This window comes from Sarcophilus harrisii, chromosome 1, assembly GCF_902635505.1.
Source record: "Sarcophilus harrisii chromosome 1, mSarHar1.11, whole genome shotgun sequence".
In the NCBI taxonomy this organism is placed as follows: Eukaryota; Metazoa; Chordata; class Mammalia; order Dasyuromorphia; family Dasyuridae; genus Sarcophilus; species Sarcophilus harrisii.
In genome coordinates, this window is record NC_045426.1 from 7,144,066 (window position 1) to 7,288,244 (window position 144,179).

The window sequence follows — 144,179 nt, forward strand, 5'->3', positions numbered from 1 at the left end:
CTACAAAGTATCTCAGAACTGAATGTGGGAGTCATGAAATTATGATTGATTATCAGTAAATGTTTGATTTGAATGCCTATTTTATATGCCTCTATACTCAAGGTCACATAACAATTTCTTGAGTGAAGAGGGGTTGCAAAAGGAAAAAGTTAAGGAGCCCCGCTCTAGAAGAGAATCCAGCAGACAAAGAAGGACATCAGGCAGAAAACCAGGAGAGGAGTAGGGGGGTGTCCTGAAAACATAGAAGACAGTAGCAAGAAGTGTAATGTTCTGGTTACCTTTCTGCCAGTCTCAGCTAGACCAGCCTTGGTCTCAGCAGAATAATCGCCACAAGAATAGTCAGGAATAAAGTCCAAAGTCTATTTCCTCCTTCACAGTCTGTCCCCTTGGCCTGGGGCCGAGCTAGCTTTCTGGGGGATCTTCAGATGGGCCTTGGTCTCAGTGGAGAAGTGAAGGAGGACAGGCCAGCCAGGGTCTCTCTGTCTTCAAGTCTCTTAGAATCCTCTTCTACGTCTGACTCTGGCCTCTTAAATACTCTACTACAATTCGTCATACCAAGTAGAGGCCAATCATTCTATCACTAGGGAACTATTATTTGTTGCAAGATTAAATCAATCACACTGAACTAGAGAACTATTAATCACCAGGCTAAACTAGATAATCATTGTATTATCTATTCCACTGAGTTAACACCTTGTTGTAAGAATCCTTGTTTCGAGTACACTTCTGCAGAGTTCTGGCCCATTACAGAGAAGATAGTGATCAACAGTATCAAAGGTTGCAGAGAGGTGAAGGAGATTGAGAACTGAGAAAAGGCCATCGGATTTTGGCAACTAAGAAATCATCAACGACTTTGGAAAAAGTGGTTTCAGTGAAATAATGAGCCAGATTGTAGAGGGTTAAGAAGAGGTATGAGAAGAGAAAAAGTGCAAGCACTGATCGCAGACGGTTTCCAAAGAGTTAACCTACAAAAGACAGAAATAGGATGATAATTAGCAGGGATGGGAGGATCAAGTGAGGGGGAGACCTGAGCATCTTTGTAGGAATAAAGCAAGGAGCCAGTAGAGAGAGAGATTGAAAGTAAGTGAGAGACTCTCTGCTTGAATGAAATAGATATAAATGTAGGGGTATCACAAGCCACAAAGCTCCTGTTCCCAGGTTCATGAGTTTTGTTAGAGAGAATTACAAAATTGTGCTTCTCTAAAACTTGTCAGGGAACTTATGAGTTTTTCTATTGTGTACAGGTGACAGAGCAGGTTCTCTTCCATATTGCCAATACGCCATTCACATAATCTTGTTTCCAAGTCCTGATCACCCATTCTCCTTTACATGCAAACTCTTAAACTTCCATTTTTTCAAACTTCCACAAGCTCTCCCATATCCTTAGACCAGTCAAATAACTGTATTTCTATTTTCTCAAAGTAAATAGAACCTAGAATTTCCCTAAGGTCACTCCTTCCTTTGTATCTGTTTCCATTGGACACCACTCCTACTTCCCTTGACTTACAGCTCCAAGAAAAGGAAGTGGCTTTGTCCTTGCTCTCTTGTATTGCTTTTAGACCCTTCCTCAACAAAACTGCCTTTGTAAGTCAACACTATCTATATACACTGTGTCTTTTTCATCCTTTTGGCTGTCATCTTCCAACTCACATCTTAGTTACTCTCGTAATTTTCTCAACTTTTTTCATTGTTGTTATTTTAGGCTTTTAAACTTATTTTAATTTTTTCTTTTTATTATATACTCAGCAAACATCAATAAACATTAACATTTCCTTATATGAAGCATAGAACAAGAAAAAAAGGCTTGTATATGAAATTATGAATCACTGTTGCCTATAGCTAGGTTTTTAAAAATAGCTTCAACATTCACCTTTGCAATACCTTGTGTTCCAAATTTTGCTCCTTCCCTTTCCCCTACTCCACTCCTCTAGACAGCAAATAATCCAATACAGATTAAAAACATGCAATTCTTTTAAACATATTTCCACATTTACCGTGTACAGCTAGTATTTTTTTTACAGCATATAACAAATTGAACACCTGAGTTGCAAAATAGAAATTCATACTCTTTCCTCAACTTGACTCTCAGTGGTTCTAGACAAAAACCTGCTCATCTCTGATAGACAATCTATCATTCCTAATGGTTGCTGCTCTAAATCTTCTCTCTTCTGCATATAGTCTTGATTCCTCCTTTGCTTTGAAGATGGTCTGCAATGAGCTTCTTCATTTTCCTTCACAATTTTGGGAAAAAATCATAGGGTCTCCAAGATGTTCAATTGGAAGTATGTCAAATTCAGCACATAGAATGTATCAATTAGCTGCAAATCACATTTGTAAGAAAACGTTCTTCAAAAAATGCCTTCGAAGGAATTAAAACATATCAAATACATAGGCATCCCAAAGTCTTAATGGACCCTTAGTAGCTTAAACAGCTTGAATAACTTAAAGTTGCATTAAAACTTTTGGGATATTCTGTGTAAGCAATATGCAGTTTTGAAAGCTAGACATTCTTTTTTTTTCCCCTGAGGCAATTGGGGTCAAGTGACTTGCCCAGGGTCACACAGCTAGGAAGTGTTAAGTGTCTGAGATCAAATTCAAACTCAGGTCCTCCTGATTTCAGGCTGGGAAAGTTACACATTTGAAAAGACACCATAGACTAGAGTAGGAGATGGCAAATCAGGTTGTGATTGAACTTGATTATGATCCTAGGTTCTTTGTTTTCCAAAATATCATATTCCAAAATTTCTGATTCTTTGATATGAAAGGGGCTAAATTTTGTGTGATCTTACTTCTCTATAATATTTGAATTGTTTCTTTCTGGCTGCTTATGATATCTTTCTTGATCTGGGAGCGCCGGAATTTGGTGACCATATTCCTGGGAGTTTTCATTTGGGATCTCTTTCAGGAGGTACTCAGTGGATTATTTCAATTTCTGTTTTACCTTCTGATTGATCATGGTTTTAAGGTAGTTCAATAATTCTCAAATTTTCTCTTCTTGATCTATTTTCTAGATCACTTATTTTTCCAATGAGACATTAGACATTTTCTTTTGTTTTTCCATTACTTTGACTTTGTTTGGTTGTTTCTTGATGTCTCATGGACTTACTAGTTTTTACTTGCCCCAAAACTAATTTTTACGAAATAATTTTCTTCAGTGTGCTTTTTTACATCTTTTTTTAAAATCATATGGCCTATTCTACTTTTCAAAGAGTTAATGTCTTCAGAGAATTTTTGTGCTTTCTTTACCAAGCCACTGACTCTCTTTTCAATTTTCAATTTTCAATTTTCTTACAGCAATAAATCGCAAAGATTAGACACTATTACCAGGAGGCACTTATACCAAGAATGCAGGGTTGATTCAATATTAGAAAAACTCTCAGAATAATTGACCAAAACAAAAACAAAAACAACAGAAATTGTGTAATTATATCAAAAAAATTCAGAAAAAAAATTTTTTTTGCAAAATGCAACATTCATTCTAATGAAAAACAATAGAAAGCATGGGAATCAAAGGAGCTTTCCTTAACATCATAACGATTATCTGTCTAAAACCATCAATAAGCATTTTCTATAATGGGGATAAGCTAAAAGTCTTCCCAATAATATCAAAGTTGAAGAATCAATTAAAAATATTCATATCAGCTCTTTTTGTGGTAACAAAAAATTGGAAATTGGGGGAGTGCCCTTGAGGGATAACTGAACAAATTGTGGCATGTGATTTTGATATAAGACATTTCAAGAAGAATGGTTTTAGAAAACTCTGTATACCCTATACCAGATAAGGTCAAAATGGATTCATAATTTAGATATAAAGGGTGATACTATAAGCAAATTAGAAAAACAAGGGATAGTCTACCTCTTAGATCTGTGGCTAAGGAAGGAATTTATAACCAAAGAAGAACTGGAGAATGTTATGAAATACAAAATGGATAATTTTGATTATATTAAAACATTTTTGTATAAACAAAACCAATGCAGCCAAGATTAGAAGGGAAGCAGAAAACTAGGGGAAATTTTTACATTCAAGGGCAAAGGCCTCGCTTCTAAAATATATAGAGCATTGACTCAAATTTATAAGAATACAAACCATTTTCCAATTAATAAATGGTCAAAAGATATGAATAATTTTCAGATGAAGAAATTAAAATCATTACTAGTCTTAGGAAAAAATGCTCTAAATCACTATTGATTAGAGAAATGCAAATTAAGACAACTCTGAGGTACCACTATACACTTCTCAGATAGACTAAGATGACAGGAAAATATAATAATAAATCGTGGAGGGGATGTGGAGAAATCTGGGACAATAATACATTGCTAGTGGAGTTGTGAACTGATTCAACCAATCTGGAGAACAATTTGGAACTATGCCCAAAGAGCTCTTAAACTGTGCATACCCTTTGATCCAGAAATATCTCTATTAGGCCTATATCCCAAAGAGATCATAAAAAAGGAAAAAGGACCCACATGTACAAAAATGTTTGTACAGACCTTTTTATAGTAGCAAAGAACTGGAAACTGAGTGGATGCCCATCAGCTGGAGAATGGCTGAATAAATTATAGTATGTGAATGTTACAGAATATTATTATTCTGTAAGAAACAATCAATAGGATGATTTCAGAGAGATCTAGAAAGACTTAAATGAATTAATGCTAATTGAAGTGAGTAGAATCAAGAGAACATTGTATACAACAGCAATTTTTTACATGTAATTGAGAAAATATAAGATAAGAGAGAGGGGAGAGAGAGAAAGAAAAAGAGACAGAGACAGAAAGACAGAATGAGTGTGAATTGAAAGAGTTTGTCACTGCTTTATCTACCTGAGAGTAGATAAAAAAAAGAGAATTTGCCCAGCAGAAGAGAAGAGAGGATCAGAAGAGCAGTGACTTACAGAATAAGTGATAGTATTATAGAAAAATTCCTAAAGGAAATCCTTACATCAGGATCTATAATCCAAAATTGTGGGTTAACCTGAAGTCATGAAGTATCAGACATGACTCAGGGACTGAACAAGAACTGAGCACGTGCATTTGTATACTCACTTTCTCCCAATGATACTGTGTGCATTGTTGAATGACTCAGATAATGTGATATAACGATTACTACTGAATTTGTTTTATATTGAATACCTGTAATACTATTACTGCCTTTGCTTTATTGTTAAGTAAATGGTTATATTCAAGATCAAATGGTGCCATCATTGAAAAAGGCTAATAAATGGGAATCATAGTGATGAAGGGCTTAAGAGGTATAGTAGTGAGAAGGGGTAAGATGTTCTTCTTTTGACTCTATGAAAGATTGAGTATAACTATGATAGAGTTGCATCTCTAGGAATCCAGATCTACCAGTGTGAATGAGCCAACATGAGAATGATTGGGGAAAGCATCCCCACTTAAGTGGTATATAAGTGTATCTAATTTTAAGAAAAGAGAAATCTAAAAGGACAAAGATTCATTCTGCCTATAAAAATCTCTAACCCAAGTCCTTTCTTTTCTACTTAGAATGTGTAGGATTCAAAAAGATTAAATTCCCTAGTCAAAACAGACCAACAAAAATTTTAGATTGGTCAATTAGTTTAATCAGTTTCAGAGTGAATTCCTTCCAGATGTGACCAGTCTTCTCCCTTAGAAATCAGTTAGGTTTTCAGGAAGAATGATGTGAAGAAGATTAAATTCAGGACATTTCTCTAGAAATTAGAATTGCTGATAAATGTTTCATTCTAATTTTTGATTTTACTAAAAGAAGAGGAAAGAGGGGCTTTGTGTGCTTCCATAATTCCATACAATATTGTCTTAATTAGTATTTTGTAAGGTGTAAAATAAATCAGGGCAAATATCCCTACATTAATATTTTCTTCACAGTAGAAGCATCCTGAAAATCAATCCCCAAAACTGAGTGGATGCCCCTCAATTGGAGAATGGCTGAATAAACTGTGGTATATGAATATTATGGAATATTATTGTTCTGTAAGAAATGACCAGCAGGATGATTTCAGAAAGGCCTGGAGAGACTTCCAGGAACTCATGCTGAGTGAAATGAGCAGGACCAGGAGATCATTATAATACTTCAACAACAATACTATGATGATGATCAATTCTGATGGACGTGACTCTCTTCAACAACGAGATGAACCAAATCAGTTCCAATAGAGTAGTAATGAACTGAACCAACTACACACAGCAAAAGAACTCTGGGAGATGACTATGAACCGCTACATAGAATTCCCAATCCCTTTATTTTTGTCAGCCCGCATTTTTGATTTCCTTCACAGGCTAATTGTACACTATTTCAAAGTCCGATTCTTTTTGTACAGCAAAATAACTGTTTGGACATGTATACATATATTAAATTTAACTTATACTTCAACATATTTAACATGTATGGGTCAACCTGCCATCTCGGGGAGGGGGTGGGGGGAAGGAAGGGAAAAGTTGGAACAAAAGGTTTTGCAATTGTGAATGCTGAAAAATTACCCATGCATATATCTTGTAAATAAAAAGCTATAAAAAAAAATGAAGAAAAAAAGAGAAAGGAAAGAATATATCCAGAAATGATTGAAATATAAAAAAAAATCAATACCCAGTGACTTCAAAATTATGTCATCCTCAATGTACCTTTCTTCTCTGTGTATTTAGTTTGGTCTAACAGAGTTTTAAAAGCAATGAAGGACTGACTTCCAAGACATATCAAGGAGGGAAAGATACCAAATGTATGGGTGAAAGTCAGAATTGATACTAGTATTAAAAAGATAGTAGCTTTTTATTTTCAAAAACTCCTGGAGAGAGGCAGGTTTATTCACCTGCTCCCTCTTCTTCAAAACCCAAAGCAACCCAATTGGTGAGCTGAAGAAGGATAGAGAATGTTGCTGTTGTTGACTTGAATGCAAGAAGTGCGATAAAAGACTTCTGCCTTTGGGAAGTCAGCCACGACGGAAGCTAAGAGGAGTCAGTACAAAATGTCCTTTTTCTCTTCTTTGTGTTCTCCCTCTGAGTCATGGCCCTGGTGTGTTGAACTTGAGAAAATAAAGAATCCATCACTGGGGCACCTAACTCAGCAGGAGATAGTCTGATGACTCCCATAATTTGGACATTGATTTCCAATCTAATCATAATTTTGAACTCTTGTTATGAACCTAGAATGAAGTCCAGATAATTTTTCCCATGAACCTTTTTGTTTCAAATGAAGTAATTGATGAAGCAACATCTTCCATATGCTCTGGAACCTAAGAAGGTCCTTCCATGACTCCATTTCCTCTTACAAAGCTGCTGTTGCTGCCACGGATCTCACTAACATGCTTTGAAGGTCTATTTTGCATACTTAGTGAACTTTAGCTTCTCTCTACCTTTGCATCCAGGATGCTGGCTGTCAGTAACTTCATCATATCATGAGGAAAACTCCCAGCGAGCATCACAGAAGATTTTTGCTCAGATGATTGCCCCTTCTACCCTGTGTTCCATTCCCCACCCCCACCCCCAATTTCCCTTCCTCTGTTCTGCACACAAAGATCAGAAAAGGGTTTACTTTTCATGAGGGATTTTATGTAAGCCATAGCAGCTGTGGAGAGATAGAAGAAAGCAAAGGAAGGATTGGGGGGCGGGGGTCAACTCATGTTAGTGAGTCAGATCATGTAAACTCAGCAATCAATCAATATTTATGGATTATTTACTTTGGACCAGGCTCTATGCTAAGAGTTAGAGATACCAAAAGAGACAAAAGAGAGTCTCTTCCCTTAATAGGTTACCACATGCAAACAAATGTATACAAAGTCCTCATAGAGAAGACAAATAGGAAATGATTAACAGAGGGAAAGCATTGGAATTAAGGTGGGTTGGGAAATCTCTTGTAAAGAGATTTTAATTGGGACTCAAGTCAGGGAAGTCATTAGGGGAAGTTGAGGAAGGAGAGAATTCTAGGGAAGAAAATGTCCAGAACTGAGAAATGAAAGCTCTTGTTCATGGAACTGCAGGAGGCCAGCGGATCAGAGAGTACATTGCGGGGAGTGAGGTGTAAGAAGAATGGGCAGGTTATGAATTACTTTCAAGGCCAAATAGAGCATTTGGTGTTTGATTCTAGAGGCAAGAGTGAGCTCCTGGACTTTGTTGAGTGGGGGAGTGACATGCTAAGTTGCAACTTAAGCTTTAGGAAAATCACTTTAGTGTCTGAATGGATTGGAGTGGGGAGAGACTTGAAGCAGGCTGAGCCAGCAGCAGGGTATTGCAATAATCCAGGCACGAAATAATGAGTTCCCTGCAGGATGGGGGGGGGGGTGTCCAAGAAGAAAAGGGGCTGAGCCTGACTGGCCTTGGGAATAGCTTAGATTAGGTGAGGAAGGGTAGTGAGAAATCTAGGGTGATGATCCAGTTGAGACCTGAGAGACCAAGAAGATGGTGGTACTCTTTATGGTCTCAGGGAAGGTGGGAGGGAATGAAGATTTGGGGGAAAGATAATGAGCACCATTTTGAACATCCCATTCAGGACGTTGGAAGGCAATTGGAGGTGTGAGACTGGAGAGTGGCAGAGACTGTGGTACAGCATAGGTTGATTTGAGAATCTCCAACACAAAGATGGCAATTAAATCATGAAAAGAAATACTATAAGGGGAGAAAGGAAGAAGGATGAGTACAGAGTGCTGGGGGACCCCCACAGTTAGAGGATGTGATCTGGATGAGAATCCAACAAAGGAGACTGAGAAGGAACGATCAGAGAGGTTGGATGAAAATTGGAGAGAGGATCCTAATAACAGAAGAGAGTGATAGTGATCAACAGGGTCAAAGCTGAGGAAGATTGAGGAGAATGAGAACTGAGAAAAGACCATTAGAAAAATGACTCATTGGTCATTTCAGAGGGAGATGTTTCAGTGGAATATTAAGGTCAGAAGTCAGACTGTAGAGAAAGTAGAGACACATTGCAGATGGCCTTTTCAAGAACTTTAATCACTAAGGACAGAAGAGATATATACAGGATGATGGAGGGATTTTTCATGATGGGAAGAGGGGAAATGAGCATGTTTGTAGGCAGGAGGGAAGGAGACAATAGAGAGGGAAAATTGGAAATAAGTGACAGAGAAGGAAGGCTCTTGGAAGAGATGGAATGAAATGGGATTGCTTGTTAGCACTGGTAAGGAGAAAAACCACCTTATGTGAGATGGAGTGAAGGGGGACCCCCAGGCAGAAGGCATCTGAGTGAGAGGAGATAAGGAAGAGAAGCAAAAAATATAAGAGTCCATGCCCTCCCATGGGTACCACATCTCCTGCAAGTGGTTCTGAATTGCAGATGTATTCTTTCATGCATATCGTTAGGGCCAGAGCAGATGGCATGAGCCATTTTTGCCTTTCAGAGAAAGGGGACACAAAACACATCCTGAGTTAAACAAATACAAACAGCGCTTTGGTTCTCACTTCAGTTGGGGAGCAGCTGGGGAGATCCAAGGACGCTACAAGGTCACCACTGGAGAGACCACAGAGGAAGAAGCTCTTAGGGCCCTGAGGTAGCATGACACTAGGAAAGAACTCCCTTGAGGTACAACTACTGGACAAGGAAGAATTCAACTCCAACAGCTTTCACTCTTACGTAATTATTCTGGGGTGGGGTGGGTTCTAGCATGGATAGAAAGCTGGCCTTGGAGTCAGGAAAATCATAGTTCAAGTCTTACTGAACCCTGTTTACCTCAGTTTCCTTAACTGAAGAATGAGCTGGAGAAGGAAACAGCAAACCAGTCCAGTATGTCTGCCAAGAAAACCCCAAATAGGGTGATGAAGAGCAGGACACAACTGAAAAGACTGAAGAATAACAAGGAGGGCAAAGACCCAGACACCTCTTTAGACTTCTATTACACACCACTGAGAAGCAATCGTGATATCTTGGGCGCTGCTGACTTCCTCGCACTGATGTCCTCCATAAAGCCAGTGCTGGAGCTCCTCCTTGGACATGTAGCCTGTTCTAACCAGCCTCATATTCAATAATGAGATGTCAGGCTTTGAAATGATATTTGAGCTCGCTCACTTTTTCACAGATTCCACTTATATTATTATAACAGACCATGAAGCTGGTACTGGGAGGTTCCCGGCTTTGCTGAAAAAAAAAGGGGGAGTTTGGTGGGACGCCATGTCCGGGACAGAGGAAGTCTTCAGTGTCAGAGCTAACAAGTATTTATTAAATATTCACTCTGATCTAAGTGGTGAGAAGACAAAGAGAAAAATGAATCAGACCCTGACCTCAAGGACCTCTCATTTGAGGAGGAAACTACATTTCCATCCAACTGTGCTCCTAAATCTGGAGAGCGCTGCACGCTGCTGCATGACTCCAGTCAGACAGAGAGAATGCTGAGAAGACATTCTGTGCCTGGGAGAGGGCTAGAGGCCAGCCAGTGTTTCTGAAGAAACCCTAGGTTCCAGAGACTTTTCAGGAGAGACACAGGAGAGAACAGGGAAGAGAAACTAGATCTTCCACCTGTTGCTGATTTTAGTTTGTCTTCTAGGTACATTAGAATAGGCTATCTCAGTCAGATTTCTTTATCTCTTTGTATGTCTCTCTCTCTCTGTCTCTCTTTGTCTCTGTCTCTTTCTCTTTATCTCTGTCTCTTTATTTGTCTCTCTCTGTCTCTCTTTATTTGTCTCTCTATTTCTCTCTCTCTCCCCCTCTGTCTCTGTCTCTCTTTCTTTCTCTCTCCCTCCGTCTCTGTCTCTGCCTCTTTCTTTCTCTTTAGTTTCTTGTATTGCTCATAGCTAAAAAGTCCATTTTTTGATATTTTGGTATATTTTCACCTATAGAACTTCACTTCCCATTGTTTGGGGAAAAAAAACAAACAGGTGAATTCACTGTTCTCTGTGATGGTCTTTTGGATAACGGGAAGGATCTGAAGGGATCTGATAAAGACAAGCTGAGGGCGACTCTGCCCGCTAAGAGCAATCAGGAAAAGTTGCAATAACTGGGTGTTTCAAACTCTCCACCCCCTAGACTAGAGATTTTTGAGGGGTGGCAGCAGATGCAGTTCTAGTTTGATCATCCCCTGGGAGATGGGCAAGGGAAGGGGCAAGATGGATGTCTGGCAAGGGGCAATTGTGGTCATGCAGCCTGCGAGGAGAGGAGTCGGGTGTAAAAAGACTGGAGAGAGGGTCCCTTCTCACACACATTAGGAAGAGCTTTCAGTGCCAGAAAAGATTACAGTTGATCCTTGAAACAATAGGGAGCCAATCTGTTGCTGTTGAGGAAGGGCTATCAGAACTCCTCAGGAAAATCATTCTTTGGGGGAAGAAGAATTAGGAATGGGGAGAGTTTTTGGAGCAAGGAGACAAGAGGCTTGAGGTGCTGAGAGCTGAATAGGATGGGAGCTGTGTCAGTGAAGGGAATGCTGGGAAAAAAGGAAAGAAAAGGGAAAGATGGAGAGATGGTGTGGAGATAGAGCAAGATCAAGATTTGGAAGCGCAGAATGTGTGCAGTGACTGAGAGTGGGAAGCCCAAGACTTGAGATTGTGAGCTTGGGTGACTGGGAGGGTGTAGTGATCTCCACAGGAACAGGGAAGTTCAGAAGGAGATTTGTTGTGGAGCAGGGTCAGAAGTTGTTTTGGACATTAAGTTTGAAATGACTTAGGGACAGCCCTGGGATTATGGATTTAAGGGCTGGAAGGGATCCCTCAGTTCTTCCAGTCCTCTTTTTTACAATTAAGGAAACTGAGGAGTTGGGACTTGCCCAGGGTCATCCAACTGGTGTGTAAGATGGGATTCGAACTCAGGTCTTCTTGATTCCAGACTCAGCATCTTGTCCACTCTGTCACCCATCTGCCTTGTTTGAGACGTGCAAGAGGTGAATGGAGCTGTGGGGCTGTCGTCTCAGGGAGACTAGAAGAAGATGGGCAGCCCTGGGAGTCACCTACATGGAGATGATACCCAAATGCACAGGGGCCAATAAGGTCACAAAGAGCAAGTGGGAAAAGAAAAGCTGCAGACTCACGCAGAGCTGGTGGGTGTGATGGGGCTGGTGAATAAGCTTCGGAGACTGAAGAGGAGCCTGGGGTCACGGGGGAGCCGGCGCTGGGATCCCAAGAGACGCAGCAAGTCCTCTGCTGTTCCACACTGAAGCCTAGGCCAGGAGGCTGAGCCCTGAGTGACGTTTGTTGGCCGGGAGGCAGGAAGGCCCCGTACCTTGGAGAGGGGCTTCGGTAAGTGAGGAGCTTGGGAGCCAAATGGCTTCAGGAAGGGAGTGAGAGGAGTGGCCCCCAGCATGCTGAGCACAGGAAGCTTTTTCACAGGCTCACTGAGGAAGAGAGGAGAGAGAGCAGGGGACAGTTAGGGGGAATTGTCACCTCAGGGAGCTTTTTATGGAGGTACACAAGCCTGGGGCAGGTTTGTAGACAAGAAAGTGGCAATAGGAAAAGAGATATTAAAGATGAGAGAGACAGAAACAGAGAGACAGAGACAGGCAGAGACAGAGAGAAAGAGAAAGAAAAAAAGGAGAGAGACAGAGACTAAAGACACAGAGGGAGGGATGGAGAGAAAGAGAAAAAGGAAAAGAGAAAGAAAGACAGAGACAGAGAGACACAAAGGGAAAGAGACAGACACAGAGACAGAGAGACCCAAGGAGAGGCAGAGAGAGATAGGAAATGGTAGTGGAGCCAATTTTGGGGGCAGGGGAAGAACAAACATTTATTAAGTGCCTACAATGTGTTAAATACTGTGCTAATAACAAACATTCTCATTTTACCCTCACCACAACTCTGGGAGGTAGGTTCTATCATGACTCCCGTTTTATAGATGAGAAAACTGAGGTAGATGGAGGTGAATTGACTTGCCACAGTCACTGGATTTAAACTCTAGCCCAACAACAATTGTGGCCCTTAGCTGCCCTGTTTGGTTGCCTTACTTCAACTGTGACCTTGCCCACCTTTCATAAGGCAAGAGCATTGCACAGAATCCCAGAATTTTAGAGTTGAAGAAACTGAGGCAAACGGAGGGTAAGTGACTTAGCCAGGATCACACAGCTGGTATGTGTCTGCGGCCAGATTTCAGAGCGCACCTTCCTGGCGTGGGACCAGTGCCGTAGCCACTTTGCCAACTGCGTTATTGCCAAGAGGCCCAGGATGCACTGCTGCCATCCCCACCCCAGCCAGGTTCAGCTGCCCTGCTCCTTCTCCACAGACCCTGCCCCAACCTGGCCGCAAGTGCCCTTGGGATTCCCAGGGCCTTTTTCACTATGTTCTTCTAATGAGCGTATTCCATTCCACCAAGTATTCCAGTACCCACAGACCGCTCACTACGGCTCCTGGATTGTCCGCTTTTATTCCCCTTTATACCCTGGGAGTGGCAGGGTGGAGTAACTAGGCTCTGGCCTCCAGGTCAGGAAAACCAGGGGACAGTCCCAGCTCAGACACATTCAGGCTGAGTCACTTACCCACTTTGGACCACAATTTCTTCATCCAAAAATGAGGCTGCTGGACGACCCGACTTCCAGGTTTCTTTCCAACCCTAAATCTAGGATGTTTCAGGTGAGTGTCTGCATGGGGGGGAAGAAGTTTACATCCTGGGAGTTCTCTGCACCCATTAAACCAATCTCTCTCCCAAACCAAGACAAGAACAAAAACCATCCTTGTAGCAAGAGCAGGGCCTTGTGCCTGACTAGTCTTAATATCTTGTGGGCTGGTGGGAATCTTGTCCTTGACTCTCCGGCAGAGACAACACACTTGGATCCTGACTTGCTTTTTTCATTTCTCTTGCCCAAAGGACTGATGGTTTCTAAAAAGGACATGGGAGAGGATGGAGAAAAAGGGATCCCCAGGCTGGAGCCATAAACTTATTTAGGCTCCCAAGGTTTTAATAGCATCCACACTCCTGCCATAGGAACCTCAGAAAAGTCATCCTCTCTCTGTGTTCCAACAGGAGGCTCCTCCTTGTCTATACAGAAGTTTGCATTTTGTCCCATTGAATTTGTGAGGAAGGAGTGACAAAGGCTCTAAGAATGTTGGCTGGGCGGCCGTGCAAAGGTGGATGGGAGTGGGGAGAGACTGGGAGCGGGGAGACCAGTGAGGAGAACTTAGAAAAGCCTCAGAGTCAGAGGTGATGTGGGCCTGGATGAGGCGGCAACTGTCAGTGAAGAGAAAGGAACGGTGGAGAGACTCGGCGAGCTTTGGCAGCTAATGGATGGGAGGGTAAGAGAGCAGAAGGGAGAAAGGCTCCAAGGTTACAAACCTGAGGGACTGGAAGGAAGGAGCAGGGGGTCCCCACCAAGATGGAGGAGGCGGCAAAAGCAGTGGCTTGGAGGGGGGCATGTAATGGCTTCTGTGGAGATGGAGATGGCTACAAGCTGGGGTCGGAGTGGGCTCTGAGCACGTGTAGGTGGGGGAGCCTCTGTGTCAGGGTGATGGCTGCATTCATGGGAGCTGGAGGAGGAGAGAATGGAGAGAGGGGAGAGCCAAGTATCCCTCTCTGCAGCAACAGGAGCAGATGGAGGCAACACAAGAGACCAATGTCAGACCATCTAGTGGTTTTCTCCTGGGCCTTCCAGGGAGAGGCTGGGCCTGCTTCTGCCCTCCTTATTCTGGGCCCCCCACTCTCCCACTGCCCCCTCCCCTCTGGGCCCCCGCTCTCCCACTGGACCCTCTGGAAGTCTCGTTCCATAGGTAACAAGCTGCCTTCAGATCCGACCTGTGCCCCCGGCACTTGTTCACTGTGGTTTGACATCCGCTTGTGCTGGTTGTTTGCCCCCCACCAAGGGCGGCACCGGGCGGTCTCGTTTCTGCCCCCCTGCCTGCCACCGAGTGGGGGCTGAACAGGTGCCCATCACAGGGCCGGGAATGGGGGCTTCTCCAGGGAGGAGGGAGTCCAGCGGCATCTGTGCAACCAGCCTCCCTTGGGCAGCCCCGCGGGGCCACCAAGCAAAGTTTAGGACGGTTTTAGTTGTATGATTATTCTAGTCCTACTTATCTAATAGTAATTAAATAATTTAAAAAGTAATTTTATCTATTGTTGAAAATATAAATTTTATAATATAAACATACAATTTTATTCGAAGGCAATATTCACTCAGCATTAAACCAAAACAATATGCTGTCAATAGAATTCAAAGATGATCTTTAGTTTACAATGTAAACTAAACTCCTGCTCTCGTCACTACAAGCGTCTCCCCTTGGGCCGGGGAAGGGGCTCCGGGCGCCCGCCGAGCCCAGGATGCTCCATGACCAGCCTCCCAGCCGGGCCTTTGGCTCCTGGGGGAGGATGCTCTGCCGCCCTCTGCTGGCCACTGGGACCCGAGAAGCGCTGGCTCAGGGGGGGCTCCCCCCTCCCCTTCCCTCCGGCCTTGTTTCTGAGGGGGGGGCCCAGGCCGGGAGCCCCCGGGCATGTCATCGATCGGTGAGCACCTGCTAAACCCCCGCTGGGCGCCAGACACTGGGGAGAACAGGCAGCAGCGGCCAGTCCTGCCTCCCCCTGCAGCCTGCCCAGGGTCTGCCCCACTGATACATGTCCAGTCAATATATATTGAAATAATTTTGGGTTCCTAAATACTTGGTCTTCCCGGGTGAAGAGTTCCTCTGTTCGGACTGGGATTTCGCGGCCCAACTCCAACAGTCCCCTCAAGGTCAAGGGTGAGGGGTAGACCTGGTAATGATCCCGCGGTGATTTCGTGCTCTGGACGCAGCTCTGCTCAGGGCGGGGAGACTCAGGCTTGGCGGTTGCGGAGGGAAGGCCAGTTAGGAAAGCAGGGATCGGGGTGCCGGGGTTGTGTGGGTTCTGTGACTTGGGCGAGGGTGGCAGGGGGAATGGCAGCTTCCCTTTGGTAGAGTTAATTCTCTTTTCCCATATTTATATGCGAGCACAGTTTTGTTTTTTAGAATTGGGGAATTACTCGCTGTAGAGTATATGTGAGCATATACACATTGCATAACCCTATGTGAATAAGCACTTATTAAGTGCCTACTATGTACCAGGCACTGGGCTAACTGCTACAGATCTGAATATAATAAACAAACCACCCCTTGCTCATAGAAATAAGATCAATTGGAGAATGGCTGAATAAATTGTGGTCTATGAATATTATGGAATATTATTGTTCTGTAAGAAATGACCAGCAGGAGGATTTGAGAGAGGCCTGGAGATACTGACAGGAACTGATGCTGAGTGAAACGAGCAGGGCCAGGAGATCATTATACACTTCAACAACACGACTATATGATGATCAGTTCTGATGGGCGTGGCTCTTCAACAATGCGAGGGTCCAAATCAGTTCCAATTGATCAGTGATGAACAGAACCAGCTACACTCAGTGAAAGAACTCTGGGAGATGACTATGAACCACAACATAGCATTTGCACTCTTTCTATTATTCTTTGTTTGCATTTTTGTTTTTCTTCCCAGGTTATTTTTACCTTCTTTCTAAATCCGATTTTTCTTGTGCAGAAGACAACTGTATAAATATGTATACATATATTGGATTTAACATATACTTTAACATATTTAACACGCATGGGATTGCCTGCCATCTAGGGGAGGGGGTGGAGGGAAGGAAGTGAAAAGTTGGAACAGAAGTTTTTGCAAGAGTCAATGTTGAACAATTACCTACGCATAAGTTTTGTCAATAAAAAGCTATAATAAAAAAATTAAATTTAAAAAAAGAAATAAGACCTTTATTCCCTCTACAAGACTTTTGTGGATGGGAAGGGCATTTTCCTCTTCCCTTTGAAATCTGAGTTTTTTGGCCACAGAACTGCTCAAAGATCCATTTCTGAGGGTGGGAGTGGTAGGCTGTTACAGTCTGTTAGAGAGTAAGATCCACATTAACCAAGTTGCACGCAGGACTTTGGAATATGGAAGCAAGCCTGGACAAATAGAGATTAGGAAGCATTTTTTTTCCAACAAAGTAATGAAACTGCATTTAGAAGTCATATTTAATGCCTCTGATCCCCTGAAACAACTCAGTACTTTTTCACAGATGGCACAAGCAGAATAATCATGGAATAATCTCATCCACGGGTTCATTTCAGTTCTCATGTTGACATATCCAGATCTGCAGGAAGATCTCATCACCAACCAGCTACATTCTCTCTCTATCCTCTCAGCCTCCTCCAGTGCTTTGGCCTGATGGACGAAGAGCTTTGCAATCAAGGGAAATGATCCATAAATATCCAAGGCAGCCCTTCAGGGGCAGAGAGGCCAGCAGCGCATCCACACCAGCTCTAAGGATATAGAAACCAACAGACAGCCCGGAGGCCCAGTACTGTCCTTGGTTTTCATGCCTTCACTATCATTTATGTTCCCGAGCCTCTGCCTGGCAGATCAATGCTTTGTCACAAAACCAAAATGCCAACACATGACTAGTCGATCTTCCTGACAGACCTTCCCCCAGATCGTCAAGTCTGCAGCTGCTAAATCTCATTGGCCCTATTCCCAAAGTTACCAGAGCTAAGTCATTCACTTCAGATAATTGGATGACTTACCATGTCCCAGTTGGCTACCTTCCATGATGTCACCGATAAGTAATCCAGGTCACATTTGTCTTATGGCTGTGCAAAGAACCGGGACTTGAAGGACTTTTAAAAATTAAATATTTGTTTCCCCCAATTATATGTAAAAACAATTTTTGACCTTAATGTCACAAAACTTTTGAATTCTAAATTTTTTCCTCTTGTTTCCTTCCCTCTCTCTGAAAAAACTAAAACAATTTGATATAGGTTACTCATGTGCAGTCATGCAAAGCATATTTCCATATTGGTCATGTTGTAAAAGAAAACAGATGTGAGAGAGAACAAAGAAAACAAAGTTTAAAAAAAATCTTTGATTTGCATTAACTCCATCAGTTGTTTTTCTGAAGGTAAATAGCATTTTTCATAATAAGTCCTTAAAGAATCGTCTTGGATCATTATGTTGCTGAGAATAGCTAAGTCGTCACAGTTGATCACTATACAATATTGCCGTTACCATGTACAATGATCCGGTTCTGCTCACTTCTGTTTGCTTCAGTTCAGGTAAGTCTTTCCAGGTTTTTCTGAAAGTATCCTTCTTGTCATTTCTTTTCTTTTGATTTTTTTTTTTCTTTGCAAGAGATCCCTTTTATTGTATGCTCATTATAACATTTAGAAATAATAGTCCCACATAATAGTGACAAGTTTATGTTACAATGTGTGTATCATTTACAGACATAAAATCTCATTTGTTCATTTGTTTCAAATTCCAAATTTAACCTTTTAAATTTTCAGAAAGACAAAAAACATTCTCAAAGAACTGATTTTCATTTGGTCAAAACCAAATGGATGAAAGTTGTCTGAATTACAAAGCCAAGCTATAAAATGAAGTAAAATTTGTTACATGTGTAACATTTATGAATAAGTTTTTCATTAAATGGCCTTTAGATCAGCTAGTTATATTAAATGTCATTTTGATCTGGAGCATGCTAATACAAAGCATCATTTAAAAGGAAACATACATTAAATGTATACATTGTAAACTAAAGATCATCTTTGAATTCTATTGACAGCATATATTTTGGTTTAATACTGAATGAATATTGCCTTAGAATAAAATTGTATGTTTATATTATAAAATTTATATTTTCAACAATAGCATAAAATTACCTTTTAATTATTTAATTAATGTTAGATAAGTAGGACTAGAATAATCATATACACTAAAACCATCCTAAAGAACTTCTACATATTTATTGTCGTTTAAGAAGATTGTGTTTTTTCTTTCTTTCTTTTTTTCCTGAGGCAATTGGGGTTAAGTGACTTGCCCAGGGTCACACAACTAGGATGTGTTAAGTGTCTGAGATCAGATTTGAACCCAGGTTTTCCTAACTTCAAGCCCGGTACTCTACCCACTGCGCCATCTAGTTGCATTTTTGAACCATTTTTTAAACTTTTAAAGAAGTTCTTAAAATATTAAGGAAAAATATAAAAATTTAAAAATTTAAAAAATAAGGATAAAAACACACTGATTATACACCAATGCTGTATCCATTTTTTTTTTTCAAATCCACATTAGCTACAAGTATACTTTTGCAAATTGTGCCATCCAGAACTGTAATGTTCTCTCTAAAATGTAATGTTCTCTGTTGAGATTTTCTTGGGGCCCCTGGAGGCAGCCTTCATTTCAGTTCCATAATCACCACAAGTACAGCCAGGTGTTAAAAGTCCAAATCCTTTATTGTCTCTTTCAAAGTCTTGTCTCCTTTCCTGGGGCCCAATTAGCTTTCTTAAAGTCCAGATCCTTTATCTCCTTCCTGGGACTGGACAGCTTTTGGAGCACCTTTCAGTCTGGCCTTGGGCTTAGTGGGGAAGTGCAGGAAGCCAGGCCAGCCTCCACAAAGATCGAAGATGGAATTGAATTTCTCCCCTTGGTTCTGAGAGCTTGAGCTCCTGCTGCCGTCCTTTGCCTTCTCTTAGCATCTATCTCTCTGAATCTCCCTGGCTGAGGCTCCTAGCTTATATGCACCACACTGATTATACACCAATCATTATTTCATTAGGAAACCATTATTTGTTGTAGGATTAAATCACTGCTAAACGAGATTTAACCACTGTCTCCTCAATTCCACTTAGTACCTTGTTTCAAATTCTGACTCATAACATAGAACATTAAACTGTAGCATCAGGGAGAAATTATATACTCCTCCTCCCTTAATCAGCAATAATCTACTACCTCGACCTGTTAACTTAATGCTAGCTTTTAAACAACATCGCTAATAACAAAATAGACGAGCAGCTCGGAAACTCAGCTAATTTTGGGAACCTCTAAGTTTTCAGGTCTTCCAAGACGGTATGTTCTAAGGACCTGTTCTCTGGCCCATGAGACTGTGACGCAGATCTGAGTATGGATAATGTAACTAAGTCCTGCTCATAGTGCCAGCAAAGGGACCTCTGTAATCTCTTGCGGACCAGTTGTCCAGCTCCCTTATATGTGTGTCCTGAGAGCTCCAGAAGCAGATGCCGCTTCTGCCGTCCCAAGTATTTTTTAATTTAAAGTTGTTTGGAGAAGGCGGAGCCAAGATGACAGAGTAAAGTCAAGGACTTGCCTGGGCTCTCCCCCCAACCCTACAAAAAGAAAGAAGGTACAAAAGCTAACTGAATATGTGAGTAGAACCAACAGAACATTGATCACAGCAACAAGAAGATTATGTGATGGTCAGTTCTGATGGACGTGGCTCTTTCCAACAATGAGGTGATTCAGGCCAATTCCAATAGACTGGTGATGGAGAGATGGCATCCAAAGAGAGGACTATGGGGACTGAATGTGGATTACAACATAATATTTTTATCTTTTTTGGTGCTTGTTTGTTTGCTTGTTTTTTTCCTTCTCATTTTTTCCCTTTTTTGATCTGATTTTTCTTGTGTAGCATGATAAATGTGGAGATATGTTTAGAAGAATTGCACATGTTTAACCTATATGATATTGCTTGCTATCTAGGGGATAGGGCAAAGGAAGGAAAGAGAAAAAATTTGGAATATAAAGTTTTGCAGAGTGACTGTTGAAAACTTTAGTTGCATGTACTTTAAAAAATAAAAAGCTATTATTATTTTTTTAAAGCTAACTGAAAAAAATAATTCCTTGAAAATGAGAACTGAGCAAATGGAAACAAATGACTTTATGAGAAATCAAGAAACAATAAAACAAAACCAGAAGAATGAAAACATTGAAGACAATTTGAAATATCTCATTGGGAAAAAAAAAAAAAAAACTACTGACCTGGAAAATAGGCCTGAGAGATAATTTTAAATTTACTGAATTGCTTAAAAGCCATGATCAAAAAAGAGCTTAGACATCCATCATCTTTCAAGAAATCAACTGGAATTTAATATAACATTCCTTGGAATTTTCATTTTGGAATCTCTTTCAGGAAGTGATTGGTGGATTCTTTCAATGACTATTTTACCCTCTCTCTCGAGGATATCTTTATCTTTTTTTTTTTTAATTTCTTAAAAGATATTGGCCAGGCTCTTCTTTTATCATGGCTTTTGGGTAGTCCAATAATTCTTAGATTATCTCTCATGGATCTGCTTGCAATTCAGTTATATTTTCAGTGAGGTATTTTATATTTTCTTCTGTTTTTTTATTTTTAAATTTTTGTTTAACTGATTCTTGATATATTGAATCACTGATTTCCATTTGTCCAATTCTGATTTTTAAAGAATCATTTTCTTTAGTTATCTTTTTTACCTCCTTTTGTATTTGGCCAATTGTATTTTTAAAGGAATTGTTTGGATTTCTCCCCTCCCCCCATTTCTCCAAATCTTTTTTTCTTCAATTTCTTGTTTTCTTCAATTTTTATGCTTCCCTTTCCAAGCTGTTGGCTTCCTGCCCAAGTTTTCATAATTCTCCAACATAGCTCTCATTTCTTTCCCCCATTTTTCTTCTCTCTTTTAAAATTCTGAGTTTTTCCAAAAGAACCTTTTGAGCTTGAGAACAGTTCATGTTCCCCTTTGAGGCTTCACATACAGGTATTTTGCCATCGCTATTCTATTCTGGGTATGCCATCTGATCTTCCCTGTCTCCATAGTAGCTTTCTATGGCCAGGGTTCTTTATTATTATTTTTTTTTGCTCATGTTTTAAAATTGGGTTCTGCATTTACAGCTCAGGGGAGATTATTCCAAGTTTTGTTGATGTCATCGTTGTTGGATTTTTGGTTTTTGCAGGGGAACAGGAGCCTCTCACTGACTTTCTGTGTTCGGGCCAGCTGTGCTTCTGGCTTTCTCATTGCACAGGGTTGGCCTGAGTCCTGCCTGTTATGCCAGGATTCTGGGGCTCACAGCTGACCTGCTGAGCCACTGGCTCTCTGAACCAGGACAGAGTGGCCAACAAGAGCCTCCTGCTAGATTCCCTGCACCATTTCTGCACTGGGCTGAATTCCCCCTCGTCCAAGAGAGACAGACCTTTTTCATGTCCTTCCAAGATATCTTAAGCTGGAAAATTGGTTCATTCTGAATATGTATAGATTCTGTCACTTCAGAATCAATTCAGAGGCTTGATCCAGTATTGATTCTGAGGGAAATTGGGAAGCTCAAGCAGTGTCCTGACTTCTCACTGCTTATGTTGGCTCCACCTAAAATCCTTTTAAGAAATTATCAAGGAAAACTTCCCTGATGTTCTAGAACCAGAGGGTAAAATAGAAATTGAAAGAATCCACCAATTACCTTCTGAAAGAGATTCTAAAGTGAAAATATTATAGCCAAATTCCAGAGCTCCCAGATCAAGGAGAAAATATTGCAAGCAGCCAGAAAGAAACAGTTCAAGTATCACAAGTCACAGTCAGGATTATGCAAGATTTAGCAGCTTCTACATTAAATGACAAGAGGGTTTAGAACATCATATTCCAGAAGGCAAAGGAGCTGGGATTACAACCAAGAACCACCTCCGCAAAAAAACTGAGTGTAATTCTTCAGGGGAAAAATTGACATTCAGGGAAATAGAGAACTTTTAAGCATTCTTGATGAAAAGACCAGCGATGAATAGAAAATTTGACTTTCAAATATATGACTCAAGAGAAGCATAAAAATATCCTCATGACACAAACTCAAAGCCCTTCACCCACACAAAGACTCTTTGGAAGCTCTCCAGTTTTTCAATGTCCTTCCTCACTGGGAATGCTCAGAATTTCTCATAATACTCCAGATTTAGATCTGTCAAGTGAAAACTTTCTAATAATCAAACTACCAAACATGAAATAAAATGTTTATGACAGTAATGAGTTCTCTATCACTAAAGGTTTTCAATCAAAGGCTAGATGATGACTTTTGACAATGTTTTAGGAGAATTTTTTTGCTGTGATTTGCTTTGGATTAGATGACTTCTGAGTCATAGAAATCTGACGTCTGTGGTACAATCACCTGTGATTTTATGAATCCTCTGAAGGGGTTAACTTATGAATGGCAGAAAGGATACAGGGGGCAGCACCACATCTCTGCTGTACAGAGATGTCAAATATGCAGGGTATATGGCCCAAGCACTCCCGAGTGAAGTCTGACCCATATTAAAATGGAATTGGGAAAGATTTAACTAAATTAATTTCGATGCAGCTTAGATTATGTTATTTTGTGGTTTTCTAAATCAACGTGCAGAGTGTAGGGATTTGTTTCTATTTGAGTATTATTCTACTGGGGTACTACTGTAGTTGGAGGTAGAAGCCTTAAGTATTCCAAGTCTAAAACTGCCTAGGATCACTGGGCTCCATTCATAAGACGAGAAATCAGATGATTTCTAGGCCTTGTGCAGATCTAAATCTCAGACTACTTTACAACAACTTAAAAGATGATTTATGTCATAAAATGGAATGATGAGCAGGTAGCTAGTCTCAAAGAAATAAAATTTTGATGGTAGAATTTTAGGTTATTCAGTGGTTTCAGTCATATTCAACTTTTTGTGACCCCATTTGGGACTTTCTTGAACAGAATATTGAAGTGGTTTGACATTTTCTTCTCTAGATCATTTTACAGAATGAGGAAATTGAGGCAAAAAGAATTGAATGTTTCCTGTCCAGGGTCACTCAGCTAGTCAGTGTCTTGAGTGTCTGAGGCTGGATTTCAACTCAGGTCTTCCTGACGCCAATCCCAGCACTCTATGCACTGTGCCACCTGTCGGCCCTAGGTATTTTTAGGTTGCGTGATGTTTATTTCACCCCTCTGATCTCTGCCCCAAACCCCTCAGCTGTTCTTTTACTCATAAGCACAGCCTGACTTCCTTAAATACATGGAATCCAGAATTAGGCTTTAGACATGAGTGACTTTTGCCCATTTCTTCATTTCTGCAAAATGGATTTTTTCACTCTTAGTGTCCAGAAAAATTACTGGGTTGTTTTTAGGCCAGACACAGTGAGTGGCAACTGTTAGAAGAGTGGTTATGACTCAGGCCCACTGATCACAAATATTCTATAATAGGGACTTACCTGGACAGATTGTTCCCAGTTTTAACAGCCACTTCCTGGTTCCACAGCTGCATTTGATGTCTAAGTCTGTCTGATAATTTTTTTGGGGGTGGAGGAAGTTGAAAAGAGGAAATATGTCTGGAGATCTCTCCAACTCAACAGCCTCTTAATCCAAGAGCAGAATTTTGCATCTGGTTTTTCAAAGGCTTTTAGTTGTTTGTTTTACTGAGGTAATTGGGGTTAAGTGATTTGCCCAGGGTCATACAGCTAGGAGGTGTTTAGTGTCCGAGTCTAAATTTGAACTCAGGTCCATCTGACTTCAGGGCTGGTGCTCTCTCCACTGCACCATCTGGCTGCCCCAAAGGCTGTTAATTTTATCTTAATTCTAATCTCAAATAAAATCTCATTTCTAGCCTGTTCATGTATAGACATTTAGGACAAGAGAAGAAAGCCTCATTCATTGAGATATGTAAATAGTTTGGAAGAGACTAGCAAAAAATCTTATCAAAGAGTAATTAGTGGAAAGAATACTTGATTTGGAGTCAGGCTTCTGGGTTTGAGTCTTGGCTTTGCCACTGGGTAGCTGTGTGACTTTGAACAAAACCTTTGAGTTCTGCAGGCCTCAGTTTTCTCATTTCTAGAAGGGTTGGACTCACCTATATCTTAGATCTCTTTCAGCTCTATATTTATGATCCCCTGTTTTCTCGTTTGCAAATTTGAAAGCATTGGGAAAATGAATGAACAAACTGAGATATGTGAATATGATGGGATATTATTATGTCAAGAGAAATGACAAAATATAAAATATATGTGAGATATATAAACTGATAAAGTGAAAGAAGTAGTTGTGAAAATCTGTGTAATGACTACAAGAATATAAACAAAAAGAACAATAAAATGAAGTTAAATGTAAAAAAAAAATGTTGCAGCAGGAATTTGGGAGAATTCAGGTGAGTCCCTGCCTTTTCTCTATCAACTTGGCTCTTCCCCTTTGAAGGACTTGTTGCAGTCAATTTTTTTCAATTTAATAAGCATTTATTAATGCTTTTTCCCTTTTTGTATTTTATTGTTTTGTTTTTTTCTGGTTACCTTAATTTTTAAATTCACATTTCTTTATGAATCATGTTGGAAGAGAAAAATCAGAACAAAAGGGGAAAACCCATGAGAGGAAAAAAAAAGAAAACAAAAGAAAAAGGGGAAAAAAGTGAACCTATAGCATGGGTTGATTTACATTCAGTCTCCATAGTTCTCTTTCTGGATGCAGATTGTATCTTCTGCCCAAAGTTTATTGGAATTGCTTCGGATCATTGAACCACTGAGAACCAAGTCTTTCACAGTTGATCATCGCACAATCTTGCTGGTACTGTGTACAATGTATTCCTGACTCAACTTGTTTTGCTCGGCATCAGTTCATGTAAATCTTCCCAGGGCTTTCTAAAATCTTGTTCCATTTTTTTGTAGAACACTAATATTTTATTACCTTCATATACCATTACATTCTTTTTGCAGTTTTTAAGTCTCATAATATCCAACAAAGGAGGAATGTAGCAGCATCAAACTTTCCATTTAATGCCTCTGGAAAAGACAGCTCAAAAAGTTCACTCTGATAGGAGAACATAATCCAGTAGCAGAGAAAGAAATGAAGATAGCTAACTTGATATAGAATTTACAGTGTGTTGACATTTGTTAACAGATGTTATCTCATCTGATCTCCCAAACACTTCTGGGAGTAAGGGCTATTATTATTACCATTTTACAGATGGAGAGACTTCATCAAATAGAAGTTAACTACCTGCATGTGCCAAAATGTTTGTGGCAGCCCTCTTTGTAGTGGCTAGAAGCTGGAAAATGAATGGATGCCCATCCATTGGAGAACGGTTGGGTAAATTGTGGCATATGAATGTTATGGAATATTATTGTTCTGTAAGAAATGACCAGCAGGACGAATACAGAGAGGATTGGAGAGAATTACATGAACTGATGCTGAGCGAAATGAGCAGAACCAGGAGATCATTGTACACTTCAACAAAGACACCGTATGAGGATGTATTCTGATGGAAGTGGATTTCTTCAACAAAAAGAAGATCTAACTCAGTTTCAATTGATTAAGGATGGACAGAAGCAGCTACACCCAAAAAAAGAACACTGGGAAATGAATGTAAAGTGTTTGCATTTTTGTTTTTCTTCCCGAGTTATTTTTACCTTCTGAATCCAATTCTCCCTGAGCAAGAGAACTGTTCGGTTCTGCACACATAGATTGTATCTAGGATATACTGTGACATAGTTAACATGTATAGGACTGTTTGCCATCTGGGGGAGAGGGTGGAGGGAGGGAGGGGAAAAGTCAGAACAGAAGTGAGTGCAAGGGATAATGTTGTAAAAAAATTTCCCTGGCATGGGCTCTGTCAATAAAAAGTTTAAAAATTAAATTAAATTAAATTTTTAAAAAAAATAGAAGTTAACTAACTTGCCAAGGAGCACATAGCTAGTAAATATCTGAAACTAGATTTACACTCTCTTGGCCCAGTTTAGCTGGGGAGGTGAGGGGCACAGAACTGGGAATGGGACAGATTAGACCTTGCCTTTTAAAGCATCATCACGTGGCCTTTAGCTTACAGTCCTCCAAAGGATGGCCACATTATGGGGATGGGGGATTGTCTTTAATCAAACCAACAGGTCATTCTTTAGTTCAGGGCAATGCAACAACTGAGTCGAGAGCCAGCTACAAACAAGGACGGCACCAACAGCTGGAGATATAGACGTAGAAAGGAAGAGCACTGCAGAGAGCTCACATTCCCTATGAGGAGCCAGCTTCCTGAAATGGAATATTCCACCATATGTATATGTGAATGTACAAACACCAACATGATGCAGAGGACCAAGAACTAACTGCCTTTGGAGTCAGGGAGGCCTGGGTACAAGTTCTATCTTTGTTTATTGGCTGTGTGACCTCGGACAAATCATTGGTTTGGCACATAGTAGGCACCTTGACCTATCACCTTAGTGCCCTGGGCAACCCCGACTGCAGAGCATGTGCCAGTGTTTCCTTACTTGGGGTTCCCCACGTCTTGTTCCCCCCAGACCTTGTAGACATGTAGATTTCTATTAGCTCACTCTGTTACATAATTTTAACAACTTACCAGGGGCCTTTTCCAGTTAACTTGCCCATGATGAATAAATGTTCTTTTTTTAACGAGGGGACAAGCGATGGTTTCAAGGCTTTCATAAAGTCCTCCCAAAGCCACATTTCTTCCATTTCACATCTCAACGATACATCAGGAGATATTTAGTCCCATAATATTCTCCATTAACGTGCTGGTGATGACCCTCAGACTGGAAGGGAATAATCACTGCATGGACACGACAGGGTTAGAGCTGAAACAGAATTCTGTCCAGGTTTTCTGAATCACCGGATCTGAAGTCCACATGTGTGGGGGCTGGTGAATCTAATATGATTAATTCAATTTGATTATATTTGTTTCTACTCACTGATCATCAAGGTTATGCCAGGGAACAAGGATCTTGTAGAGCTCCCCAGCTAGCCAGTCATTGAGTAAATGCTTGGTAATTGAGGGCCGAATTGCTCCCAGTCTTTGGAGGATGAAAAGGACCGGGAGCATGGTGACCATCGGTAGAGCTGGAGTATAAGAGAACATGCAGGGGAAGGCTCCAATGGACTGTGGGTCTGTTGACTGAGGACATGTCACCAGGCTCATCGCCCGTGGGCTAACCATCTGCTGAGGAATTGTTTTGACCGCACCGACTCATTAAGAAACCTACTAAGGCATGGAAGAGTGAAAATGAGCAAAATGTGCGCACACAGGGCTCTTCCAGCCCAGGAGCCACCTGCCCGAACCCTCCCATCTGCTTTCATGATTAGCGTTGCTGACTGGTTTTTGTTGGGTTTCTTTTCGCGTCTCTTGCCACTTGGCTGCAGAGTGAATTTGTGCAATTGGAATTTTAAGATATGATCTAAATGGATTCTCTCTATGGGAGAAGGTACCCAGAAGTCCTGGAGGTGGGTGGGGGGCGTTGGGCTAATTGCATCAAACCCTAGAACATATTGAGGAATCTCAAGGGAGGTTGGTCTAATAATCCATGAAAGAAAAACTGGCTGATAAGGAAGTTCTGCCGCTTGGCTTCTGACCTTATTCCTCCATTGAAACTGCTCCGTCCAAGGGTAAAAGGGATGGATCAGGGTCCCCTGAACAGTTTGGTGAACGCTCTCAGACAACGTGATGAGATTACAAGTCATAGAGCTTGCTTGGGAGGTGCTTGAAGGGCACCTCTAGTGGAAGTAGCCATTGTTCTAGGCCCTTGCGGGAGGAGGACAGAAAGTCTCTGATTATTTCCCATTGACTGGGGTTGCATCCAAGACACTTAAGGACCAAGAATCCGGAGGAGGACTGCGAAAAGGAGATTATGATGGAGGAAAAAATGATTAGGAGCAAGTCTGTGAAAAGCTGAGTAATTAAAAAGTTAGGGGGCAATACAGGAGATCCATAGATCTCTGGGTACCATCACCCAGATACTAATAGAGGGGAAGAGAGCTCTACAGTTACCTTCATCGATTAGGGCTTCCCTCCGTAACCAAGAAGGTTCCTTGAGTTCAAGAAATGTAACAATAAGGAGGCAGCCTGACCAGTCTCAGTTGGCTTTTCACTTTCTTTCCTTGACAGCGAATGACTAAGACTGAGTCTATGGTAACCCTGCCTCTCTATTGGGTAGAGAGAATAGGATTTAGGGGAGAAGAAAGCCTGTGGACAAGGCTCCCACATCCGAAAGGTTGGGGACGATGGTTTTTGCAGCTGGAAACCCAGACTGGAGCGATGACAGGGTGGACAGAAATGACGGAGCAGGTCCAAAGGTGGCTCCCGGCGTTTCCTCTTGTTCGGGGAAGGCCCCGTATCTGATGTTTTAGAGACGCTGCTTCCATGCTGGGGACTGGGATGGAGCAAGACGCTCTCTGTGTAACACTGACCTCACTCCCACTGGGACCATGGGCTAGATGCCAGAGGGTCGGTTCCTACCCAGACTCCAGAGGCTCTAGCAGGAAAATGAGGGGCGGAAGCCCCACTGCTCTGTCCTTACCATCAGCCGGTTAAATCACGTTTACAGAAGATACTGGCTGGCTAGGCTGCCAAGCTGGTACTACCTGAAGATATTTACTACAAAACTCTTTTTCCCCCAGAACAGCGACCAGCAGCAGCCTCTGCCTTTACACCCCCGAGTTCCCTGGGGACGCTGCCTTGGTTTTAAAGCAGAAAGGTGCTGAGTCACGTGAACAGGAACACGGGGAGCAGAAGCAACTCTTAGCTCCCCGACCCCAGGAGTTCTCACTGTCTGCCCCAGCACTTGGGGGACATGGCTACACTTCCAGGGGGACACTGAGGGGAAGGGCAGAATTTCCAGTTTTTAAACATTTGGTGGGGAAAGGAGAGGGAGAGAGAAAGAGCTAGGGGCAGGAGAGAGGCAGAGACAGAGACAGACAGAGACACATACACACACAGAGGAGACAGAGACAGAGACAGAGACAGACAGAGACACACACACACAGAGGAGAGACAGACAGACAGGCACAGAGACAGATATAGGGACAGATAGAGAGGAGAGACACACAGCGAGACAGAGAGAGACAGAGAGGGCAGAGACAGAAGAGAGAGGAGAACAGAGACAGAGAGAAGAGATAGACACAGGGAGACACACACCCAAAGAGAAACAGAGACAGAGACAGAGTCAGACAGAGACACACACACACAGAGGAGAGATAGAGAAAGACAAACAGGCACAGAGACAGACATAGGGACAGACAGAGAGGAGAGACACATAGAGAGACAGAGATAGAGAGGGGAGAGACAGAGGAGAGAGGAGAAAGAGATAGAGAGAGAGAGAAGAGACAGAAACAGGGAGACACACACCCAGAGAGAAACAGAGACAGAGACAGACAGACAGAGATATACAGACACAGACAGGTAGAGGGAGACAGAGAGACTGAGATAGACAGAGACAAGAGACAGAGAGATGATCTTTGTTCCCCATCCAAGATAATGCCTTTCAAAGTATTAGAGATTTAGATTTATTTGGGTGGGGGATGGAAAATCCCAGCCTTATAACAGTTATTTTCTGTTCCAGATCCATGATTTTAAACTTGTATCACTAGCACTTAGCACAGTGCCTGACACATAGGAAAAGCTTAATAAAATGCTTCCTTCCTCCCTTTCTTCCTTCCTTCCTTCCTTCCTTGCTTCCTTCCTTCCTTCCTTCCTTCCTTCCTTCCCTCCTTTCTTCTCTTCTCCCTCCCTTCCTTCCTCCCTTCCATCTTTCACATCAGTCTTCCTTGCTTCCTATCAGATCTCTGAACATGGTAAATGGTTGAGTGTCATAATGTTTTCTGACTTCCCTGAGATCAGCCATCCTGGGGAGATGTGGACAGTCTTGTTCATGATTCCGTGGGACGGCACAGCTGCCCTGGCCCATTCATCTAGCGACTTACCAGGGAACAGGGAGGATTCCATCTTAGATACTTTTATGCCAAGAGCCGAAAGCCAGGATGACAACCCTTCCAGCACTGGGCCCATTGGTCGGCCAGGCGGGGAGAGCACCTTTGGGCTGTTTCAGAGACACGAGGCGCTGCAGGGGCGTTTACATGACCGAGATGGTGGAGCTTGGGCAGAAGCTCCGCTGAACCCTCCCCACAACACAAAAAAACTGTTTCCCCACAAATTCGGAAGTGGCAGAGCCCTCAGCGGGTCGGGATGAGCCACTTCCTGGTGCGACAAATAGGAGAGAAAGGCCCATGCTTGGCCACGTGCCCGCCTGTGTCCACTTGTGCCTAGCTGTGTCCACCTGTGGCTGCCTATGCCCACCTGTGCCCACCTGTGCCCACTTGTGCCTGCCTATGCCCACCTTGCCCACCTGTGCCCGCCTGTGCCCGCTGGGAGGCTGGGAGGCTTCTCCAAGAGCAGAACAAGCTTCCGGGTCCTCAGGCCACCGACAGCCAGGGATCGTCCACTGCCCTGAGAGAGGACTTTGGCTGGCTGCGTTGCCCGGGAGCAGTTCTGGGGCAGAGTTCTAACAGAGGAGAACCCGCACTGGCAGCTCTGAGGCACAGACCTGGGGGAAAAGGGGCTCGTGCCCGACAAGGGGGCAGAGTCCTGGCCTCAGTCCCCAGCAGAAATGGGGGTTCTGAAACTGCCCCCCAGACCCTGGGCAGGCTGCAGGGGGAGGCAGGACTGGCCGCTGCTGCCTTGGTCCCCCCAGTGCCTACAACAGTGTCTGGCGCCCAGCGGGGGTTTAGCAGGTGCTCACGGATCAATGACGTGCCCGGGGGCTCCTGGCCTGGCCCTCCCTCAGAAAAAAGGCCGGAGGGAGCCCCCCCCCACCCCCCCAGCCAGTGCTCCTCGGGTCCCAGTGGCCAGCAGAGGGCGGCAGAGCATCCTTCCCCAGGAGTCAAAGGCCCGGCTGGGAGGCTGGTCATGGAGCATCCTGGGCTCGGCGGGTGCCCGGAGCCCCTTCCCCGGCCCAAGAGGAGACGCTTGTAGTGACGAGAGCAGGAGCTCTTGGTGGCCCCGCGGGGCTGCCCAAGGGAGGCTGGTTGCACAGATGCCGCTGGACTCCCTCCTCCCTGCAGAAGCCCCCATTCCCGGCCCTGTGACGGGCACCTGTTCAGCCCCTACTCGGTGCCAGGCAGGGGGGCAGAAACGAGACCGCCCGGTGCCGCCCTCGGTGGGGGGCAAACAACCAGCACAAGCGGATGCCAAACCACAGTGAACAAGTGCCGGGGGCACAGGTCGGATCTGAAGGCAGCTTGTTACCTATGGAACGAGACTTCCAGAGGGTCCAGTGGGAGAGCGGGGGCCCAGAGGGGAGGGGGCAGTGGGAGAGTGGGGGGCCCAGAATAAGGAGGGCAGAAGCAGGCCCAGCCTCTCCCTGGAAGGCCCAGGAGAAAACCACTAGATGGTCTGACATTGGTCTCTTGTGTTGCCTCCATCTGCTCCTGTTGCTGCAGAGATGGATACTTGGCTCTCCCCTCTCTCCATTCTCTCCTCCTCCAGCTCCCATGAATGCAGCCATCACCCTGACACAGAGGCTCCCCCACCTACACGTGCTCAGAGCCCACTCCGACCCCAGCTTGTAGCCATCTCCATCTCCACAGAAGCCATTACATGCCCCCCTCCAAGCCGCTGCTCTCACCGCCTCCTCCATCTTGGTGGGGACCCCTTGCTCCTTCCTTCCAGTCCCTCAGGTTTGTAACCTTGGAGCCTTTCTCCCTTCTGCTCTCTTACCCTCCCATCCATTAGCTGCCAAAGCTCGCCGAGTCTCTCCACCGTCCCTTTCTCTTCACTGACAGTTGCCCCCTAATCCAGGCCCACATCACCTCTGACTCTGAGGCTTTTCTAAGGTCTCCTCACTGGTCTCCCCGTTCCCAGTCTCTCCCCACTCCCATCCACCTTCACACAGCCGCCCAAGCGATATTCTTAGAGCCTCTGTCACTCCTTCTTCAGCAAGTCCAGTGGTTCCTCCTATAGTCCAGGATGAACAGAACAGAGCCCAAGGATTCTTAGCAGGTGTGGAGGGCAGGGTCCCCGTCTTGTGTCTGTCCTGGAATCACGTAACACCTCCACATGCACAAAGCATGGATTCTTCCCCATCCTAGAGCACAAGGAAAAAGATTAAAAGACATCCCTGTGCTCCAGACTGGATGTGCAAGGACTTTGCACATCCTAGAAAGTTTAAAATGCTGGCCATTATTAACTATTAATTGAAAAAGTTTTAAGGAGGAGAGGAAAAAGAAAAGGCTACGAAGGAGAGTGGGGAATCCTGGCCTGTGTCAGTAGATTTGGGAGCAGAGAAGAAGAGAAGACAGGAAAGAAGGGTCCTGGTGCACTTGGAACTAAGTCAGGGCTAAGAAGCTCTGTCTGTGTATTTGGGGTTTTGAATGGGCCTGGGATGGACAAGGGAACTGGAAGTCTGAGGAGGAAGGAGCTTCTCATACTCTTCAGAAGGGATTTCTTGGTACCATTAACTGGGAAGTCATGGAATAACAATCCTAAAAAAATTGAGAAAGGATGGTTGAGACTTGTTTTTTCCATTTCCTGTAGCACAATAATTTTTCTTTATGATTATATACAACTTGCGTAGCCGTTCCTCGATTAACGGGCATCTCTTTGATTTCCAGTTCCTAGCCACCACAGAAAGAACTGGGATGAATATTTGGGTACAAATAGGTCCTTTTCCTTTTTTCGAATTTTTGAAATACAGACTCAGCAGCGATACTGTCAGTTCAAAGGGTCTGCTACATCCCTGCCCTGTAAAGCTGGGGCTTCCAGGGACCTGGGAGGCCAGCTGGCCCAAGACCCTCATTTTATAGCTGAAGAAATCTAGGTACAGAGTGGCTAAATGACTTACCCAAGATCACACTCAGTAAAAGTCTGAGGCCGGATTCCAACACCAGTCTGCCCGACTTTCAGTCCAATGGCTCCTCTGGCCATCTGAGAGCTCCCGAGCCTCTGGGTCAACGCCAGCAAGAACGGGCCCCCTCCTTGGAGGGGATTCTCTCCCTCTTGGACAGAGACAGCCCGTCGGGTGGTATTTTTGCACCCTCAGACCTGTCTCCGCATTCTTCCCAATAAACAAACAGTCCTCCAACACCCGCAAGCTCCCGGGAGCAGCGGGGAGAACATGCTCCTGCCAGCTGGGACCGGGCTGCCGCTCGCTATCTGATTTCCAGCTCCCTTTTCTCTGCCTTTCCCAATAACTTCACGCCCTTGGCCATTCTCGTCAGTGAGTCACGTTCCCACAGCCCTGGCTGCCAGGGCAAAGAACACCTGGCTCCTCTTCATTTCCTTCAAGTCGAGCTGAGCTTTGTGCAAGTTCAGACGAGGGACCTCTGTGTCTCCACCTCGCATCCGACACTCTCCCCTTCCCACCAGGGAGGGGCCTTTCTTGTTAGTCTTTGCGTCCCTGACTCCGTCTCGCATGTGCTTTGTGTGCAGTAGGCAGGATAATGAACATTTATTGAGCTGAAGCAAATGGAATAAATCGTGACTTATTCTGAATATTTTCGGCGATATAAAACCTAAACTTCTCTAACAACTTTTCTAAGTGCACTGCGACTGCTATCAGCCTGCAAGAAAAACACGGCCGATCAGCGGGGAAACGTTCAGTAAGCAAACCGCCGAGTCTGTTGTTCACACACAAACACGAGTGTTTTTGCGCCGAACACCCCCAATGTCTGCAATGTTCCGGCTCCTCACCTCTATCTCTTAATCTTTTTCTTTTTTATCTTTTCTTTTTGTGCCCATAGTATCAATCAAATTTTTAGATACACAATAGCTTCTTAATAAATTAAAAAAAAAAAAAGTCTTAATAGTATTTTATTTTTTTCAATTACATGTAAAGTTAATTTTCAACATTTATCTTTGTTAACACTGAGCTCCGAATTTTTCTCCTTCCCTCCCCACTCCCCAAGAGAGCAAGCAATCTGATGAAGTTTATGTACAAGCGTGTCACACATTTAATAAACTCTTCAGAATCGGTTGGTTCTTCAAAGTTGAACAGCACTACCATCAAAAGCCATTTGGGGGCCCACAATAACTAGGAAATATTAAAAAAGGAAAAGGAGAAAGAAGAAAGGCCAGTTCTGGAGGGAAGAATCAAGAAAAGGGACTGGCCCACTTCCTGCCCTTGGCAGGGTCACAAAGATGCCCTGTGCACAGTACAGGGCACAGGGCTTCACAGCAGGAGCTGCTTGTAATGGGGACCGGCCCAGCACTGGAGGTGGTGGGAATTGTTTGGGCAGTGAACAGGAGGCGAGGAGGGAGGGGAGTGTTTGCCGACATGGAGGACCTCCTCCTGCTTTCCTGTGCTCTCAGGACCAGGAGACCTCCTCCCTTTTTTCCTCCCTGCCCTTCTTTCTCCCTTTTTTCCTCCCTGCCCTCCTTTCTCCCTTCTTTCCTCCCTGCCCTTCTTCCTCCCCTCTTTCCTCCCTGTCCTTCCTTCTCTCTGGGGAGCGGTCCCTCTGTTGCAGCCTTCTTTTCATGGACGACTCTCACGCCAGCGTAGCCAGGGTCTGTCTGATGGGCGAGCCCGGCCATGGTGTGCTCTGCTGAACTTCGGGCCGATAAGTATTATTTCCTGGGCTTTCTGGTTGGCTGCTGGCCTGCGGCTGGGAGCGCCCACAAAAGGCCTCCATGACTTACTCCACCTCGTCTCCCGACACTGTAACTGCTGTGACCTCTGGCTAGCCCCGGGCACACCAGGGACAGCGTCTGCGGCACATCTGCTCCCTTTGTCTCTGCTCTCGGGTTAAGGAGGATGGTGACACAGGGCGAATGTCCCAAGGCTGTAGGCCATAGTCCAAGAACTTGGTCAGTACCAGTATGCGGGCAGCCCAAGGAGCCAGCCGTCGCCTCAGCCTGGGAGCTGGGACCTGATGGGGCTGAGGCCATCCCGCTTTCAGAAGCAAGCCTGACTGGGGAAGCTGGGGATAACATGATTTAAGTTGCTCCCCGGGGCTGACAAAGGAGACAGCTTGCCCGGGTCCTGGGCGACGCTCTCCAAGTTCAGTTGTTTGTTGTTCTTTGTCCTGGTTCCTGGGAAGGGCCACGAGGACCACCACGCGCATCAGGTAGAATGACACAAAGCCGCCGGCCTGTGGCTCTCTCCCGTCAGGCAGGGGACGATCCGGCCTCTGGGGTTTGCAGGTCTCTCCAGCACCTCGACCGCTGGCACAGACTGTTCTCACCTGGCCCTTCTTGGGACAGGCTTCCCCTGACTCACCTCCACACCCTGCGCCAGTCCTGGCTGCGATCACTTGCCAGTGTGGCTGCTGCCCCTGCTACAAGGAGCTGGTGACGGGGGGGACTCCAAAGTGGACAGGGGTCCCTGCAAAGGGCCAGTCCTCCCTGAACGCCTCACACCGTTCTTGCAGCTTCTCAGTGAATGGCCCTGGGTAAAAGCCAGCTGGCGACACTGTCCCAAGGGGCCCCGAGGGGCCTCGGGCTGGTGGGTTCTCGGGGGACCAAGCCAACATCACTACATTGGGGTCTAGGTCAGACTCCCCGGAGCTGGGAGTCTCTCCTCGGACTGGGCACAAGTTGTCCCCGAGGATATTAGGAGAGCGTGGCCTAACCTGAGCAGCTGCCATTTCTTTTTGAGATTGGGAGTTAACGAGTCAATGACTCAGGGGAGAGACTGTTAGTAACTAGACAACGGGCAGAATGGGGGCCGCTCCCCCAGGACCCTCCTGGACTCTTTGGGACAGACGAGGTCGGAAGCATCCTGGTGACTTGCCAGCATGAGCTGGGGTCTACATGGCCCACATCCGTATCACCCCCCCCCTCCCCATTCCTAGTCCTTGCAGGGGGCCACGGCACTTCTCAGTGGCTGTCCAAAGTGGGCCAAAAACCCTCATCTCTCTCCCGGACTTTCCCAAATGTGTCACTAAGTTTCCCCACCAGTCTCAAAGCCTCTGCTTTGCCTCCCCCTCCCCGCTCCTCTCAGCTGTCTGTGGGTTATCTCCTCCCCTCCCACCCAGACCCGTGGCCGCCAGTCAGTCGCCAACCGGTCAGCGTCGAGTTCCAGCCCTTTGCTCACCGGTGACTACATGGTCAGGATGGGAACATTCCGGGGTGTTCTAAACATAAGGAGCAGCACAAGGATATTTTTTTAAAAAAACAGAAGTTTATTGGTCTTTAAATGGCTCAAATTGCAAGTAAAAGAATTGGGTAATGGCATCAGCCTAAGACAAAGGAAGTCTCTGTGTCCCCCGGCTTCATAGCACCTCGGTACCCAGATAAAGGTTGAAGCAAAGTCCCGATGTTAGTGGTTAGGTTCCCTGGTTCGGTAAGACTGAATGAGTAACATGAAGACAGAGCGGCGTCCTGGCCGTGGTTACAGGAGGAACTTTAATTCTGCACATGGGATAGCCTGGGGAATGGAAGATGGACACACAACCCTGCGTGACATGGTTACCGTGACAAGCCAAATGCTGTGTCTCAAGTCTGCCGTGAACGGCTGCGGGTGCTCGCTCGCCAGAACCTTCCTGCCCGGGCCTTTCTGCACTGTTGGTTCCGACCCTCTCGGATCTCCCGAGACCACACTGGGCCCGTCCGCCTCGGGGCAGATGCCAGAACAGGTTCCTGGAAAGTGAGTTTGCTGATACCAGCTCCGAGGACGAGGAGGTGCCGGGTGTTCTTTGTCAGTGAGCGCGCCCAGACCCCGCCGGCTCTGCGGGTCAGCAACGCCAGTGGGCCATGCGGCGGGTCCCAGGTCTGCGTGTGCTCAGGGAGTGACCGGCAGCCAGGAGGACTTGCCCCTGAGGGGGCCTCAGTTCAGGCACCAGGCTCATGAACCGGACACCGAAGGGCAGCTCGTGACTTACTCACGACCAAGTCCTGGGCCCCGTGGAGGAGGAGGTTCTCCCACGAGGGGCCTGGCCAGACTCGCCGCAGGCAGGAGCGGCTCCTCTCCGTCCCTGCAGACCGCTCTGTCTTCTGACTCGATGTGACTGGCCCTGGCTTCCAAGCAGCGGGGTGGCTGGCCTTCCATACTGGGGGGAGCAGACCAGCCCGGCTCCTTGGCCAGAATCATCCACGTCAAAACTGACCTCCTCCTGCTCCAGGGCACGGAGAGAACGTCCAGGATTTCTGGGATTCGGGCAGAACGGGCTCCAAAGTGGGCGGCGGCCTGCCAGTCTCCAGACTTTAAGTTAAGGCGTGTTCCAGCATCTCCCCATGCAAGCTGGTGGCCCGCCTTTCTCTCCGAGACCCCCCAGGCATTAGATCCATGCAGGTCACGGGCGCAGGGCCGATCCTTTCCAGAAATCAGCCAGACGCCCGTTACTCTCTCAGCCATCCCGTTCACAATGTTTCTCAAGGCAGTAGATCCGAGACTTGATAAATGGTATAAAATGTACGCTCCCTCCACCACCCCCACCCCACCCCACCTTTATTAGAACAGCTCAGGAATCACTGCCCGAGAGGCCCCCACGTGCACATGCGCCCCTCCCTCACGCACGCGCCCCCCCTCGCGCCCCCTCCCTCCCTCCCTCTAGACATTCCGGAGCTGTGATCATGGAGGCAATAATGAAATGGGCCGAACGCCGCTTCGTGGTGAAGCCACATTAATCCTTTGCGTTCCTCAGGGCAGTTCCGGTTCATGCTGTGAGTGATACGTGACCATTTCCAAAATGCAAAAGTAATTTCAGTCATTTGAGCCTTCCATGGCAATGCTTATAAATTATATTTATTAGTGTGGTCAAGACAAGGAAGAAGTTTGGGCCGGGATTATAAAATGCAGCATCTCTCTCTGATCCTCTTGGCCAAGCTTTTCCTCTTCTTCTTTCCATTCTTCTCTTTGCTGTCTTCCATCTTCCGAGCTCGAATTTCCCTCATTAAATCAAAAAATACCTGGAATGACCAAAGAAGATGTCCGTTAGGGGAGGGCAGATAAGGAGGCCGGGGGCTTCCGGCCTGCACGGGTCACTGAGGACGTCCAGGGGGGGGACGATGGGGGAGATGAGAGGAAAAGCAAGCTGTGGGGAAGGCCCCAGGATACTGAGGGTCACAGAGTCCCAGCCCTGCCCTCTGCAGGTCAAATAACCCCTGAAAGGGGTGGGACTTGCTCAGTTTCCCCCAGCTGTGGAGGTACAGCCAGGCTGGAAAGTGGGATCCTAGAACCAGACCCGAGAGGTGCAAAGAGGGAAGGGGCCTTAGCCCAAACTCAATCCCTTCATCGACAAGATGGGACAACTAAGGCCCACAGCGAGGGAGTGACTTGGAGGGGGGCGGGGGGGGTGTGGGGCCGGATGTGACCCCGAGTCCCCCAAGCATCAGGTCCAGACGCCGCTACTGTTCTGTGCCCACCACGTCCATCACGGCGCCCCCGACGTCCTGCTGCCTGCCCCGCACCATCCCCACGCGGGCATTTACCTTATCGACGTTAGCACGTGTTTTGGCCGAGGTCTCTACATAGTTGACATTCCACTGATCAGCTCTGTTTTTTGCGTCTTCTACAGAAACTTGTCTTTTATCTTCTAAATCTGATTTGTTACCAACTAGAAGAAAGGGAACGTTCTCATCCTCCTTGACTCTTAAAATCTGCTCCCTGGAAAAGAGGAAATGGAAAAGTAAAAATGGGCACATTCTCTCTCTATATATAAAAATATAAAAAACCAAATGGAAATCTCCCCGGAGTCGTTCAATTCATTCTGTTTTGAAACGCTGAGCTCACTTGTCGTTTGAACAGATAATCATTAAAAAGATCCAAACATTTAACATACATTTTAACATGTATACCATATATTGGATTGCTCGCCATCTAGTGGAGGGGGTGGGAGGAAGGAGGGGAAAATGTGAAACACAAGGCTATGCAGGGGCCAATGTTGTCAAATTAAAAAGTTTTTTTTAAATAATAACAAAATTAATTAAGTAATAATTTAAAAAAAGATCCAAATACTCTGCCTTATTTTTTCACCGATGAACAATCACTGATTATATGAAGTACCTCACAAGTGTCAGGCCCTGTGCTGAGGCCGGGGAAACAAAGCCAAAAAGGAACCCTGCCCTGCTCTCAAGGAGCCTCCGCTCTGGGGCCGAAGCACAAGTACACCTGAGATGCACAAAGAAAGTACAAGGTGGAAGAACGGGGAGAGATGGGTCTCCTAAAGGCCTCCAAGTTCCAAAATAGGGGGCTTCAGAAAAGCAAAGGCCTGTAAGAGAGCAAAGCTCTTTCAGACACCGGCCCCAGCAGAAACACAAGGGCACAGAAAGAGGCCGCAGGCAGACCGCCGAGTGTGGGAGTGAGGGGAGTTGGCAGCGTGGAGGGCTGGGGGGGACACTGCCTTGTCTTTGGTCATCAGGGAAACAAAGACTCGGAAACTGAAGGGAACTTCTAGCAGAGGTGGTACCTGAAGGAAGACGGGGCTTAAGACTTATGGAGCCACGTCTGTGTGAGCATCACCCGCTGAAAGAAACAAGGTGACCACCTATGGGCCTCATCTGTAATTTAAAGGGAACACAAAGACAGCCCCAATTCCCCAGGGCTAATACCAGAGAATCAGATGCATATTTTTCTTGTGACCCAGACAACAATTCAAATCCCTGCAATCTAAAACCAAGTGAAGCCTGCATTTCCAAGTCTCCAACTTTATCTTTATGGCTGGGAACAGACCGGGGCACCGGGGCTCGGAGCCCATCCCTCCCACTCTCTGGGAAAGGCTGCTCAGATAGGAAACAGAAAAGCCGCCGAGCACCCACTCAGGCTTTTACACCTAAAGCTACTGACAACAAGTCTGTGGGGCTCAGAGAGCCAATAATCCTTTCCACAAATGGGAGAGGAAGGCTCCACTGAGAGATCAACCACGGGCTGGCGAGTGGCAAACCGGGCCTGAGAGGAGCCTCCTGAGCCCCAGGACCACAGCCCTGTCCCGACTGCCATCCCTCAGGCAGTGACTCATTAAGGTAGGGAATACTGGGGGGAAGTTTTTCAAGAGGGACTGTGAAGGAGGTTTGGAGGCTCACTGAAAAACCAACAGAAAAAATCCACGCAAGAAGATGTGGGAAAATGGGGCAGGAAAAGGCAAGAGTTACAACTGCAGAGCTCCATCCAGTCCATGATCAAGTAATATTGTATTAAATACTGGACAGCCTCAGGAAAAAATAAAACAGGAGCCACGACTCCACAACAGAGTAGAGCTGGATTTTAGAAAAACTTGTCAAGTTCAGTAAGGAACCAGATCACTGGGTATATACAATGATCATCACTCCACGACTGCGGATGACCTGGCTCTTCTCAGCCACACAATCATTCAAGACGACCCCAAATCCTTACGATGAAAAACGCTCTCTGCCTCCAGAGAAGGAACTGACAGACTCTGAAAGCAGACTCAAGCACGCTTGTAAAAACTTTTTCTTCATTTCAATTACATGGAGAGATCCGCACACAGATAATCCCTGTCAAACTGCTTGCTATCTCAATGGGTGAAAGAGGGAAGAAGAGAATTTAGAAATAATAGTTTTTTTAAAAGTATTGTTTTTATGTGTAATTGGAAAAAAAAAAGTTGATGAAATCCTAGCATTCTCAGCGGTGACTCATTTTCCTCAGTATGATAAAGCTGGAAATGGAGAACAGCGTCCCCTGTGTCAGGGGATACATGTCTGAGGCATGGTCCAAAGGCTGCTCCAAAGCAGGAGCTAAGGTACAGACTCCTACTGTACAGATACATTCTCCTCCTGACCCAGATCCCTTTTTTGGGATCCAAGTCTCCCAAAACATGGGCCTGCACAAAATCCAGAAACACGGGCAAGGGAGGCAGCCACAAAGTCAAGTCACATTGCCGAGTGCACCTTCAGAGAGGGTTGGGGGAAGGTCCTGTCTCCAGGCCCCGGGGTAGAATCTCAGGCTGTGATACAAGCTAGAAACGGTGATGACAAAGAAGCGGGGGAAGAGGGGCCGGGAGCAGCCGCAGCTTGTTGGCACGCCAGGACAAAGGGACCAATCGGTGATCTACCTGAAATCGGCAGTTGCTGCAAAAGACTCCAGCTCGGTGATGGAGAAGACACACAGGAAGCCCTCCCCGCTGCGGAAGTAGTTGTCTCTGATGGCGGCGTAGTCCTCCTGGCCCGCCGTGTCCAGGATGTCGATCTGCACCTCCTCCCCGTCCAGGACCACCTTCTTCCGGTAGCTGTCGGCTTTGGTTGGCTCATAGTCTTCCACAAACTGGAAAAAAACAAAGCCCCGTCTCAGCGGGCCGGGGGCCCTGGGGCCCACCCCCACCCAGCGGAGGACCAAGCGCACTGCAATGGAGTCAAGGACCCTGAGGGCGAATCCCAGTGCTGCTCCCTTGCTCTCAGGCCCAGGGAGCTGCACTTTGACCTCACCAGGGTATCCCCACGTGACCAAGGCCAGACGGACATCAAGCTCTTCTCCCACACACTCAGGGCCTGCAAAGGCCCTTTATCTTCTGCCCCTACATCTGCTCCTACTGTCTGACCTTTGTCATGGGAATTCCAGCGTGGAAAACCCTTCTACCTACGGCTACAATCTTAGGGGACTTTTACAGGGTTTTCATACTTCACATACATAAAAGCACTGAGTTATATCTCTTTAAAATGGGATCTTGCAGACTCAAAGCACTTACAAAACTTGTCATACAGTGGGTCTGGCACACAGTAGGTGCACAACATTTATGGAAGCAAAGCAGGGTATTTCCTAACAAGACCCAGTCAAGAGACAGAACTACTAAAGAGGGCGGACCTGGCAACAGCGGAGACTCGGCTTCAAGTATGGGCTGCGTCAGCCTCTGCATCTGTACTCTGGGGGGGAATGATGGCCCGAGCCCTTTCCACAAGTGCCCAGTAGGGGCCATGTCCCCTCATCATGACCCCTTGCGGCTTTCCAGAGGCCAGAGGTCAGGAGGCCCTGAGAACAACGCCTGCCTCAGCTCCTCCCACAGGAGGATTACGACCGCATGGACCTCGTGGGGCCTTGGCACATGGAAGTCTAGAAACACTCTCCCCCTTACATCACTCACGGTAATGGAGCCGATGCACAAACTGTGCTTACCTCGTCGTACATGAATTGTAGAGTCAGGGCAGATTTCCCCACGCCACCACTGCCCACCATGATGACTTTGTGCAGAGCCAGAGAATTCTGCCCTTTGGGCTTATTTGCCGCCATCTTTGGTTATGGAAGTCTCCCAGGAGGAAAGAAGAATCTAAAGCAAAAGAAAAGAAAATGTTTCATTCCACGCTCGTGGCCCCAGGCAGCCGATGGTCTGCACAAACAACTGTGAATGACACTTTCATCCTCGGGACAGAAATGACGTCTATTCCGGAAAAACTCACTTTTGAAAAACCGACAAATGTCCCGTCTAAGTAGAGTTATTCCTAGTGGGTGGCGACCCCTCTCAAAAATCTGCTGCTGCCCTTCCCATCTTGAGGCTCCATCACATGCCCTTTGGGGGATGGGAGGATCTGGAGTCGTCCCTTCCACAAGGGCACAGGCAGCTCCCAGCCCCCACCAACGCCGGCCCCTCCTCTGCCTTATTTTTTAAGAGCGATCCTGGCAAGGAGGTGCCCTCCCCCACCAGCTCCATCACTGCCTGCTTTGCCACTGGCTGCCTTACCAGGGGTAATCCAGCCAATGAGGGCTTATTAAGAGCCTTCTATGTGCTAGGCCGCGGCTAAGGGCCGCCAAGAAAGGCAAACCTGTGTCTGCCTTCAAGAAGCTCGCGCTCTCACAGGGAGGGTCCCCACAGGCTGTAGATGATTTAATTACAGATCAGTCGCAGAGGGAGGTACCAAGGGCAAGGAGAGCCCAGAAGGAGAATGGGGAGAGCCCGGGCTCCCAAGACAGCAGGAGACAACCCTGCAAGGGAGGCCATGGCCAGGTTACAAAGGCTCCAAGAGCTCAACGGGCAGATGGGAGCCATTGCCTGTGTGAGAGAGAACCAGGACCCTGGCCTTGCTGCCACCAGCCCTCTCACGGAGCCGCAAGCACTTCCCCAGCACTCAAGTCAAGCTCCCCCTGCAGGCTCTGTCTGTTCCCTTCCCTTTTTTGAAAATCAAGACACCAAAAAGCCCCTGGGCTGAATCTAAAGTAGAGTCTGACAAGGAGGGAGAGCAAGTATCCTGGCTGGACTCAACAAAATACCCCTTGGATGGAGGCCAGAACAAAAGGACCCCAGCCATGGGAGGCCTGAGGAGGTGGGGTCTGGGGGGGCGTGACAGGGGGAAAGGGCAGTTCCCCAGGGCCCAGAGCAGTGAATCTAGAAGGCTCAAACCCATGGCCAGCCCCCCTCAGATATGGAAAAGGGTCTCACACCCACTCTCCTCGGCTCCCCACCCCAGGAGTGCCCCCAGCATACCAGCCCAGCCCGGCCCGGCCCAGCCAAGGACCTGACTCAGTGGGTGACTCATCCTTAAAGGGAAAGCTCTGGGCAGGACAGACTCAGGTCTCTTACAATTTGAAAACTCTGCACTTCGGGCTTTTCAAAGAACAAACAAATCTAGAACAAACCCCGGCAATCAAAGAAAAACTTATTCCGGAAGGAAAAAACCTGAAATGTGGGCCCTGCTCCCCAAAAGAACACGTTTCTCCAAGCAATGATGGGACAGAGCCACCGTTCTGGGCCTCCTCCATGCTCCCCCCGCCTCAAACACCGATTCATCCGCTCACGTCCCAGGCCAAAACCCATCTGGGATCATCCTCCCCTTGTCCCGGGGCTGAGGATGGCAGAGAGAAGGATGCAGCTGATTCCTAAACCCCTTCCCCAAAGCCCGGCTCCTGTGCCCCGTGCCCCCTTTAATCCCAGCGCTGGCCTTCGGTGGCTCTGCCCATGGGCCAAGATTAAAGATCAGTGATTCAAAGGCAGAAGGGCCTCCAAGAGTTTCCATTTCAACCTTCTTGCCTAAGGTCGTTTAAATTAAACCTCAGAAGCAGGACTTGAACACAGGGCCTGGAACTGAAGCTTCTCCACTGCCTCCAGGGGGTCCTAGCCTGGTCCTGATACTGGAGTCAACAGATGGAGTTTTAGACGTATTTTTCACTGTGTCCCAATGCTTTTACTCACACGCGACTTTTCGTACAGAATCTGAGCAAACAGGGGAGAGGCTAGGAGGGGATTTCCCCCAATCTCCTGTTTCCGGGCCACACGGGACTCCTCCAAGAGGCGGCACGTGGTGTGTGAGCCAGCAAAGGCCACCAGCAGCCCGGGCTAGACGGGCTGCCCCCAAAGTGCGAGATTCATGGCTTGGCCTTCCAGAGAAAAAACAAGTGCTCGATGCTCTCTGAAAGATCCTGGCCCAACGAATACAAAATCCAAACCCAAGCCTGGTTGGTTTCGGTCTGGGGGCCAGCTTCCTCTAGGAATCCTGCCCATTATCTCACTCGGACCCTTGGAGACACCAACCTGTGACCCGCGGGTGCTGGGGGCCAGGGCTCCAGGGGGCAGGCCCCAAGGGAAAGGATGCAGAGATAAACAGAAGTGAAGATCTCAGCCAGCCGGAGACTGGGGACCGTGGTCAAGGCCTGGAGGCAAAGACCAGACTTCGAGTGCAGCGTCAGGCCCTTCCTGAGCAGGGAGGTCCTGGACTCTGTCTCAGTTTCCTGATAGTGTATCATCTAAATGCCTGTTGGGATCAGAGGGATAAGGAGGCTCAAGCAAAGCTTCCTCACCCATCACAGAGATCACAAAATGATGAATTCTTATCAGTAAATGTCTGATTTGTCTACCTAGTTTATAGACCTGTGTACCTGTAGGCCTGTAAAAATTTCTCAGGCAAAAAGGAGCTGCACGTGAAAATGAATTTAGGAAGCCCTGGCCTGAGAGACTTATCTCCAGAAACACAAGCAATCAGGAGCAGATACCCCGTCTCCACCTGGGCCCTGCAGCAGAGGGGCCGCCTGGACTAGATCCTGTCACCGTGTCCAGGCCCTGCTTCCCCAGCTGTCACCAGGCCTGGGGCTGCCTCCTGTCCCCTCAGACAGGCTAAGGACAGACAGGAGAATCAGTTCACGACATCATGAACTGATTCTCCTAATCTGCCACTTAGATCCTTCCTTCCTTTGATTCTAAGGTAATTATTTCTGAGAGTGAAAACTCAAAGCAGTTTCAATCCCTCACAACTACAGTAGCTCAGGCCACAAGGCCCAGTTATTACTGAATAAATAAAGGTGGAAATCAATGGAGAATAATTTCCTTTAATGTTTAATGAGAGCAATTAAACAACAAGCAAGAAAGCATCACGGCCTCGTATGGAAATATGTTAAAAATGAAGGTACCCGGCTAACATATCAGACTGTTTGCTGACGTGGGGAGCGGGGGTAAGGGAGAAAAAAAACTGGAATTCAGAATCTTGATCTAACCATTCTGGAGAGCAATTGGGAACTCTGCCCAAAGGGCTGCCAAACTGCAAAGCTACAATGTCGCTACTGGGCCTGTATCCCGGAGAGATCATAAAAAAGGGGAAAGGACACGTGGCTGTTTGTGGAAGCCCTTTTTGTAGTGGCAAAAACCTGGGAAATGAATGGATGCCCATCAGTTGGAGAATGGCTGAATAAATGATGGTACATTTATGTTATGGAACATTATTGTGCTATAAAAAACGATCAGTGGGATGATTTCAGAGAGACCTGAAGAGACTTACATGAAGTGACACTAAGTGTAATGAACAGAACCAGGAGAACACTGTACACGGCAACAGCAAGATTATGTGACGATCAATTTCTGATAGATGTGGCTACTAGTGTGACAGCAAGACTGTCAATCAAAGGTTAAAAAAGTAGGACAAAAGAGCTCCAGCCTCCTTAAAGGGAGTCCGAGCAGCCCTCTCCAGACCCCAGCTAGATCCCCTCATTGTGGCCTCGTCACTCAGGCCACAAATATGACGAGTATACAACTGCTCTTGTGGGCAGTGAGCTCACAGTCAGGAAGAGTGAGTCCTGAAGGGAAAGGAGTCTCACTTAACCTTCAGACATGCATGAGGTGATTATCCCAATCAACACATCCCAGGCCCTGAAATCAGGAGGACCTGAATTCAAATCCAGACACTTAACACTAGCTGTGTGACCCTGAGCAAGTGCCTGCTATGTAATGCTTGTAGCAAGAAAAAAATTGGTCAAAAAACAGTTTACAGATTTAATCATGAGGTTTCCAGGAAAAGTCTAATCTTCATCTGCTTCGGATTCTGTGGCAAATTAACTCTAAGTTTATAATTTATGCATTCTACCATAAATAAGTAGCTTGAGCTCCTGGAATAACTGCTGCTTGTAATTATATAAAAGATCTCTCACTCTGAAGTTAAGCCTCACTAATTTGAAACAGGAGGAACTGAAGAAGCCTCTGCCTGAAGGGGACCGAGCTCCCAACATGCCTTATTATGGCAACTTTGAAGTTCATAGCAGACTGAATAATGATTAAGAAATCCAATGAGAAATAATGCCGCAGAAAATTTTAAATTAAATACCAGCAAGGACTACAGCAATATGTCATAAAGATCATGCACAAAGATCACAACCGGGTGGGGCATATACCAGGAATGCAGGGCTGGCTCAATAATAGGAAAATTATCAACAAAATTGACTAAATTAACAAGAAAAAATAACAAAAATCATATGATTATCTCAATAGAAGCAGGAAAAGCTTTTGACAAAATACAGCACCTACTCCTATTAAAAATACTAGAGCACAGGAATGGCGCTTTCCTTAAAATAAGTAGTATCAATCAATTACTATCAGTAAGCATTTTTAAAAAAGAATAAGCTAGAAGCCTTAGCAATTAGTTCAAGGGTGAAGCAAGGATGCCCATTATCACCACTATTATTCAACATTGTACTCGAAATATTCGCTTTTGCAATAAGACAAGAAATCAAAGGAATTAGAATGGGCTCTTTGCAAATGATATGATAGTATACTTTGAGAATTCTCAAGAATCAACTAAAAACGACTCGAAATAATTAACAACTTCAATAAAATTGCAGGATATAAAATAAATCTACATAATATTCATAATCATTTCTCCACATCATGAATACAGCCCAGCAGCAAGAAAATGAAGTTCCATTTAAGATAACTATATGTGACAATATAAAATACTAGGGGATCTACTGCCAAAATAAATCTAGGAGTCATATGAACACAATTACAAAACACTTAACACAAAATCAGATCTAAACAACTTGAAGAATATAAATTACTCATGTATAGCACAAGTCAATATAATAAAAATGACAATTCCACCTATTAATTTACTTATTCAGTACCAAGTCAGTCAAATTACCAGAAACCATTTTACAGAGTAAGAAAAAAATAATAGCAAAATTTCATCTGGAAGGACAAAAGTTCAAGTATATCAAGGTGGCCTAGCCATATCAGATCTGAAAAAATATTATAAAATGGCAAGCGTCAAAATTCTGGCACTGGCTAAGAAACAGAATGGTGGATCAATGGAACAATTTAGATTCACAAGACAAATAGTAAATGACCATAGTAATCTAGTGTGATAAATCTTAAGACCCCGGCATTTGGGATAAGAATTCACAATGTGACAAAGACTGCTTAAAACACAAACAAACAAACAAAAAAAAACCCAAAACAAAACAAAAACAAAAACAAAAAAACCCTGGAAAAGAGTAGGGCAGAAACTGGGTACAAAACCAGTATCTTTTTTATACCATATTATCAAGATAAGGTCAAAATGGGTAAATGTTTTAGACATAAAAAGTGACACCATAAGCAAAGCAGGAGAGCAAGGAATAATTGTCAGATCTATGACTAAACAAAAGATAGATGTAAAATAGGTAATTTTGATTATATTAATTTAAAATAATTTTGTACAAATAACACCAATGCAAACAAAATTAGAAGTAGAAAAACCAGGAAACAATGTTTATATTTATAGCAAGTGTCTTTAATAAAGGCCTCTTCTCCTATGGAGAGAGATGAGTCAAATTTATTCCCCAAAGTCATTCCCCAAATGATAAATGGTCAAAGGATATGAATAAGCAGTTTTCAGATGAAGAAATCAAAGCTATCCATAATTACAGGAAAAGATACTCTAAATTATTATCGATTAGAGAAATACAAATTAAAACAATTCTGAGGTACCACTTTAGACCTATCAGATTGGCTAATATGCAGAAAAGAAAAATGATAAATGTTGGCAAAGATGTGGGAAAATTGAGACCCTAAAAGCATTAGTGGTGGAGTTGTGAATCATTCTGTAGACCAATTTGGAACTATGCCCAAAAGACAACCAATCTGTGCATACCCTTTTACCCAGCAATACACCCCTCCTCGATTTGTATCCCAAAGAGAGTATAAAAAAGGGAAAAGCACCTACATATACAAAAATGTTTATAAAAGCTCTTTTTGTGGTGTCAAAAAAATGACAAAAAATGGAGGAGATGCCCATCAATCAGAGAATGGCTGACCAGATTAAATTGTGATATATGAATTGTAATGGAATACTATTGTGCTATAAGAAATGATGAGCTTTTTTTTTTTCGTGTTTTTTTCTTTTAATCTGTTTCTTCTTTCACAACATGACTAATATGAAAATGTTTTATATGACTGCATATGTATGACCTATATCAAATTACTTCCCATTTTAGGGAAGGGGGAAAAAGTGAGGAAGAAAAAATTGGAACTCAAAAAAAATTTTAAAACGAATTATTAAAAACTGTCTTTACATTAACCTTACATATAACTTTGTCTATAACTAGAAAAAAACAATACTATTAAAAAAAAATTGAGAAGCAATAGAAAGTGACTTCTGTTTCCCTGATAAAGGAGCGTGATGCTCAGAAAGTCCTGGGATACAGCATCTTACAGTGACCAGATATTATAACACTGAGGACAGATATTCCAGGCCCAGGAGTTTGAAACACCACAGATCCAGGGAAGATTAACTCCAGGAGGTGGAGGGCAGCACAGACAGTCAGGATCAATTACACAAGATAATGTCAAATTAATCATTCTTCTGCAAAATATGGCACAAAAAATAAATTAAGGGGAAAAATAAGAACAAGAAAACTGAATCAATTTTATATTATCCAGTAATAAATTCAGTATTTCAATAGATTTTCATAGGAACACAGATTCAAAGCTGAAAGGGACCTCCAAAGTTTCATTATTCCTCTTCAGAAATCCTAAAATCTAGCCAGAGAGGTTTTCTCCCTAGTCCTCTCACATGACAATCTTCCAGTAAGCCTTCTCATACAGTCCCTCACTGCTTCCATCTCTTAAAATCTCTAGTTTCCTTTCTAGTTTACCTAAAAATAAGCTTCACAGGTGAAACTCTCCTTGATTTTTCTAGCTCCTAGTATCTTTCCCTTAAAAATCACCTTTTATTTGCTTTGTATGGTTTCAAACAGGGAACTAAGTCTCCCTAGACAAAATCCAAGCTCTCTGACGGCGGGAACTGTTTCATTTGTTTTCTTATCCTTAACCGTAGCACAGCACTTAACACATAGCAGGTATTCAATATATTCTGACTGAGTGTATGACTTGTGATCTCATCAATGTAAGCACTCTTTCCAAAAATACATACTGGATCCCACTTACACCTTCTCATGCTGAGATGCTGTCTACGTTCTCTTAGAAATTTTTCTGAGTAATCAGCACAAGGTGCTGGGAGCCTCCCCACCTTGATAATGAACACCCCTGGATGCAGAAGGCGATGAAGGTTGCCCATGAGTGCTTCCCTGCTTCTGCTACATAACCGGTTTGCTTACAGTCATCTCTCTTTGATGACATTCTCTTATTATTCATTATTATTATTTGGGCACACACTGTTTCATGAAGCATGTTGAGAGAAAAATCAGTACGGAAGGGAAAAACCATGCAAAAGAAAAGAAAAAGAAGTACACATTTACATTCAGTCTCCACAGTTCTTTTACTGGATGCAGATGGCAGTATTATGTGTGCAAAGTCTACTGGGATTGCCTTGGATGATGACATCCTTTACACAATTCTTTTGTGGAAATATGTTGTAAACTGCTCACACCCATCACAGGCCTTTCCATTGCCCTTTGGATGACCTTTAAGTATTTGGGAACTATGGGACTCTAATGACTTGAAGTCATATAGCATCACTAAAAAAAGATTTTTTTTTTTTAAAGATAAGGCTTGGAGGAGAAAAAAAGCTCAATCACATACCAATCACAGGCTTGCAAGTGAAATTCAAATCCAAGCTCTTTTAACTCAAGCCCAACACTCTAGCCATCAGAGTGGGCTGTCTCCCTTTAGCAAGTACACATGCATTATCATCCACTTGATTTTTCCTGTGCATGTAGTAAGAATATATGTATTCCTCCTTGGGAGACAGAACAATCATGGGTTTGATGCAATCGATACAGCCACAACAAAAAGCTCCCTTTCTCTTTTAGCCCTACCATCTTCCATGACACTGGAAAACACTTTTCGTGAATACAGGACTCCTTATATTACAATTTAACAATCAGATGACGGAACAGTGCCATTTCTATTGTTATTTCTTTGAAGGATTCTTAGTTGTGATGAACATTTAAAAAGTTATGAGATAAGGGGCAGCTAGGTGGCGCAGTGGATACAGCACCAGCTCTTTAGTCAGAAAGACCGGAGTTCAAATCCAATCTCAGATAGTAACATTTCCTAGCTAATGTGATCCTGGGCAAGTCACTTAACCCTAACTGCCTCAAAAACAAACAAACAAACAAATGAGTTATGAGATACTGAGATAAAAACAAGTCAAATACTTTTATAAGTTTTAAAAATAAATAAGCATAATAGACTCTCAAATTTATTAAATACCCTTCAGCCAAGTGTGACTATAACGTGTGATAGAGAATGAAATCAAAATGGCATCAGCTCCCCTCATGGAGAAAGACCACCATCCCCAGGCATTCTAAACAGCATAAAATTAAGTTGGTTTTCACAGGTATTATAAACAAGCCAAATTCAAGGCGACTCTCCGGTTTCCAGGAGGGCAGGTCCAACATCGTTGGATGAGTTAGATGAAACGAAGCCGGTCCTCCGTGACCCACCTAGTAAGAATGACCACTCGGTACTCCAGAGGAATAAAGGCTCTTTCACCATTGCAAGGCTCCCACTATCACCGAAGAGCTGGTCTAGGATTAGCTTTGAACTTTTCATCCAAATATGTCACGGCCGACTAGGATTTCGCTGCTCCTGTTTTGCTAGCGCGCTGGGAAAGCTTCCCTCATCTCTATTTCATAGATGAACTTCATGTATCAGTTAGCAAACATGACACTCTCTTTAGCCTGATCCTTTAGCACACAGAAATCACCCATCTCCTTTATCAAAAAAGAAATGATTGAGAACCTGAAAGAGGTAATACAAAAGTGATTTCTCATTGGGTTTTAAACAGGAGGCCTTTAAAACAAACTGAGCAGGCAACTTACATCCCAAGAGAGGTCTGTGGGCAATTAGGATACAAATTAATCTGATACAAAAGTTTTAGGCCAACTGTTTAAAAGTCCCAGGAATACACTTAAGTAAATAAAATACAGCCAAATGGAAGCTAAACTGGAAAGCAGATTTTTCATTTTCTGAATGCAATATTGAAATGAATTAATTATTGTGAACCAACCTTATTTCAAAGGACAAAATGCAAAATCACATTATTTTTAAAAGTCACTCAACTTGTGAAGTGTCCCACGAGTCATTTCTGCAAATGTAGCGGCTGGAACACTTGCATGTGCTCATGACTGACAGCACGTGTGGCTCTGACTACTGTTCTCTCCAGCCTCCCGCTGGCACAGGTGGACAGTGCTGCTGACCAGCACGCTCTCCTTAGCACTAAGAAGGGGCGAGGGAGAAGAGAAAAAAGCTTTGGCCACAGGCCACCGACGTGTCCAATGTGGTTCCTGTGAGCATAGACCAAGCGGGGCGAGCAGGGTGGCAGTCAGGGGATTCAAGCAAAGATAAAGGAGAATGTTTTCTAGGCTCAAGACAGGGAAGCAAAAGAGGAATGCTTCAAACACAATTGGGACATCACAGTGACAGAGGTTGGCGTGGCTGGTCATCACGGGCATGGGACGTGTGCTTCCCAGGCTAAACTTCTAAGAAGCCAGGGTCACTGGAGACAGGAGGCCCTGGGGTCCAAACTTAAGAGAAAAGGGTAAAATTGGTGATGGCGAAGCGAGGGTCAGGAAGCAGCGGTGAGGAACAAGTGATATAGGGACCCCGCCTCCAGCCCGTGAGAAAGGGGTCAGACAGCTGCCACGGTGGGACAGCTACACGGTGCCAGATTGGAGCTTTAGAGCCCAAGGGGCAGGTCATCAGCTGTGATGATGAAGAAACAGGGGCTGAGAAAGACTAAGTGACCAACGGGGACAACCAAAAAATGCAGAGGATGAAGGGAGACGGAAAGGGAGGCTGGGAGCCTGCTGAGACTAGGGAGGCACAGTGTGAGAGGAATGGGGAGCACTTGTCTGGAGCGGCAGTAACGACCGGGGCTGTCTGAAATAAGAGTTTGGGGGATGAACCAATGCTCCTCTTTCTCCTCCTGGGAAAGGTCTCCAGGTGAGCAGCCAGGGGTTGTGAGCACATCAGTATAACTGCGTGTGACACCTGGGAGCACGCCCCAGAGTGATGCTACGGGGGAGGGGAAAGAGATGAAACTTACTCTTCAGGGTACGGAAAAGGCTGCTCTCAGCTTCCTGGAAGAAGCGTGCCACAAGAGGGCCCACGGGGGCAAGGCGAAAAGGCCCGGGTCTCGCCTGCACAGGCCTCCCGAGGCCTTTGGCCAATCATACACAATTACAGGAATGGTTTCAAGGAGCGCCCCACAAGAGGCTCCATCCTTTTTAGTCTAAAAGGATTTAAAGGCCTCATTTATATTAATGTGCAGGATTGTTGTTGCAGTTGTTACTGTCCCGACCTCGACGAGGCCTAAAGTGGCCTGTTAACTAAGTGAGCCAAAAGGCACTTCATCTTCATAATCCCACATAATCAATGCACTCTGGTATGGGAAACTATCCTCACATCTAGCGGCCACTCTGTGGTCTATGAAATCTCAACCGTGACTCTACAGGGAAAAATCCAGGAGCCGGAGCAAGTTCTGGAATTGCCAGGGATCAGCTGACAAGCCCGCCCCTTGCAGTATAAGGTGTTTCACAATTTTAGGTCCCATTTAAGGTTTAGTTTGTCTTCCCTTCCCTTCATGCAACTTGAGTTTAACGGCTCTCCCTCGAATGCTTCTTGGTCTTTTAAAGGTGGCAGCTCCACTGAGTGGGGGCTGGCTGGGGGGGGGATCACAAGCTCCCGACTGCCCAAGACCTGCCCCCGCCAGGATTCAGAGAGTGAGGAAAGATCCTGACTTCCTCCCCATGGCACAATCCCCATACACTGGCATATTCACCGGAGCTTTAAAATTTCTGAGTAAATGATTAAATACCTAACAATTTTCCCCTCAATTGTCCTTCCTGCCTTGACATAGTCCGTAGAAAAAATAAAAACCAATTATATGCAAGAAGAAATAATACTAGTAGCTTGCACTTTAGATACTTTATTATCTCATTTAATCCTCACAACAAACTTTCAAAATCCTATTATTATGATGAGTTCTATTTTACAGATAGAGAAACTGAGTTTGAAATAAGTAGGTGACTGGTTCAGGGTTCCCCAGCCAACTTTTCTCTAAGGCACAATTTGAATTCAAGATCTGCCTGACTCTAAGTGAAGAGTTTGGGGTTGGACACTGTGTCATCTGGTTCTTTTTCAACAAGTTGGCCAGTTTGACTGATGGTCCCCCTCTTCTTCCTCTTTTTCTTTTTTCATTTTAAACTCTTTCTATAAGGGACAGTTGAAGGCAGGAGATACAAGAAGAATCCCAATGAGATAAAAAAACAAAGAATCAAGAAAAATCTATTTTTACAAATAACTGGGGGTTAAAACAGTCTGTAGCATCCTTCAGTCACTGATGGAAGAGGCCTCCAAATTAAGGGATGGTAGGGGGAGTCAGGAAAGCAGGCTCACAGGGTCTTCTATGGGTCTAAATTCCAGCAGACCCCTCTCAATCCCCCTCCACTGCTCAACAGATGGACTGAAAGAGGACCAGACCCAAGAGCCTCTGCAGCCTCCTTCCAACTCTAAATCTAGGATTCATTCTAGGATTCCAACCATGATGGAAGGCATTTGAGAACAACCCTCACCAACTCCCCACCTTGCAATGTCCTCATGTACCCAGAGCTAAAGCTGTCCCATCACCTCCCCTTGGCTGGCTCCTCCCAACCATGGCACCCATTTCTCCAGCCTTTCCAGGCATGTCAAGGCCTCCTTTCTCCCACGGCTCACTTGCATCTTAATTAGCAGAACAGAATTTCCCCAAGGGTGGGGCCTGAGCCTTGGCTGAGTTTGCTGGTGCTCTGTCCCATGCCCGGTGTGGCACTCTGGGCACCGCAGGCAGTGAGTAAGACTTAGGAATGAGCCCTCTGGAAGAAAAGTGGATAAGGCAGCCCTGATCTCTAGCCACATGGCTCCCGGGGTCTCTATCCCTTCTAATGCTCCTTATTGCCTGGGCTCTACTTCTCAGTCTACTTAAATAAAGTAAAGGGAAGAGGAATCAAGGGAAGCCAAGGAGAGCCCAGCACACAATAGCCCACAGGCTAAATAATTTACAGGCACCTTCACAGTCTCCTTGCGTGATTCCACTCTGTATATTAAACGGGTCTGTTTTTATTATGAACTTGAAGCAACAACAAGCACCGTTACTCCCGACACAAAGGGAAAGCATGACTTTCTAGGGCAGGCAGCTCGTTTTAAAAGATGTCTACATGCTTGTGTTGGAGAGAGTCACCCGCACCCGGAGGGAGGACTATGAGCAGTGAATGTGGAGCATAGCACAGGGTTTTCATCTCCATTGTAGTTTGCTTGGTTTTTTTTTTTTTTCCTCATTGTTTCCCTCTTTTGATCTGATTTTTCTTGTGCAGCACAGGAAATTTGAAAATATGCTGAGGAGAATTGCACATGTTTAACCTATATTGGGTTCTTTGCTGTTTAGGGAAAGAGGGAGGAAAATCTGGAACACAAGATATTGTAAGGGTGAAGGCTGAACACTGTCTTTGCTTGTATTTTGAAAAATAAAAAGCCCCACAGGCTCTGGGAAGGCTTCCTAGACTTCCCACAATGCAGCGAACCCCAGCACGAGGTGCACTTCAAACAGATCTCTCTTAAGCTGGTTTTAGACCCTTTTTGGTACTGATTCTTTCTTCTGTCCTGGAAGCCAACAGAAAGCCCTCAAAGTACTGGGCACAGTGCCTTGGTAGAGAGCAGGTACTCAATAAATAGTCACTGAAGAATGTAAAAATTGCTTGGGACTGATTTTTATACGGATTTAAAAGCCAAAAAACAGGGAGCTTTTCAGTCATAACCAAAATAGCTGGTCTTTTATAACCTCAAGAGGAATAAATCTATAAAAGAATTCTCCCACCATTCGCTTGACAAGGCAAAAATTGGAAAAAGAAGGTATTATGTAGCAGTCTCCACATCTAACTGCTTTAAGACTCAAGAGTTCATTTAGTAAATTATTCTTTTAGTGAATTATAATATCTGAATCTCATCTTTTAAAAATGAATTCAACTTGAGGAAATCAGGCTTTCATTTTGTTGGTAGCCTATGCCAAATATTAAATAAAGAAATAAATTTTTCTCTGATAATAGACTTTGTAAAAAAATATAAGCAGACTCTCTCAAAGGCAAAATTCTAAGGATTTTGTTTTCAAAAAGGCTGTTGAAAACAGAAGCATCTTCCCAGCAAGAAGGAAGAATTTATTAGCACATCAAGACCCACAACTAGGAATATTACTAACTATTCTTCCTTAAGAAAATTCTATGGCATAATCAGACCTTCATTAGGGAAACCTGTGGCCTGAGACTTTTGTGATTGGTTAAATAATAATACAGTTTCGCCTGAATGAAGTCATACAGAAGGTTAATAAAGATTAAGTTTCTGCTACAACACAGACCTATGATTTTGTTGGTGTGGGTGCTTCCTTGGTTAACGCCCTTCCTTAAGCCTTAGTCTCTGAGAGCGATTGTGGCCAAATACTTCATCATCTTGGGTCTGCTCTTTGGATAGTGAACCTCCTCAAAGTTCACTGGGCTGACTCTCAGACACAAGACAAAGGTGGGCCACATCTTGGGTCTCTCCAGCAGGACTGGACGTGCCGGCTTAGGTTTCTGCAGCCTGGAAGAACCTGATGTGACCCTGATGCCACAGATTTCACCCAGACAGCAGAGGAGTTCTTTGGTAAAAGCTCCATCTCTGATTTGGAAAAACCCATGCAAATTCAAAGGCCTGATACTGGTTTTGTTCTTTTCATTCTTATTATGTCTTGATTAAAATGCAAAAAGCAGGCTGAGTTGGACCGGGGCTTCATGTTAGGTAAAGCAAACAGGATCAAGTCTAGGATGTGAGAAGCCCAGTTGGCTAATGGGGCACCTTAGCCCTCCCTAGCTCTCCACGATGTTCTGGGTACCCTGGACCAGTATTATAGCAATTTGGACTAAGTGGGATGCCAAAAGCCATTCTTGATGAGAAAAAAATCTGACTTGGAGAATATTAAATAAAATGTATTGTGACGAGTGGGGGACCCCATCTCCAATCCTTTCACTACAACAGTGGCTTCTGGACCCTGCCACAATGCTCTCTGGGCCCACTGTCTTCCTGAAGGCAGTATCCTCCAGGCCCAAGAGCCCTGCTCTCAGCTTTCTCACCTGCCTTTGGAACCAAAGGGCCAAACCTGCCTCAGTGCCCCACCTGCCTCAATTAGAATGAATGCCTTGAGAAGGGGAATTGTCCCAGCTTCCCATTTGTACTTCCAGTGCTTGAGACACATAGCAAGCATTGAGTAAATTCTTATTCATTCACATTCATTTTATTATTCTTCAGTTCCTGTAGTAACACAAGGCTGAACACAAAGAATTGGCTCAGAATGAACTACAAGGAAACAGGAGACTAAGGAGCACTGGTTTGTGGCAATATCTAAACATTTGCTTCCCAAGTCCCTTTCTGACATCACAAGAAATGAATTTCCTTTCTTCCCTGTTTCAGATCCCGTCCAGCCTCCTTCTTGCCAACTTTCCTGCCTCCTGAGGCCTCAGCAGGGGACTTCTCCACCAGACCCCAGGATGAGCTCTGTTGGAATCCTTACAAAGTGTTAAGTCATTAGTATCGATAGAGACAATAATTATCTAATTTATCATGGTTCAGTATGATTGATCTGATCCTACGAGGAAATGTTATAGGCCAGAACTTGAAACAAGGTACTAAGTGGAATTGAGGAGACAATGTTTAAATCTAGTTTAGAATTGATTTAATCCTACAACAAATAATGGTTTCCCAGTGATATAATGACTGGTGTGTCCTCAGTGTACAGCATATAACCAAGAAGCTCTTAGGGCCAAAGAACACTGGGAGATACAGAAGCCCACTCTCGGAGGCAAGACAGATTCATTCCAACTTCCACCTTGGTGCTGGCTAAAGATATTTGGAAGAAGAGAAGCCGAAGCTGGAAGAAGCAAAAGATTAGCAGCAAGAGCTCTTGGAACCAAGGAGTGAGATAGGCCTCTAAGAAAGCTAACCGGGCCCAAGGAAAGAGATAAGACTTGGAAGGAGAAAATAAACGTTTGGATTTTATCAGCTGGCTGTATTTGAGGTGATTATTACTTGAACTGAAACTAAGGCTGCCTCCAGAAAACCTCCCCAAGAAACCTGCTCCCAGAGAGAACGATTATATTTAAAAAAAAGAGACCACCACAGACCTCCTCATTCTGGAAGCCCTGAGGCTTCCTCTTGACCCTTCATCTCTATAACTGGAGAGTGGGGCCATGAGTTCCAAACTTCCATATACAGAGAGAGCCCAGTTCAGATACCTGGCTTTTCACCTGGCTGCCCTACTCTGAGGCTTCTCAGACTGACTTCACCCCATCACTCTCCCTTTGCGTTAGAATGTAAGCTCCTAGAGGTCAGGGGCTGTCTTTGTCTTTCCGTATAAGTAACTCCAGCATTTAGCATAGTTCCTGGCATATAGCAGGTGCTCAGTAAATATTTATTGGCTCTGACTCTCTCTACAAACTTTGGAGCACAGACCATGTCCCAGAGGACTTAAACCATTAAATTGAGAACTTCAGGGCTGAGCAGGTCAGACTGGTGAGTCCCGCCAAGTCCGTGTCTGGGGCTGTCATGCTTTGCATCCCATCCAGCATCCATCTTGGCTGTCTTTTTGAGATCCAGCCTGCAGCTGGGCTGGGAATAATAATGGAATCATTACCCTTGTTTCTGGAAAGAGGGTGACAATGCAAAGGCTTTACTTACCTACCACCCCTAGGACTTCATATATTATCAATACAATCAATCAATTAATGCAATTTGAGACAGGATCAAAGTATATTTTAAAAAGATTAATCTGGCAGCTGTGTACTGGATGGAGAAGGACAGATGGAAGCATCCACTATAATATCTAAGTCTAAGAAGATACAGGCTTGCAACAGGCTGGTGGCTGGGAATTGTAAAAGAAAGAGAGATGCAAAAAACACAGTCAAGAAAAAACAGGACTGGGTGCCTAGTTCCTGTGTGTATATGTACGTATAAATAAAACATGGAACATATCAAAGATCATTGAGGGACTCTAGCTCAGGGGTGTGTGGGGGGAGTGACCAGAGGGAGAGGTCAGAGGAAGATAATTAATACTACAAGATTTGCCCAAACTTTTGCAGGATGATTTTCCCTGAGGGAACCAGAAAGTTAGTTCTAAACCTGTAGGCAATTTGTTGTTCAGTTATTTTTCAGTCAAGCCTAACTCTTTATAACCCATTTGGGGTTTTCTTGGCAAAGATACTGAAGTCGTTTTACCACTGCCTTCTCCAGCTCATTTGATAAATGAGAAAAATGAGGCAAACAGGGTGAAGTGACTTGTCCAGCTAGTAAGTGTCTGAGGAGGGATTTGAACTCGGGAAAATGGGTCAATAAAATGAGCCAGGAAAGAAATGACAAAGTAGTTCAGTATATCTTTGCCAAGATAGCCTCAAATGGGGTCATGAGAACTCATAGACATGACTGAAACAACTGAACCACAATGTTCACAGCACGAAAGGGAATTTTTTAAACGGCCATTGTAGCCTTCATGGAATTTGTTCCAGGATTTAGAGTGTAAGCTGGTTAGGTGTGATTCCTTATTCCTCCAGTTTTAGGAAAATAAGCAGCCACATGCCCAGCCTGCAGAGTACATTCACTGATCTTACATTGGTGACAGACGACAAAACATCTGAGCTCGAGCAATATCCAGAAGGTCCGAGATTCTAACGACATCCGTCTAGAAACTCCTTTAAAAATTCTCTGTTGGGTCTTCACTGAGCTAAATGGGATATACCTTAATCTAGCATTTACTTTTAAATGTGTGGAAAGAGAACATAGCTCGGGTTTTCCACCTTATTAAATGCTCAAAGTGGAACCTGCGATGCTAAACATTTGCTTCCCAAGTCCCTTTCTGACATCACCAGAAATTAATTTCCTTTCCTTCCCATTTCAAATCCCGTCCAGCCTACTTCTTGCCAACTTTCCTCATCGCCTTAGGCCTCATCTATACAATAGATGACTTAGTTCCATTTGAGGATGGTTGCCAAGAAAGTAGTATAGAGAAGCAGATGTCACCAGCAAATGTAGCATACAGCAATGAATGATGCCGTGCAGCTCATAGTAGCCAGAAACTGAGAACAAAGTGGCTAATAACTACTGGAGAAATGAACGCTGAGAAAAAAGCAAATATGCTCACAATATTCAGCATCGATATTTCTACAACTGGTTCATCTCCAGCTCCAAATCTTAAATGAGTTTGTCTAAGTCTGACAATGAAGTAGGAAGCCATCCCAAAGTATAAGGTATAAAGTGAAAATTGTTCAAGATCCTCCTGGCTCTCCTGGGCATTAAGAAGAAAGATGAGCCGTCTCCAGGTAACCAGTGAAGGTGGAGGAGAGAAGACCATGGCCTTGGGATTAGGAAGAATGGGCACATATACCACCTTTCTCATTGGGTAATCAGGTGTCCATCACTAAAGCTCAGTTCTGCATGGGGATAATATCCACTGTCCCACCCTGAACTATGGTGTAGCTCAGGCAAGATACTGCGATGTGCCTCCGATGGGTAGAGCAGTACAAGTGGGGCGGAGACAAGTTTGAGCTTAGTCTGGGGCACACATGCCATCTTCTGTCCAGACTGCAAGAAATTTTTTTCCACGATTTAACTTTTTAAGAAAGTGCTATTAAATGAGAGGAATTTGCTTCTTACCTTTTATGTGCACAGCGTTGTTTTAATAAGCTTGATAAGACATCAAAATGGTCACTGTTTCCAACCCTAGAAGAAAAATGAAATAGATTCAATTGATTCTCTGAGCGACCGATATCTGAGCTCTCACCAAATTGAAGGGATAGAGTGGAGAGGACGGCAATGGGCTGAAGGGATGGGACTCCTGTGTAAGGGGAGGGGTGGGTCTTCATAAGGAATGAGGCCACCTCTTCAAGTGAGACTGGGGCGAAAGAGCAGAGTGAGAAAGCATCCGATCGATGAGATGAAGAAGAGGGGGAGGAGGGGCTTCCGCTCTACAGAATGAGGCTGGGAGGGAGTGGAAGGAGAGGAGTCTGAGGGGGCGTGAGAAGGTTTGAAAGAGCTGCACAGTGGGACACTGGGCTGAAAAGGGAAATGCAGAATTACTTGGTGGCCCCGAGAGCCTGGCAGACATGGTGGAACATGAATCTTTAGTGGATCCGGTGAGAACGGCTGCCTGATTTTTTTCCACCTTTGTTCAGCAGCTTGCTGTAGGAGCAAAGGTGCCAAATGTGGGTGGGAGTGATCCAAGGCTGAGGTTTGGCAGGGAGCAATGATAAGGGGGCCAAGGATTTGAGATCATAGGAGCTCCTGAAGTAAACAGTACAGGGAGAAGTTTAACTTTGTTCTTGCCTAGGAAGTGCCTAAGGCTAGATAATCAGGCTTCCTGTAACTGTATCAAGAACAAGAAAAATAGAAGCAAAGCACTTTTTTAGTCCATGGACTTTTGTGACATTTTACCGGGCATAACACTGGACAACCAGGAAATCACACCTTATCTCTCTGCATTATAGATTCTTTATCTGTAAAATGGGGCTAAAACTTGTCATCAGAGCTAAAAGGGTTGTTGTGAGGATAAAGGAGATAAAAGTTTGAAAAGCATTATAATAAATGAGATAACTCAGATGAGGCTAGTGAGGGATGGGGGGCAAACTTCTTACTCTGGCTGTTATTTCATTGTAATGAAACAATAACAACAAAACAAAACAAAAAAAATAAACAAGTAAGTTATGTTTCATTACATGTCCAAGGGAGCACAATTAGGACCTATGTTATGAGTGGAGCTGTTCATACTCTGGCTCATTTTGCCAAGCCAGGATTTTCCTTGAAAAGAGTCTGACTCACAGCTATTTCCACAAAGAGACCTCCCACGCAAGCACTCAAATCCTCCACCTGCCAGGAAACACAAAGGGCTAACAGAATCCTAGACTGGAAAGGTCTTTGGAGACTTTTAGTTCATCCTGTCCCTGAGAAAGTATCTTTTCCCACAAGCACCCAACAAATGACCATCAGCCTTGCTGGAGAGGAAAACCACCATCTCCCAAGGCTCCTCAATGCATTTGGATTCTTCACATTGTGAAGGTGTTGGGTTTTGGGTTTTTTGTTTTTTTTTTTAATACTTCCTCCTCTGATAGGTTCCATCTTCTCTAAAGCCTCAACATTTCTCCGTTATGACACACTACCTTTTTTTTAAGGTTCCCAAAAAGAACTTGGGCTCACGCCCCCAAGCCTATATTGTCCATTTTTTGCAAGAGGCAAGATCTAAGTCACCTCCACACCAAACTGCTTATTAAATCTAGTTCCTGCCCATTTTAAATTTTATGACATATGCAAAAGAAAATAATAATAAAAGTAAACGAATTATATGAAAGCTGACTTTACAAATCTTTAAGTAGGCAGGAATTCCATGACATTTTAACATAGCCCTTATCCAAAACAAATAACAAACAACAACAACAAAAAGATACACTCTACATTATAAGTAATTACTTGAAAAGAAAGGCACTATTCTTAAAATTATCAATGTTATTTTGGGGTAGGAGGGGAAATGGAAAGGAGGGAATAAGTGTATGTTGCAAACATAAATGTGCCCACGTTTTAAAAAATGCTTTATCAGTGGCTTTTGTCTTTATATCAGTTGTTTCAACATGCTCCATGCTCCCTCCCCTTATCCTCAAGTGATCTCTTGTGAGGGAGAAAAACGATTAAGGAAAAGCACTGGGCTATCCAAACAATATATACAATATTTGCTCTCAAGAAAGTGCTCCACAACAGCACCATGGGTGTGTGGAGTGCGAGTGGGGTGATTATTTCATCTTTTCACTTCAACCATTCTGGAGAGCAATTTGAAACTATGCCCAAAGGGCTATCAAACTGTTCCTACCCTTTGATCCAGCAGTGTTTCTACTGGTGCTGTATTCCAAAGAGATCTAAAAGGAGGGAAAGGGACCCACATGTGCACAAATGTTTGTGGCAACCCTCTTTGTAGTGGCCAGAAACTGGAAATTAAGTGGATGCCCATCTGTTGGAGAATGGCTGAATAAGTTGTGGTATATTATTGTTCTATAAGAAACGATCAGCAGGACCATTTCAGAGAAACCTAGAGAGACTTACATGAACTGATGCTAAGTGAAGTGAGTAGAACCAGATCATTTTACACAGCAACATCAATTGTATATAACAATCAATTCTGATGGACATGGCTCTTTTCAACAGCAAGATGATTCAGGCCAGTTTCAATGGTCTTGTGAGGGAGAGAGCCATCTGCACCCAGAGAGAGGACTGTGGGAAATGAGTGTGGATCACAACATAGTATTTTCACTTTTGTTGTTGTTTGCTTGCATTTTGTTTTTTTTTTCTCATTTTTTCCCTTTTGATCTGATTTTTTTCATGCAGCATGATAATTGTAGAAATGTATATAGAAGAATTGCACATATTTAATATATATTGAATTACTTGCCATCTAGGGGAAGAGGTGGGGAAAGGAAGGGAAAAAAATTTGGAACACAAGGTTTTGCAAGGATGAATGTTGAAAATTATACATGCATACATTTTGAAAATGAAAAAAAAAAAAACTTTGGGGGCAGCTAGGTGGTGCAGTGGGTAGAGTACTAGTTCTGAAGTCAGGAGGACCCGAGTTCAAATCTAGCCTCAGACACTTAACACTTCCTAGCTGTATGAGCCTGGACAAATTACTTAACCCCAACTGGCCTAGTAAAAATAATTAAATAAATAATTTAAAAAGTTTGTTAAAATGGTTTTTCCATTTTTCTGTTTACAGCACTTTAATTTCCATCATTAAGTACCCCAGCTTAGATTTTACTCTCCACTGTTTCTTTCTTCTTTATAAGCAGGTATCTTACATAATCATCCACCTTTGTAAGATTTTCCCAATGTTTGTATTCTTTTTTTAAATAGATTTTTATATTCAAAATGTATGCAATGTATAATATATAATAAATGTAATAAAATATATTCACTCTTGAACAAGAAAAATCAGATCAAAAAGCAAAAAAAGAATGAGGAAAAAAAAAAGCAAGCAAACAACAAAAAGAGTGAAAATACTATGTTGTGATCCACGCTCAGAATCTCAGTCCTCTCACTGGGTGCATATGGCTCTTTCCATCACAAATCTATTGGAATTGGCCTGAATCGAGAAATGCAAATTAAGACAACTCTAAGATACCACTACACACCTGTCAGATTGGCTAAGATGACAGGAAAAAATAATGATGATTGTTGGAGGGGATGCGGGAAAACTGGGACATTGATGCATTGTTGGTGGAGTTGTGAACGAATCCAACCATTTTGGAGAGTAGTTTGGAACTATGCTCAAAAAGTTATCAAGCTGTGCATACCCTTTGATCCAGCAGTGTTACTACTGGGATTATATCCCAAAGAGATTATAAAGAAGGGAAAGGGACCTGTATGTGCACGAATGTTTGTGGCAGCCCTTTTTGTAGTGGCTAAAAACTGGAAACTGAATGGATGTCCATCAGTTGGAGAATGGCTGAATAAATTGTGGTATATGAATATTATGGAATATTACTGTTCTGTAAGAAATGACCAACAGGATGATTTCAGAAAGGCCTGGAGAGACTTACACGAACTGATGCTGAGTGAAATGAGCAGGACCAGGAGATCATTATATACTTCAACAACAATACTATATGATGACCAGTTCTGATGGACCAGGCCATCCTCAGCAACGAGATCAACCAAATCATTTCTAATGGAGCAGTAATGAACTGAACTAGCTATGCCCAGAAAAAGAACTCTGGGAGATGACTAAAAACCATTACATTGAATTCCCAATCCCTATATTTATGCACACCTGCATTTTTGATTTCCTTCACAAGCTAATTGTACAATATTTCAGAGTCTGATTCTTTTTGTACAGCAAAATAACGTTTTGGTCATGTATACTTATTGTGTATCTAATTTATATTTTAATATATTTAACATCTACTGGTCATCCTGCCATCTAGGGGAGGGGGTGGAGGGGTAAGAGGTGAAAAATTGGAACAAGAGGTTTGGCAATTGTTAATGCTGTAAAGTTACCCATGCATATATCCTGTAAATAAAAGGCTATTAAATAAAAAATACATAAATAAATAAATAAATAAAGAATTGGCCTGAATCATCTTATTATTGAAAAGAGCCACGTCCATCAGAATTGATCATCATATAATATTGATGTTGCTGTATACAATAATCTCTTGGTTCTACTCACTTCATTTAGCATCAGTTTATGCAAGTCTCTCCAGGCCTTTCTGAAATCATCCTGCTGATCATTTCTTAAAGAGCATTCTCAATGTTTGTATTCTAACCCAATGATGCTTTTAGAAGCTCTCTCTCCCCAGTCAGATGTTTGTTGGATAAATTACTTTCTGAGATTTTTCATCTCCTTGTTGCAGGAATTGATTTATATTGGTTAAATTTTGGGACATTGATATTGGGCTTGATGATCATTTCTGTTGTCCATTTCTCATTTTTGATCGTCATTTAATTGTTTACACCACAAATTAAAAAACATGCTGTTTCTCAATATTATTCTTTTTAAAAAATTGTGTTCTTAGTTTTCATGAGTTGACAATTTGACAGCCCCCAATAGATTTATCCTTGAGTAAGCTAGCAAGTCTTTTTCTGTCTGTAAAAATATGGTATTATTTGGTACTTCCCATGTCCAGAGCCTATCAATTCTTTTTTCAAAGCAAATGTTAATATAGGAGTGTGAGGTTTTTATATAATCTAAGTGTTTTAGACTTCTCTCAGTTTGTCCTTTCATACAATATTACCCACCATTCTTTTTTTTTTTTGGCTAAGACAATTAGGGTTAAGTGACTTGCCTAGGGTCACACTGCTAAGAAGTGTTAAGTGATTGAGACCAGATTTGAACTCTGGTCCTCCTGACTTCAGGACTGGTACTCTATCCACTATGCTACCTAGCTGCCCCTTATCCTCCATTCTTACTTTTTCCTACTTTGCATTAAAGTCACCAAGTATTAGAATATAAGTTTATTTGGAGAATCTTAAATTCTGTATATTTCCTCTATCACTCCATCCTCAGCAAGCAACCTAAGTGCGTAAATGAGATGTTAGAAAAGCACTTAGCATAGTGACTGGCACACCGCAGTTGTTATATAAATTCTCATTACCCTCCATCAGCCCACCATTCAATTCAAGCATAAACCTGAATTCCTTAAGTTCTATGTCTATGATGAGACAATGTTGTAAAATGAGATTATATATGTGCTTCATCTTTTTTTTTTTGAGCCAGTTCTCAATTTAAAGTTCTCTGCCCCAATGGAGAAAGCTACAATGAATACCTTGGTATGTAATGGATTTGTTTTTGCCTGGCTTTGTCAAGAATATATTCCCAGCTGAATAAATTGTGGTATACTAATGTTATGGAGTATTATTGTTCTGTAAGAAATGACCAGCAGGAGGCTGGTCAGAGACCTGGAGAGACTTACATGAACTGGTGCTGAGTGAAATGAGCAGAACCAGGAGATCATTATATACTTCAACAATACTACATGATGATCAATTCTGATGGGCGTGGCCCTCTTCAACAATGAGATGAACCAAAGCAGCTCCAATAGAGTAGTAATGAACTGAACCAGTTACACCCAGCGAAAGAACTCTGGGAGATGACTATGAACCACTACATAGAATTCCCAATCCCTCTATTTTTGCCTGCCTACATTTTTGATTTCCTTCACAGGCCAATTGTACACTATTTCAAAGTCCGACTCATTTTGTACAGCAAAATAACTGTATGGACATGTATACATATACTGTATTTAACTTATACTCCAACATATTTAACATGTATTGCTCAACCTGCCATCTGGGGGAGGAGGTGGGGGGAAGGAGGGGAAAAGTTGGAACAAAAGGTTTGGCAATTGCCAATGCTGTAAAATTACCTATGCATATAACTTGTAAATAAAAAGCTATTGAAAAAAAACAAGTTGGGACAAAAGGTATTGCTATTGTCAATGCTGAAAAATTACCCATGCATATATCTTGTAAATAAAAAGTTATAAAAATAACAAAAAAAGAATATATGCCCAGGAGTGAGTCTGAGATGTTAAAGTCATCGGCAATATGGTAACTTTCACTGCATAATTTCAAATATGTCGAGAATGGTTGGACTACTTCCCAGCTCTACCCAGAAGTCATTAGTGTGCCTATGTATCCATAGTCTCTGGATATTAACTGTTCTTTGGCATCTTTGCCAATCTGTATGGTATGCTTTAAATTTTTTTTTTGGAGAGGATTCAAATAGATTTCTGCATCAAAAAAAAATGCCACTCATTAGAACTAAAACAATATTAATAAGATAAAAATAATTTGAGGAATTTCTTACATTGGAGATTGTCATCAAAATACCCTGTGGAACTCACCAGGGTTGTTGAGTAAGCCCATTATGAGCTGCTGCTGCAGCCAGTTGCAAGCTGGTTCAGGAGTAGTGTTACAACCAACCTTCTTTTAGAGTAAGAGAAGAATCCTTTATTCAAAAACTCTCATGAGAAGTAGGTGAGCTCACTGGCAAGATACATCCCCAATACTGAAGCAGGAACAGCCTTTATACTGTTAAGTTTGGTTCCTTACTCCTCTCTTGGATTTAGAATCAGGTGGTTAAAATTGGTTTGACTTACAATCAGAATTATTGGATTTAACATTTTTTTAATTCACCCATTCCAAAGGTCAAAAGGCTTGTACCTTATTATTGACACTAGCTGCTTTGGGCCTGAGTCCCTTTGTTGTTTAGCCAGTTCCTTAATTCACAGGGTGATGGTATGGAGATAGCTTAACAAAATATTTTACCTATTCCTTCATCCTGTTTTAACAGTTATTTGTGGAAACTTAACTTCTTAAATTCCTCACAAAGATGATACAGAAGAGTCTACAGTATGAAACAATCCACTACTAATCTAGAACATATTAAAACTAGTTGTCCTCTACATTGAGAAAATCAGATCATTCTATAGTACCAATCTTTGCTCCTGGGGATTCCAAAGTGAATAGATTCTTGTTATTTAATGATAGAAATCAGTATCTACAAAGGTTTTTATTTTTTAAATTAAAGCTTTTTATTTTCAAAATATGTGTGTGAATAATTTTTCAACAAGAACCCTTGCAAAACCTTGTATTCCATTTTCCTTCCCCTTCCCCTACTCCACTCCCTAGATGGCAAGTAATCCAATATATATTAAACATGAGTAAAAATATATATTAAATCCAATATATGCATACATATCTATACAATTCTCTTGCTGCACAAGAATAATCAGATCAAAAAGGGAAAACAAAATGAGAAAGAAAACAAAATGCAAACAAACAACAGAAAGCAAGAAAATGCTATGTTGTGATCTACCCTCAGTTCTCCCAGTCCTCTCTCTAGTTGCAGATGGCTCTCTTCATCACAAGATCATTGGAACTGGCCTGAATCGTTTCATCGTTGAAGAGTCACGTCCATCAAAATTGATCACTGTCTAGTCTTCTTGTTGCCATGTACAATGATCTGGCTCTGCTCATTTCACTTAGCATCAGTTCATGTAAATCTCTCCAGGTCTTTCTGAAATCCTCCTCCTCATCGTTTCTTATAGAACAATAATAATACATAACATCCACATACCACAACTTGGTCAGCCATTCTCCAACTGATGGGCAGCCACTCAGTTTCCAGTTTCTAGCCACTGCAAAAAGGTCTGCCACAAACAGTTTTGCACATGTGGGTCCCTTTCCCTCCTTTATGATTTCTTTGAGATACAGATCCAGTGGAAACACTGCTAGATCAAAGGATGTGCAGTTTGATGGCCCTTTGGGCATAGTTCCAAATTGCTCTCCAGAATGGTTGGATCAGTTTACAACTTCACCAACAATTCTACAAAGGTTTTTAAACTGAACATTTATTATAGATAGAATACACCACTATGTCAAGGACGTATGGCGGAAGTGATATTATCAGAGAACTTTAGGCCTTATTTTGCCATGGCAAATTGGGCAAATCTTAGAACTAGCATTTGTGGCTAATAGTAAAAATACAACAGAAAAGCAGCAAAATCTTTTAAAAGTTAATATGGAAATGTTTTACATGATTACATAGGTATCCTATTTCAGATTGCTTATCATCTCAGAAAGGAGGGGAATATTATCAACTAACTTGTAATAAAAGAAAAAAAGAGACAGGGAAATAGACAAAACAATGGAGAGGGGAAATGGAAGACATCAAACTGCATGGATCTTCATCTTGCTAAATTACCCTTTCTGTTATAAAATTTGCACAAGAACTCCCTCAGTAAATAATTAGGGTAATTAGCAGAGATCTATAACTTTTTTCCGGTGGTAATATACAGTATAATACAATCACTGCAACTGCTAATTGTACTGTAACTAAAAATCCATTCAAATACCAAAAAAAAAGTTAACTGGGTATAGAAAGGGAGAACTTCAAGATTATTAAGGGTTGGTGATCATTTTATTTCCTTGTTTCAAGATACATACACACAGACAGATTAAGCATAAGGTATAGGAAATATATAAAATAGTCCCTCAGAGTGAAGTAAAAGTGACAGATGTTTGTACATCCGGTTTGACATCTTATTGTGAAGCAAAGTTAATACTATGTGATAATAAGTGATAACTTCTTTAAATCATAGGTATATATTTGAGAAGATTTCCAGGGTGGTGAAAGGAAAGCCAGCTCCAAGTACCCCGGATGCAAAGTGGGGACAATCAGAGGTCTTGCCTCCAGAGCTCTTGCCAGGGACCAACCAGATGTTGGTGGCTAGGAAAGCCATGGGATACTCTCTCTGTCCACAATGGAGATAGAAAACATAAAGATAGACCTCTCAAGCTTAGGAGGAGTCAGGGAGCCAGATGATGAACTTCAGATCTATTCCCATGCATACCCATATTTGTGGTCCACATTGCTTCCCTTTATGGATCCCAGAATGGCGGCTCATTACTGCCTTTGTATCCCCAGCACTTCATTCAGTGGCTGACACAAAGTACAAGGCACCTAACGACTTAGTAACTGCTCAAAACTATAGTCACTTGTTACTTTGTATCTCTTTAGTAAAATTTGTTAGAAAAATGTTGGATTAGGCTGTTTGAGCAGAACTGGTTTCTGAGCCAGGAGAATCTGGATTCAAATCCCATTTCTGAACACATTCAGGATATGAGAAGTCATGGGAACTTTAAGTACTAGGTAAATAAAATGAAGAGAATGTATAGGTGGGCTCAGTGGGTGGGGTTGTTTCCCCCTGGAAATCTCTTATACCAAAGAAATAAATTAGATTAAAAAGGTGGGTGGAGAGTGAAATACCAGTTTTGCTCCTCCTTAGCTACACATTTTGAGTCAGAGAATGTTGCCAATAATAAGCATACTAATATTGCTATCAACATTTGTAGCCTTTAATTCCAATACTATGCAAACCATTTGGAAAAATTAGGAAAGAAGGAATCCTATAAAGTTCTTTCTATGACAAAAACATGGTGCTGATACCTAAACCAGGTAGGGTCAAAACAGAGAAAATCATAGATCAATTTCCCTAATGAATATCGAGGCAAAAATCTTAAATAAAATATTAGCAAAGAGATTACAGGAAGTATTATCAAGATAAAACACCATGACCAAGTAGGATTGATGCCAGGAAAGCAAGGCTGGTTCAATATTAGGAAAACACTTGCAGCCTGCACACATATCCCAGTGATTATTAACAGATGAACTCTGACCAGAAAGAGAAGCCCAGAGGATGAGGGCGTGGCCCACTGTCCCAAAGCCGGTAAAATGGAGCCCGGCTTCCCACCCACCATTTGGGGCAGCCTCTCCCTCACAGGAATCCAGCTCCTGACAGAGCATTCAGAATGTCCCATCCCTGGCTAAGACTCTGCCCCTCCCCCCCAGCCCAAGGGCAACAAGGTAGCCTTACACAAACCCCGGGAATAACAATGTGGCACCGGAAAGGGAAAGGCCCCCAGGGAGAGGGAGAGGTGGGCTTAGGCAATCAAGAGTCTTGCACCAGAGCGGCTCCTTCAGGGGAGACCCACCCTCTGCCCCCACCTTCTCTCCAGACAGCTGGGGGCGCGGAGCTGGGGCACGGAGCTGGTGACAGTCACCCTCACCTGCGGCTTGGGGACAAGGTCAGCTGGATTCCCTCAGACAGAGAAGACTCAGACCCATGGGAGCGCAAGAGCCCACAGCTCAGCCGAGGAAGAACGAGGAGCGGGACTTGGAAATGATCCCTCTAGCCCCGGTGTGTACAAAAAACCTTGCGTACAGGGCGTAACACACAAATACTGTTTGGAATCTTAAACCTTGTTTTAAAATCCGCCCTCCGGAACTTCTGCCAAATCTCTCCTCCCAAAAAGGAGAGCCCATCCCCCACGCCCTCCCGCAGGCCGCCAGAGGCTCTGCCCCACCCCCACCCAAGGTGGAGATTCCAGTGGTTCCTTAGCTCCGCCCTCCAGGACCCCAGGCTCTGGGGGATCCCGAAGTAAAAAGCTTTGGGGCAGATGCAGAAAATGGCCTAGAAAGGCAGGCTGCGCTCCGAGTTCCAGGCTGGGAAAGTCTCCACTTGATCACTGAGGCAGCAGGAAGTGGAGCCCGGGTCAGGCTGAAGCTTGGGAAGGCCGGAAAGAGGGAGCAAATGGAGGCAACCCGAGTCCCTGAGAGAGCGACTGCAGGAGCCCAAGTACAAAGGCCAACGGCGCCAGAAGGACCAAGCTTGGCCCCTCCTTGTCCGCAGGGGACCGGGGACAGCGCAGAAAAGTGGCCGGCCCTCCCAGCCCCCCGCTGCTCCTTACCACCGAAGTGACCGCAGCCAAAGCACTCGGGGAGGCAGGGGGCGCAGGATGTGGGGCCTGCAGGCGGGAATTTCCGAGTTCAAATCCAGCGTCCCAAACTGTAAAAGGGAAAGGGACGGGGCCGAGGCCTAGAAAGGCCTTTCCCATTCCCCTCAGGGCCCCAGGTTGCTGCTGGGTAAAGTGTGAGCAAATGCCAGAGGCAGAACCAGCCTGAGCCTCTCTCCTTAGTCTCCACCAGTTCTAATTCCATGGTCTCAGCAGGAAGCCTAAACCGCCTGGCTCGGGATCCTGGGGATCCCAAAGTAAGAACTCGGATTCTAGTGGCAGCTTCCCCCCCCCCCCCCCCCCCCGACTCGGGGTCTTCTGCCCACCAGCCCAGCCTGCCTCTGGGGCCTTTCATGTTCTGAGAGAAACACTGGTGGGGGAGAGAAAAGCCAGGAAAGTTATCTGGTGTGTTTAGTGTACACCTAAAAAAAATGCTGGATACCACAGACTTTCAGCTGCCCATAAAATCCTCCTTTCTCTCCCTCCATTCTCTTTTATTGTCCTGACTTAGTTTCCCTAATTATCCTGATCCAGTCCTGCCTTGTTCGGCTTCGGCTTCGGTTTATAATTATCAGCTCAAAGCTTAGCCTGCAAAACCTCTCCTCCTCCCTCTTTATCAGAATATTTGATAAGGATAAAAGATCTTATGTTTTAGAATATCAGAAAGCCTCTCCCCATCTCCAGGGTTCCTCCCCCCATTAGGTCATCCCCATACGGAGCTTACCCCACCCTGTCAGAATCCTGTTCCCACTCTCAGAATCCTGTTCCCACTCTCAGCATCCTGACTCAGTGGAAGGGCCTTGAGATCTGCTATGGGATGATCAGCTGACAAAAGTGGAGTGATTCTAGAGGGGTCAAGAGAAGAGAGAGTGCTCCACCTCCCAGCTGCCCAGAAGTACCTGCTCTGCTTAACCTTAAGGATGCAGCTGGTAACAAAAGGGGGAAAGAGGCAAAAAGGCAAATAGGGCGGGGTTCCCAACACTTTCATCCTGGATCCCTCTGGTAGTCTGATGAAGTCTAGGAACCTGTTCTCAGAAAAATGTTTCCAGAAGTGTATAGGGTTACTGAAGAAAACAATAATGCTGAAACATAAAATCAAACTACTTTTGTTTTTGTATGAACATGAAATCCAGATTAAGAACCTGTGATGTAAGGAACTATGTACTAACAAGGAGAGCTATCCCAAAGTGAGGGGACAGCCTCTGGAGACCACGGGCACCTCTCTGCCACAGAGCTCTCAACCCAAGGGGTCAGATAAATAAATCAGAAGATTACAAGGGACCCTTTGCAGGCCCTAGGGGCAAGACTTTGTTAGACTGCACAAAAGTGGTTAGATACAGGTGAGGGGGAATACAACACTTGAGTGTGCACAGGATTTCTGATCACAGTCCAAGGGCTGAGAAGTCATTATGGTCTCTTCTGAACCTGAGCACTGGGGAACTGACATATCGACATCTTCCACCCTGACCAAACTAGCCTTTAAAAGGGCTACACAAGAAAACTCTGGAGCTTGCAAAATACACACTCTATCCCAGAAACAGAACCCAACTTAAAAATTTAAAGTTGAGAAACAGGTTGGGAAAATGAACAAACAGAAAAAAAAATCACAGTATGTTGCTATGGTACAGAGATCAAAGCCACAACAACAAAATGAAAACAGCGGCACCCCAAAGCCTCAAATAAAAATGTGAATTGGTCTCAGATCCCAAAAAATTTGTGGAAAAGCTCAAGAAAGATTTTCAAATTCAAATAGGAGAGGTAGAGAAAAAAATGAAAAAAGAAATGACAATAATGCAGGAAAATTGCTAATGGAAGCCAAAAAAAAGAAACGCTGAAGAAAATAACTTAAAACACAGAAAAGGCAGGTGATAAAAGAGACACAAAGATCAACTTAACAAAATAGAACTGGCCAAATAGAAAAGGAAATACAAAAACTTAATGAAGAAAATCATTCCTTAAAAATTAGGAATCTAATTCCTAAAAATTAGATTAGGGCAATTACATATCACAAGATACTAGGAAACAAAGTCAAAAGAACGAAAAAATGAAAGAAACTGTTTGATATCTCATTAGAAAAACAATTGAGGGGCACAGTGGATAGAGCACCAGCTCTGAAGCCAGGAGAACCTGAGTTCAAATCTGCCTCAGACACTTAACATCTCCTAGCTATGTGACTCTGGGCAAGTCACTTAATCCCAATTGCCTCTGCAAAAAAAAAAGAAAAAGAAAAAAAGAAAAAGAAAAAGAAAAACAACTGATCTGGAAAATAGATCAAAGGGAGATAACTTAAGAATTATTGTATTACCCAAGAGCCATGATCATAAAGAGCCTAGCCATCATCTTTCAAAAAAATTACCAGGAAAACTGTCCTGATATCCTAGAACCAGAGGGTAAAATAGAGATGGAAAGAATCCACTGATCATCTCCTAAAAGAAATCCCCAAAAGAAAACTCTCAGAAATATTATAGTCAAATTTCAGAGGTCCAGATTATTTTCTTTCTAAATCCGATTTTTCTTCTGCAGCAAGATAACTGCATAAATATGTACATATATTGTATTTAACATATACTTTTGTATATTCAATATGTATGGTACTACCTGCCATCTAGGAGAGGGGATGGAGGGAAGGAGGGGAAAAGTTGAAAGAGAAGTTTTTGCAAGGGTCAATGTTGAAAAATTACCCATGCATATGTTTTGTATGTAAAAAGCTATAATAATAATAATAATAATAATAATAATAAAATTCAGAGCTCCCAGATCAAGGAGAAAACAGTGTAAGCAGTCAGAAAGAACAATTCCAATATCATGGAGCCTGTCAGGATAATACGTTAAAGGATTAAAGGGCTTAGAATATAATATTCCAGAGGGCAAAGGAGCCAGAATTACAACCAAGAATAACCTACCCAGCAAAACTGAGTATAATCCTTTAAAGAGAAAATGAACATTCAATGAAATAGAGAACTTGAACCTTACTCTCATCAGAACTGGCTAAAAGACAGATTAACATACACACTCATTTGGGTATAAAAACCTACTTTACTGAATGAGAAAGGGACAAAGAAGGTAAAAGGGGAGGATAGATTGGGAGAGGCAAGTGGTCAGAAGTAAAAAAACTTTTGAGAGAAGGTAAAAGGAGAAAGGATAAACTGAAAAAAATAGAATGTAGGAAAATATATAGTTAAGCACAACTGTGAAAAAAATTTACATCAAATTTCCTTAATAAAGGCCTCATTTCTGAAAAACACAGAGAGACTTGGATCAAATTTATAAGAATACAAATTATTCCCCCCATTGATAAATGATCAAAAGATATGAACAGGTAGTTTTCAGAAAAAGAAATCAAAGCTATCTTTGGTTATATTTTAAAAAAATGTTCAAATCACTATGGATTAGAAAAATGCAAATTAATACAACAACTCTGAGGTACTATCTCATACCTATCAGTTGGGCTAATATGATTGAAAAGGAAAGTAAAAAATGTAGGAGGGGATGTGGGAAAACTGAATTGGTGAAACTATGAACTGATTCTACTACTCTGGAGAGCAATTTAGAACTAAGCCCAAAGGACTACAAAACTGCATAAAATTTTGACTTGGTAATATCGCTACCAGGGCTGCACCCTAAAGAGATCAAAAAAAAAAAAGAAAAAGAAAAGGACAAAAATATTTACAGGAGCTCTTTGTCTGGTAGCAAAGAATTGGAAATCGAGGGAATTTCCATCAATTAGGAAATGGTTGAACAAGTTGTTGTATATGGTTGTGATGGAATACTATTTTGTTGTAAGAAATAATGGGCAGAATGCACTCAGAAAAACCTAGAAAGATTTCTAAAAACTGATGCAAAGTGAGTACAACCTGGAGAACATTGTATAAAATAACAGCAATCAACTATGAATTATTAGCTATTCTAAGCAATACAATGAGTGAACACAATTCTGAGGGCTTATGATGAAAAATGCTATGTACTCCAGAGAAAATACTGATGGTGTCTGCCCAATGAAACCTATTTGAAAAAAAAATTTTTGAGGAGATTTGATTTAGAAATATGAAAATGTCTGCATAAATTCACCTATATAATCTATATCAAATTGCTTGCCTTCTCAGAGAGAGAATTTGGAACTCAAAAAAATTTTTGAACGAATGTTAAAAATTGTTTATATATATATATATAAAACTGAAAAAACAAAAAAAGATAGAATGCAGGTTTATAAAAATCTCAAGGGCCAAAGAATGACCAGATATGTGAAAGTATGTGGGGGGAGGGGGTCTGCCATCATCACAGCTTTTTATCTAGATGATTCACTGTTTTCCTCATGGCAGCACCCGCATCCCCAACACAGCAAAATAATATGTGTACACCCACAGCCACCTTCCCTCTCCCTCTCAGAAATTCTTCATATCTTAAAGGTGTATAAGAATGCTACTTGGAGCATAGGGATGAACTGACAAACTCCTTGTTTTTAAGCTTATGTACAAAGCATGGAAAGCACAGCACCTATGGATGGCAAGACTGTACATGTATATCCCTCATTAGACTGCTTGCTGTTTTGAGGAAGGAGGGAAGAAGAAAAATTTGGAACTCAAAATCTTATAAGAAATGAATGGTAAACATGATCTTCACATGTAATTGAAGTGCCTGATGGTGCAGTGGATAGAGCCTCAGCTCTGTTGTCAGGAGAACCTGAGCTCAAATCTGGTCTCAGATACTTGACACTTACCATGCTGGGCAAGTCCTAACCCCAATCACCTCTAAAAAACCCCCTCTAAAACCCCAAGACACATATAATTGAAAAGTCAAATATTATTAAGTGGGAAAAGAAAGAGCTCTACATCCTCTACATCCCACCTCGATTGGAGTCTTTGCACTGCCCTCGATTTCCTCAGTGCATATCCCACTGAAGTGAAAATACTATTGGCTAAAGTCTCTCCAGCTAGATGTTCACAAAAATGTTCGCTAATTAAGTTCAATTATTTCTTGACAACCCAAAGAGGGGAGAAAGCAGCCCTGAAGTAGCAACTTCTCCACAGAAAAGCAGATAATCCCCTATCCTGCAGGGACCAGCATGTGACTCCCAGGCACATGGGGGCATCAGGTTTCAGGTGAGCCTTCCAGAGTTCCTATGGATACCCTGCACAGTTCCATCATGGATCACTTTTCTAACAGGAGCTCTTCCCTTGCCTTAACCCCTCCCTGAGCTTCTGCTTCTAGCTAATCTTTGAGGACTCTTTATGGCAGAGCACAAGAAAAGCAAGCCATCGACTTCAAACTCTACTATGACCCAATTTTGAGCCAGTCAGCTTCCTCCCAACTAGATGCTGGGCAAATAAACCTGTAATTGCACAGGATTTACAAAGAAATTCAATATTTATATAACCACATGTGTTCATTGTATCTATACACACGTGCCACATGTAGATACTTACAGTGTATATTTACAGCCTCAAAAGGTTGGAGTGCTAGACTAGAGTCAGAAAGATATGAATTCAAATCCAGACCCAGATACTTCCTAGCCTTGTGACCCTGGATAATCACTTAACTTGTATGCTTCAATTTATTCAAGTACAAATGAGGATAATAGTAGCATCTTCCTCATAGCATAGGATCCAGGGAGGGAATGTTTGCTTAGTGCTCAGCACAGTACTGGCACATAGTAGGTGGGTAAGTTTTTATTATTTCCTTCCTTTTTTTTTTTTTTTTTTTAATGGCAGAGTCTGTGGAGAAGCCAAACACCACCTCTGTCAAGTGCCACACAGAACCTCAGAATTGGAAGGGATGTAGGAGCACCTAAATCACCTGATACTGCACTGAGAATGCTTCCAAAGGTAGAAGCTAATTGCTCTTTTTAGCTCTGATTTCCATAATCCCAGGTCACAGAGAAGAGAGCTAGAAAGGACCCAGCAGGTCCCCTTCAGCCCTGCTTACTGAGCCCAGCTCATTACTCAAAGGTAATGCTCACAACCACAGAGCCAGTCATGAGCCCAGCCAGGGATTTAGCCCCAGATCCTACTTCCATTATATAGTCAGGCTGCCGTGGTAACTGAGTTTCAAAAGTGCCCATTTGTCCTGATGTGATTATTACATTAGGGAATAATAGACTTATTATATATTAGGTATATCAAGGTACATTTTGGGCTTAACAGGAATTTTGCATCTGCTTCTGTTTAGGCAGAAAGCAGCGAATGGCATTACCTCACAACAAATGATACCCCACCCCCATCCTGCCACCTCCCTCAAGCAAACTTCAGGTCTTGGTCAAGATCAAGGTCTCAATTTCTAGTCTATTTTCTGATGCAGGAGGGACCTAGCCAAAAGTCCCATCTTCCTCTGGCCAGTGGTCAAGGACTTACTGGAGTGTTTATTTCTTATGAATCTGACAGGCAAAAAACCTTTTTTGACATGTCAATGAGAAAGTATTTGAGCTCTGTACCAAGCTCTTTTCCCCAATAAACTCTGTGGTTTTCCTATGTGCCATGTAATCCTTTTGGGATCACACAGCAGGTACTACTGGAAAATCATCTTCTCAACTCCCCTTCCCCCCCAAAACAAATGGAATATAAGTCTGGGAATCAAAAATCTTCTAAGTTGTCGATCGTCTCCTGTCTACACTTAAGTGACTACTATGTTCTAGGCACTATACAGTGCTGAGGACGCCAAGGAGACAGGAGGCCTCCAAAGGGTACTCAGTGATGTTCAAAATTGAAACCAAGCAGAGCTAATGGCAAATGAAGTTAGTTGGAAAAGTCTGAGCTCATTACAAAGGGAGACTTCAGGCAGAGCTTACTGTTTCCTCCTCCAATCAGAAGAGAGAGGCAAGGAGCATCAGAGTAGAAACAATCTCCAAGAAGATGAGATTTCAGATAATGAGCTTATCCTGGGGGAAGGCAGGATGTTCCAAGCAGAGCATCTGATGGCTGGGAAATGAAGTCAAGACTAAGATGGAAGTCACGGATAAAAAATTATTAAACAGTACTGGGTACAGATATCAGCAAAAGTCCATGGGAAATCTCCTTCCTAGCAAAACATTAGTCTTGGTGCCTGATTCAACCAGAGAGGAGTCCCTCTCATGGTACCATCTCCAAAAAAGGAAATGAGCCAAGAAGTGGCCTAACCTGTCTGTGATGAAGTTGGCTGGCTCATTGTGATCAAGGCTTCCTCTTCTACAGATTCACTTTACCATTCTCTTAATAATAAGTTTTAGTTTTTACTAGGAATCTAGGTTGATCACAGGACTAAAGTTGTATACATTCCATTCCTTTCCCATTTAAAAAAGCAACTAAAACTCATGGTACCTGCCATTCTACAGTCCTACAAACACCTCTCCTGTTCTTTCTATAAAATGACAGTGACTCAGGAACCCCAGAAGGTGGAATTAGTTCATTTCTAATGCCTTAAATGCACCACAGTACTCAGCCAAACGAAACATTTAATAAGTGCATACCACAAGCGGGGCCCTGTGCTTGGTGCCAGGGATATAAAGAAAAATGAAAGATGGTTCCAGGAAACTCACAAATACAAAACACTTTATACTCAGGATGAAAAGGAAACAGCAGGGAGGCACTAGAATAAGAAGACTGTGCTTCACCTTCACATTAAGTCATATTCATATCTATCAGCAAGCATTTATTAAGCACCCACTGTGTGTCAGGCATTGTCCTTCCCATCCATCATCCTCATCGGGCAGTGAAAGCAGCAGCAGTGTCACTTGAGTAGCTTTGCCCTGCTCGGTCCTGGTCACAGCAGCAGCTCGCACTTCTGCCCTTGCTCTCTCCTCTAGCTACAGGCTCCTTCCTCTTGTTCAAAGAGTTCCATCAGCCTCATTTAGAACCTTTGTGCTCTTGGCACTTCTTACCCGATGCCTTCATCCACCACGACCTGCATTTCTGTCTGTACAGGTCATTTGTCAACATCCATATGAAAGACTGCACCAAATCACAACAAAAAAAGAGCAAATGGAAAAGTCCGAAGGACTAAGTGACATCCTCTGAACTGGCAAAGATGATGCAGACAGATACCGGTGCTGGAGATCACCACTCTGGAAAATTAACCCAGAGTGACAGCTGAACTCTACCCACCTTTGACCCAAGAAATCCAGTGGGCACATCCTGTGAGATTCAGAGCCTCAGACAAGACTGATGACTCACCAGGGGAATCTTCCTGCCAGACTGGACTTCCCAGGTGAGGAAATCACAAGGTGGATTAGCCAGGGCTTGGCACCAACTGGTAGGCTCAGAACACTCCTGGGGCATCCAGAGGACCAGCCACCATCCTGGGCTAACAAAGTGGGGGTCAGAGGCAGGACTTCCACCCAGAGCTTCCTGGAGGAGGCCTGACCTCCCCCCTCACGGCCAACAAAGATGTGATCTGTGTATGTATGTGTACCATCATTACAGCATAAGAAAGGAAACTGGAAGCTCAATCATGTGCAGTGATGCACAGAGGTGTAAGCAGAATCCTGAATACAAAATTCACAATGATAACAACGGAAAGTTCGTTAAAATGAAACTTAAGGCTGAGGACCTAACTCTCAGTATGGACCTCTGAGAAGAACTCAGGAAGTGAATGTCCCTCTTTTCAGGGGTTGGGGGGAGGGAGAGGGATATGTGCTATGGTGCAGACACACCTACACACATGTATATGTATGTGTACATATGTACATACATGTATCCATATATATATATATATATATATATATATATATATATATACACACACACACACACATACACACAGCATACTCCATCAGACCTGGACACTGTGCCACTGAGTTCTGCTAGAGGGCTGTCTCATTAGATGGATGAAGAAAAGAAGGCAGGAAAGGGATATGGGAAAAAACTGAGCAGAGAAGGCAAACTTGCACAGAAAGTACCAGCAGGGGATGTCTCCTCACTAAGGTATTACCCACACAGGTATATCAAATTCAAAGAGAGAAGGAGCTATATAAATGACTTAGAAAATTATATTAATATTAAATGTGTCTGATTATATTTCAATTTGTTAACTATTTCCCAATTATATTTTAATCTGGTTCAACTGCCTTCTGGAGCCTTTGAATTTCTGACTTACAGCAGTGAAATCACAAGTCTAGTTGCTAACCTTAAAAAATTATTCATATATTTTAATAATATTTAACATGTATGGGACTACCTGCCATCTAGGGGAGGGGTGGAGGGAAGGAGGGGAAAAGTTGGAACAGAAGTTTTTGTAAGGGTCAATGTTGAAAAATACCCATGCATATGTTTTGTCAAAAAAAAGCTTTAAAAAAAGTTATCGATAAAAGTTAATAAAAAAACAAATCAAATCGACTTGAAATGAATGATTCCTGAGAGCTCATCTCCATAATTGTTTCACTTTTCTCTTCTGAATCTTATTTCTCAGAATATCATCTCAGTCCTCACTAGGCTATGTCCCCTTCAAGAATTTGAGGCCAGAAATACAAAATAAATCTACATAAATGATCAGCATTTTTATATATTACCAACAAAGCATATTGTAAAATAACTGTCAATAACATAAAATATTTGGGAGTCTACCTGCCAAGGCAAAGTCGGGAACTATATGAACACAATTACAAAACACTTTCCACACAAATAAAGTCAGATCTAATCAATTGGAAAAATATCAAGTGCTCATGGGTAGGCTGAAGGAATATAATAAAAATGACAATGCTACTTAATCTGATTCAGTGCCATACAAACCAAACTCCCAAGAAATTATTTTACAGATCTAAAAAAAATAATAACAAAGTTCATTTGGAAGAATAAAAGGTCAAGAATTTCAAAGGAATTAATGAAGAAAAAAGCAAATGAAGGTGGCCTAGCTCTACTAGATCTAAAACTGAATTATAAAGCAGAGGTCACCAAAACCGTTTGGTACTGGCTAAGAAACAGAGTAGTCGATCAGTGGAATAGGTTAGGTTCACAGGACAAAAGAGACAATGACTACAGCAATCTTGTATTTGAATAACCCTAAGCCCCCAGCCTTTGGGATAAGAACTCACTATTTGATTAAAAACTGCTGGGGAAATTGGAAACTAGTATGGCAGAAACAAGGCATCGACCCACACCTAACATCAGGTTCATGATTTGAACATAAAGAGTGATATTATAAGCAAATTAGAAGAACAAAAGATGGTTTACCACTCAGATCTGTGGAGAAAGAAGGAATTTGTGGCCAAAAAAGAATTATTGTTCATTATGGATTACAAAATAGATAATTTTGATTACATTAAATTTAAAAGTTTTTGTACAAACAAAACTAATGCAGACAAGACAAGAAGGGAAGCAATAAACTGGGAAAACATTTTTACATTCAAGGATTCTGATAAAGGCCTCATTTCTAAAATAGAGAGAGAATTGACTCAAACTTAGAATTCAAGCCATTCTTCAATGGTCAAATGTGAACAGACAATTTTCAAATAAAGAAATTGAAATCATTTCTAGTCACATGAAAAAATGCTCTAAATCACTACTGATTAGAGAAATACTTATTAAGACAATTCTGAGATACCACTACATACCTTTCAGATTGGCTAAGGTGACAGGAAAAGAAAAGGATGTTGTGGAAGGTATATGGGAAAACTGGAACATTAATCCATTGCTGGTCGGGCTGTGAACTGATCCTATCATTCTGGAGAGCAATGTGGAACTATGCCCAAAGAGCTATTAATTGTGCATATCCTTTGATCCAGTTGTGTCTTTACTGGGGTTATATCCTAAAGAGATCTTAAAGGAGGGAAAGGGACACCGATGTGCAAAAATGTTTGTGGTGGCCCTCTTTGTAGTGGCCAGAAACTAGAAACTCAGTGGATGCTCATCAGTTGAGGAATGGCTAAATAAGTTATGATTTATGAATGTCACTAAATATTATTATTCTATAATAAGAAATGATTAATATGATGATTACAGAGAGGCCCAGAGAGACTTACATGAACTGATGCTAAGTGCAATGAGCAGAACCAGATCATTGTACATGGCAACAAGATTATAGGATGATCAATTCTGACATGGCTCTTTTCAATAATGAGATGATTCAAGCCAGTTCCAGTGATTTTGTGATGACAGCCATCTATACCCAGAAAGAGGACTATAGGAACCGAATGTAGATCACAACATTCTTTTTGTTGTAGGCTTGCATTTTATTTTCATTCTCATTTTTTTCCCTTTTGATCTGATTTTTCTTGTGCAGCAAGATGATTATATAAATATGTATGCATATATTGGATTTAACATATGTTTTAACATATATTGGATTACTTGCCACCTAGGGGAGGTGGGTAAAATCTGGAACACAAGGTTTTACAAGGGTCAATGTTAACAAATAAAGCTTTAATTAATAATAATAATATAAAAGAATTTGAGATGCCCATGCCATCCTACCCACCTTTTCTCTGAAGCTCCTTGAAATCTACCACACTCAAATCTAGAGTATGTAAGCTTTCCTCTCCTTTGCAATTAGTAATTAAAAACAGCCACTTCTCCACAAAGGAGCCAGTTTCTACTTCTCTACAATCATTCATAATTGGTCATAATTTATTCAGTCCAGAGAAGCAAGAGGGACTCTCTAATCACTTCCTAAAGCATCAGAAGAATGCAATTATCAAGGCAAAAAAAATTCTTTATCACCTCTGGTTATTATGGGGGAGGAAGAATTCCAGATGTTCAGATGAAGTTCTCCAAAATGAAAAAAGTATTTGTGAAATGCTTACTTCCAACAGAAAAAAAGGGCACCAACTCCTGAGTTGCTCCCAAACAAGGGGTGGCCACAAGATGGGTTTGAAGTGCAAGAGAAGTAGAAAGACAATGACAGCCAAGGGAAAGCACATAGGAAAGTCTTCCTTAAATGTCATTTGCACTGAAGAGATTATGTCATTTTTCTGAGACTGGGTATGAGAACCTTTTCTGTGCATCTTGATGAGCTGTGATTGTAATAGTGTAATAGTTCCCCATTGGCACCAGGATCAAACACCATTTCTTGTTTATGTCCAAAGTCCTTCCCTCCCTTGCTCCATTTATCTGTCTCTGATCTCTGATCTCTGTGCCTCTCCAAACATACTGCCACCATCCCTTTGATCCATCCTGTCTCTTCAGATTTTATGAGTTTAGCTGAACTCAAGGATCAAGTCTGGTCCTTCTGAACAAGGTCTGCCCCGCTGCGGGTTTTTAAGGATGCCAAGAAAATCAAGTGCCCCATTTGGTGTTCTTTTTACTACCCAAAGCTCGAGCTTCTCCTGGAAATTACCAAGACCCTTTGTGGAAGCTCTCCCTTCTCTGGAGCTACTGCTGAGATAGATGCTTCTCATTTCATTATAACAGTTCATGGAAATCTTTTTCCTAGCACTTATCAGCTATACCCTAACTCCAGTCAAGAGCCTGTCACTCCTATATTTTAAACCACTATCCAAAAATTCTTATTCTGGCTTTCTAAATCACTTCCATTTGAACTGTCTTAGGAAGATTCTGAAGATCACCTGGCAAGATAAGGCACTGGGCACAAAGGTCCTTCTCAAGCTGAAAACTGTCATGCTGTTTAACTGGCACATGTATGTTTGCCTAAAAGCTTATTGTGTGGAAAATTCACACAAGGCAAGTGCTCACAGGGCTCACAAGGCAATGGAAAGAAGCTACTCAAGGACGTTCTCAAGGTTATCTCATGGGAGACACTGGCAGGAGATCACATCCCAGAAGGTGCTCTGCTCTATGAGCAAAGCAGAACTGCAGCAGCTCAAAAGCAAAGTGAGATGTGCCCTTTTTGAGAATCCCAACCAACTGCGCCCACCCTGATAGAGCCTTCCAAGCTCGTGGTGACCCGATCAGCCACAGTCAGACCCAATCTTCTGATTCTAACATTATGCTATTACTTTGGTCATCTTGGAGAACTAAAGACAAGAACCAATCAATCAACCAATGCTCCCAACCTTGAGGCCTGGCATCAGAGCAGTCAGGGGCCTCTCCAGTATCCATTCTCAAATTTTCTTACATTTTCTCCTCTTCTATAGGCTCAGTTCCAAGCCACAAAAGAAAAGTCCTCATGATTTCCCACAAGTTCCACAACTGAGCAGAAGATAATTAGCCAAAGGAGCAAATGACTGTCGGGAGTCACATCCATCACACATGGAGGCGCACATGTAACCTCAGAATCGGTTTAAAAGGGTTATCTGCTCACACTGAAGCGATAAATGCAGCATCACTTCTTTTTCACAATTTAATTGCAACCATGAAGCCAAGGCCACATTTTCGCCAGGATAATTTATAAACCTTAACCCGAAACAGAATGCAGACAAATACCTGTCGGGAGGCTTTCCCTGACTCAGATTTCAGGGTTGCACATCTTTACCTTGCTTTCCTGATAACTAGCATGAACAAGGCTTTTTTAAAGTCTACACAGGACGGAGAGACGCTACTTATTGGAGCTTATCATCCCTGGGCGCTGTGTATTCTCTCCGAGCCTCCTCTTCCCATTCTAGAAATGAGCAAACGGCCGGGAGGCCTCCTTGTCCTGCGTCTGTACCGGCAGGGCCAGAAGCCGGCTTCTCCCGCTCCCGCCGCAGCCCTGGCCCTCCCTCGGCCACCACCAAGTCCTCGGGGACAGACGCGCTCCCCCAGCAGGAAGGACGCATCGGGTCGGACGTTCTCTTGCCTCTAAATGAATCTCGCCGTTTCACAACCAAACAATCTGAGCCTGAGAACGGCACCAGCCTCGGCCCCGTTAGTGGGTTTTAAGGCCGCGGCCAGGACCCATAAGCGAGCGCTTGTGGGCTTAGCCAGGGCGTGGCCCCGGCGCCCGTCGGGAAATTCAGGTTTGGGGCCGAGGCCCGCGGGGAGGGACCTTCGGAGCATTGTCAGAGCCCGCACCGGAAAGTCCCGGGTGAGCCTGCCCGCCACCCCCGCGCGCGCAGGAGCCCGGGCCGACCAGGATCCGGGGGCCCATCGAAGCGGCCCCTCCCCTCCCCATTTCCTCTAAATCCGAAACCAAACAGCCCCGCGCGCCCACACCCGCCCCGCGGCCTCGGCGTCCCCGGGGAGGATTCGGGAGCCGCCTCAGCTCCAGGCGCCCCCGGGAGGGCCCGCGCCCCCGGGGGGGCCCGCCCCCCCCCCCCCCGCGGCCTTCCCCGCCGGGCCGAGCCTCGGCTGGCTCTCGGATTCCGCAGCCCCGGGAGCGGCCCGCCCGGAGTGGGGGTCTGCGGCCCCCGGGAAAGGGGAACCTCCGGTGGGGGAGGGGAATCGAGGCTCTGGTTCCACACGGACCGCAGACCATCCCAGACCCGAGCGGCAGAGGCTCGCTCTTTACTCCCCCCCCCCCCCCCCCCCCCTCCCTCTCTGCCCAGCCGAGCACACAGCAGGGGATTAATGGATGGATGCTGCGATCGCCCCCCCAGCCCCGAAAAGGCGTCCCCTTCCTCCAGGGGACCCACGGAGGCGCTAAATGGAAACGGTGGGTCTCCGCGACCCTTTCTATATTGTCCACAAAGTTCCCCTTCGGAGCCCTGCACACAGTAGGAGCTGCCTAAGGAGGGGCGCGCTTTTCCTCTCCCTCTCTGCCCAGCCTGGCACACAGCAGGCGCTTAATGAATGGATGCTGCGGTTCTTCCCCACCCTCTGCAAAAGAGGGACCTTCTTCCACCGTCTCCCTGACCCGGCACACAGCAGGCGCCCACTGGATGGATGCTGCGGCTCCTCTCCCCACGCCCAAAGGAAAGGAGTCCCTTTCTTCCTCGATCCTCGCAGAGCCCCGGCACACAAAAGGCGCCTAATGGATGGACGGATGCTGCGGCTCTCCTCTCCATCCCCCCGAAGAGGGACACCCCTCCTCCCCCGCTGGCACCCAGAAGGCACTTAAAGGATGGATGCGGCGGCTCTGCCCCTCCCCCTGCAGGAGGGACACCCCCGTCCTCTTTTTACCCCCTTCCCTCGCCCCCCGCCCACCGCGCCGTGCACTCAGCAGGCGCCTAATGAATGCCCCCGCGCGGGCGGGGTGACCTTCGGGCCGCGCTCCCGCGGCCTGGCCCGGCCCGGACACACCCACCGCCCGGCGCCCCGCGAGCCCGCGCTCACCTGCAGCCGGCCGGGGAGCGGAGGCGGGCACGCACGCGCGGCCGGCCGGGGTGAGGCGGAGGCCGCCGCCGCCACTGCCGCCGCCGCCGCTGCTGCGGGGCCGGGACCGGGGCCAGACAGCTCGGGGCTCCTCCTGGCAGCCGCCACCGCCGCCGCCGCCGCCGATCGCTTCCGGGGCGCGAGGCTGGGGTCGCACCGCCGGGGAGGGGGCCCTAGCTTGGGAGCGACTTCCGGCGGAGCGCACGACCGGGACCAGGACCAGGACCGAGACCCGAGCCCCGCTGGAGAACAATGATGGGAACCCTGCTCGTCGCCCCGCCCTCGGTGGAGGGCGGGGGTTGGGGGGGGGAGACAAATGTGGCGCGCCGGACTCTTCTGCGCAGGTGCGAGCGTCCTAGCCCTGTGGAAAGTCCCTCCCCTCCCCCTGCGCAGTGGTGACGTCAGCGCAGTCCCCGAGGCGGCTGGGCGCCAGAATCCCAACCGAGATTCCCGGATGCTGACGTCACCGACGTCCGGCCGTCCTCGCCCGCTTAGGACTCGTGCTCCTCCGGGCCCGCCGCCATCTTGCGCGTCGAGAGGATTCCCGTTCTGCGCTGTGCTCTGGCCTGGTCCATCAAGATGGACCCTCTCCCCACCCCAGTGTCCTCCCCTCTTCCTCCAGCTGGGTGGGAAATGAGGCCCCGACAGCTCAGAGGGTCCTCAGCCGAGGGGCAGGGCCAGACCGGGGGGGGGGGGGGGGGGGGGGGGGGGGGGGGGGGGGGGAAGGGAGGGAATGTGGAGGGAATGTGGAGACAAGGGATCAGAAGTAGGTGGCCAGTGGCTCTAACTGCGCATGCGCCTCCTGCCTCCATTTCCCCACTGTCGGAGAGGGGAATAAAAATCCTGAGAGCCACTACCCGGGCGGGACAGATGAAGAAACTGAGGCCGGGGAAGGGGAACGGACTCGCCTGACCCACCCCTCCCCCAATAAGTGACTTAAAGGCCCAGGCAGGAGCCGGGAGGGCCGGAACTCGGGGCTTCCAGACGGCCGCCGGACCTCTTCCGCCTTCTATCGGTCACCAAGTGGGCTCGGGGGTTCCTGCCGCCGGGGCAGCCCCCGCCAGCCCCTGCCGCCGTTACCTCTGCACAAACCCCGAAATCTGGGACGGCATCGCCGCGTCGGGGCCTGCTAGTACTGAGAGCGCTGTGGAAGCGCCACAGGGAGGCCCCGCGGGCCGCTGAGCGCGAGGCCTCCTGGGAAGCGAGCGGGCCCCGGGAAGGAGGAGCAGCTCCGAGTCCTGGAGAAGCGACCAACGCGACCCAGGTGGCGAGAGGCCAAATCAGTGCACATAAGTTACTGGTGTTTCTGTGTCATCCGCAAAGCTCAGCGGCGAGAAATCGCATTTAAAATAACTAGAGCATATACAACGTCGGGGAGTGTCCCCGCCAAGACAAAGCCGGGACCTCCATGCGCACAAGCACGAAACGCTTCACCCTGAGTGAGATCCAAGTAACTGGGAAAACATCACGTAGGCGTGGGCAGGCAGAGCCAACACAATGACAGTTCCACCGAGACTGCTTAATCAGGGCGGCGCCGGGAAGGCTGCCAAGAAATCATGGGTCAGGAATGTCAAGGGAATTAACGAAAAAAATGCACCGAAGGTGGCCTGACTGTAGCAGACCTCAAATTATAAAGCAAGGGCCGTCAAAGTCCTCGGCTCCTGGCTGGAAAATGGGGCAGTGAAACATTGTAGCTTGACAAGATACACTAGTCATTGACTATAGTAATCTGGTGCTTGACACACCTGAGGACTCCAGCTTCTGGGATAAGAACGCACTGTTAGACAAAAATCGCTGGGAAAAGTGAAAAACTGTGGCAAAAACTAGGCCTGACCAACGCCTAACGTGGCATGCCAAAATAAGGTTAAAATAGGTTCCTGATTTAGATATAAAGGCTGATACTAGAAGGAAACTGAAGGAGAAGGAATAATTTACCTCTGAGATCTGTGGAGAAGGAAGGACTTTATGACCAAAGAACTAGAAAACATCATGAAATGGAACATTTTTATGTTAAAAAGTTTTTGTGCATGCAAAAGCAATGCAGCCAGCATTAAAAGGGAAGCAGAAAACGGGGAGGTGGTCTTATAAGGGCATCATTTCTAAAATACATAGAGAATTGACTCGAATTTATTAGAATACAAGCCGTTCTCCAATTGATAAATGGTCAAAAAACATGAACAATTTTCAGATGAAATTAAAACCATTTCTAGTCATATGAAAAGGTGCTTTAAATCACAATTAGAGAAATGCAAATTAAGACAACTCAGAGGTACTGCTTCACACTTTCCAGACTGGCTAAAATGACAGGAAAAAATGATAAATGCTGGAGGGGGTGTGAGAAAACTGGGACACTAAATACATTGTTGGAGGAACTGTCAACAGATCCAGCCATTCTGGGGAGCAATTTGGAACTATATCCAAAGGTCTATTAAACTGTATTCCCTTGATCCAGCAATGGTTCTACTAAAGTCTGTATCCTAAAGAGATCATAAAAAAGGGAAAAGGACCCACATGTGCAAAAATGTTTGCAGCAGCCCTTTTTGTAGTGACAGAGAACTGGAAAGTAAGTGGAGGGAGGCCCATCAATTGGAGAATGTCTGGATAAGTTATGATGCATGAATGTGGTGGAATATTATTGTTCTATAAGAAATGATGGGCTAGCTGACTTCAGAGAGACCTGGAGAGACTTACACAGAGACTTTCTGATGCTAAGTGAAGGGAGTAGAACTAAAAGAACATTGTACAAAGCAACAGCAAAATTATCTGATGATCAATTATGACATATGTGGCTCTCTGCAACAGTGAAGTTATTCAGGCCAATTCCAATAGACTTGTGATGGAGAGAGCATCTGCCTCAGAGAGGAGTATGGACAATGAATGTGGATCACAACATAGTATTTTCAACTTTGTTGTTGTTTGCTTGGCTTTTTTTCCCTCATTTTTTTTTTTTTTTCCTTTTTGATCTGATTGTTTTCTTGTGCAGCATGATAATTGTGGAAATATTTTGAGAAGAATTGCACATGTTTAACCTATATTAGATTGTTTGCTGTCTAGGGGAGGGAAAAAGAGAGAGAAAAAGATAAGGAATACAAGGTTTTGCAAGGGCGAATGTTGAAAACTATCTTTGCATGTATTTTGAAAATAAAAAGGTATTGTTTAAGAAAAAGCAAAAATGACACGTTATCAGAAAAAAAAAAAAAAAAAGAGCAGCTCTGCTTGCCTCGCACATGGAGGAACCCCAAACAGAAAAAATACTAAGTGCTAAAGCAGCAGACCATCCTCCAGAAGAAACACTGAAAAGGGGGTCTCTGCTTAAGTTCTCATGCTAGTAAGAGCAAATACATCACTATGAATTGACTCAAATCTATTCCTAGACCATTTTCTCATTCAAATCATTTCCCTAGAATGCAGCCTAACTAAATTGTCACACTCATACTAAGTTTTAATTTATTGTAATGCCCCAACTATATGGAGAATGAAAAAATAAAATGTAATGCATCTTCACTTTACTATCCCCACTTTGTGAACCTAAGAAAGGCACGACCTTTCTGTGCCCTAGATTCTCTTGCTATACAACTGAGATAATAATAACTTTCTGCTGCTCTGCCTCACAGGGATATTATGAAACATAACAAATTAATGTTTGAAAAGCTCTTTGAGGTTCCTGGATGAAAGGTATTACTGAAAGGACATATTATTAACAATGAGCACTAAGCCCCAGGAGCACAACTGAATCTGAACATTTACCAAGGGAAGATATCAAGGCTTCTGCTAAAAAAAAATAAAATAAAAAATAAAATCTTAGGCTTTTTTGTTGAACTTAGTTTTGATTATATTCAAAACCACTTCATAGCCTATTAGTAAATGGTTGGTTGGTGGCTACTCTTCATTCTGGAATAGGATCAAAATGACATTTGTTAAGAACTCAGAATGCTGTGCTACAGGTTAGACACCAATAGTCCCCATAAACATTTGGGGTGGATTCTGTAACTTTATGCATCTCCTGTTTTGTCAGAGTTAATTCATTTGTTCACAGAGCACAGCACCTTCTGTGATGAGGGCACGCCATGCTGGGCAGTCCTTTGCCAGAGTATCCCATGTCATATAATCAATTCTAAAGTTCTTAAGAGATACCTTGAGAATGTCCTTTTTTTCTGGCTACTTGTGAGCACTTGCCCTGTATGCTTGCCAATTAATATATGTTTAGTTAAAAGAGTGAAGTGTTATTAATGTAAGATTCACTACTGCCCAGTACTATCATATGAAAGCATTTTCATAGTCTTGTTAAACTATTATTTTTGGATTGAGAGTCCACTGTGGGATTCCGAGCCTTTTTGTTCCACGTGCTATGAATCCCTCACACCCCCAAAGAAAATGATTTGTGAGGGGCAGCCTTGATGTCTCTCTGGGAGACTTGGATTCACAACTGGTCCTTGAATCTCTCATTGTCCCAGACAATCTCTCCCTAAGTGGCAGAAAAAGTGGCTGAGCTATATTAAGAGATGGAGTTTCCTCAATGGAAATTCTTTGCAACATGAGAATTATATTTCCATCCTCGAAAAGAAGGGATTTGAATAGAGTTAGACTTTATTTGTTCAGTGTTACTCTAAAATTCTATCCATTTCTTTTAGTTTATCTAGAATTTCTTTTCATCTCTCCATTTCATTCCTCCTAAATTTACTGTTCACCCTTATTGCAGCCTCACTCCCTACCCCACCTTGCTCTCTTGATCCAACAACCCTGCTCTTGTCTCACTTTCCTTCCACCACTTTCTTGATAAATTCAACTCTACATCTCCCTGTAACCTTGGTCATTATTTCACTACTAATCCTCACCTCCACCATCTGCATTCTCTTTTGATCCCATCCTATAGTTGCTAAACACTAGAGGAAGAATTAACACTATTATGCTGTTTGACTCTGGGCACCGAGATGGCACCATAGTCCCCAGAGTATCCTAGAAATAGGAATCCTCGAGTTCAAATCCAGCCTCAGATACTTACTAGATGTAAGACCATAGGCAAGTCACTCATTTACCGCAAATTGAGGTCATCACAAACTGAAGTCAACAGTGTCTTTGCTCCTAAATGGCAATACTTCTATTCTTCCTTTGCTTGGTTTGATCCCATCCCCCAAATTTTCATTTAGAAAATTCCTCCTTTTTTTGAAAGCCACCAGAGCCATGCCCTGCCCCAGAATTCTCATCTCTCTTATTTTACTGAGAAAATCATGCATTGTGAACACCTACATATCTATTCCACATCTTCAAACATATATATCCCGTCTCCTCAAACACCATCATTTTAGCAAGTGGTGACCTTTGTTGAACTAAACCTCCTAGGTGTATACTTAGTATTATTTTCTTTTTCTTTTCTCTCCCCCTCTTTCTGTCTCCAATAAATGTAAAGTCTGCAGCACCTAACACAGCTCTAGCTTTTTTAAAAATTTCATTTATGGCACCCCTCTAGATACCCTCCCAATCCTTACTTGAAGATTGATTTCCCCTTAAGAAATTAGGATTTGGTGAGATGTGCAGAGAGGGATTTTATTGTTGGCTCTTCTTTTTGGTGGCTTTTTTCTTTCTTTTTTGTTCTGTGAATTTCTAGTCGTCTCATCTGTTGCCTGTTGTACTTAACTTGGGAAGTTTTCTCCTTCCTTCTTCCTTTGTTAACAGCACCAAATGAGATAAACATAAATAGATCTTACACTTAGCCAGGAAATATTTATAATTTCAATGAAGAGGAAAGATTTTTAAAAATGCATAGTAGAGAATCCCAGAGAGAAAATCTCAGTAACCAGAAAATATATCACTTTGAAAGAGTTTGGTAATAATTTGGTAATAATGGTAATAATTTGGTTTGGTAAATATTTGGTAATAATGAAGAAGGAAAAGGAAATCTGGAATTTAGGAACATTGCAATATTTGAAAGAATCCCAGCCTCCAAGGTTATATTGCTCAAAGTTCATTGTTTTCAAGTCGCAAAGAACTAAAACCAATTCAGGGACATCTGTGCTGGAAATGATATGCCAATATTTCAGATAAGAATAGGAAGAAAAATAAAAAGCTATTAAAAATTAAAAAAAAAAGAATAGGAAGAAAACCTTGTCTATCTGGGGGAGACAGAAAGACACTGAATTAGAAATAGCTGAATAATCAACTGTAGGTACATGTGTCTACAGAAGTGGTGTTCATTTCCACTATATTTGATAAAATGTAAAATACCCATCTCTACCAGTCTCCTAAGTTGATAAATATGGAGTATAAAGTGCTAGACAGATTTGTATTTTATTAAACAGATATTATTCAATTATCTTGGACTTAGATTCTGTAGAACAGTTTTGATTTAAGGTCTGGGATACTAAAATCTGCCTTTGCAGACAGAAATAGGAAGTTGTGGGCACAACTTTATGAGTATATACAAGTATAGCAACTGGGCTTAATGGTATATCTTCCCATTCCTGCCTCTCTCTCTCACCCCCATGTATAACTATAGTTACTGAGAAAGAGAATCCCCTAGCACCTGCCCATTGTTTGTTCCCTGTGATTTTAGCCCTAAACTCATAATATAGTACAAATTAAATATTGGTCAAAGGATGATATTGTTTCATTTTCAATGTGCTTTTAGTAGCTTAAAAAAATGAAGCAGCTATTTATGAACACAAAGTTTAAATCATAAAAATCTATTGCATATTGCTGAAGCAAGAATTTTTAACCTGGCATCTGTGAATTTCTTAAAATGTTGAGAACTGTATTTCACTGTAATTATTTTGATTTGTAATTCTATGCTTTTTTATTTTATACATTTAAAAACATAGTCTTTACCAAATTGCTGCCAAAGGTGTCAGTGACACAAAAGGTTGGAAGTCCTGTTCAAAAAACTCTCTTGCCCTTGTGCTTCAGCATCCTGTCAATCCACCAAAATAAAGGCAGGAAACCTTAAAGAGAAACGGAAGGACGTGGGCTCTCGGGAATGGAAAGGACCTTGAAGGGAGGCCAGCTAGTTCACTCTCTCACTCAAGCAGGAAGCTTTTAAACAAGACCCCTTCACTACGTCTATCCCAGCTTATGGGTGAATGTTCCATGGTTGGCAGGGCCCATGAGCCATTACATTTATGAACTACTTTCATGGGCAGAAAGTTCTTTATATAAAGAGTTCATATAAAGAATTAAGTTCACCTCTGTCTCCATGCAACTAGTTTATTTTCCCCACTCCACTGCTGTATAGGATGGGGCAAATTCTTTTTCTACCAGATAGATTTTCAAAAGATGATCAACCTAGCCCTTAGCACTGTCCCCAGCACATAGCAGAAGCTTGATAAAGGTTTGTTCATTTGACTGTGGACAGCTCTCAGGGAATTCATCACACTATTCAGCAAGGCAGGATTCTGAATTTTAAAGAAGGAATGGGATTAAGAAGGCCAGAAATGAGAAGTATATCACAGCACCCTGCCGCCTATCAGAACGGTCTTCAGAAGCAGACACCAATTTGGGCATCACCCCAAAAGTTCTTGAAGAGAGAGTAGAGAAGAATAGGTGACTGTGGGCAGAGCACGGAACACATCACTGCGTATTCTCCAAAACAGGGCAATTGAAATAAAGAATTTTATAGCATTTTATAAAGTGCTGACAATATGCCAAGAACTGTGCTGAAAGTTACTACAAAAGAGAAGATAGTCTCTGTCCTCATGGAGTTTATATTCTAGCAGGGGAATTCATACAGACAAGGGCGCTACAACCAGGGGAATACATTGGTTTGCATAGCTTCTGGTAGGGTGAGTGGAAGAGGGGAGTTCTGCTTTGAGATCAATACATTAAGTCATGAAATCTTTGGCTCCTCAGCAAATATTCTGGTTTTATTCCTAAGAACCAGATTTTAAAACCAGATAATTTGAAGCATTTAACCTCATGTTAGCTTTAATATCTCCTGGGAAAAATGACTGATAAAATGATTTCCAGCTCTTGATGATCTAACACATTTTCTCTATTCCTTTCCCGGAATATCAACTGCCTATTCCAGTCCACAGGTGACTTCATTCCATCACAAGGGACAGACCAATGTGAATCTCCTAAAGTTTCCTGGCTCTGTTTGCTCCCTTTCCCCCAAATAGTATGTGAAAGACCCTGTCCTAAAAAGGAGAGAGCTAGCTTTGGTGCCAGGAAGAAGTAAGTTATCCCTCCAACCTGGACTCACTGTGTGCTCATGGGTAAGTGTAATCAAATTAAGACATGTCATCAATGAGCATTTATTAAGCACTTACTATATGTCAGTCCATATGCAGAGTGCTGGGGTTACAAGAAAATCCTTGGTCTTGATGAACTTATCATTCAATATAGGAAAACAATGTGCACACAACTATGTATGAACACAACATAGATAGGATCTCAGATGAAAGACGTGATTAAGAAAGCCTTCTTGTAGAAAGTAGGACTAGAGCTGAAATTTGAAGGAGGCCAGGGAAACCAGAAGGTGAGGAGGGAAAAGAGCTCCAAGAAACAAAGAATGCCGTGTCCCTGGATCTCATGTACATGGAGGGGAGTGAGGGGATCCCCCAGTTAGTAGAGAGCCACTGGCATTTATTGAATAGGAGGGAGTGACATCATCAGACTTGTACTTTAGGAAGGTCTGTTTGACAGCTGACCGAAGGATGGACTGGAATGGAGAGAGACTTGTGGCAGGGAGACCAAGCAGCAGAATACTGACATAATCTAGGCATGAGGGGGTGATGGCCTACACCAGGGTGTGGTGTGGACAACGTGAATGGAAAGAATGGGTCATAGAACAGAGGTGTTACAATGGTCAAAGCAAAGTGGGCTGGGAAACAGTTTGGAGATGGGAGCTGAGGAAGAATGAGGAGGCAAGGATGAAACCTTAGCCGTGAGACTTAGCCATGTGGGGGTACCCTCAACTATGAAAAAGAAGTTAGAAAAGTGGGGGCTTGGGAGGAACAATAAGTCCAGTCTTGGATATGTTGATGTCTATGGGATTTCCAGTCTGAGTTGTCCTTTAGGCAGTTGGAGATAGGAGATAGGAGATAGGGAAATGTTAAGATTAAAATGTGTTTGAAAGTCTTCTGAATAGAAAAGATAACTGAAACCATGGAAGCTGATGAGATCACCAAATGAAAGCACATGGAGGAAGAAGAAAAGCGTGCCTAGAATAGAATTGATGAAATAGATAAAGATAAGCAAAAGAAACTGGTTAGACTGGAGAACCAAGAGGGAGCAGTGTCATGAAAACCTAGTGAGAAAAGAGAAGAGGGTGAATGAGAGAAGTTAAAAAAAGATGAGGATTGAGGAAAGACCATTAGATTTGACAATTAATAGATCATTGGTAATTTTGGAGAAAGTCATTCCAGTTGAATGATGGGGATGGGGCCAGATTTCAGTTAATTGTGGAGAGTTAATTTGGTTATAATTACGAATGGAGTGACAGTAATAGGGAGCAAGGAGCATTCCAAACTCCCCACCTCACCTCTCAATCATTAGGGTGGGAGACCTGGGAGAGAAGGGTGTGAATAAAAGTTTAATTAGTCCTGGAAAAGGCAGCCAAGGAGGTGGTGTGATCAAGGGAGTGCCAGGATTCCTTGGAGTGCAAGAAGATAGAAAGATTGGGAAAGGGAAAATTTAAGAAGAAAGTAAATTCGTTCCCCCAGGAGCCTGTGGGCAGATTTAGAGTACCGGATAATATCAGGAGTGGGATAGGACTTTGGTAGAGAGGGATGATAATAAGGAAGTGTTTAATGCAGGATCTGGAGGTGAGTAATTTAAGCTTTGCCTCCAGGCAACTCTAAATTAAGTCAATACTGAAGAAAAGAAAAGGATCTGGTTTGGGAAATAAGGGTTCTCTATGTAAGAAAATCATAGATGGAGACCAAAGGAAAAAACAAAAGAAAACTAAAGCAAAGCTAGCAGAGCTCATCAATTTTCCTGAATTCAATGGTCTAATTTTGAAATTTGAATAGAAATAATAGAATAATTCTTAAAAGGCTGAAGAAATAGACTTGGGATCATTTTCAAAACCCTTAAACTGCAAGGCTTCTCTACCAGGCATTGTGAGCTTCTGAAAACAGTTTTTGAAAACTGAATTTCAATAGAATTGGTTTTCTTTGTAACCTATGATTTTATGCCTCTAAAAGCATTTGGAGAATTAAGCATTGAGGCTGGAGTCTCTGAGAGACTGGGGACTGGGAACCTTTTCCAGCTGTGCTTCCAAAGACTGGAAGAGATGATCAGGAGCCGGTCAGTTGGGGATTGCAGTCCTAGTCACTCCCCACAAATCTCCCTCAATGCTGTTTGTCTGTTTAGCCATTTCCCCTTCTTTTTCCTTTCCAGGCTCCACTGGATTTGATTCTTATTTCAAAAAACAAATTATAAGCGACTGTGAAGTGGTCGGTCCCTAGAGCACTGGATCTGGAGTTACTCTGTGACTCTGGACAAGTCACTTAACCTCTGCTACCTCAGTTTCCCTAATTGTAAAATGGGGAGCACCCACCTTCAGGGTTGTTGTGAGGATCAAATAAAATGATATTTATAAAGCACTTGGCACAGTGTCTGGCACATAATGGGTGCTATAAAAATGCTTATTCGTTCCCTTCCTTACGAAGTACAATCAGATTAATTAATAGATAACAAAAAATAGTTTTCATGTTTTTGATGAAATTAATGTTTCTAAATTCAGCTGAAGTTCAATCAATGAGCATTTATTAAGCACCTACTATGTGCTAGGTACTATTCTAGGTCCTAGGAACCCAAGGACCAAAACCAAAATGAATTCCAATGAAAACTACTTTGATAATGAGGTAAAGTCAAACCTATCTCCCATCCCCAGTCAGTAAATGAAGGCAGACTCTAGAAGCAGAAAGCGCCTGGACTGCCCAAGATAAGCAAGGTGGGGCTGTATCTGCTGCTGGAGGAACCCGGGAGCTTCCTCCTACTCTGGGGAGAAGCAATCTGTGCTCGGGAAGGAAATGGGAAACAGAAACAAAGCAAAAATAAAGGGCTTTGGGTGGGGGGGGGGGGGGGGGGCAGGAGGAGAAAGAATCAAAAAAGGCCTGGGGAGAGGATGGCAGAGGGTGGAACGCTGGGTATGGCAAACATCCAGCTGCTGGGCTGGCTGGCATGGAAAGGCCTGAAGGGTGGGGGGAAGGAAGGGATCTATATTGAGAGCTGAGGGTTGGGCTGGAACCCGGAACAGCAGCAACCAGTAGAGTCTGCATCGGATCCTGGAGCTGGGGAAAGCCCCTGAGCAGAGCTGGGCTTCCCCAAAGTCGTTGGGGAAGATAGATTGAAATGTAGGAGCTCGAGGGAGGAGGAACAAGAGGCTCTAATGCAATAGTGATCGCTGAAGTGATTTCTGAGCAGACAGAAGGGGATGGTGGGAGAGACTGGAGAGGAGGCAAGGAGACTCAGAAAGTGATGATGGATGGCGAGGGAGAGTGAGCCCTGAAATGTCTGCAAGGTCGGGGGTCCTCCGTGTGACCCAGCCCCATCTCCCTCTCATTCAATCGTGACTTTGCCCCCACACACTGACTGACAGAAGAGGAAGGGTCGTCATCCCGCTCCCTGAGAGCCACCGTCTAGGCAGCAGGCTTTCCGGTGAATTGTCAGCCCACCTTCTGAGTGGCTGTGGATTAGTGCTGGGGGGTTCAATGTCATCCCTTGGGGACATCACCATCCACTAGGAAACTGCAGAACCCCTGGGGCCTTGGTGATATTTTAGACTTTGATGTGGATAAGAAGGGGAATCCCGGCATAAATTGGAGGCTCAAGAATAATGCTTTGCAAACTCAGTCCTGTATAAATGTGAGTTATCATTATTATTATAATTAACATTTGCCCTAATGCTCCAAGGTTTACAAAAAATTTTGCACATATTATTTCATTTGGTTCTCAAAACAATCCTGGGAGGTAGGTTTTCCTATCATTCCAATTTTCCAGAGGAGGAAACTGAGGCTAAGAGGTTAATTAACCTATTTAATAACTTATTAAATAATCAATAACTTACTAAATATTTAATTATTACATAATTTATTAATAGTTTATAAATATTTTAATATTAAAATTATTAAATAATATTAATAACTTATTAAGTAATTATTTAATTTAATTAACTAAATAATATTAATAACTTATTAAGTAACTATTTCTGGCCAAGGTCACTTGGCCAGAAAGTGTCTAAGGGAGTATTTGAACTTAGATCTTCCTGATTCCTCGTCTAGCCCTTAAAGCATTTTGTCACCCATTTTGTTCTGAAACCTAGGATTTCATCCTCCTGGTGAGAAAACGCTCTGTCCCAAGGCTGATCAGTCTCTATATTCTAATGGGAGAAGACGGCATATAAAAGGAGCTGAAAAGGGGAAGAAGTGAGGGCTAGGAAGAGATGACGATCCTGGGGTTGGGGAATGGTAGAGAAAATTGGGAGAATCTGGAAGGCAGCCTAGAGAGGAATGATGGCAGGGCTGTAAGGCAGAGGGAGTGGAACCCCTCAGCCGAAGGTCTCAGGGGCTGGAATGATGTCCAGAGAGAAGGGATTTCTCTGACATGGCAGAATAGCTCTGGAAAAGTCAGGGAAATTGCTGCAGAGGATTGAAGATGGTGGGAGTAGTGGAATCTTTCTTGTTCAGACTTTATGAGCCCATCTGGGGTTTTCTAGGCTTTAAAGGTACTGGGATGGTTCGCCATTCCTTCTGGGTCCAAATCTCGGATCCCATAATCCTGTGCAGAGAACAGACACCATCTAACCTCCAAAAAGGAAAGATATCAGGAGCCCATGTTTCTGCAGGGCTTTAAAATTGGGCTTTGCACACATCCACTTGCTCCTCAGGACTATCTATAATCAGCTCCACTTTACAGAGGAACAGACCGAGGCTCAGCTAAGTTAAGGGGCACAGAGCTACCAAGAGTGCATTATTTGAAGCCAGGTCTTCCTGACTCTGAGTCTAGTCCCTGATTCCCTACAATGACAAAGGTGATCAAAGACAGCATGAGAGGGTTTGTTCTAAAGGTGTCTCTGCTCACCTTGCAATAGGGAACCTCAAGAGGATCCAGGGCAATAGCTGGAGTCCCAAGGTGGCTTTCCATTGAATGTCTTTGCTTGTCAGCCTTCCTTTTCTGCTCCATTTTCTAGCTTCTTCACTGCTGCCATTCCCACTCCCTAGTAGGTAGGATACCTTGGCTCACCTTATTTGCCATTTCTTTCTCTAATTCCAGGGGAGCAGCTCTTTTATTTCAGACTCTGGGCTCCCCTTTTCTTCCTCAGACTATGCTGATGAGCCTAAGGAGGGGGCCTGCCTGGGAACTCTTTGTTGTCTTCTTCTTCTGGGTTCCAGAGATTAAATTAAAAAGACTCTCAGCTGGTCTTTGATGTTAGAATGAGTCAAAAAAAAAAAAAAAAAAAAAACCCAAAACAACAACAAAATCATTTTCTCCGAATGTTTCTTTTTGTCTTTAGGAGTAAAGGAAGGAAACTCTTTTCCTTCTAAGGTCATCAGTCTTTGTCTGCCAATGGTTCTCTTGGACCATCCATCATTCCCCATTATGACATCTGTTCCTCAGGACATTGCTGCTGCTGGTTAGAGCCAAGAGCAGAATCGATGTGGACGAGAAGCTAGGAATGACCCAAATCCTCTTCTCAGGGAACTCTTGATACAACGATCAAGAGAACAAGAGACAAGTGAGAGCCTGCAAGGGTTCCAGAAAGGTGCCCTAGGAGGGTTGAGGTAACAGACCTGGGCCTTCAGGGAGGAGGGTGGCAGTGTCAGGAACAGGAACAGGAACAGACCCGTTAGGGCAAGGGAAAGATTGAAAGGTGGTAGGAATGGGGAGTTTGAGGTTGGTTTGTTTTTCACTTCCTAAAATCCACTCTTATTTCCTTATATACTCCATATTCATGATTTCTTACGGGAAAAGTAATTTTTCATTGGGAGCCACCCAAGGGCGACTGTCATTCTCCAGGAAGCAAATATGCCATTCTTGGGAAATCCATTTTTAGTTTGACATGGACTTGGTACATGGAGAGAGGGGACAGAGACAGGCTGGTCCTGGGAAGCCTGGAGGAAAATGTGGGTGAGAGATGATTACTATTCCCTTTTTGGGGGGGGGGTGTTTTCAGAGTTAGTAGAAGGAGAATAATGGCAGAGCAGTGGCCAAGAGGTGGTCACCCTTTTCAGGCCACAAGGAGAAAGGGAAGATAATGAGGACTTCCAGGGAGACAGCAACACTACTTTAAAGATTGTTTTAATTTTGCAAACCCAATTTCTGTGTAAATAACTGGTTGATAAGAATTTGATCCCTCTTTATATTTTGAAAGACATAATGTTTTTTAGTTTTGTGAATGATTTTTTAATCACTTAGATTATTAAACAATCTGGAATATATTGTAATATATGATATAAGGTGCTGGTTTGCTCCCACTTTTGACTAAATTATTACCCAGTTTTCCCAATAGTTTTTGTTGAGTGATCAGTGCTTTTCCAAGTATGAGTCTAATCTTGTAGAACCCTAGTCTTATGAGTGAAACTGGTTCTAGTTCATTATTACCCAATCTGTCGATCAATCTGTCTTATGTTTTTATCTAGTATCAGTTTGGAAAATTACTGTTTTCCAGTCCTGTTTGTAGTAGCAAATAATTGGAAACAAAATAGTTGCCCATTGATTGAGGGCTGGTTAATGGAAGTGGTGTTAAGTATTATCACTGAGTTGTAAGAAATTATGAATATGAAAAATAAAGAAAAGCATGGTAAGATATATATATATATATACATACATACACATACATATAAGATGATGCCAGAAATTGATCCAGAAAAGCAATAATACAATGAATCTAACCATGTACATGGAAAGAATAACAATTTTTAAAAATCATTGTGTGTAAAAAAAATCCAAAAACAAATAAAAACTAATCATTTTGCAATCACGATCATTTGGTATTGGACAAGAGTTGAGAAAGTCACTTCTTTGTGGGAAACTATCAGAGTCAATTAATTTGTTGATTAGATTTACTGATATGCTTTATTTTTCTTTTCTGTCTTTGTTTCATTATAAAGGGTGAGAAAGGAGAGAAATATATTTAGAAATGAAGATGATATGAAAAAAAGATATCAGAACTTTTTTTAAGGGAAAAAATATTTCACTAGAAATTCTGACAGAAATGCTCCATTTTTTTTTTCTCTCATCATTGCCAGTTTTATCTATAATTACACTTGAAATCACAGGGTTTAATTCAGCCTCATGTCAAACTTTTTACATATTTATTCTCACCTGGCTGTGGGCAGGATAGTAGCAGATTCTGGAGCAGCTTCACTTAAGTTCCTTATCTCCAAACCACCAACCAGGGCTTTTGTGAGCACAGATGCTATAGAACAGACATAGGTTGTTTGAGTTAATTTTGCCTACAGGTGACCTGAAACTCTGATCAGGAACTGGAATATCTTGTTTGAGGAACAGCTGGAGGTGTCACTGTATGGGAGTATATGTGTGTGTATATGTGTCCACACATATGCGAAGGATGAGGATGGAGATGGGGGTGCGGGTGTATTGTGTGTATAAAACATTAAAAGGCTGAAAAGGTAGGAGGGATCAGGTTGTGAAGGACTTTGAATATCAGACAGAAGATTTTATGTTTAATTCTGAGAAATGGGAGTGAGATACTGGTGCTTATTGAGTAGTCGGGAGTCTACACTTTAGGATGATTAAATTAACAACTGAGTAAGAGATAGACTGGAGTAGGGAGAGAATCTGCCAGGAGGTTGGTGCCGTAGTGCAGGGGTGAGCGGTGAGGGTCTGCATCAGAAATGGAGAAGACCCATGTGAGAAGTTAGGAAGATAAAGCTGGCAGGTTCTGGCAACAACAGATGGGAGAGGGGATGGGAGAGTGAGGAGTCCAGGATGACACCCAGGTTTGCATCCTGAAAGACAGACTGTGGTGGTATCCTCAATAGTAGTAGGAACTTCAGAGAAGAGGGGGAGATTGGGCTGGGGGTTCCATGGAAACGAGCTCCATTTTGGACATGTCTCATTTAAGATGTCCGTAGGACTTCCAGGTTGTTAGGTCTACTAAGCAGGATGAGTCTAAAGGTTAGGGCTGGATAAACAGCTCAATCGGTATAGAGACAATGGAAACCTTAGGAACTGATGAGATCACCGAGTGAAACTGTATAGAAGAGAGCCCAGGAGGATACCTTGCTTTTGGCATGAGTGACCTTAGATCCAGTAAAGGAAGCCAAGAAGGGATGATCAGACAGGTAGGAGGAGAACCCCGACAGACGAGTGAAATAATTGGCTTGATCCTAGGTAATTTTGTATTGTTCCTATTTACAGTTGATTGATTCGTTCTATATTTGCCCAAGTCATATTTTTCATGTTGTTTCTTAGGGTGCATTAATATTCCATTGCATTTTATGGACCACAACTTATTTAGCTTTTCCCCAATTGATGGGATTTACTTTGTTTCCAGTTTTTTGCAACTACAAAAAAGTGCTGCTGTAAATATTTTAGACTCTTTCTTCCAATTTTTCTTCTTTTGGGGAATAGATATTTAATAGTGATTTTTCTGGACCAAAGATTATGGACTTTTCTGTGACATCCCATTAAGACTTTGTCTGACTTGCAAGGTCTGAACATCAGACATCTCTCTGCTCTTGAGAGACTTGAGGGCCGATGGTTCAGGCCTGGTCAGCTCTGGTCTCCTGTCCACTGCTGTGGTACAAGAGGGTAATGCCAGGGGACACTCATGCTAAAAAAGAAAGTCAACAAAGGTTTTAATTTATATAGCCCTGACTATGCACCATGCACTGTCCTACTCATTTTGCACTCAAATCTGAGGAAGAGTGAACCAGAATACCTTATATACCTCAGAAACAGAATTTTTGTTTGTATAGATTATATTTTCTTAAAATTGAATGGAAATTCTATTATTAGAACCCGTAATGCTAAAATTTATAAACCAGATTCTTTGTTGTTGAAGCAAAATATATTATTTTATTAAAAAAAGATAGTGAAGGGAACATTATATATGTTTTTAAAATTCATTATTAATTTTTTTTGTACTTTCCCATCCATTATCTTTTCTGAGTCTCACTGACGTGGGGTGATAGGTATTCTAAATGTTTCTATCCCCATTTTACAGATGAGGAAATGGAGACTGGGGGAGACTAAGTAACCTGCCCATGTCTCCATAGACAGGAAGTGTCCTGATGCTCAGTTCTGAGTGGCACCTGCAATTCCACATGGCCTCCACCCCCTTTAGGCCTTTTAGACAGGAGGCTGGGGTTTCCAGGCTGGGAATAGTTTACTCATGTTGAAGGGGCAGCAGCCAATACTGAATCCACCGACTGGCACCTTCATGCAACAGTGGAAAGCTGAGGAAATTAGCTCGACAATTCATCCTTGACTGAACCCATCTGGGATGAAATGATCAGGGCCTGGAAATTAAACGTTGTGTATTTATCTCTGTAGCCATTTCTCCTGCAGTTTGCCCGATTTCTATAACTTGTTAATGCGCATTTTATGCCTCTAAAGCAGTGCTTTCTATTGGGTAAGGAAGAATCATTGTAAAATCATTGTGGGGGGGGGAGGGAGACACGGTATTTACAAAGGATTCTCCATCCCTTTTCCTCTTTTAAATTTGGGGTGGTGGGGTGTCAGATGGCTCAGCATCTCAGTCTAGTTCCATTACAAGCAGGCAGAACACTGAACAATTTAAAGAAATGCAGCTCCCTGTTCCTGTTTCTGTTCCTGCTCCCTAAGGTCTCTCTCAGCCCTCAAGTCACTAAGTGCCCAGGGAATAAAGATAAGTTTCCAACCAAAAAATAGTGAAACACTAAGGAGACCCCCCAGATGTTCTCAAGGCATCCCAAAGGACAAAGGTGAGGGTCCATGCCTTATGTGAGTTTCTGTGAATTCAGAGCATACCATAAGTTTGATAATAATGAAAGGAGCTCTGTTTGGGTGCATTTGTTTGGACAAAACTCCCAGACTTGGCTCTGTTCTGTTCTCAAAGTAACCTCTACTGTTCACTTTGGGGACCTTTTCCTAGCATGAGCCTCTGACCTGGAGATATGACGAGGGCTTTGGTTCTCCAGGGTCCAGCCTCCGTTCTCCTCTGCCTTTGCCACACATACCACCAGACTTGATTAAATGTGCCCACAACTTCCTCTTTGGAGACTCCCCTTATGTCTCACTTGTCTGTAACTGGGAGGACACAGATGCTGAGCTGAGTTGTAAAAGGCAGCCACGTTTGTCGTCCTCTGAATCTTAGAGCACAAGAGTAACTTCCAGGGCCCAGAGTGTGTCTGGGAAAGCCCTCCACCAGCTCTTTCGATGAGTGGTATGTCATCTGTCGCAGGTCACTCGCTCTCTGGCCTTTCCTACACTGTCCCAGAACTTCCTCTTTGGCAATGACAGCCCCCTGAACAGGATCAGTTGCAGAACCTTAGGAGGGGAAGGGATTTTCCAATCTCCCAGAGATCTGAGATAACTGGTCACTCCTGCATGATCTGATCCTGCTCAAGCTAACCCATTGTTCTTGGTACAGGACCAGGTACCAAAATCATGGGAATGCAGGTGAAAAGTCATAGGAGGGTCATTTGAGCAAACCTCTAAGTGTTTGTCTCTAAATGAACTTCACGCCAGTTGAGTCCTAAATCCTAAATAATATCTCAACAAAATTTTAAAAATAATCTAGAAAATATATGCTTCGACTTCTTGACATCAAATAAAAAAAAAAGTGAAGTTAAAAGCCTACATGTTTAAATTTCTTCTGGAACTTAGGTATCAGACCTCAACTCCTTCCCAGGGAGATGAGCTGATTACACTGATCAGGGAACTCCCCCAATACTTGCACATACAGGTGATGAATAAAACCCAAGTGCTCAGTGAACTGGTCCAGCTTAGGTTCTGGTAAGCCTGTTAACATACACGGTGTTAAACACCTTGATTCCCCCACTCTGTTCCCTTCTTCATTACTGTCAGTGTTTCCATTTGCACCCTCAGAATTTCAGTTTTAGGAGCTTCCCATCCTTGCTAGATGGTATAATTTACCCCTTAGTAATTTTAGACCAAGGGGTTCTAACCATCCTTTCCCTGAAACCACTGTAACTTCCTCTTTGGTAGTCTAGGGTGTATGTCTGACTGTTCAGGTGCTAAGATGTGGTGTTCACTTCTCCTCCAGCTTCCTCGGTTTCTATCCCAATGACCAGTTCCTCTTTCCCACTCAGAATCAGTTCTTGAATTGCAGTTCCCCTCATGATTTCCATTATGGTTATTTTTAATGACTTAATAAAAGTCACATCGTTCATATTTAGAGAACTTTTGTGTCTGTCCTAGAAGACTGAAATCTCCCAGTATGAAAAATGGCGCCTTCCTCATGACAGCCTTTTTTCCATTTGATTTCAATATAGCTGAATTCTTTGTCAGTTTGAACTAATGTTGAATTGTCATGATTTGGAGCTGGGGATGCAGTTTTGAATGGCTACCGTTAATTTGCCAGGACATTAAAACAAACATTTATTAAATACCCAACTTGGGTAGATCATTGGGGAAGATGAATCATTTAAATAAGAAATAATCTCTGCCTGATGAGCTAGTAGGGAGATGGTATCAACAGAGAACTGAGAATTTGTTGGATTCAGAACAGAACTTGTCCTATTGCACTCCACTTCCCAACCATCCCTCCTGTTTGCTGCCTTCCCTGCTTGTGTGGAGGTCGCATCCAGACCCCCAAATACAGGGTCCTTTATCCTCCACCCCGATGTCCATTTGGTTGGCAAGTCCTGTTGCTTTTCCCTCCACAAGATCCCTCTCCTCTGTCTCCTTTTAGCCCATAAGGCCGTCTCCCTCAGGCCTTTATTTTCTCTTGCTTGGGTTACTGCAATAGGATCCATCCTAAAGCAAGGATATATGACCCTGTTCTGTGAAAGAAACCACAGAAACTCCTTGCTGAAGCTGGGTGGAAAGTGAAGTTCTTCCCCTGGGGTCCTCCTCCCTTGCCAGCCTCTCCCTGGTCGTGCAGAGGGCACTTCTGCCACACTGGGCTCCAAGATATTCATGGCATGAATCCTTCCTCTCCCACCTTTGCCCCAAAGGCTCTCCCTTCTCACCTTCTGCTCCCAGAATCCTTGCCCACCTTCAAGGCTCTCCGCTGCCTTGTGCAGGATCTTCTCTGATCTCTCCCTTGTTAGGCTGAGGGCCTCCTTTTCCTGGTCATTACTTTGCACATACTTTTTTGTTTACTTATTTTTTTGCCTATTATACATGCATATATATGTATATTTTTGCATATTATATATTGCGAATGAAGCATAAACTCCTCGAGGGCAGGGAGTGATTCTGGTTTTTCTTACCTAGCTCAGTACTTGGCACAAGGCCGGTGCTTAATAAATGCTTATTGAATGGAGAGCATTACGCTATGACTACATTGGAGAATGAACAAATCAGGGGAAAGGTTTGCTGGAAGTGATGACATCCCAACTGTGGTTCACATAATGGGTCTGTGAAGGGGAGGCAGGGCCAGCCCCACGGAAGAAAAAGCTCAAGGAAAACCCAGAAACATTCAGAAAACAGAGGTAGCTTAATTTTGCTGGATCCTTGGAGGGGAGGAATCTGAGATAAGCTTGGAACAGTACCAAACAGCACCAAAGTGTCAAATTGTAGAGCACTTTGAACTTGGAAAAATATAAATTTATTTTGAACAAAAATTGAGCTTTTCCTTAAATTATTTAAAAATATTATTCTAATATAGAAACATGTTTTACATGATTGCACATAGATGACCATATCAAATTGTTTATTGTCTTAGAAAGGGGGGAGGGGACAGAAGAAGGGAGAAAATTTGGAACCCGATTTTTAAAGAAGGAATGTTAAAAATTGTCTTTATGTGTAATTGGAAAAAACAAAATACTATTTAAAAAGAACAAAAAACCATTCTCAGAAGGACGTATGTTGTTTCTGTTGTTTGTCCTCCTTCTCAGAGGAGCATGAGATGGGGAGGGGATGCCGGGACACCCGAGCGAAGTGGATTTCAGTGCGGGAGCGCTGGGCAGGGCCACCGGCCTCACTTCCCTCCAGGGCCGGCTGAGTCCAGTGGTCAGTCACTGCAGGTTTTAGAGAACTGCCCGAAGGGACACAAATGTCATGAGTGTCTGCCACAGCGCGCACGCTCCCAGTGATCTGTCATTTATGACATTTCACCGAGCGGCTGCGCAGTTCTTGCTTCAAAGGGCTATGAGCTGATCTGAAGATGCAGATTTGAAAGAGCTGAAGACCAGACCCGCCATATGTGAACACCACGGTCAGAGGCCAAGAGGGAGCACTCCCAAGCTCTGCGGGATCTCCAGGAGGTGCAGCCCCCTGCCCGCTGGGTTCCACTCCGGCCCCTGGCTCTTGGGTTCTTCCCTGTGCCTGTGTTTCTGCATCTATCAAATAAAACAAGCCCTGAGGCGCCTTCCAGGAAGAGGGAGGAGGAGAGGGACACGATAGATTTTTAATAAACGCTTTTTGAACTGAATGGAACTGACATGGGTTTAATCTGGGGCTGGCATCCAGCGGGAAGGGAGTCCCAGGGTGTGTGACAGGCAGCCAGCAGGCAGGGGAGGAGGGCAGAGGAGACAGGATTTTTCTGTGTTTCCTTCACCTTAGCATGGCTTACAGTAGGCACTAAAACATGTTTCTTTCATTGGAGCAGTACTCAGTGAGGAACCCACTCAGGCTGATTCCAGAACCTTAATGACAGGAAGGGGCTGGGTCTCCTGGAACTAAGGTCTTTGTCCTTGATTTCACCGGGTTTAGGTGTCAGAATCATTTTATGTTCACTTCCTCCCACACTCCTCTGCATTCAGGCAGGAGAAGACGGAGCTGGGCCCTAAACCTGGAAGCTCCTCAAGGGCAGGGCCTGGGCTTTGCCCCTCTTTGTTCCCCTAGTCCCCAGCACATACATAGCAGTGATGAGGTCTCGAGTATCCGGGTGCAGTTGGCAGGGAGGGACTGGGGTATTGATGGAATCACTCCCTGGGACAGCGGGGAATGGTGCTGACAAGGGTCATGGTTCCATTCTCTTTGGAGGTCACGGGGCAGCCGACCTCGCTCTGTCCGGCCGAAATCCGAGTTAAGTTAGAGTTCTGAGGTTGGATTTCCCTTATGACTCTGTCCATGGCTCACGCCATCTTTGTGAGCCCCCTTTGGATCAATCCTCACAAACACTCTGCCCCCAGTCTCTTTCCCCATTCTCCTCTCTCGCCTCTTGATGTCTTTCTGCTTTTTACAGCTAAATAACTCTTTTAAAAGGGGATTAAACTTCTCTATAAATTTAGCCTGCCAGCTAAGGGCAGACTCCAACCTCGGGGTGTTCCCTTTCTCCTAGTTAATCATAAGTTCCACCAGGGAACGTCTCGTCCTTTCCATCATTGGTAGATGATGACTAGAGACTCTCCCAACTCTATTTTCTATTTGTCACTCCTGTACCCACTGTATCTTTTCATTTTGTCCGTAACCTCTTCTCCTAAATAGACCTAGCTTTTGCCAAAGAGAATGGCCCTTGTGAATTCTTCCCCTGACCGCACCCCGACATCTGGTGCTGACCCCAAGCGCATCAGTAGCAGTTTAATAATGTCAGTCTCCTACAGCCACGGCAGAGGAAGAAAACAGGCTTCAGTTTCTTAGACAAACCCCTCCCGTTCTCTAGGTCTTTATTTCTTCACTGAGAGAATGAGGGAGCTGGACTCGGCTTCAGATCTCTCCTCTGCCGTCTGGGACCACCGGGAGCCTCAGGTTCCTCACCTGTGGAAGGAGAGCTTCGACTTCTAGATGACTCTGGAGTCCCTTCTAGAGCTACGATCTTGCGACCTACTTCATATCAATATTTAAGAGAGCGGTTTATGCTTAATTTTATTTCCTGCTGTTTAGTATTCAGTGTAATTGAAGAGATATTTTTCAGGACCTGGCTTGAATCCTGCCACTGCCATGGATTCCCGAGGGGACTTGGGCAAAGTTCCCTGGTCTCAGTTTCCTCAGGGAAATTTAACCTCAGGGGTTTGCCATAAGTGGGGGTTTCTTGCTGGATTTAGGAAGCGGGGCTGCCCACGACCTCCCTGGAGGCCGAGACTGAGGTTAAAGGGGTCCCCATCAGTGCCGGCCCCTGCTGGCTTCAGGCACTGATTCCGTCAGTACTTGTCTTTCTCTGGCAATCCCACCTGGTTCCTCGGGACCGTGTCCGTACTATTGGGGTGACTAGCAAATAGCCCCGGGTGTGTCTGGGAACTCACTTAACCTGCCCAGCACGTGGCCTTTGAGGTCCTGACTGAGCTGCGAGCCGTAACAAGGGGAGAGTGACCGGCAGCTAGAGCAAGACCTGACAAGGACACCAGAGCACGATCGGCACCGTGTCCACCACATCGCCTTGGTCTGGTGGGGAGCCTGAGCCCTGGGACCCAGGCCCAAGATTGGAACTGCTTGCTCAGCCTGATGCAAATCTCTAATGAGATGGGATGAGGTTTTGCTGCTGCTCCTCCTCCTCCTCCTCCTCCTCCTCTGATTTCTGTAAGTACCAGGGAACTTTGGGGGGGGGGGTCTTTACAGGATTCACTGAATAGTCCGCCCCAGACTGCATGGGGGGGGGGCAGCTGAGTGGGCCACAAGGTCCTCATGCCGGCAGCACAGCCCGGCCTCATGGTCCCCTTATATAAGGTCTTGGTCTGAACGCATGGACGGCACCGTCTGGTCCCCGGTGCTTCTAGGAGGGAAAGACATTGAGGAACCAGGTGTTTCCAAGGGATGTTGGTGTGTGTGTGTGTGTGTGTGTGTGTGTGTGTGTGTGTGTGTGTGTGTAAGAGAGAGAAACAGAAAGAGACAGAGACAGAAATGGAGAGGGAAGGGAGAGACAGGCTGATAGAGGAAAAATAGAGACAGAAAGGAAGGAGAGGAGAGGGGATGGGAAGGGAGGAGGGGGGGAGAGACAAGGGAGCAGAGAGGGGCAGAGTGGGTCAGGGTGGAGGAAGAGGGGTGGGGACAGAATTAAGATCGGGTGTGGGGGGAGGAACTTGGGGAGAGGATGGCAGGACCAGGCTCAGTGGAGGTCACCCTAGTGGGGGTTTCAGGAACTTGGGTCACCAAGGCAGGGGCAGAGGAGCTGCCAGTGGCCGGAGCCCAGACTGGAAGATTTCACTTCCCCCTTAACCAGCTCCTGGGACTTAAGGAAGAGTTATAAAATCTGTCCTCAGCCGACCAGAAAACTGCCCCCAGTGCCCCTGGAAGGGAGCCAGCTCGGCTGCTGGGTGTGGACGCTGGGCTTGTGGCATGTTAAGAAGGGAGTGATGGAGGCGGGGTTGCCTTTCCCATAAATCCCATAAATAAGGTGCCCAAACCTCCCCGAGGAGATAAAAATAGCGCCATTAGGAGAAAAATGGGTAACCCGAGAAGCTCTCATCCCCACCCCTGTCTGATGGGTCCAGCTGACAAAGGGCACCACCCATCCCTGCCTTCTCCTGGCGGGGAGGAGGGGGAGCGAGTCAATATTTAACCAGAAGCTCACTGGCAGGCAGAGGGGGAGATGACAATGACGCAGGGTAGACACACTTGGAACCTGAGTCTCACTGTTCTAAAGTCTAGACAAGCCACAGATTCTGGCTGCAGCCCTCAGCTCTCGGAGCCACTTGGAGCTGGCTGCAGGAGCCGGGGCTCCTCCCCTGTGGGAAGCCCTTGCTCCGGGCCCCTCACAAGCCTGCAAGGCGGCTTCCCTTGCACAGGGCCCTTCTCTCTCCGCTGCAAGGACACTGCTGGGGCCCCTGGGGCTCTGCCTTCACCGGCCACCCTCGCTGGCATCTGGCCAGCTCCAAAATCTGCTTCCGAGCGCATTCAAATGCATTCACTCTTTTTAATGATTCATTTCAGTGGTTACTTATTCAATTAAATACTAAGTTCATTTTTAAGAAAAGTTTTGTTTTTTCCAATTATACGCAAAGCTAGTTTTCCACATTTTTATGAGATTTGGAGCTCCCCTTTTATCTCCCTCCCTCCCCAAGCCCCAAAGCAATCTGACGGTCGGCCACGTGCAGTCGTATTGTCATATTCCCCTCCAGTCCTGGTGAAAGGAGAAACAGAGCAAAAGGGGAAAGTCACCAGAACAAACCCCCCAAAGTGAAAAGAGTCTGCGTCAGTGTACAAGCCGCCCCCAAGTTTCTGTGCCCGTGGTCAGACGCTTCTCTAAACTTAGTCTTCAGCTTTTGGTCTTTGCCTTTCAGCCAAACTGACTGCCTCGCTGTGCCCCCCCCCTCCTCCCAGCATCCCCGGTCTCCCTGTCCGCTGCCCCGGGCTCCCTCCTCCCGGACCGGCAGTCGGCCTCCCCCCCACCGCCCCCCCCGACCAGCAGTCACGGGGGGGCAGCATTAGGCGCAGGATTTTTGCCTCGGCTGGCCCAGCGCCTGGCACACAGCGCCCGGCACACAGCGCCCGGCACATATCGGGGGCTTCTGGACCCCGGCGGCCTACAGTGCTCAGAGGAGGGGGAGCGCCCAGAGGGTTCCCTAGGAGCCGTGCAGACGCACTGGGACCTCCCAGAAATGGGGACCTGCGGGAGGAAGCCCCTCTCCCCGTCCCCCCTGCTGCTGTCAGGCCTGCTCTGCCCCGGTCTCTCAGATTCTCTCCCCGAGACCCCGTTTCGCAGAGAAAGTTTTGCGGCCCCGGTGCGCAGGTATAGGGACTAGGCCCCGACTAAGACATTGCTGACAATAAATGATGATTTTTCAGCCCCCACCTTCAGCTATGAGACTCCAGATGGGGTCACAACCTGCAGTTTAAGAAGCTGGGGCCTAGAGCGCTGAGAGGCTCCATAACCTACCCAGAGTTTCCCAGGCAGACGTTATTAGAAGCCAGCCTGGCACCGGGCCCCCCGATTCTGAACCCTGCTCTCTGCCCTCTCCTAGAGCCGTTACCCCCAGGAGGTGGGGTTTCCTTCCCTGGGGCCACACCAGGCCCGGCGCTGGGGGAGGGGGTGGGCTTCACTCACTTGCTTAGGGTGGGTTTTCTTTCCCTTTGAAATCTAGGGAGTTGGACTCCCCACTTCCTGAGGCGGGAGGAGCTCCTCAGATGCTTTGCTGTCCTCCCTGTCTCTTTTCACCCTGAAATTTATTCAGCCTTTGGGGGATGGGTTCCTCCATCTCATCCATCCAAGGGCCCTATTAGCCAAACAACAGCAGCCGTCCTCTGACTGCACCCCCACCAGGGACGGCCGTTTAATTCAGAAGCATCACACACAGAGCCCCACTCAAGTTTGCTCATCTCATTTTTTTCTTCCACAGAAAAGGAAGAACAAATAAGGATGATTCCTCCTTTCTTTAGGCTCATGAAAAATGTGAGGAATATTGTTCAAGGGGTAATAGAAATCCCCCCCTAACAACTTGGTTAAACCAATCGCCATATCTTTCCTGCTGCTCTTTTTAGTAAAAGGGAGGAGGGGAGAAAGAAATTTTTTTTACTACTGCTCATTGAGAAAGACATACAGACACTGGAGACTGGGGACTAACACCCCCAATTGGCGGTGGAACACAAAGCTACCCACGGGATTTTAGGGGTCACTGTTCAAAATGATCTGCCAATCACTTAACAATCATTTATTAAGAGCCTATTGTGTGTGTGCCAGGAAGGGGGATTATATATATGTGTGTGTGTGTATACAAAGGCAAAAAATGAAACAGTCCTTGCCTTTAAAGAGTTGTTATTCTAGTACAATATAAAAAATAAAATATAAAAATTAAAATATGATTTTTTTTTTCCTTTGGAGGGGAGGTGCTAGCAGCTAGGTATACATGGGGCAGGGAAAGGGGATTTACCTACCTTTACGTTTGCAATTGGCATTATTAAGGCCATTTCTTTGGGTTCCAGCAATTGTGATTAAAACAAATACAGTGTCCCAAAAGACTTAGGCCATTTTGTCCTATTAAAACTCAAAAGAAGAAAAAGCTGCCCTAAGACTTCTGGAACACCATGGTATTTTACCTACATCTCTTTTAGAGATATATTCTCTTATACATGATACTACTGGCTTTCCCCAACCCATCAGTGGGGATTAGCTGCCGATTTTATAGCATACAGTAAAACCCTAAGAAAAAGTTTTGATGGAGGAAGGGAAGTAAATAAAGATTTATTCAGAACCTACAGTATGCGGTTACTCTGCTTTATAGATATGAGCTCATTTGGTTCTACAATAACACTGGGAGGTAGGTGCTGTTATTATTCCCATTTTACACTGGAGGAAACAGGCAGAGAGTAGTGACGTGACATGGCTAACAGGCATCTGAGGCCAGATTTGAGTTCTAAGCCAGCTCTCAGCCACAGAAGACTGTGGGACAACTATAAGAGAACAGCTCAGAGAGCACAGCAGAGAGGGCCAACAGGTGTTTTAAGAAGGTGGAAAAATAAGAATGGGGAGCTCAAACATTCCCTACCTGGCACAGACTTGCAGATATGAAAAACATCTTTTCTTCCTAAGAACAGCAAATTTTTTTTTGGGGAAAAAATCCCTACAAAACAAAGGTCCTATTTTCATCAATGTGTTGCTGTTTCAAGGGTTGTGGGCAGGTGGGGGAATCCCCTTGCTGCTTTTTTCTTAAGGAGAATTCAAGAAGGCAGAGGAGACCAGTAAAGATGGCGAGGGGACAGGTGAACAAGATGGCAAGAAGAAAGAAGAAAGGCCTTAGGAAGGGGCAAGATGGCTCGCAATATGCATTGCAAGGGTGTTATGGGGAAAAACATGAACCTTGTCCCAAAGGGCAGGAGTGGGAGTTAAGTTAATCACATCTGCAGGAACCCAAAGAAATGGCCTTAATAGTGGCAATTGCAAACTCAAAGGTAGGTAAATCCTCTTTCCCTGCCCCATGTATACCTAGCTGCTGGTACTTCCCCTCCAAAAGAAAAAAAAAAATCGCCGTATTTTGATTTTTATATTTTATTTTACATACTGTACTAGAATAATAACTCTTTAAAGGCAAGGACTGTTTCTTTTTTTTTTGCCTTTGTACACACACACTTTAATAGGACAAAATGCCCTAAGGATTCATATGGCGCATAACTTCTAAGCCAGGAGAATGGTCAAACGGTCAAGGTGGTGGGCAGTCCTCTCTCTGGAAGACTGCAAGACTGGAGATTGTAGGGAATGGCATGATGGGGGAATTGGGTGAGGTATGGGGTGGACTGGATGGCTGCTAAAGCCCCTTCTTCCTGTGAGACGCTGAGAGGCTAAAGAGCAATGGATGTTCAATGTCTATTTTATGATATGGCTGTTTATTCTTTTTTCTTCTGTGAATCTGGGCAATTTATGTTTTTGTAAAAATTTTTTCTCTTAGAATGTTAAGTTTATTGGCATACAATTGGGTAAAATTATTAAATTTATATATTAACAATATATATAATTAATGAATAACATTTAATTTCATCTTCATTGGGAGTACATTCACCCTTTTCATTTTTATAGTGGTAATTTGGTTTTCTTCAATCAAATTAACCAATGGTTTATCTATCTCATTGGTTTTTTCTTAAAACCAGCTCCTCGTTTTATTTATTAGTTCAATTTTTTTAAACTTTTAATTTTATTCATCTCTTCGTTGAATCCCCAGAACCATCAGGCAAGGAAGTGAATCCTCATTTTTATGGAGCTTGATTTCCTTTCATACATGCTGAAGCACACTGGCTCCTAGAACTTCCAGGTGCTTCCAGGAGGGACAGTTCCTGACACAGAATTGATTTACTGCCCTGGGGCGGAGGGCTTCCCTGCTGCTTTTACACATCATTGAGACAAAAGGGCCATCACTCCCCAGAGGCAGCTTAGCAACCACATCGACACTGCAGAGAAACCACAACAAATCAATAAATGGGAGAGGCAAGTTTATTGGGGAAATGGCACCGCAGGCTTTAGTCCTCAAGGACCACCAGCAGTTTTCCTGATGAAAAAAAGATAAAGCAAAATTTCTTCCCGGTCCCCACCCTTAGCTTGGGCTCTGGAGCAACAGCCAACTTTGCATTCCTGGCTCTTGCAGGGGCACAGAAGCAGCCAAGGGGCAGCCCCTTAAATATGGCTGCTGGTCCCCAGCACCATTCCAGACACAGTCCTAATGGCTGGCGTTTGTATAATCTTTACTCCTCCCCAGAGCCGAGGAGATGGGGCCACTTTTAGGGAGCTGAGTCAGAGAGAGGTGACCGAGGCAGGATCTGGCTCCCGAGTCCAAGTCCATGGTGGGATACAGATGGAGGTTCAGATTTCTTTTCTGAACAAGAACGTGGTGGCTGTTTCTTTGTTCGGAACACTAGAGACCATGACACACAGGGAGGGAGGCTGGGCCAGGTCCCCGGGCTCATTGTTACCCGCAGGCCAGAGAGAGATCAGGAGGCCCGGAGACAGCCCGGATGCAGGGGGAGGCCTCGGCCTTCTTAAACTCGGGTCTTCCCGGGTCTCCAACACCCATTTGGTGATTCAGGCCAGGTGAGGAACAAGGTCAGCCTTGGAGCCTCTTGGCTCCACAGGCTCGGCATTGACTAGCTATGTGATCCTGGACAAGTCACTTAACTCCAATTGCCTTGTAAAAAGGGAAAAAAAATGAGGCAAAGAATGGCCTCTCTTACCTCATTCCCCCCCCCCCCAAAAAAAAATCCATCTGCTAGGAGAGGACCCTCAGGGTTTCTGGTCAAAAAAGATACAATTGCTATTTATACTCACTTGGAGTCAGCAGGACCGAAAAGATGGCCAATGGGGGCTTGGCCCAAACCCACTGTTGGCCAGGCATGGAGAGCTAGAGTGATTCGGGTTTAGGGCTCCACTCTTAAGAAGTCTAGTCCCTAAACCCCAAGATATTGTGCAAAGTTCAGCAAATTAAAAATTGGGCAGAGTGGGTAAGGGCCCGTACCCTATGGGGACAAAGAGTAAAGAGGGAGGACAGAAGGAAGGAAGAGAGGAAGAGAAGAGAGGAAGGAAGGAGAGAAAGAAGGGAGAAAGGAGGAAAGAAGGGAGAGAAAGAATGGAAGAAGGAAGGAAAGAAGGTAGAGAGGGAAAGGAGGAAGGAAGAGAAGAGAGGAAGGAGAGACAGAAGGGAGAAAGGAGGAAAGAAGGTAGAGAGGGAAGGAAGAGAGGAAGAGAGGAGGAAGGAAGGAGAGAAAGAAGGGAGAAAGGAGGAAAGAAGGGAGAGAAAGAATGGAAGAAGGAAGGAAAGAAGGTAGAGGGAAAGGAGGAAGGAAGAGAAGAAGAAAGGAGAGGGAGGGAGGAAGGGAAGACAGAAAGGAGGAGGGAAGGAACGTGTCGCCCAGGTGACGCTGATGCTGGCGCTCAGGGGCCGGCCACAGGGAGGGGGGTTAGGGAAATAGAGGGGAGGGCTCTCCCAGTCCTTTGGCGCCACCTGGTGGGGGCGGGACGGGCCCTGCTGGGAGGCTGGGGGCGGGACCCCGGCGCTTCTGACCTTTGCCTGGCACGAGCCGAGGGCATTTCCCTGGGCGCCTCCTCTCCCGGGAGCGCGTGGCCCTTTCCCACGCCCTGCCCCCCTTTTCCCACGCCCTGCCCCCCTTTCCCACGCCTGCCCCCCCACCAGGGGCTCCTCTGCGGCGGGAGCCTCCCCTCCAAGAAACTGTCAAGCAAACAGCCCGAGGAGGCTCCAAAGAAACGATTCCGGAAACCCCAGCCCGGCTCCCCGGGGGACTTCACTGAGAGGCTCGGATGCAGAAGGTGATTCGCAGAGCCAACAAGCGCTTATGGAGGCCGGGGGCGCGCCGGCCGCTCCGTGGGGGACACAACAGCCCCGCCCCCAAGGGGCCCTTATGGCGGGGGGCCTGCACCGAGGAGGGGCCCGGCCCGTCTCCTGCTTGCCCGGCAGGGGCCGTCACCACCAGCAGGCTGAGCCCCGCTCTGAAGCCTCCACAGCCGGGGTCCCAGGACGCCAGGAGGCCGCTGCTGGTTCCCAGGCCTTGAGTCCTGGGGCGGACCGACGGCCCCCGATTGCTGCCCCGGGATTCTGGGCCCGGGGAGACCGGGAAGGGCGCCGGCTGCTGCTGCTGGGGAGGTGACTCCCTTGGGGAGGAGCCCAGGGCGGCCGCCGGGACGAACAAGGGGAGGATGACTGGGGCTGGGCCTTGGGACTGGTCAGGTCCCGTCCACCACCGGCCACAGAGGGCTCAGTCACACACAATCTCAGAACAATCTTCCCCAGTTTCACTCAGCTACAAGCCGCGGTGGGTCCGCCATCAGAATCCTGCCTCATTCTTGCCTGGATGAGAAGGCAACAAGGTGGTCCTGAGGTTACCCAGAGGTTTGTGGGTGGTTCCTTTTGGGCGGTTCACCCCCCACCCTGTTCTGTGCGGCCCGGAGGGCAGAGCGGTGACCAGCTGGAGAAAGGCTGCTTTCTGTCCGGCCGGGGACTTCCCCACAGTCCGAGCACCTGGATGTGCTCTCCAAGCCACGGATGGCCCCCGGCCAGTCATGAGGAATGAGCACGGAGCTTTGGGGGGCTCGGGGTGCCGGGACCACCATTAGGGCTTCTTCTACTTCCAGGACTACTTTGGCCAGTACCAACTAATGTCAGAAACGGTCTTTTAACATTTCCCATATTTTTACAGGGACGGCCAGGGGCCATCTGGGATGGAGTCTGAGATAACCAGGGTCTGTGTGGCCACAGTAGTCTCTTCAGTCAGAGGAGCCTCAGTTATCTACATAATGGGGATGATAATATTGCCATGGCTCCTTCACTGGGCTGCGCTGTAAGGCCATAATCATCTAAGGAAATGCCAGCGGTTTTATTCTGTGCATGCGGCCCTGGCGGCTAGGCTCTGGGGGCTGGGCAGATTGATTTCCGAGTCCGTGACAGATTAGTGATAAGGACATCCGGGAAGAAATGCTCTAGCTCCAACCTTTGATTATCTGACTTTGCTTTTGAGTCTGAAAATTAGTCAATGATGGCTTGGCAGCTAGAATTCTGAAGCACATACAAAAGTGCTTTGGACTCATAATTACATCAGAATTGGGGGGAAACTCTTCTGGGACTAAAGACTCCCCCCCCCCCCCAGTTCCTTATTTATCAGATAAGGGAGCAGAGACCATTATTACCTGAGCAAGACAGCAGACACAGTGCAGGGTTAAGGGCAGGTGCGAAGGGCTGGGACACAGAGAGAGAAGCTTCTGCCAACTCCAGTTTATGGTCTGCAAGTGCACTGGTAACAGCTGAATAGACTAAAGTAAAATTCAATAAGTTTTTTGGTCCAACTGCTGATAAAATAAAATAGATTCCATAAAATGGATTTTAAAATATTATTTGTGACAAAAAAATGAAGCTAGTTTCCTGGCTGCTCAATGTTCTGCAGGATGTCCACGGACAGGCCCAGCTGTTGCACTATGTTGGCAGTTTGTTCTAAAATCCAAGAGAAGTTAGGCTTTGGGGGACATGTCCCCCTCTGTGTTCTGCAGTCTGGAGAATGGGGGCAACTGTGCTGATCGGCCTTGGGGTGGCAGTTTTTGTTGAGGTCGGCAGAGCACCTCCCGGGTCTTTCCTCTTCGATCTTTTCATGGACCGAGACCGAGGGACAAAGGTCCATGTCCTGGAGGGAGTCCAACAAGTCCCCCACGTGGGGCTGTGGAGGGATGGAGGTCAGGTGCTGGAGCACAGACTCTTCAGACTGGCCCACAGCGTCCAGAAGGTCATTCAGGGGAGCGATCCAAGGAGAACCGTTATCCTGCAGGTGACACCAGGAGAGCAGAGCACTAGACGAGCATCAAAGCAAAAGCGTCAAGAGGCGTTCTCAGAAATCCTGCCCTCTTTTATGGAAGTTACGCTACTTCCCAGTTACCGGGGTTAACCACAACCTGCTGCCTAAAGAGCGTGACCATAACCTACCAAAGAGAGTGGGATACCCAAGTGCAGCTAGTGTTGCAGGGGCAACTAAAGGCTCTTTTTTGGCTTCTGTGTAACACAGCTTAGGTTTCATGATCCTTTGATTTTCATGAAATAAATTTGATTTCCCTTATGACATGGTACTTTATTAGAATTAGTTAGGGGGCAAATGACTAAAAATGAACTTACATTTATATAGCACCTACCATATGCTAAATCCTTTACAAATATGGCCTCACTCGATGCCCACCACAACCCTGGAAGGTAGTGGTTATCATTATCCCCATTTTAGGAGGAAACGGAGGCAAGCAGAGATGAAGTGCCTAGCCCAGGGTCACACAGCGAGGAAGGGCCTGAGGGAGAATTTAAACTTGGTTCTTTCTGACCCCAGGCCTGAGCTCTCTTCTCTTTCTCTGGTAGAGAATGGTCCACAAAGGAAAGCCAGCCCTGCTCTGTTCTCCTCCCCCTCCACGCAAGCAGGACTGTCTGTAGGGCTGAATTTCTATGACCTATGAATTCACTTTGTTTTTGGACATCTCTTCCTCAACAAGTTCTGCTAAGTCTGAAACAGTGAAGTGTGAAGTACACCCTACGGCTCCCACAAGGACAGAGGTCTCCGGGGGTTACCTTAGGGTTCCTCGGAGCTGCCCATATTGGAGGATGACTCTGGCGCCCTCCTTATAACCTTGATTGAAGCCCTGCTGCAGGACGGCTGCTTTCCCCGCATCGACCCCGTCTCTGTAACCTTCCTAGAAGCCAGACAAGCAGAAGTTAGCTCTGCAAGGGGACAGGGTTTCCCCGTCCTGAGCTCCAGGCCCAGTCGGTAAGACAGTGCTTACTGTGGAGGCACCTCCCCGCTTAGTCACCAGAACCATGGGGCAGGTGTCCTGGGGGCCAGGGGACATCTCTGGGAATTCAGAAGAACAAAGGTATGGACCTGGACGGGACCTCAGAACTCTAGTTAAACCCTGACATGAATGGGAATGTTCTCTACAATATCCTCAAGAAGTGGTCGTTGAGCATCTAGTGAAAAAACCAGCAATGGGGAACTCAGCACCTTCCACCCAATGGGACGTGTGCCCTCAAGACCCTCGCAGCAGGACGAGGAGAACCTTATGGTGAACCACACGAGTCTCTGGTGACAATGGGACTGTCCGCAGTATTTTCCTTCTCTAGACAAAACTATGTTCAAATCTTCAGGTACTCTCTCCCCCACCTCTAGAGGCCAGAATTCCAGGGGCCTTCCAGGTCCATTGGCAGTTAAAGCCCAGAGGGCAGACCCACAGAGAGCTCCCTCCCTGAGTTCTAAAGGCCCTGCCCACACTGAGAGCATGTCTGAGTAAAGCCCAAGACCCCTGCTCCTGCAGGAGGCCCCGGGAGAATGAGAAGGGAGGAAAAAAGTGGGAGAGCCTGGCCACACCTCATGGTGCTGTCCTCCCAAGAGGGGCAGAGAGCAGGACGCGGCCCCCAAAAGCCAAAGAAAGCCCAGAGGGCAGCCAGGAGGAGCAGCCCTCGCCCGTCCTGCCTCATCCCCTGTCCCAGGTGGGAAGCACATGCTTGAGGACTCCTTCAGGCCAGCCGTGATTCAGCTTGTGGGTGTGTAACTGTCAGCGCAGAGGTGCAAGCTCAGCAGAGCTGCTGGGGTGAACTTCCACCTCTGTTAAGCCAGGGGACAGGAGGTCCCTTCCAAGGAAAGAGTGGGTTGGGAACCAATCCTAACCAGGGCAGAGCCACGCTTTCATCCCATCCAGGGGATCCTGTGGACCCCTCAGCTTTCCCCAAAGGCAGGCAGAGAGGCAGACCAGACTGTCAGGCCTGAAGTCTGGAGGCTCCAAGTTCAAATCCAACATCAGACATAGCCGTGTGACCTTGGGCTGCTCACTCGTGGAGTTTTTCAGATTCTGTGTCCTGGCCTGTAAGGTGGAGATAAGAGCACCTGGGGCCTAGGACTGTGAGGATCAAATAAGACATATAAGACGAGTTCACCTCAAAGCCCTGTAATGATTGGCAGCCATCAGCAAGCGACCACTCTGGGACTGGCAGATGGGCCAGGCCACCTCAAAAGTTCCACTCCATTATTGCCAAGAGCCGCTGACCCGAGAAAGCCTCACGCTCACGCAGGGTCGTGGGTTTAGAGCTGGGTGGCCCCTGAGAAGGCCTATTCCAGTCTGATCCCCTCGTTTTACAAATGCGGCCACCGAGGCCCAGTAGGAGGAGGGCCTTGTCCGCTCACGCGAGAAATAAGTGAGTCACAGGGAGGATCCATTATTCTTGAGTCAGGGTTTTTCCTACTTGAGCCGTACCTGTGTTCCCCCAGTCAGTCCTCAACTTTCCCAGAGGGAACATGCCTAGAAACCAGCATAAAGTAAAAACGTGAATGGCTGCCCACTGCTTCTCCTACTGTGACCGCCCCAAACCGGGCTCTTCTGCTACAACTGGCTGAAAAGACGTTGTTCTGCCGGGAGGGGCAGGGGCTGCAGTATGAGAAGCTCCTTATTCCCAGTCGCAGCAGTGCCTGGGCCAGTGCCCGGCCCATAGAGCCTCCCATTTCCCCTCCACTGTGACTGTGCGATGCATGTGGCTGCCAAGGTGACAGAGAAAAGGACATCACTAATAAAGTCGCGCAGGCGCTTCCAGTTGGAAAGTCACATCTGAGTGTCCAGGGCTGCCTGGAGTTGTTCCCAGGTTATTTCCTCCATCGAACTCGGTGCTCCCTTTGGCCTTTCATTGCAGCCCAGCGACTAGCATGCAACAGGCACTAAATAGACATCAATGAAGAACTGACTCCGGATTTCCCAAGTCCGTCACGGACCTGTTGGCTGAAAGCAGCTGATCACCACCTCAGCCATCCCGAGGTCAGCGTTTTATGCTAACTGCATGGCAAGCCCTCACTGCCCACATCTGGCCCCGGAGCAGCAGCCTCAGCACCCCGGGCTTGGTGCTCCCCCGCTCGGGCCGCACGTACTGCCCCCTCCCCCCCCACCCCCGCCTCCTCTGCAGCTGGGGAGAAAGAGTCTTCCCCCCTAACTTGGGTTTTCTATGAAAACCACCATTTCGGGAAGGCGGGACCATTTCTGCCACACTGCGTGGTGATCCGTGATCCATCTACATGTAGTATGACACAAAAAAGCCGGATTAGGTCTTAATTAGAGAAAACTTCTACTAATAGATACGTGACAATAAAAGGAAATACAAGAAACAAAAATATAAAGTGATTTGCCTCATTCAAAGAAACAAAAGTCTAACTTTAACGAGGTCATAACGTGTATCTGATGCGCCTCCAGAGCGCGGAAAGGCGGCGGCCGGAAGGGCTCCGACCCCGGCCCGGGGCCACGGGGCGAGGAGGAGCCCGGGGAGGGGCCTCTGACAACACCAGGCGTCCCCCTGGCACGGACACCCGCACCGACGCTCCGCCCCCCGCAGGACGCTCCGCCCCCGCAGGACACCCCGCCCCCCGCACGGACGCTCCGCCCCCCCGCACCGACGCCCCGCCCCCCGCACGGACACCCCGCCCCCCGCACCGACGCTCCGCCCCCCCGCACGGACACCCCGCCCCCCGCACCGACGCTCCGCCCCCCCGCACGGACACCCCGCCCCCACGCACGGACACCTCACTCTCGCTTGGAGACCCAGGGAACCCTCGCAGACCCGTCTCGGACAAGGCTCGGGAGTCAGGCCCAGGGGGAGGAGCCGGGCCCAGGGGGAGGAGCCGGCCGCCACGTGCAGCCATCCCGTAGTTCAGGTCCCGCCCCTGGCGCTATTTATTGGCCGCGCAGCCGTATACGTCACTTCCGCTCCCAGTCCTCCGTCACCCCCCACACCCCCCGCCTTCCTGAACTCCAGAGGCTTCCGGGACGGGCCTTACCCGCACGCGCCGCTCCACGCGGTTCCGCCACTCCCGCTGCGCCGGCAGCGTCTCGTCCGCTTCGTCGTCGAATACGTCCGCGTCCGCGCTCCCGTCCTGCCCGGGTCTCGCGCATGCCGCCCTCAGCCACGACATCGCGACCCCGCCAATGCCGGACCCCGCCTCCGGAAATGCCCGCCCCTGCTTCCGGCGGTCGTGGGGCGAGTCCCAGAGCCCCACCCTTTCGTTCTCTGAGCGCCGCCGCGAAGTCCGCCGGCGCTAGACGACAGTGCAGCCATCTTTGGAGAGGGCAGGCTTTGCCAAACGTTCTTATGCGCATGTCCCAGAAGGCGCCGATGTAAAAACGGCCGTTGTACGAAGGCCATCTTTGGAGAGGGCGGGCGCTGTTCGTTCTCGCCCCGCTCTACGCACGGAAAGCTCTGGGACATACGACTACCATCTTTGTGAAGGGCAAACTCTGCTGTTCCCCCCCCCCCCACTGCTTTACGCATGCCCGGAAGGGAGTCATCGGTGGCCGGGGTTAAAAGAGGAAATGCTTTCTCTGTGGTCGCCATCTTGGTAAAGAGCAGGCGCTCACCCCATCCCGTCCCTCCGTCGTCACTTTTTGCGTGTAGACGGAAAAGGGGTCGTTGGTGGCGGACGAACAGAAGGGTTTGCTTGGTGGCCGCCATCTTTGTAAAGGGCAAACGCAGCTCCTACCCCCTGCGGCAGGCGCGCCTGCGTTGTGGCTCTGCGACGTCCATTAGCGAAATAAGAGTCTCCTCGGACTGAAGGGCCCGGCCCGGGGCCCAGACGTGGTGAGCCGTGGAGGCTCACGGGAGCCCGGATACCCCGGGTAACCCCGGGAGCATCAGCGCGCAGCCCCCCGGGAAGGCCCTGCGGCCGAGGAGCTGTGGCCCTACTGTGGGCCTGACAGCGCGTGCCCGCCCTCGGGGAGCGCGCTCCTTGCGGGAAGCAGAACTCGGCCCCACTGTGTGCCTGCTTTTTGCACGCCGGCCCTCGGGGCTCTGCCAGGCGCAGTCCCACTGACGTTCTCAGAGGGAGGGGACGATCCTGGAGTCGCGGTGTCTTGTCCATAAATCCTGCTCCATCAGCTTTTTGATGGCGCTCATTTTCGTTCCACACTTCTGCTTTTATTTTAGCTTTATTCTTTCTTTCAAAGTCTTCTGCGTTAACAAAAGAATCGTTCCTCTCTCCCTATGCTATTGTTGCATTTTATTTTGTTTTCTTCCGCACACAAATTTGGACCTTTTGTGAAACTAAATTAGAGGAGGGTGGTGAGCCTTCCTAATATCTTTTACTAAGCTTCTAGCTTGTTGGGGATACTCACAAAATACTGAATAACGAGTTCAATAGTATAGATGCTCTTTACTACTCGATGGCCCCCCTAAAACCCTGTTTTGGGAGTAGGATCCCTGGGGATGTTCACCAGTCCTATTATTATTTGGGATTTTCAATTGCAAAACAGCCCGCTCAGGGGGAAACATTTAACTGCCGCTCTCAGTTTAATTGCTGACATCAATTTTGGTAGAAACGCATGATTTAGCAAATGTAGAGTTGAGGTAAGAAGACCTGGGTTCAAATCTGCATCTCTGACACTAGCTCTGTGATCATGGGCAAATCATTTAGCTTTTCTGAGCTTCAGGCAATTAACTTCAAGACCTTTTGCTGAGTTAAAACATGGATTACAATCTTTCTTGGTGGAAGGAGTTCTCACACTAAGGAAATCATAGATTCCTGACAGATTGATGGGGAAGCATCAGCCTGATACCCGAGCAGTGACCAAAGCATGCAGCACATTTTCTAAATGATCTTCAGGGCTCCTTTCATGAGGTTATACAGTGAAGGTTCCTCTAAGTATTATAGTGGTGACTGTCATATTTGCAAATAAGTCATCGGTCTCGGGACACTGGCTACTTGTACTGAACAATGCATGCCTTGTCTCTGAGCCCTTCATGTCACTGTAATGCCCCTAGCACTGACAGCTGGCCGGTATGTGTCATACAAAAGAACAGTAGTTGTAGTATATAGTAGTTGCTGAGGGAGAGGGTTCATAGGATCCCAGAATCATAGAATTTTACATTCAGACCCGACCTCAGTCCAATGTGAACGCAAGCAAGGACTTTTCTACAACATTGTTGACAAGTGGTCATTATTTGCTTCTAGATGACGTCTAGAAAGAAAAAGGAGCCCATTATCTCCTCCTCTGCTAGAGATCTCTGTTGGGGTTGATGTGAATCCCTTAATTGCTACTTTTGGGGTCTGACCTAGAATGTATTCTACAGTTCCAGGAATAGAAGTCAAGCTCGCTGGCCTTTAGTTCACAACCTCCTTACAAACAGCTACAGCATTCATGATTCCTCAGCTCTGGTGGCTTTCATGTTTTGGACCTTATTGTAAATATGACAGATTGGAGATAATCACTGAAGGAAGGCACTAACATGAAAGAGGGTGGGAAAGCCAGAGGTGGACACCAAGATGGAGAGAATTACAGGCACGGGGGAGAACCATGAAAGGGCCCAAAGTTAGGGGATGACGTGTCATGTCCAAGGACCAACAGAGAGGCCAGTGCTGCCATTGGACAGTGTATTAAGGCTGAGGGATGGCAGAGGATGGAGGTAAAAGAAAATTGGAAGATAAGAAAGAGACAGTCTGGGCTATCCGCTTCTGTTCAGTTCTGGGCCCCATGTAGGGATAGAGACAGGGACTGCATAGGGGATTTCCTTGATGTGGGGAACTCCCCAGTGAGGAAGCTCTCTCTGCTAAGGCTGATCTGCCACATATCTTATAGAGGTCAAGTGCCTTGTCCAGGCCCACACAGCCAGCATATGTCAGAGACAAAACCTGAACCCAGGGCTTTAAGGCAGATTGTTTTAAGTGACTGGATTCATTGAAGAGGTCCTTTCTACAGTATTCTGGGGCTTGATAGGATCAGCTCAATGCCCTTGTAAGCAGCATCCAGAGGACTTTTCCATTGTTAGGAGAACCCCTTCCCTGGTATTCCATGCTGGATAATACTTTTAAGGTGACACTTTGCTTCAAACCTTGCTTAATATGACTAATTAGGATTAGCTGACCAAGGGAGCCCTTTCCAGCTCTTTGACCCTAGGCAACTATTTAATTTCTCCTAGTCTCAGTTAATTTATCTGTAAAATGAGAATAACGGGTGCCTCCTCCTTGGGTTTTGGAGATGAAAAGAGATAATATATTTATAAGGTGCTTTACAAACTTTAATATGATTACAGAAATGTAAACTATTATTATGATTGTCATTACTATTAATATTTCTTTTGAGGAGTCTTATGTGATTTTTTTCACACATGCTTGAGAGACTCCTTGTTGGCAGAGAACCTTTGCTCTGTCAAAAAACATGTTATGGTCAATGAAGGAGAAATATAGTGGGGTTCTGGATTCTCTGCACTTTTCAGTCAGTCATGTAATACAAAGAGGTGTCATCTGCAGAATTTCACTCGCCAAATCCTAGCTTTTTCCTCTTCATGCTTTAATCAAGATGTGCAAATTATCCTCATAAAGACTTTGTCATGGTCATTAATAGTCTGGAGTCATTTAAATAATTTATAAGGTAATTATAATCAGAGGTTCAAGATCTAAAAGTTGAAGTTTACTTAAGAGGCCATATTGTTGAATTCTATTTTTATAAATGAGACTGAGGCACAGGCAGGTTTAAGATTTCATGATCACACAAATAGTACTAGGTTTAGAATTGAATTTAGGTCTTCTGATTTGAAATCCATCATTCTTTCCACCATAAACCTGATGATTTCCTCCACCCTTTGGGCTATCCTCCTTTTTCATATTTCTTGAGAATCAGTCTTCAATGAGCTTGACTGCCTCTCCATAGATTTCATCTGGTCAAGCTATTCTTGCCACTTTTGTTTTTGTTTGAGCCATTTGTAAGTACATCGTCTAAGTATTGTGTTTGGTTTTGGCTGCCCTTCTTTTAGAAGAATATCGATAAACTAGAACTCCCTTAATCAGTCAATCACTCATTAAGCATTATTAAGCACTAACTATATGCCAGGCACCACAGTAAGCATTGAAATACTAAGACAAATGTGAAATGAGATCCTTGACCTCAAACTTACATTCAGGGTTTTTAAGATGAACAATGGTCTAGAAGACAGGTCTTTCAAGAACCTAAAGAGAGTGCTTGGGATATTTAACTGAGAGAAGAAGTTCAGGAGCTCCTCTTAAATATTTGAAGAGCAAATATGAAAGAAGAAACACACTTTTGACCCCTCTAGAGGACATCATTAGAACTAACAGATGCAACATGGAGTCAGATTTGGAAACAAGGACTTTCTAATAATCAGGACTGTATAAAGATGGAACAGCTTTGTCTTTCAAAGGAATGAGTTCCTTGTCTTTGGAACCATTCAAGATTGCTGGGGATTCTTCAGGAGGGATTTCTTCATTGGGAAGTGGCACCTGCTTCTAGACCGATGAGAACGTTGCTCTTTGGTTGATTTCACAATTCTTGACACTGGACTCATTTCCCAGTAGTTCTTATGATTTTGTCATTGTATGTTTGAAATGCCAGCAGCCCCTCAGATATGATGTGTTAGCACACATCAGGGGACTCGCATTTAAATCCTGCTCCTAGCATGCATTACCTGTGTGACCTTGGTTAAGTCACTTCCTCTCCTGTGTCTTAGTTACCTTATCTACAAAAGGAAGGTATTTGACTACATGGTCCCTACCAGAACCTTAATCTTTGAGTCTATGATTTTATAATTACTTAATGGACAATATCTTAATTAAAGGGACTAGATGTGATTTGATTGTTGTAGAGAACAAATTCCCTTTCCTCATGAAAATCATTGCCTAAAGTCCTTAGAGTTCAATGACTTACTGACCATAGCCAATGCATGCTGGAGGAAGACATTTGGGTGACCTGGTTAAGTGGGATCTGTTCTGGGACAATCTGGTTCACTAACAACTGTGTGTGAAGTTCCAGTTTATTAAAAATCTAAAAATCTAATAATTTACTTAAAGACCAGTTATATCTATCTTTGAACCAAGCAAATAGATTTGCAAGGAGCCTCTGCCAAGTGATATATAAAACACTTTACAAAAGTGCCTCAGACTGCAATTTACTCTTGTCTTGGGTCTGGGAGGTGTGGTATGACATACCCGTGGTTTCCTTCACTCCATTTTTGTCATAACCATTCTCCACTGTGCCCCTCATGCGATCCTGTCTCTCTGAGTCCTTTCAGTCACCGATGTAGCTCTGATTCCGGTTCGTCAAATGATTGAAAAGGGGCCCAGGAGGTGGCTATTATCCCTGGAGCACTATGGGCCCATGATTCCCAAGGAGTGACATCTTTAATTTAGAGGCTGGGCTGGGAGGACAGTGCCTAGCTGCTTCAGAGTTTCTAGGCAGGAGTATTTTCTGGCCACCTACCCCATGTGTGTCTGTCTTTCTGAAGCATCGTTGCTGAGGGACATATTTCAAATTCACACTGACAAGGGCTCCAGGTTTCTTTATAGGGATTTTATAAAACTCCTTCCCTTTGAATGTGGTGAGTAATCTCTAGCTCTCCTGCAGGCTTTTTCTCATAAAGCTTTCAGTGAGCCAGTGGAGTGGGCTGGCTAGGGAGAGTGTGTGTCTGAGAGAGAGAGTGAGCGAGGGTCTATGAGTCCAGACCGCGTGGAGTTGCTTCCATTGAATTTCCAATGTCTTATCACTCTGCTCTGAAAATTTACTGTAGTAGTAAAATGGAAGCTCTCTTCTGCATCTGAAGTGAGCTGCCCATGAAGTATAGTATTTAAATCCTCCCTCACTCCCTTATCTCTCTTTGTGCTTGCATTTGTATTCTTAAGGCTTAGCACAGTTCCGGGCACATAGTAAGAACTTGATAAATGCTTGTTGACTTGACCTTGTGTAAATCAATGTTCAGACCTTTTGTTCCAATCTATCTGGTAAGGTGGACTTTTTATATTAGCTGTGGGAAAGACTATTACCCTGGGAATCCTGCTACTATATATTAACTATTTTATTTTTTTGAGGGCAAAAAATTGGACTTCACCTTGATCCTAGGAGGAGAAAGGTTTGGTCTTGCCAAGCCTCTTATGTTGGGGAAAAACCTGGTTTTCCCACTGTACTCCCCACCCCTCTAGGAAACACAAACATGGTAGCTACGGTTTAGGCAGAATTTCCTTTTCTGACCAACTTATTAGATGCTGGATACATGGACATGTGAATCAGAGCTTTAACCACAAGTTTTGAGCTAGGGGAAGTTGAAGGGATGGAGATATGAGAAGTTCATCTAGGGACAGGCCATTAGGTATAAATAAAAAGCATTGGTTGCTGGCTTAGAGTCATGGGTAAGGGGTTAGCCATCTAGATTTGCCAACCACAGGATGGAGAAAGTATTTCCTGAATCAAGGATACTATCATGGGCAGAATCATGCAAGGGAGGAGATTGGGAAGGTGGAATTGCCCACACTGGGACAAAGCACCATTGGTCCCTCTTTAGATACAGTTCTGTATAAAACTGGAAGAACACATAATCTTCTTCAGAATTTTAAACCCACGTTATAATTCATCTGAGAGAAAAAGCCTACAAAAGAATACTGTAGAAAGTAGTTATTAAGCAACAGCCTCACTGTCACCACGGCTATTGAAAAATGTTTAACTTTTTTTTCCCAAATGGATTGTGATCTGTAAATTACTGTGGGTTTTACAAGGCCAATGTTGGAAGAAATTAGTTTGTATTTAGAAGAAGCCAGTCTCTGTATGAAGTTAAACTTGATTTTCCTTTTGTTTTGAGTGTAAGGAAGAGAAAACCCACCTTTATTCCACCAACCAAATGCTGCATTCAGCTTGAACCCATATTCATTTCCAGGGATTAATTGCTATTAAACTAGTTGCTGTCTTATAAATACAAATTTATATTATGGTAATACATTATAGACCATTGCTCTAGCCCTGAGTGAATTTGGGTTGGAGTCAAGGGTTAGTTAAAGGGAGCATCAATCTTTTTGTATTAGCTATGGGAATGGGAAGGACCAGGGGGCACACATTAATTGTAAATGTATGAAGGCCTGTTCTTCTGCATGCAAGAAAAAAATTGAGAATGTTTATTCAAAAGGAAATAGTAAAATGCCTCCATTTGCTCATAACTGTTGGATATTTTTTATATATGATTGATTTGAAAATAGGGGAAAAGTTGGTGTAGTTTCTCCAAAGGTTACAAAAGGGGGTGAGCATATCCCTGACTGGGAGATAATTATGTTCTTTTGGAAACCACATTCCCCAGAATTCTGTAGAGGTATGCTGCTGGAATAATGTCACCTAGGAAACCAAAGTGAGGATTGAAGAAGAGATTGCCCAGATTGAGTAGGCTGAAGAAGGAAGGGAGAAAAAAAGAGAAAGGGGAGAAGGAAATGATCACAGAACCATGAGTTCCCCTTTTTAGTGGTTTGCAGAGACTGAGGTTTTCTCATTTTCTATGATGCCAGATTCTCATCTTAGATGCAGTCATGCTCTGACAGCCCTGGGAGACTTTACCCATTCTAGCACAGAATGGGATGTCAGGCACAGCTTGGAACCAGCCTCCTCCAAATCTCTGTGAAATCTCCCTTATTTGGATACTTTTTCTTCATTCCTGTAATGCCCATCTCTGTCTTGCTGCCATTTTGTTTCTCCCATTAAGAATGTGAATTCCTGAAGAGAGGGAACTGTTCTTTGATTTTCTTTATCTCCCCAATGCTTATCGCAGTAGGTGCTTCATAAATGTTCACTAACTGACTAGCTGGCTGTGCTACTTGTATGTTCTTAGGTAAGTCATTTATTTTCTTGTCCTTGGTTCCCTCATCATTAAATGAAGGGCTATATCATGTGACTTAAATTAGTAAACCTTTAGGCCCTATATGATCCTACAATAAATTGTTTTTTGGGCTGAGCTGCTCTCTGCTGGGTCTCCATTACTGTCATATACTGGTTCTTCAATTAATTATTACTATGTAGACTTTTTCTGTATAGAAGAGAGGTGAATCAGCTCTTTTATCTCATAGCCTCATGGATTATTTCAGTTCTTATGGAATTCAGGTTCCACAAAATAGTCTTTTTGGCAAGCATACATTTGGCATTCGAACAATATGGCTAATTCACTAGACCTGTGCTCTCTGCAATGGAGTTGGATTGCTTGGCAGTTTAGTTTAAGAAAACACCTCAGCGTCTGGCGTCTTATCCTGTCAGGTGATCTTCAGAATCTTCCTAAGATAATTCAAATGGAAGGAAGTCCAGATTTCACGGGAATACAACAATGAGGTCACCACAACGGCTCTGGAGAAGTCATATGGGGCAAGCACACTCAAGGTGGTCAGAAAAAGTGACACCAGGACACTCTTAAGGTGTCTCTTGATCATTTATCATGGGAGACATTGGCACAGGATTGCCCAGAATGGTATGTCCTCATCAGTGCTGTGCTCTATGAGCAAAGCAGAATTGAATTAGCTCAAAAGGTGTGCAAAATTAGAGAGTCCACCCCAAATGTTCATAGGGACTATTTGTGTCCAACCTGTGGCAGAGCACTCTGAGCCCATATTGTCCGATAAAGCCACAGTTGGGCCCACTATAACTTGACTCTAACACAGCGATGTCATTTTGGTCCTCTTTGAGAACGAAGGACAATAATCAACTGATTCAGACCATAGCCATAGCTATCCAAGGAAACACTTATTGTCTGATTTCTGAACTGTTTTTTTTTCTGTCCTAGCTTTTAGTCTTTGAATTCATTCTTTGATTTAGAGTGAGAAAATTCCATCCAACTCCTTTTATCTCCTAAAATGCCTCTGATTAGTTCATTACCTTCATGACATTTACTTGTTTTTTTTTTTTTTTTATTATAGTAACTTTTTATTGACAGAATCCATGCCAGGGTAATTTTTTTTACAACATTATCCCTTGCACTCACTTCTGTTCCGATTTTTCCCTCCCACCCTCTACCCCCTCCCCTAGATGGCAAGCAGTCCTATATATGTTGAATATGTCCTAGTATATCCTAGATACAATGTATGTGTGCAGATCCAAACAGTTTTCTTGTTGCACAGGGAGAATTGGATTCAGAAGGTAGAAATAACCCGGGAAGAAAAACAAAAATGCAAACAGTTTATATTCATTTCCCAGTGTTTTTTCTTTGGGTGTAGCTGCTTCTGTCCATCATTGATCAATTGAAACTGAATTAGGTCTCTTTGTCAATGAAATCCACTTTCATCAGAATACATCTTCATACAGTATCGTTGTTGACGTATATAATGATCTCTTGGTTCTGCTCATTTCACTTAGCATCAGTTCATGTAATTCTCTCCAAGCTTCTCTGTATTCATCTTGCTGGTCATTTCTTACAGAACAATAATATTTCATAACATTCATATACCACGATTTATTCAGCCATTCTCTAATTGATGGGCATCCACTCAGTTTCCAGCTTCTAGCCACTACAAACAGGGCTGCCACAAACATTTTGGCACATACTGGTCCCTTTCCCTTCTTTAGTATCTCCTTGGGGTATAAGCCCAGTAGAAACACTGCTGGATCAAAGGGTATGCACAGTTTGATAACTTTTTGGGCATAGTTCCAAATTGCTCTCCAGAATGGCTGGATGTATTCACATTTCCACCAACAATGTATCAGTGTCCCTGTTTTCCCTCATCCCCTCCAACAATCATTTTTATTTTTTCCTGTCATCTTAGCCAATCTGACAGGTGTGTAGTGATATCTCAGAGTTATCTTAATTTGCATTTCTCTGATTAATAATGATTTGGAACACTTTCATATGAGTGGTAATGATTTCAATTTCATCATCTGAAAATTGCATGACATTTACTTGTAACATAGAACTCTCTCTAAACTTTCAAGGCCTTTGAAAAAATATATTTCTATGATTTATAGAGATTTCAGAAAGATCAGTAACTATAGGGAAACTGAGGTTCTAAAACCTAAGATGACTAGAAAGTGACTCAGATTCAGAAGGATACTCGTACTGGCCATTTGAAGGCTTTCTCAGCTTAAGATCTAGCTGAACAAAGAAAGCTAGTTGTGCCCTTGGTGAATGCATTTATTTCTCCTTAAAACAACATCAAAATGCTCCCAAACTCTTAAAAACCCTGGGCATTTGATGTGAATGTAAGGAGACTTTTGACTTCTTGACAGTGGAGAGTTAGGGGTAGTGGTGGGGAGAAACTAACAATTTTCTTTCAAAAGTAAATGGATTCACCAGTTTTGGAAATCTCATTGCAATTGGTTTTTAGCGCAGGCTTTGTTTGCTCTGTTGGATGTCTGATTAAAGATTTCATTAAGGTTTTTTTTGTTGTTGTTGTTGCTGTTCTTTGTTCTGCTACAACTGAGCTCGATGGGTTAGACTTCCAAATTGTTTAGTCACATTTTGATTTTCTTCTCCATATCCAATAACATTTGATTTCCTCCTTATTTTTTATTGGTAAGGGTAAAGTAGATCAAATGATTGAACATCATAAAATGCTCTTTGGCAGCTTCCCAAAACAAATGGAAAAGGAGGGAAGCTTCTTGCTTTGAAAGAGTTTGTGATTTAACTTAAAATAACACACCAGGGTGAGTTGGAAAGAACCAGGACACATGCTAAGTGAAATGGAGGGACAGAGCCATTTTCTACTTAATTTGGGTCAAAAATATATCTTGACATCAATAATCTAAGCATTCCATCTGGAGCTAGCCTGTTCTCAGGAAGCTTTGATCCTGTGTTGCAGGAGTTCAGCCCTTGCCACGGTGTATTGTCCGTCTTGCCTCTTCCTCTTCCTGGTTTCATCAGGACCTCTCCACTCCACTTCCAGCCAGGGTTTTCCTAGTGTCCTACAGAAGGCCTGATTTTCATTCTTTTTATGTCTTAAGGTTATCACTCCAATTCATGTGATCCTAGATTTAGAACTGGAAAGGACTTTAGAAGGCCAAGTCCATCCCCCCTTTTCCCCTCCTCCCCCCCCCCGCCATTTTTCAATGTGATCTTCTTTTCAATTGTCTTAGACTGAAGAAATGGAGACATAAAGAGATTAAGGAATTTTCTAGAGTTATATAGTTAGTGTCTGAGGCAGTATTTGAACCCCAGGATGTCTGATTCCAAGTCCAGCTCTTTATCCATGCTTAGTGTGACCAGTCAACTTCCTTTTCCAGTAATGTGTGTGTGTGTGTGTGTGTGTGTGTGTGTGTGTACAAAAATTTAATGTTTTTTGCTTCATTTTTTGAATTTGGGTTATCACTGACAAGCTTGCTGTTGCCCATTGTCTTTCCATTGGCCTTTGAATTGTATGTAATTTTTCTTCTTCAGAATAATTAAAATCATCTGGATAATGGTCTCCCTTCTTCACTTGGGCACAATTAAGCAGTGTCAGCATGTATGTTCCAAGATCCTGGTAACCATGTTCTAGAGCTTCCCTACATAGCATGACAGAACATTAGGCAGAGTGGAAAGAAATAACTTTCCTTAGGATTTCATTTCATTTTACAAAATCTGGGTGAAAATGGGAAAAAGGCATTAAATATTCCAAATATTCAGTATTTGGTGTCCTATAGACTAAAAAACCTGAATGTCTACCTGACACTTTTAAATTTCACTTTTTGCTCAGGACTAGATAGTTTTGTAGTGAAGGAAGGAGAGTTGATTAGGCTTTGGTCTATACCTTAGAGGGCGAGTGTACATCTTGGATAATCACTGGAACCCAGATTATAGTCCTCTGTTTTACAGGTTAAAAAAAATCTCCCTTGCCTTCCCCCCAACTTATTGAACATAAAAAAAAATCATCCAGGTTTTTTGAGGTTGATTTTAAATATTCAAATGGAAAAAAAAAACAGTTACAAACCAGAATTCTAATTTATGAAGCTATAATAGGAGAGATACTCCTCCTCTTCCTGTCCTCCTCCTCTTTCTCCTCTCTTCCTCCTCTTCCTCTTCCTTTTTCTCTTCTTCTTGGTATTCTCTCTTTTTAAAAAACAATAATTTCCCACTCAGAACAGTTTTACATTAAAAAAAAAAGTTTTGAATTCCAAAATCTATTCTTTTTTCCTTTACTCTCTTCCCCTCCCCTTTCCTCAAATTATAAGTAATCCAATATGGTTATACATGTGCAATTATGTAAGACATTTTCATATTATTCATTTTGTACAAGAAGACTCAAAATAAGAAACTGAAAAATAGTATGCTTCAGTCTGTATTCAGACAGCATCAGTTCATTCTCTGGAGATAGTATGTTTCAACATAAATCCTTTGGGATTATTTTGGATTATTGTGTTGGTAAGAATAGCTAAACCATTCACAGTACTTCATCATATAATGCTGTTGTTACTATGTACAATGCCTGGTTCTGCTCACTTCACTTTTGCATGAGTTCAAATAAAGTAGTCCAGGTTTTTCCGAAATCATTCTGTTTGTCATTTCTTTTTGTTGTTGTTGTTGTTGTTATTAATTTTCTTGTTTGTCATTTCTTATAGCATAATAACATTCCATCAAAATCATATACCACAGTTTGCTCAGTCATTCCCAAAATGATGGGCATTCCCCCAGTTTCCAATTCTTAATCACCACAAAAAAACCTGGCTATAAATCTTTTTGTACAAATAGGTTCTTTCTGCCTCCCCTTTTTGATGATCTAGCAATAGAATTTCTGAATCATGGTTTTGTAGCCCTTTGGGCATAGTTTCAAATTGTTCTCCAGAATGTTTGAATCAGTTCACAATTCCATCAACAATGCATTAGTACCCCAGTTTTCTCATATCTCTAACATCATTTTTGTCATATTAGCCAATCTGATAGGTATGAGGTGGCACCTTAGATTTGTTTTACTGCACATTTCTCTAATCAAGAAAAAAAGGTATTCTTAAAGTATATTGATGCCATTGATAAATTGTCTTTTTCAAGTGGTAATGTATGCATCATGTATGTGGCTGATTCTATAATCCAAATCCAGCTTGTCACAGGGGATAAAGAAAGCCAGAACTAGGCCAGTGTATTGAGAGCATGAAGGACAGGGGATATGAATGTGAGTACAAAGATTTGGTTGGTAGAGGTGAGAGAGCAAGAGGTATGGAAGGACAAGAAATTATTCATTTAATCATTCGACAAACACTTATAAAGTGCCTTTTACAAGCCAAATCCTCTACTGAGGAATTCAAGGGCAAACTTGTAAAATGTCCCTGCCCTAAAGATACATTTTATTATAGAAAAACAACAGATTCAAGAAAAGGAAATCCAAAATATATGCAAAATAATGACTACGTGCTCAGAGAAATTTCTGAGGTTAAGACCTAAGAATGCAATTCTAGATGATGGTAAGATCTAGTGAGGTGGTGAATCTATGGTAGTTAGTAACTGACATGGAGTAGAGTGAAAATTCATTAAAGCTGAGGCAAAAAAACTATGATTGGGGGATAAAAAGGTAGTATTTAGATGGCAGCAGAGAAGCAACACTAAAGTGCAGAGGACAAGAGTACTGGTGATGAAGTAAGAAAAACTCAGAATTAAATCCTGCCTTAGAAGCTTAGTAGCTGTGTAACCTCAGACTAGTCACGTAACTTCTTTGCCTGAGTTTCCTCATCTGTGAAATGGGCATAATACTTACATAGCACTTCTATCACAAGTTTATTGAGAGAATCCAATTAGATAACATATGTAAAAGTACTTTGCAAATCTTAAAGAAAAATATAAATGTTAATTATTATTTAAAAATCAAACACAGATGAGATAGAAAATAAGTCTGACTAATTGGAAGATGTGGGTGTACTGCAAGTCTATAGATAAAAGAGATGGAGCCAGAGAATAGGTGGTATAATTCGATGGAATAAATTAGAAAACGCTGAACTAGGTGTGAAAAAACTAGTCAAAACTAGGTGTCTAATGCCAACTTTACCACTTGCTAGTTGTGTGACTTTGATTGTTATATTTGTCTAGGTCTGAAAGGGGTACATTGAGATCCTATACTAATATAGTTATTGTATATTTCTCCCTATTACTTATTTAGCTTTTCCTTTAAGTATATAGATGCTATGCCATTCAGTGCATATATGTTAAGTATTGATATAAATTCATTGTCTATGGTACCTTTCAACATCCTTTCCTTTTTATCTGTTTTAAGTGAATATATTTTTGCTGTTTCCTCAGTGATGTTGAGTGAAATTTAACTTCTCTGAACTTCATATCTTTAAATGATCTCTGAAGTTGCTTCTATGTGTAAGAACTTATGCTCTATGATTTCCAGGCAGGGGCTAATAGCATCATCAAAAAGATAAATATGGAAATCTACAAAGTATATGTAAGGGTAGTTAAGGACACAAGAAGGACAAGGTAGACACTTGCCTTAGGAGTGCAGAACTGGGATGAATATACAAAATATAGACATGTTATTCTTTAGAATAAAAAGATGGTTTTATAGTCTTGTTCCAGACATAAACTTAGCTGTTTATGGTTCTGAGGAAGGATGATGCCATGGCTAAAGAGAAAGAGCCATGTTGGATATTCAAGGGATATTTGTTATGTAGGGAAGTATCAGTGTTTAATTCCTTGATAGTATCTAATTTTACTATGGGCTCCATCCCCAGGGTCACTGGTTTGGAAACAATCTACATGCTATTGCCAGAATCCTTGCCTTAACTCACTTTCCTTCTACTGTCCAAAATAAAGAGCTCCCAGTTTTTCAAACCTTGCTAGGATGAGAACTCATCGGGAGTATACACATTTCCATGCCACGGTATAATAAAATGTACAACAAATGGAGAGAATGAAATTTAAGACGCAAAGTGTAAAATAAATTTAGTGTTTCATAAAATCATTTTTTGGGGGAAGGGGTGAGGAGGGAAGAACTCATTAGATTGTGAAAATTAATCACAATGTGAAGAGTGTCCCTTTGGCAAAGCATCGCTCACAGCCGAGTAATTCTCCTGTTGTCGTGGGACGCGGCATAGAGAGCAGATTGATGGTGATCTGGGCTTTATTGAGATTTGGGGCTCACATCTCATTTATGTTTATGCCTGCCAGATGGCAGCTTCTTTATTTGTCATTGTATTTCTTAGAGATTCCTTGATCTCCAAAGCTGGGGAACTTGCAAGCCAAAGTTGTGCTGCACTGGGGAAGAGCTTCAATAAATACTAAGGAGATGAGGAAGTGACACTTAAGGTGGGAGATGATTCCAAGGAATAATGGGGAAGAAATGAGAAGGAAAAATTGAGACTTAATATCGAAGGAAAAAAATCCTTCTCCCTTTCTTTGACTTTAAGAATAATATCCCACGGGAAGCTGCAAAAGTCCCATTGCTGGAGACATTTCCGAATAGATTGGAGGATGCACTCTCATTTATACAGTGAAAAAGGAAATGTACTCTGGGCCAGAGATAGACTGGAATAGCCAATGGCTTCTGCTTATCCCTTGTGGTTTGATTCTGGGAGTCTGATCATGTCTTGTCTACAGATGTGGATATTATAATCCTGTACGTGAGATCCTAGAGGATGAACTCAAGAGCAGCCTCCCCAGACTTATGCCTTTGTGATTCTCACATATCTTCAGTCTGGGGAGCTAACTTGCTATTCCAGGCTAGTTCTATCTGGTATAATTGCCCTGGTAGGCACTATAAATCCCCTTTTCCACAATCTAGCTCTCCTCTGGGAATCGCTAATGTGAATTGTCCAAGGGAAAGAGAAAGGGAGTAAAGAAAAGAGATATGAAAATCATAGAGTTAAAGATTGTGGTTTATTGTCATGCTTGGGAAGTTCTGCTTTTTGAGTACACATTATCAGGAAATCTACTCATGCTGCGATACAGGCTGCTAGGTGGCTTGATATTCAGAGGAGAAAAAAGGGGTCAAGACCTAGCCATGTAAGTATGAAATAAAAAAGAAAGGATGAAGTTGAGTTAGTTCACATTGTCCACAAAACATGCTAGAATTTTGAAGTTGGGCTGATTCACTATTCCTGAAGTCTTTCAGAGAAGAGCAGAAAAGGATGAAGATTAGTTTGAGGGATCCTTTATGCTTTCTTGTATAGACACTTGATACTCCAGGATCTGGGAGAACTGATGCATTTAGAACCGCCCCCCCCCCCACATTATAGCAAAAAAAAAAACTACTGAGAGAATAAGCAAAGATACCCGCACACAAGCTACCAGACTGAAAATGTTGTGACTGAATAGGATACCTTCCAGTTTTTTCTTACTTATAACTAGTAGCTAGTATTACTTATGTTTTGTGAAAGTCTCTGAATCTCAGAGCTGGGAGTAGAAATATATATTGGAATAGGGTTTGAGAACAGAGTGATCCTTGGACTTGGTAAGGGACTGAGAGTTTATCAGAAAAAAAGTCGCAGGGCTGTGTCCTTCCTTCCTACCTCCCCATGCCATCTTTCCTATGTGCCATGATTGTTTACATGCCCATCTATCCTGTGTATCATGACCATTTTTTCCTCAATAATTGTCACCATCACTAATTCCAAGGTGTTTGGGGAAAGGAATAGTGGATATTTCTACTGTGATTTAAAATTTGCAAAGAACTCATTTACATTATTTTATTAATCCCCCAAACACTGTATATGCTCTTGTTAATTCTATTTTTACAGCTGAGAAAGGGGAAGCAGAAAAAATTTAAGTGACTTACTCAGAGTGATATGACCAATAAGTGTCAGAGATGGTATTTGAATCCAGGTGGTTTTAACTCTAGGTGCAACCCACTAACCCCCACTAACATTACTCTGTTAGCTATTTCACAGCTAATTGTAATTATAATTATATATTTATTTTATATATTATATATAATAATATAACTATATATTATATATAATTATATATAGTTAGCATTTCTATAGGCCTTTCAGATTTGCAAAGTGCTTTACAAATATTTCATTTGCTCTCACAACAATCCTGGGAGGTAGTTGCTATTATTATCTTCATTTTACTGTTGAGGAAACTGAGGCAGACAGTTTAAGTGACTTGCCCAGGATCATATAGCTAATAAATGACTAGATTTGAACTGAGGTCTTCCTGATTCTAGATCAATTGTTTTATCTGTTGTGCCAAACAGGTGCCAAAAATATACTCCATACCCCGGACAAAAATCTCTGAAATGTATGCTATTGACCATAAAAGGGTTCAGCAAAGGGTGTGAATGGAATAGAGTAAATCTATTTCACTACAGAGAAACTCTGTCACTGAAGGAACTTGATGTGTTGAGGGGTAGGATCCCCTAGAGTGCTGCAGGATTTTGTGTTTGGCCCTGTCCCGCCCAACATTTTAGTCAATGACTTAGAAGACATGAATGGATCAATTATCAGATTTATAGAGGGCAAAAGCTGGAAATATCTAAAGATATAGAAGATAATCTGATTATTAAACCATTCCAACAAGCTGGAATTTTGGGCCCAAACTATCAGGGTGCATCATAACAGGAATCAATGTAAAGTCTTAAAGTCAAAAAGTTATTTTTCCAAAAGCAAGTTCATGGAGGCTAGCAGCAATCACTTGAAGATCTGGGAGTTTAACTTAATATGAAATGACAACAGAATGCTGCTGCTAGACTAAAGCAAAGTAAAACAAATCCAACCAAACCCAAAATACACAACCCAATCCAATAAAATTCAATAAACCAGAACAAATTAAATGAAACTCCAAAATAAACAACCCAATCAAATAAAATTCAATAAACTAGAGCAAATTAAACCCAACCCAATACAACTCAAACAAATCAATCCATCCCAACCCGTAAACTCAATCAAATGCAGCTAAACCAAACTACCTCATTATACTGCATTAACATAATAGGAAAAAAGAACAGAGTAAGATGGTGTCATGGAGTCTTACGAATGAATAAGAACTTTTCTAGTTTTTAGAGTCAGAGATTTGATACCAAAAGAGACTTTAGAACTCAACTTTTTCACAACCCTTAATTTAGAGATGAGTTTCATTGAGATCAAGAGAAATGAATTGGCCAGAGCTTGGTAAGCAAGTAACAAATGGCAGAACCCGATTCAAATCTACATCTGACTTTGAATTAATTTTCTTTTCCTGATACCTGCTGCAAAACTATGCCAAATAAACTAACAGAGAAGCCCTTTTTAGAACATATCTGACAAGTAGGCAACCAACTTATCGCTAATGGCATTCAGCAAGGGAGAGAGATTGCATTATCTCCCGGGGCAGCCTATTCCACTCTTGGATTGCTCTACTTGTTAGGAAATGTTTTCTTAAACCAAGTCTAGATTTTTCACTCTGAAAGTTTTACCTATTGCTTGCATTTTTCTCACTGGGACAAAGGAATAAATCTAACACTTCTTGTACTTTATATACTTACAAGACGATAATCATATTCCCTCCAAAACTTTTCTACTTTAGGTGAAACATCTTTAGTTTAGGTGATTTTCATCGGCTGTATTCTCCAGTCCCCTTGTCGTTCCGATTGCCCTCATCTGAACTTTTTAAAGTGCCCTTCCTCCAATGTGTGACCTAGAACTAAGCACAAACAAACAGGTGTCTTCTCATAGTTTTCTTCTCTCTCCTCCTCCCTTCCTACTCTCTTTCCTACCTGAAGCAACTGGATTGAGTGACTTGCCTAGGGTCACATAACTAGTAAGTGTGAAGGGTCTAAGGTCAGATTTGAATTCAGGTCTTATGACTCTAGGACTGGTGATCTACCCTCTGTGCCACTTAGTTGCCTCCCCTTTTTTTTCTGGCTAGATGTCCAAAGATCCTGGTCAGGATTTTTAAGTCACCCATTGTCCCATTTGGGGCCAACTCACCCTACTGTTTTTTTCTTTCATCTTTAAAAAGAAGCAATGTTGACCTCAGTCAGAAAGGTGTTAAGGACTTTGGGTTTCTTGGGAAAAGGTGCTTGTTGTGAAGCATTATTTTTGTCTGCCTGCTCACTCACACCACTACAGAGCTTAACTGGTTTGCCATTTTTTTTTGTTGTTTGTTTCTAGAAGCCTCAATAAGATGGGGGAGATTACTGTATGAGGCTTGCAATCCCATTATCTGTCAGCATGGGAGAGATAAAAAGTGCCACCAGTGGCTCTGGGAAATCATTTTTCAGTAGCCATAGGTGAGAGGAATTCCATTTCTTTACCAGGATGTGTTGATATGGCATATCATAAATATTCAGCTTCCCGAGACTTTAAAAAAGAGATATAATGCTTCCTCTCCCATCTAACAGCTCGGTACTGGGACACTTCCATCTCAAGGTCAGATTCAGTGCAACTCATAAATAGGAGCTATGCATTCTGGCTTTTACAAATGAGAGGACAAAGAGGAGGGGTAGAAGAGCTGCTGAGTAGACACAGGGAGTAGATGATGGTGAGAAAAGCCAAAGGAAGGGATAGGGGCTTGAGCTCAGGGATGTTGCTTGGAAAATAAGTGATCCAATTTTTAAGAGAGAGATACATTATAGCTATTAATAGTATAAGCTTCTTGAAGGCAGGAACTACTTCTTTCATTTGTCTTTGTATCCACGATGCCGTGTCTTTATGATAAACTTATTTCACAAAAGCTTGTTGAAGTGAACTCAAGTTATCTGGACAGCAGAGAGGGAGGAAGCTTCAGGGACTAAGGCTCAGCTCATACCTAAGAATTATCCCATAATATCCTGCTAATTAGCTGATTTGCCTCTGCTGGATAGCTTTCATCATAAGGAAATATTTTCTTACATTAATCCTTCATCTTCCTCTCAGCAATTACCTATTACTGCTACTTCCTCTCTAATGGATCAAGCAGAAATCAATATTATTCTTACATTTGCCAGTCTTTCAGATTCTCACAGATAGCTATGGCATTTCTACTCAGTCTTCTCTTCCCCAGGCTAAACATTCCCATTTCCTTCACCTGATAATTATATGGCATGAATCTGAGACCTTGATTTACTCTGGTTGTTCTCTCTTTTACACTTTCCATCTTATCAATATCCTTCTTAAACTCTGGTGCCCAGAACTAAATGCAATCATTCAGATTTGGCTTAAGCAGAACATTGGACTAAACCTAAACATGATGTCTGTCGGTAAAAGAGATTAATTTAATTTTCTTCACTGCCATGTCACACTATTGACTCACATTGAGCTTCAAACTCCCAAGTATTTTCCATGTGAATAATTGTGCAGTCAGGCTTCCTTCTTCCTGTATTTATGAAGTTGATTCTTTGAATCCAAGGGAAGAATCTTACAATTTATTCTTAATAAATATTATTTCTGGAGAGTTGGTCCAATGTCGTAGCTTGTTAAAATCTTCTTGAGCCCTTTGAAATTTGCATCAGCTATTGCTTCTAGCTTTGTGGTCTTTGGACATTAGACAGGTATGCCCTCAGCTGAGCCACTATAGTGAACAACTTGGTACCAAGGACAGTTCCCTGGGTAGCTCCATTACACAGCTTACTTTAAATCAACATGAATTGAATTATATTCTTTGGTTCTAATCATTCAAACAATTCTTCATCCACCTTAACTGTGGGTTTCATCTATCCCACATCTCTCTACCTTGTCTTCAAAGATAGTAAGAGAAATTTTGTCAAATGCTCTGCTGAAATCCAGATCTCTCATGTTATCCTTGTCCAAA

At 44.0% G+C, this 144,179-nt stretch overlaps 2 protein-coding genes across 6 annotated transcripts; both read right to left on the reverse strand.

Moving 5' to 3' along the window:
• Nucleotides 1-38,066: 38,066 nt before the first annotated feature.
• RALA (RAS like proto-oncogene A) lies at nt 38,067-100,244 on the reverse strand. 4 transcript variants are annotated; one of them, XM_031951862.1, is made up of 6 exons: nt 99,916-100,244; nt 60,632-60,697; nt 42,409-42,559; nt 41,354-41,562; nt 38,775-38,949; nt 38,067-38,252 (listed from the first exon to the last, which is right to left on the reverse strand). In XM_031951862.1, exons 3-6 carry the CDS (start codon nt 42,520-42,522, stop codon nt 38,130-38,132), a joined length of 621 nt encoding a protein of 206 aa, XP_031807722.1. In that variant the 5' UTR covers nt 42,523-42,559; nt 60,632-60,697; nt 99,916-100,244; the 3' UTR covers nt 38,067-38,129. The 4 variants fall into 4 exon arrangements, with proteins under 4 accessions (XP_031807722.1, XP_031807730.1, XP_031807711.1 ...); XM_031951870.1 differs by lacking the exon at nt 99,916-100,244 and adding an exon at nt 87,979-88,068; XM_031951851.1 differs by lacking the exon at nt 99,916-100,244 and adding an exon at nt 86,860-86,927.
• A 16,851-nt stretch (nt 100,245-117,095) lies between these two features.
• On the reverse strand, nt 117,096-123,825 carry YAE1 (YAE1 maturation factor of ABCE1). Of its 2 annotated transcripts, XR_002769621.2 has the most exons (4): nt 123,613-123,825; nt 120,375-120,496; nt 118,967-119,617; nt 117,096-118,130 (listed from the first exon to the last, which is right to left on the reverse strand). XR_002769621.2 is itself a non-coding variant. In XM_023498355.2 (3 exons), exons 1-3 carry the CDS (start codon nt 123,745-123,747, stop codon nt 119,191-119,193), a joined length of 684 nt encoding a protein of 227 aa, XP_023354123.1. In that variant the 5' UTR covers nt 123,748-123,825; the 3' UTR covers nt 118,902-119,190. The 2 variants fall into 2 exon arrangements, 1 of the variants encoding a protein (XP_023354123.1); XM_023498355.2 differs by lacking the exon at nt 117,096-118,130 and having other exon boundaries at nt 118,902-119,617.
• Nucleotides 123,826-144,179: the final 20,354 nt, after the last annotated feature.

Bases quoted from the DNA above. Each gene is read 5' to 3' on its own strand.
- RALA (XM_031951862.1), bottom strand. From the start codon at position 42,522: ATGGCGGCAAATAAGCCCAAAGGGCAGAATTCTCTGGCTCTGCACAAA. The intron at 38,950-41,353 runs GTAGATCACCGA...CCTCTTTTCCAG, and splicing joins GCAGCAACTGCCGATTTCAG to GGAGCAGATTTTAAGAGTCA. The intron at 38,253-38,774 runs GTAAATGCCCGC...TGGTCATTCCAG, and splicing joins CACGTGCTAACGTCGATAAG to GTATTTTTTGATTTAATGAG.
- YAE1 (XM_023498355.2), bottom strand. From the start codon at position 123,747: ATGTCGTGGCTGAGGGCGGCATGCGCGAGACCCGGGCAGGACGGGAGC. The intron at 120,497-123,612 runs GTAAGGCCCGTC...TCTGGCTTCTAG, and splicing joins GCGTGGAGCGGCGCGTGCGG to GAAGGTTACAGAGACGGGGT. The intron at 119,618-120,374 runs GTAACCCCCGGA...ATGCTCGTCTAG, and splicing joins CAGCTCCGAGGAACCCTAAG to TGCTCTGCTCTCCTGGTGTC.